Below are 144,179 nucleotides of genomic sequence, written 5' to 3'. Positions count from 1 at the left end.
GTGGCATAGTATTATTGGTTAACCATAGATTGAGTTAGTTAGTATGAAGTTGAAATTGAGGGTATTTGAGTCTTTCGCAATAGATGGTAGTTACTATAAAAGATAGTTGTAAGGGTCATTTTCTCAGTATGTTGTATTCGACCATTCTGAAAAATACACAAAGCATTTTCTCTCATCTTCTTCGCCTATTCATCTTTCTACCATTGTTCCTTTCTTCCATTCTTCATAGCCTCATAGGTTAATATGGTATCATCGCCAGAAAAGGCTCATTGCCGTTTCCGATCCTAGGTGTTGTTCTGCTACTCTGGTGTTATTTCTCGTGATTTTCTGTTGCTTCTTGGTCAGTTAGGCTATTAGAGTCTGTCGCCGGAGTTCATAGTGTTGTGTTTTGCGATTTGCTGATGGATTGAAACGCATCAGGTGATATTATTCAAATTTTTCCATCTAGGTTGTTGAATAATTTCTCGAATGATGATTTGGTATTTGCAACATTATTGGATTGAGATTCTGTTATGTTTCTCTTGATTTGGGAATTCTGCTGTGTTTTCTCTTGATTTCGTAGTTGAAGTTTGGTATGTATGTGCTGCAATAGTTGATTGTAATATTCAAATGAATTGAAGTGTTGGAATCGTAGTTTCAAGAAAGTGTCAATCTTTCTATGTTCGAGATTTGTTTTCAAGAAAGTGTCAATCTTTCTTGATCTGCATATAATGTTATTCTCTGTAATACAATCTGCATAGAGTGTTATTCTCTATAGTAAAACTGTTGATCATATAGTTTCTTGATTTGTGAAAGTGTCAATCTTTTGATCATGACTGCTTCTTTATTCAAAGTCGAAGGTGTTTTGGGTATGATTACCATCAGGCTTAAGGATGATAATTTTGCAAAATGGGAATTTCAGTTTCAGTCTGTCCTACAAGGGTATAAATTGTTTGGACACTTTGATGGCACATCTCCTTGTCCACCAAAGTTTGTTATAAGTTCTGACACTGGAGTAAGGAGATTACAGTGGAATATATTGAATGGGAAGCAACTGATATGGCGTTATTGAGTCTTTGACTTCCTACTTTAACTGATGAAGCCATGGAATATGTGATTGGTTGTAGAACAACATATGAAGCCTGGAGCAATCTTGTAGATTGATTTGCTTCAGTTTCTAAGTCAAGAGCCAATCACCTGAAAACTGAATTACATACAATTCAGAAAGGGTCAGATACAATTGATAAATATTTATTAAGACTCAATCATATTAGGGAACAACTCAGTGTTGTAGGTGAATATGTCTCGGATAATGACATAATGATTGTTGACCTTGCTGGATTGCCAAAAGAATATTGTGTCATTGGTATTGTTATTTTGGCCAGGGAATCTACACTTACTTTGGAAGAATTTCAAGCACTGTTGCTTGGTGTTGAGAGAGAAATTGAGGGAGAATTAAATGCAATTACTCAAACTCTGTCTGCTGTATATGTTCAAGGGTCAAGTTCTAGTTCTAGTTCATCTGCATTAAGTTCAAATCCTCATAGTCATGATCATGTCCCTGCTATAACTGTGAAATCTCGTTCCCGGATGTCACTGTTATAATCTACGTATTGTTATTATTGAAATTTTATGTTATTTTCGGGAATTTATATTAATTTATTTGAATTTAAATTTTAATTAAACTAGTTACGAAGTTTGAAGTTTGGAAATTTATTATTTAAAATCCGTAGATCTTTCGAGGTCATAATTTATATTTCTAAATAGAGCTCGATCTCACGAACGCATAGGCGAAAGCTGTTTACACTTCCGGATTATAACAGTATAGTTATGGATGTTTGGAATCGTTTTACTAAACTATAGGTTTAAATTAATTAAAAACTCCCATCATGTGGGGTTTGGTAACCAATCAAAGTTGGTTGTGGAGGGACCAATCGAAAAGGAAGGAAGGAGATAAATGGGGGAAAAGGGGAGGAACAAAAGGAACAAGGAGGGAGGGAGACGAATCAAAATAGGAGAGAGGAAGAAGGAGAACGAATTAGGGAAGAAAGAAAAGAGGGAAATGAGGGAGAGGGGACGCACGGAATCGGATCCTTGACCTGTTTTGGTTTGACCCGACCCGCGGCGCGCCATGCTTCCTAACACCATTCATGGCTTTTCACTGCAAATCGAGCCAAATCACCACCTGGAAACAACTTCCTAGCCTACCCTCTACCAATTCCATCCCAAAATTCATGCAATTTGGCCTTGGATTCGCAAGAAATGCACCGGTGGGTGCAATGGCGTCTCAGTGGTGATCCACCATTTCCGAAGCTCACTCCGTCGATTATCACTACCAAAATACATCCCTCCACCTCAGGAACAAAGCCCAATCAGTGGTTGGGGCGTCGGAGCATGTTTTGAGGTTGAATAGGAGCACACCCAATTCTAGGGTTCCGGTGGTTCGTGGGCGATTTCAGGCGCTTCCCGGCCGAATTGGACTTCGGCCTAGGTATGAAAATTGCTCCCCTCACTAATATCTAGTTGCCTATAAAATTTGGTAAATTTTAGAAATAGTTGGAATTTTCCTGCCAGTCGGAGCGGCCAGCCGCCACGTGCGGCGGCGCGTGGACCGAGACCCCCACCTGCCCTTTCTAGATTAATTTGGATATCATGATTCCATATGTGAAGTTTGATTGACGGAATCTCATCGTATGACTATAGTTTGGATAGAGACCGCCCTTTAGACCTTAAGTGAATCGACGATCCGACCGTTGGATCGTCACCAAACTTTAATATGTTATAATACGTAATATTTGAGAACACTAGGAAGTTATGAATTGGGAATCTGACATACGGATCTTCTCGAATTGGGTTTATAAGTTCGTAAAATAAAACGTTGACTGCCACTGGAAATTGTGATTGGCGGAGATCCGACCGTTGGATCGTGGTGAGACTTTAGTATGATGTTCTATGAGTATAAGGAGGACCTTGGAAGTTACAGATCAGAAATTCAATGGGCGGATCTTTCAGATTGAATTATGTAGAGTTGTGAGCCCTACCGTTGATCGAGTGTTGACTTTTGGTAAACATGTCTCGAAATGTTCTAGATAATAAAATTAGTATTACAGGACTAATTGAAGTCTGTTGGGCCTATATTGGTTAGATAGTGACTTGAATACATGAGATATGATTATTATCTTAATTTCTTATATTAGTATCATTTGTGAATATGAATTGGTCTTATAAATATGATTACTATTGAAATGTGATTTTTATATATTTAGCCATAGACCTATGCTTATTAAATATGATTTGGCTTGTGTACTAATGATGTTTGTGATATATATGTGTTTAATTATCTTTTTAATAATGTGAATGATAATTATGATGAATGTTATGACAATTATGGGATCAAAATATTGTTTGATAATTATTTGGATATGATTACCAACTTAATACCTATTTGAACTTGGCTTTACTACCTAGCATGAGATGGAGATGAAAGTCAAGAGATGAGTTAGGTACTTTATTAGATTTTTAGTAGAAATAGTAATTAAGGGAATTCTTTGTGTTGTGCTCCATATAGACTAGATGCGGGTTGATATGTGGAATCGATAGCGTGTATGCGGATAATTATGTATAATGTGTGATGATGAGACTGCACCATGTAGTAGTGGTACATGGATGGTCCTACTTGGTATATCCGCGATGAGGGACCATATGCATGCTAGGAGTGATTATGCTTGGTATATCCGCGATGGGTGATGACTACCTAGAACTATATGATACAGTCCTGCTTGGTATATCCGCGTTGGGGGACTGTTAGGAGTGATCATGCTTGGTATATTCGCGATGGGTGATCACTGCCTATGGTATTAAACTATGCATATGGTTCTGCGTGGTATATCCACGACGGAGAACCATACGCATGCTAGGAGTGATCATGCTTGGTATATCCGTGATGGGTGGTCACTACCTAAAGCTAGGATGTGGTTCTGCTTGGTATATCCGTGATGGGGGACCATATGTATTCAGGGGTGATCATGCTTGGTATATCCGCGATGGGTGATCACTGCCTGCACGATGAGATTATTCCTATGGTTCTGCTTGGTATATCCGTGATGGGGGACCATAAGCATTCTAGAGGGGATGATGATTACTTGTACTTGGTACATTTAATAGGCGATCATATTTAGTTTGGTTCCGTTGAGTGGTTCGGAACTCGAGGTTGTTGGATTTCGTTGAGTGGTCTAAAATCCCATTATTTGGAGAAGTAGGCTTGGCCTAACTGTGTCACTCTAGCCTTAGTTATATATATATATATATATATATATATATATTAGTCAAAATGGTTATGAGAATCTTGTGAATTGAGTTAGAAAGGATGTTGGACGTCTGGGTGACTCATTTGGGATTTGCTACGATTCGATTATGATTTCATACGGTATGAATTTAGAAGATATGGGAATGATTGTTATTACTTTGATCAAATTAATTAATTAATGTGGCTAGAGAATGATTTTTTGTTTTTTCGGTTCTTAAATATGATGTATGTTGTGAATTGCGATATCATGATGAGACATAATGATTTATATGTTGGATGGGAGAGAAATCATGTTTTCATGGGGGTTTGTTCTGTAGCATGAGTCCAAGAATTTTCATGTTGTCAGGTTATAATAAATGATTGAGGAATGCTATGTTTTTCTGCTTGAACTTAGTGGAATAAACGTCTGATTTTGTGATAGTGAACTACGAATGGCTTGATCCTTATTGAGGGTATGTAGGCAATCCAACGAAGAGGTTAGATGCAGCCATAAAGTAAACGAAAAATTACTTTGAAATTTGATTCTCGAGTTGTGATTTGCCATATCCCGGAGGCGGGGTATGTGAGATATACGAGTATTTGGTGACGTCACGTGTCGATCAAGGTCAGCCTTTGTGGTTGAGTGTCAAATCTGTGGCAAGAAAGGTCATTCTGCATTGGATTGCTATCAAAGGGGAAATTATGCTTATCAAGGTCAGCCTTCATCCTTATCATTGTCTGTAATGAATGCACAATAGACTTCAACATTTGTTCCTCAAGATGCTTGGGTTGTTGATTATGGTGCTTCACATCATATAACCTCTGATATCAATGCTCTATCTCAAGTAACATCATTTGAAGGGTCTGAGAGGATAACTATTGGGAATGGTATAGGTCTACCAATTAAACATATTGGTTCAACTGTACTTCAGACACCAACACATTCTCTAACTCTTAATAAAGTTCTACATGTGCATTCTATTACTAGGAGTTTACTTTCTGTGAAACAGTTGTGTGCTGACAACGAAAACTGGTTTATATATGATGAATCTGAATTTTTTGTGTAGGACAAGAAGACAAATGAGATAGTGTATCAAGGAAAGAGTGGGCCTAATGAGTTATTCCAGATCCCTGTTGTTACAAGTTCAAGAGGTTTTCAGTTCATTATAAGGAATCCAGAAGCTTATTTGGGAAAAACATTGAAGAATAGCATTTGGCACCAAGGGCTCGGGCATCCTGCTCATGATCTAATGTTGAAACAGTCAAATATTTCAGTTCAAACAGATGATACACATAGTACTTGTATTTCCTGTATTAAAGGCAAGTTGTCTAGGACTTCATTTCCACTTAGAACAGATAAATGTACTTCTCATTTTGACAAAGTACACACTGATGGCCGGGGACCATCTTTTATAAGATCTTTAGAGGGATATAGGTATTATGTAACATTTGTTGATGAATATACAAGATTTGTATAGATCTTTCCTATGAGCAATAAATCTGATGTGTTTTTTATATTTGTTAAGTTCTACAAGTTTATTCTTAATTAGTTTGGTTTATCAATTAAGTTTTTACAAACAGATGGATGGGGTGAATATACAAGAAAATGCTTTACTTCTTTTCTTGCTGATAAAGGTATTTTGCAGTTAATATCATGTCCTTACACTCCACAACAGAATGGAGTTGCAGAAAGGAAACATAGACACATTGTAGAGACTGAAATTACTCTTCTCACTGATGCTAGTTTACCTTCTGAGCTATGGTATTTTGCTTGTGCACATGCAGTGCTATTAATAAACAGAATGCCTTGTAAAAGCTTATCTTTTAGTTCTCCTTACTTAAGTTTGTATAAGAAAGCACATGATCTATTGTCACTTAATGTGTTTGGTTCAGTTGTTTTTCCATGGCTGAGACTATACAATGTGAATAAATTACAACCAAGGTCAGAGCTATGTGTGTTTTTGGGTTATACACAAGGTTATAAAGGTTATATTTGTTACAATATGCAAACCAAGAAGTTCATTATCTCCAGACATGTGTATTTTGATGAATTTTTATTTCCTACAAAAATGATCAATCACACTAAGACTGGAGTATCACAGAGACATGAGGATCATCAAGAATCAAGAAATGTGCATGTTATTGTATCTATACCTATATCAAGAAGTCAGCAAGTGAAACAAATGTAGGTTCACAAAGTTCATTGGCTCAGACTGACACAGAAGTATCTTCTCCAACAAGTAATGAGAATCTGGGAGTGTTTAACTCTAATGTAGTACATAATAGTACATCTAAGGGACAATCTAGAGACAGTGGATCGACTACATTACTACATTACTCATTTGATGTACTATTCACAGAAATTCAGGGATCTGGGCCATCACATACTCTTTCATCTTCACAAGACATTACTCATTTGCTTCCTATCATTGACCCAACACAATTACAAGTAATCCTCCCGTTTAACTTATCTCATATAAATCATAATTCAGTCATCACAGGGACAAATCCAAATTGTATTCAAACCATATTATAAACTGGTGATATTCCCAGAAAGAGCTATGTGGGATATATTGCTTCATTACCTCAATTGTCTTCTTTACAACTTGAAGAGTCATATACTGATGATCAGTCTTGTAAATCCAGTGAGATTTTCATTCTTGGCTGATATCACAGATAATGAAGAACCTAAAATATTTAAAATTGTTTCAACCAAACCAAAATGGCAGCATGTTATGCAGGAGGAGTTTGATGCATTGAAAACTCAAAGAACTTGTTTATTGGTTCCACCACCATCAAATCGATCAGTTATTGGAAGTAAATGGGTGTACAAGGTGAAGAAAAATCCATATGGTACTATCTCGAGATACAAAGCTCGGTTGGTAGCACAAGGCTACACTCAAGAACAAGGCTTAGATTACTCCGAGACCTTTAGTCCTGTAGTTAGACATACTACAGTAAGGATAATCTTAGCTTTGGCTGCTCAATTTGGTTGGCAATGAAGGCAGCTTGCCTTTCTTTATGGAGAGTTGGAAGAAGAGGTATATATGAAGCAACCACAAGGTTTTATGGATCCTACATGCCCTAACCATGTGTGCAGATTGGTCAAATCACATTATGGCCTAAAACAGGCTCCTAGAGCTTGGAACTCTAAGTTCACAAGCTATCTTCCAGCCATTGGTTTCAAATCATCACTTTCAGATACTAGTCTTTTTGTAAAAATGGATGATGGTGATCTTGTCCTTCTATTACTTTATGTTGATAACATAATTCTTACTGGTTCAAATCCAATCAAAATACAAGTTGTGATTGATGATCTTGCTGGTGTGTTTGATCTCAAGGATATGGGGAGATTGTCATACTTCTTGGGATTGCATATTCAATATAAAGATGATGGATCTGTGTTTATAACTCAGACCAAGTATGCTAAAGATCTGTTAAAGAAAGCAGGTATGGACAATTGCAAGCCTAGCTCAACACCATCAAAACCTCATAATCAAGTTCTTACAGGAGAAGGAAGTTTGTTATCTGAACCTAGTCATTATAGAAGCATAGTTGGGGCATTATAGTACCTAACTTTCACTAAACCAGACATAGCTTACTCAGTGAACTTGGTTTGTCAATTCGTGACACAACCAACTAATGTGCATAGCTACTATCAACTATGGTCTTCACTATATAAAGAGCAAGTATTTTGATATCACTGCTTTCTCAGACTCGGATTGGGCAGCATATATTAACACCAGAAGATCAATTACAGGTTTTGTTGTATATCTTGGAGAAAACCCTATCTCGTGGCAGTTGAAGAAGCAGTCTACTGTGTCTCGTAGCTCTACAGAAGCTGAATACAAAGCTTTGCCTCACTTTGCAGCTGATATCTTCTGGATTCGATCAGTGTTCAAGGATATTCATCAATACATATCAGCTCCACCTTCTTTCTATTGTGACAATTTATCAGCTCTAGCATTAAGTTCAAATCCTGTCTTCCACTCCAAAATAAAACATCTGGATACTGATTATCATTTCGTATGTGAAAAGGTCCAGAAAGGTGATCTTACGGTTCACTATATTCCAACTGATGATCAAGTGGCAGATGTGTTCACAAAGGGATTACATAGTCCGATCTTCCTTAAGCATTGCAGAAGGCTTGGATTAGGGGTAATGTCTGCAAAAAACTCAGCTTCGTTTGAGGGGGGAGTAATAACCATATGATTAAACCATGTGGCATAGTTTCATTGGTTAAGTGATTGAATAGATTGAGTTAGTATGAAGTTGTTAGTGAGGGTATTTGAGTCTTTTGCAATAAATGGTAGTTACTATAAAAGGTAGTTGTAAGGGTCAATTTCTCAGTATGTTGTATTCGACTATTCTGAAAAATACACAAAGAGTATTTTCTCTCATCTTCTTCGCCTATTCATCTTTCTGCCATTGTTCATTTCTTCCATTTTTCATAGCTTCATAGGTTAATATTTTCTAGTATGTACCGTGAAATTGCTAATTTGGTGGATCGAGACCTAGTGCAGACAGTAGTTTCAATCCAATAAGAACAAACAACACAAGTAGCAGTTTGAAAGCAAAACTACGAAACACAAGGATTTGCACGAGTGCGAGGGAAAACAGATTTTTCACGAAGAGATGATGATATGTGAATGAATGCTAAGTTTAGAAGACATTCACCCAGTTGCTCTCAAAACCTAACTTATGTTAAACCTCTCCTTTGTCTCACAGATGCAATATTGAATATTAGGGTTATGCAAAAAGGTGTTTAACGAAAGATGCAGACATTGTTATTTGAATTTTGTCGCCTAATTCCTAGGCAAACAAAACAGATTTTTCTCTAAAAAATCTCCTTAATTAACTAGGTCAAACACTCCTACAGTAAGTCAATAACTAAAGGAATTGATCTCACGCCTAAAATAATTCAGTCACTTAAGAGTCATTCCCTAAATGAGTGCATAAGAAACTAGGGACTATATGGAAATTAAGGCGATTACAAACATAAATTGTATACACTCTAGAAAATTAGCCAACTAAAAGAGCTTACGTTTTCATACCTCCAATTAACTGTCCTCTTTGAGGGAGAGTTACATTTATGATGTCATGGAGTATAGATAGCTTTAGAGGTCGCACTTGGTGCGATGGCAAGTGCCTTCGCCCATGAGCGGTAGGTCTCGGGTTCGAGACTTGGGAGCAGCCTCTTCATAAATGGGGGTAAGGCTAGCCGACATTCACCTCTCCCAAACCCTGCGTAAAGCGGGAGCCTTGTGCACTGGGTACGACCTTTTTTTTATGGAGTATAGATAGCTTGTTGGCTTTCTTCACTATCACAACTTTGTTATAGTCGACATTTATTTTACACTATGTTTGGAGGGAAATGAATTTGAAATTTTGGCAAAAGTAGAATTTTTAAATTGACATGCACTAATTTCCTTGTTTGGATTCATAAACATATAGAAATTTAGAATTTTCGCGTGTAAAAATAGCTTGGAATTTGGGACTACCAATTCCCAAAGTTTAAATTTCATGTAAATATGTGTCATTTCCAAATTTCTATGAGTAAGAGTTTTAAAAAACAAATTCCGTATTCAAATTTCATTGTTCTTTTAGATTAACCAAATAAGAAAATTCATAAATTCCAGAAAACAAAATTCCATCATTTTAAAATTCCTTAATAATCTTAAATTTCCTCATCCAACCTGTTAGAATTCCTCTGTCCCACATCGGCCAGAAGGCTTGAGAACAAGCCATTTAAATAGAATTCCCACACTCTAACTAACACTGAGACATTTTGTATTAAAACCCAACACCTAACGGATTGAACAGGTGGCCAAGTAGGCATAGTATCGGTGTCGTTGAAGTGGGCCCATGGCCCGTCTACCTGAAATTTAAGATGGTATTCGAGCCAGAGGACGGGCCCGTACTGCCACATGAATGGGTGGGTCCCCTTTAACCCCGCCCAAATGGGTGAGCCCCGACTTGACTCCACGTACCACATGAATGGGTGGGTCCCCATTGGCCCCGCCCGAACGGGTGAGCCCCGACTTTGCTCCACGTGATTTCCGATATGTGGAACTTCACGTGTGACCCATAAAATGAGGTTTCACGTGCGAGGGAGTGTTAGAATTCCTCTGTCCCACATCGGCCAGAAGGCTTGAGAATAAGCCCTTTAAATAGAATTACCCTACTCTAACTAACACCGAGGCCTTTTGTATTAAAACCCCACACCTGACGGATTGAACAGGTGGCCAAGTGAGAATAGTCTCGGTGTTGTTGGAGTGGGCCCATGGCCCGTCTACCTGAAATTTAAGACACTCGAACTAACACCGAGGCCTTTCGTATTAAAACCCCACACCTGATGGATTGAGCAGGTGGCCAAGTGGGGACAGTATCGGTGTTGTTGGAGTGGGCCCATGGCCTGAAATTTAAGACACTCTAACTAACACCGATGCCTTTTGTATTAAAACCCCACACTTGACGGATTGAGCAGGTGGCCAAGTGAGGACAGTATCGATGTTGTTGGAGTGGGCCCATGACCCGTCTACCTGAAATTTAAGACAACCAGACTATTGCATCATAATGTTTTTATTTCCAGTTCATAAGTGCTCCTCATTCTTCAAATTTGGTTGTTTTTATGCCTATATTACGCTATTTGTTGGTCTCCATCATGTTTTGATTTCTCCTATGCAATTGACTGGTTGTTCCAACACTCATCAATTGATTATTTATTTTGAAGGTTTCTTGGTCTCAACCATATAACTTGGAGTGCTAAAAAACAACCGATTCTTTTCTCGCTGTTCTTATGAGGCTAAATATCATTCTCTTGCTCAGTTGAGTGTTGACACGGATTTCTCATTTACTTAATGGGTTGGAAGTTACTCCTGCAGTCCTACTTCTACCTTGTTACTTTGTGACAACCTTATAATTCGTACCACCAACATGGATTTCAATTCGGTGTTTTATGCTTGTACAAAGCATGTTGAGACTGATTACCAAAACATATGGAGAGTGCATGCATTCTTCTGGGTCTCACAATTGGATCTCAAAACTTTGAAAAGATCACTCTTTCCTACTCTTTCTTTTGAACTGCCACCGGCAGGCCCGGCCTAGGCCCAGTGCTAGCAAGGCGACCGTCCGGGGCCCAAAATAATTGGGGGCACCAAAATTGTTAGGGTGATATATTTATATATGTTTTCGTGAGAGTATAAATTTATAATATTTGGTTCAATGACAAAGAAATTTAACTAGAATTGATGGTTTTGTCATTTGAAATTAATGAGGATGTCTCGGGTTCAAAACACCATGTGTGCTTATTTACCTTTCAAATTTTACAAACTTCTTTTCATAAGAGTATAAATATATAAAATTTGGCTAAATAATCAAGAAGTTTAATTAGAATCGATGGTTTTTGTTGTTTAAAATTAACGAGAGGTCCTAAGTTCGAAATGCTAAGTGCATGTTTATTCTTTTCATTTTTACAAATTTTTGTTTGGTTGTTAATTTATTTTTAATTAGTAGCTAGTAGCTATATGAGTTGTTATTTTTAAACATTTGTTTCAATTCAAGTCTAATCTTCAACAAAGAGTAATACGATGACCAAATTTGCAAATCATATGACGTGTCATCAAAAAGTTTAATTTAGTACCCATTTATTATTCATACTCATCAATTAAAGACTCAAAAACATCATTATTTTTTTAATCCCATATTGACAAGGTTAGTGAATAAGAAAAAACACATCACGATTTATACAAAAACACTTAAAAAAGTTTAGATGGAAAACAAATCTCATATCTATCTACTTGTAAACCTGGAGTTTTTTTTTTTTTTTTTTTTTTTTTTTTTTTTTTTTTTGTTTCCTTCTCACGATACAAAATAAATTAGTTTTTCCGTGTTTCTAAATTATTAAGTTTGAAATGATTTTCTAAGTATAATTTTATTGATGTCTTACGTGTGAAAACAAATAACTTTCTCATAAAGTGAGGGCACATTTTTTTGCGTTGCCCCAGACCTCAAAAATCTCTAGACCCGCCCTAGCCACCGGTTTTTAAGTTCCTGTACTTCTCCCATTCTACAAGTGGGGTTTGGTCATCATCCAACCATTCACTATACTCTCTCTGTTTACTTTGACTAACACGTATGCATGGTTTGATTGTTTCCCGTTCAACATATAACCGGATCAATTTGTTCGTTTCTCCACTGGCCTCTCCATGAACCGTTTTGAAGTTGTTTGTTTAAAATTCTAGTCCTTTCGGATCGATGGTTCTGGGAGAGTTTGACAACCCATTTAATTTGTGCTTAATTTTTGTTTTAGCAATATATAGTTTACAGTAATAAATTTTCTTAATTGTACACCTCTATAGACAAGGAATCCCTTGTTTATGTTCTATTAACTCCCAATTGTAACATATGTAAACATGAATGTAACTATATTGGCTAAAGCACACATGCTCTCGTTTGTGCTGTTAAAATATAGATAACATGTTAAAATATAGTGCCTAGAGGAGAGTTTTCTGTTATGCATTTTTCTCTTTGTGAAGGCATATATTTACAGAGATACAATCCTTGTTGAGTAAGGAGAAAACATTTTTAATTTATATACAATAGAAAAGAAAATCTTACAAGTAAATCTTTCAAGAAAAGGAAAATAAGTCACAATCCTATTTGGTTTTGGATTTTTTTTTTTTAGTAAACGATATTATCTACACTAGAAGGGTGGGGGCTGGACTTAGCCTCACAATGGGCTAACAATAATGTAGTTTAAATTCACTTTTGACGAGAATCAAACTTGGATCTCTCACTTACCAATAAAGACAGATCTCACTAGATCGTACTAAGTGCACATGTTGGATGTTGACTCACTCCAACATGTGCACCCACTTAAGTTTGAATTTTCATCCCGAACTTTAAATTAGTTTAAAATCAAGGGTTGTTTTATTCACACACCAAATATCGTTGATTACACCCCACATCTACTTTTTCAATTAAAATTTATCTTAAATATCCCATATTCTTTCTCACAATGTTCTAAAAATCGGCCGAGGCAGAGCCTAGGCACTCGGCGGTGGAGTCCCGATCTGATTTGGGCTAAATCGTTTAGGTAAGGCGGGAAGGATTTAGGCGGCCGTCTAGGCGTCTCTAGGCGCTCAAGGCGGCCTAGGCGGTGCTAGGCGGCGGTCGATGCAACTAATTCTCTTTGCAAATCTCCCCTCGCATCCACACGATCCACCACCCATAACCCAAATCTTCAAACCTGCACTCTTGCACCCAACATCAATCGATGAACCCAAGTAGATTGAGAATATACAGGGATACACAATACACATAATTTGTCCGTTGGGTTTTAGTGCAAAGAGAGAAGGGGATCTGGGTTTTACTATAGAGAGAGAAGGGGATCTGTTGAAGAGAGAGAGAGAAGGTGAGGATGTGTATTGTCTGAGAAATAGAGACTGGAGGAGCGGCTAAGAGTGAAGGAAAGGATGTGTGTTGTCTGAGAAAGATGGCTGAGAGAAATGAGACATTTATAATATTCTAGAGAGAGTGGCCTAGGTATTCTTAACACAATCAGAAATGAGAGAAATGGGAGAGATATGGCAAGATAGATAGCCATTTGACTCTGGGCTTGAGGGAATGAAGAAAAGAGAGGGCATCTTTAGGGTTGAGACATGGGGAACCAGCAACAATATATTAACAATAGCATGCCAGCCACATCCCATTGGTTTTTGTATGCTATTAAACCTGAGTTTGGGGTTGGGTTCAGCCCAAAAGGTTCTTCCAGGTGTATCCATGATGATTTCCAAAATAAGCCCAGGTGTGTCCATCTCCACTTTGTGTTTTTTTTATTTTTTATTTATTAGTATTTGTTTTTTTTTTTCATCTATATTTTGTTTTGTTCATATTTTATAATATATAGTGTAAATTTATGTAAATCCGCCTAGGCGCTAGTCCGCCACCCGACTAGCGCCTAGCGTTTTTTAGAACCTTGCTTTCTCATAGTATCCTCACACCTCACACCCCACATCAACCTTTTGTATACCATATTCGTCTCTTGATTTCAAATTAGATGGTGACGATACTTCCTTTTGCGCTATTAACCCCATCCTAAGGATGTCTTTCTCTCACTAAGAGAAAAGAAAAAAATCCTCCACATGAAGCTTCCATGACATAACCTAACAGCCTCTTCTCCAACCATTGGAAAGCAAAAGCAAGTATATACTTACTATTGATAGGTGAAGGAAGCCTCCTGAAATGTCACTTTTATGTTCTATTCATCAAAAATAACATTTTCTCATCAACATGTTTGTACTTTTATTGGTTAGAGTTTTGTTATAGAATGGATGATGGGACACTAATAATGCCCTTAAGAGCTTGAAAAATAATTTGGGTTAAGTGTTTTTTTTTTTTTTCAATTTTGTACAAACGGATTAGGAGAGATTAGCTCTTCGTCAACAGTCGTGTGCAAGGCACAAACCCTCTCCCAAAGGAGACCGTTGCACCAAGAAACTAGACGTGGCATTAGTGTAGTGTTTTCCGTGTTCATGTTGTTTTTGTGACATACCCGATATCTTAATGAGTTGAATCATGTAATACCCGTTAAAGTAAATAAGTAATATGACCCAACTCGAAACCGGCCCATTAATATTATCAGGTAATATGATTCGACTCGTTACTCGTTAAGGAAAATATGTTTTAAATCAATAAATAATGAAATGTAAAAACATAATTTAACCCTAAGAAAATTGAAAACATAATACTAAATGTGCATATTTATATCACATTGTCACACAAATATTACTTTAAAACATAAAAACAGCATTTGTCTTTTTAAGTGTTACATTCCCAAAATAAGAGTCTAATGAAAAAACATATTAATAGATTAATACAAAATACCAAATGTTCAAAGATATGCAAAATGAAAGGAGTTGGGTTTCAAGGTTGAGGAAACCTTGCAAGTTTTGACAATAAAACCCTTCCATTTTCATCAATCATCAAGGGAAATGATATTGGTTTATTTTGAACTCCCTGAAAAACATTCTTCATGAGGGTTTGTATGGTTTAACAATTCAAATGACGTTATATCCATCCTCAAAGCATAGAGGATGTGATCACAAGCGTTTGCATTTTTTTTTTTCATATTTTTCGCACTTGTAAATTAATTATTATATTTTTTTTAAAGTGTTTGGTATTTCTAAATTACTTGATATTTTTATTTTTAATGTGTTTTATAATTTTTTAATCTCACTCCTTGCCTATAGTATACTATAAAAATAAGTTATACTTTTTTTTTTAAATTTATATAGAATAAGAATATAATAATACATATTTTAATATACAATATATACATATACTCTATCGCTATTGTGTTTTATAGTAAGTTTTTTTAAGTAGTTTAAAAAATTAAAATCACTAAAATAATTTTTTTCTTAACGTGTTGAAACGGGTTACCAGCGTGTCACTCTCGTGTAAACTTGTTAAGGACCCGTTATTAACGGGTTCTTATCATGTGACTTGACAACAACCTGATTAGTTATCATGTCGACCCAAAACCCGTTATTTTCATGTCGTTTACATGTCTTGTTAACAGGCCGTGTAAGAAATTGTCAGGTCAACCAGAAATCTCTTGCCCATCCCACATCTACTAGATTTTATTTATAATATGAAGAAAAAAGGAAAAGTAAAACAAGCGCGGGGGCTAGGCCAATACCCCGCTAAAAATAATTAACGAAAATAATATATTATAGTTTAAGAATTCTTCGGCTTCAGTCCCTGAAATTTTAATTTCCTATAAATCCACTACTCATATTTCACCACCAAAATCCACAACAACAATTTGCTTTCGTGAAATTTGGGTTACACGTTGAAAGTGATATGGAGTGCATTCATTATCTTTATTTTCGTTGTTAAAACTTTATGGGTCTAAATGGTCATTTCATATGGTATATAGTTCATTTAATAATAAATTTTGGGGTGTGAAATCTACACACCCCATTTTACTTCTCATATATTTTTTTAATTTTCGGCCGTCAGATCGGATGAATTAAATAAGATCAAAGGACAAAAATTATCAAATGGTGTGTGAGAAGTAAAATAGGGTGTGTGTGGATAACACACCCCTAAATTTTAATATACGTGCATTTCCCTTAGTAAGAAAAATTACACATAGAGTATATTTTTAATACTTAATTTTATGTTGAGACAACACTTTTTAAACATTGACAAAAAACTATTCTACCTCACAAGCGATGTCATAACTTTTTAAAGTTATTTTTTACATTTTCGATCTTAACCTTTGGGTTTGAACGATCTCTTCATATTTTTTGTTAGCTGTTATACTTTTCTCTATTTCTATGTCATCATCTTGGTACAATTGTAATTTTCTCTCTTATGCCCATTGCCCAAATTTAAAACCAGAGAGGCAACACATAAAAAGGATGCAACCTATCCTTTAAGATCTCCAATTATACCGCTGACATCATCTCAACCGGATCTCTGAAATGTACATCCGTTGGTCTGTAAGGCCTGGAAATATGAGAGCTCTGTTTATTTCAATTCGATTATTGTAGTTACATCGGGTAACCTCTTGGACATGGCAATGATGATGGAGGCACAGGGTAAACAGATGATGATATTGTCCACCATCATTCAATGCATGATATTCAACGGCAAGGTGAAAAGAATATTGGGGAAGAAGACGAAAAGCTATATATGCTTTCGATTTTTGATTTTTGATTTTTGATTTATTTTAGAAAGAACATGATTGGATTTCCAATAAAAAAAGTTAGATTTCCAATTAAAAAAAGATTTGATTAGCAGTTAACACTAGAGCTGATTTGGGTCGGGATCCCGAATCCCAAACCAAAACATTTCGGGAGAGAATTTTATATCCCAAAATCGAACCGAAAATATGCAATTCCCGAAACAGTTTCGGGATTTCGGGATACTCGAAACTGTTTCCCGTTCGCAATCTACCGCAGGAGTTACATTTATTATGCTCTTAATTAATAGGAGGGCATACGTGAAAATCTACAAATCAACTAATTTTAGCACGAAAAACATCCAAGCAGGATACAAAGATCCAAACTTTATGTTTTAGATCCTCTTTTCTTCTTAAATTCTACCCAAAGGGCAGAAAATCCGTTAAACTAAATACTGGGTCTGTCTGCTAATCTATGTATCTGCCTATTGCAACAAAATGAGAAATCCAAAACGACAAAACGACGACGTCCATTACGAATTAAAGGAAAGAAGGGAATTGGAGCAGACCTTGGTGGAGATGGTGGGGGAGTGGGAGTGATCGTCGAGGATGACGACATAATCGGCCAAAACGACGACGTTGTTTTGGGTTTCCTCCGAGACGTGCCGGAGGAATGTAAGGTGACCCAGATGGCTTGACCAGTCCATACCAAGCACAGGACCAACACGATGGCAGCAGCAACAGGATGGGTGCAGCATTGGGATAGTGAGAGTGAGCGACTGAGAGTCTGAGAGAGAGTTAGAGGAAGTGAGGAATACAAAAGACCTAACTCACATGGACGGTTGGATTAGATCTTAACCAATCCAACGGTCCAGGTAATTTCTAATTATAAATTAAATATATATATATATATAAAATATTCTGTTCAGTTCGGTTCGAGATTACCGTACACTTTCAAAGATGTGGCCGAATCCCAAACCGAAACTTTCAAGATCAGTTCGGTTTCGGATACCGAATTTTTTGGGAAATTAGGTTCGGGCATTTTTCGGTCAAATTTCAGGACGGTTCGGGCATGTGAGTTTGTATACCCCTAGTTAACACTCTTTAGTGAGGTTAAGTGAATGACCAAAAGTCAAATTGGTTCTACTAAAAATATATAATAAAAAAAAAACTAATTTTAGATATATTTGAAACTGATGCTACAAAAAATGGCGGATGGGTTGGATTGATGGCATTCATGTAATTTTTTTTGAAAGTTTTGATTATACTAAAATTATACAAACTGATTCTACTAAAAAGTATGCAAATTGATTCTACATGTATTTGAAACTGATTCTGTAAAAATAGTCGATAGGTTGGACTAATGACATGCATGTAATTTTGGTCAAAATATACAAACTGATTTTGCAAAAACTGTCGAGGTTGAACTGATTCTGCAAAAATGATCGAAGATGGGTTGAATTAATTCTGCAAAAATGGTCAAAGATGGTTGAACTGATTATGCAAAAATTGTGGAGGACAAGTTGAACTTATTCTGCAACAATGGACAAAGATGGGACGGGTTGAACTAATTCTGCAAAAATGGTCAAAGACAGGTTAAACTGGTTCTGCAAGAATTGTCGAGGATGGGTTGAACTGATTGAGGACATGTTGGATTGATTTTACAAAAATGGTCGAAGACGGTTGAACTGATTATGTAAAAATGGTCGAAAACGAGTTGAACTGATTCTGCAAAAATGGTAGAGGACAAGTTGAACTAATTCTGCAACAATAGACGAAGACGGGTTGAACTGGTTCTGCAAAAATGGTCGAATACGGGTTGAACTGATTTTGCAAGAATGGTCGAGGACAAGTTGAACTGATTCTGCAAGAATGGTTGAAGACGAGTTGAATTGATTCTGCAAAAATGGTTGATGATTGATTGAACTAATTCTGCAAAAATAGTTGAGGACGGGTTGAATTGATTCTAGTAATAAAGGATACAAACTAATTCTGCAAAAATAGTTGAGGACGGATTGAACTTGTTTATACCATATTTAGGGCCTCGTATATTTGGGCCTTGGGCCTTGTATTTAGGCCTCACACTAAAGCCCATACTTTGTAAAGGAGGAGGAGCCCCTTATTCTATAAAAGGGGACTCCTACCCTCATTCTAGGAGAGGCAAAAGAGCCAAGCCTAAGAAGGCTAAGAGAAGCTATCATTACATTCAGGAGAGACCTCACACCACCGAGGCTCTCCTCTCCCTTCTCTTCTTTCTCCGGGGACTTCCCCCAAACACTTGTATCCATACACTTACAGAGAAACAGAATCAACTATCAGTGTGGACGTAGCCCAAACCTTGGGGTGAACCACGATAACTCTTGTGTCATTTACATTACTTGCAGATTCACGGTCGGATTTACGTTGTTCCAAAACCTCCGGTTTTGTGCATCAACATTTGGCGCCGTCTGTGGGAAACGACACAAAAAGCTATGTCGGTTCTCTTTCATTTTTTCATCTCACCATCGTGAAAACTTCACAACCTCCACTGTGAATCTGCAAAATTTGCAGAACCCAAAAACCTCACTCTTTGAGCTTTTTCAAACAAAAAAAATGTCGCAGACCTCCAACCACCTCTCTCTCCTTTGTCAGCCAGTCACACACGGAAACCAAAAACAAAGAAAGAAACAAATCAGCTCAATAAATGTGAAAAATCGCCATGATAACAAAGAAACAAAGACCAACCAGAGCTTTCAATTTTTTCTGCTACCGCTGCTTCCACACCTCCGAGCGAACTCTCTCGCCAACTCGACAATGACTCAGGAATCGTTCATCTACAGCTTCGTGGCTCGAGGTACGATGATCTTGTCGGAGTACACCCAGTTCATCGACAACTTCCCCGCGACTACAGCGCAGTGTCTCCATAAGCTTCCTTCCTCCAAGACGAAGGCATCCCCGTCATTGCCGAGAAAATTGCAACCTTGGTGAAAGCTGCCAATGTCCATGTCGAGTCTTACTGGCCTGGCCTCTTCGCCAAGCTTTATGGGAAGAGAAACATCGAGGATCTTGTCCTGAATGCTGGCTCTGGCGATGCAGTTTCCATCGCTGCCCCAGGTGTTGCCGAAGCTGCAGCCCCAACTGCTGCTGCTCCTCAACACATCTTTCTCTTCCTCCCTCCTCGCTCTGAGCTTTCTAGAAAAGTTCCAGAACCTTCAGCACCTCTCGATCTCAAACGTCGATGTTTCATCCCTGGAGCAGTTCCCGAGGCTTCAAAATCTCCAGAAGCTTATCCTCTCCGATAACATAATTGCCGGAGGCCTTAAATTCCTCGTTGAAACCTCATCTCCAGCTGCTGCTGCTCGTCAGATCCATAAGTGATCGTCACCGTCAGATCCAACCAGCGAAGATCCATCTTCCCTCTGTCACTCATCGTCCGTTGTGTTTCTTGACCTACCGCTGAACCATCTGGCTCTCGAGACGGCGTCGTCGAGGCTTCTGAGACCGCCGCCAGAGGCGCTGAAGTCCACCGAAGATTTCGAATCTCCAGTGATTTCATGCCAGTGAAACTAGTTGTGGAGTTCGATCGATTTGAACGAGTACAAGGTGTACAAGACCGAGTCAGTCGGTGAGTCCGCCAGGAAAGCGACCGCCGACGCGTCGACTCAGACCGACGAAAAACAGCACTGACGTCGTGTTGTTCGAGACGAGCACGAGGAAAAAGGTCAAGGTCAAAGTCAGCGCAAGGTAATTCAAATTCAGAGTCAGAGTCGAGCCCTGAAACGTTCGAGTCGTTGATGAAGACAGATGGGCGGTTGGTGCTCTGCGCGAACGGGGCGAACAAGGAGGAGGCAGTGAACCAGACGGCTAAGATCTGTCCAACTGGGAAGATGAAGGCGTCAACGGTCCTGGTGCAATTGTTTTCGTGCGACTCGATCTCGTTCAGGGACTGCGGATCCACGGCGGTGAGGGAGCAGGGGTTCTCGCTGATTGGGCATTACAAGCCTAGGCTACCATGGGGCGTGACCGGAAATCAGATAGGAGTGCGCAGCTGCAATTGGAGGAAATAGAGAACTAGTGCCATCTGCACTCTGCAAAGTAAAAGCAAAAGCTAAAAGAGAAAGATTATACTTTTGCTTTTGTCGACGGATGCATGTTCCTATTTTTTAAAAGCAAGAGAAAAGCAAATGGGCGATGTCGGAAAGGCTGTCCAAAGCAGCTGTCATTTTAGAGAAAAGAGAAAGCAGAAAAGAGAAAGCAAAAAGAAAGTAAAAGTGAGGAATAAACATCCCATCAAAATAATGTGATTTACTTTTGTTATTTCTGAATGATGTAATTTATCTTTCGGAGACATATGTATAAACCCCATCAGAGGGTAATATGTATAAACCCCATCAGAGGGTCAAAAAAAAAAAAAAAAAAAAAAAAAAAAAAAAAGAAAGTGGAAAGCAAAAGCAAAGCAGAAAGCATGGCTACCCTTTCAACATGAGATTTGCGGTGGAAAAGAGCAAAGCAGAAAATATGGCTACCCACTGAGATAATTACAAAAGAAAAGTAGAAAAGAAAGAGAAAAACAAAAGTAAGGAATAAACATTCTACCAGAATGATGTAATTTATTATCTTTCGGAGACATATGTATAAACCCCATCCGAGGGTAATATGTATAAACCCCATCAGAGGGTAAAAAAAAAAAAAAAAAAAAAAAAAAAAAAAAAGAACAACGACAAGCCCAAAATAAATGGGTTGGACTGGAATGTTGTGGAGGGCGAAGGCCCATAAGCCCAAAATCGCTCCAACCAGGCGATCAAAAGTACGCCCAGTATTCCAAATTATACATGAGCATTACTCATGTCATTCATACATAAACATTCATGAGCATCACTCATGACAATCATACATAAACACTCATGACCATCATTCATGTCAACATTCATGAGCATCACTCATGTTAACATTCACGAGCATCACTCATGACAACATTCATGAGCATCACTCATGTCAATCAACATAAACATTCATGAGCATCACTCATGTCAATCAACTTCAAAAGCTTCATTTACAGAGCTCTAGCTTCAAAAACTTCATTTATAAAAGCTCCAGCTTGAAAGCTTCATTTACAGAGCTCTAGCTTCAAAGTTTCACCTGCAAAGCTTCACCTACAAAGCTTCACCTACAAAGGTTCAGTGCAGGGTATACAAATACCGCCTTTGAACAACCGCCACTTCGGCCCATACATGGATTCAAATTGAAGTCTCCAGCCAACAGACTCTATTGACTAAAGACTTGGGGGACTACATTATGTACCATATATTGGGCCTCAACTGGGCCTCATAAAAAATACTTGGGGGACTCTAGCCCATCACTTATGTATTGAGGAGTGAGCCCTTATTCTATAAAAGGGACTCCCTCACCTTCATTAGAGAGAAACGCCGCCAGCTGAGCAACCGCCTCGCCGCGAGCATCAACTCTAGCCCATCATTTATGTATTGAGGAACGAGCCCTTATTCTATAAAAGGGACTCCCTCACCTTCAACGCCGCAAACCGAGCTAGCCAAGGCAACATAAGCCACGAGCCGAGCAGTCTCGCAGCGTGTGCTACTTCTAGTTGAGAGTCATTTCAGATTGAGCATTGCCTCATATCGAGCATCAGTTCAAGACAACATTTAGTTACTTCGGCCCACACATGGACTGAATTTCAAGTCTCCAGCCAAAAGACTCTCTTGACTGAAGACTTGGGGGACTACTGTTTATACCATATTTAGGGCCTCGTATATTTGGGCCTTGGGCCTTGTATTTAGGCCTCACACTAAAGCCCATACTTTGTAAAGGAGGAGGAGCCCCTTATTCTATAAAAGGGGACTCCTACCCTCATTCTAGGAGAGGCAAAAGAGCCAAGCCTAAGAAGGCTAAGAGAAGCTATCATTACATTCAGGAGAGACCTCACACCACCGAGGCTCTCCTCTCCTCACACTAAAGCCCATACTTTGTAAAGGAGGAGGAGCCCCTTATTCTATAAAAGGGGACTCCTACCCTCATTCTAGGAGAGGCAAAAGAGCCAAGCCTAAGAAGGCTAAGAGAAGCTATCATTACATTCAGGAGAGACCTCACACCACCGAGGCTCTCCTCTCCCTTCTCTTCTTTCTCCGGGGACTTCCCCCAAACACTTGTATCCATACACTTACAGAGAAACAGAATCAACTATCAGTGTGGACGTAGCCCAAACCTTGGGGTGAACCACGATAACTCTTGTGTCATTTACATTACTTGCAGATTCACGGTCGGATTTACGTTGTTCCAAGACCTCCGGTTTTGTGCATCAACAGAACTGATTCTAGTAATAAAGGATACAAGCTAATTCTACATATAACTTCAAAACTGATTCTGTAGAAATAGTCGAAAATAGATTAAGCTTATGACACATTAATTTTGTTGGAATTGTGAAGGCTAGGTTATATTAACAGCCCTTAAACCTTAGGGGTATAGCTGGTATTTTAAAACATTGTTTCTATGTTTTTGGATTGAGCTTTAGTTATTTTTATGTTTTTGTCTCTTCTTAACATGTTTAAAAGTTACTGGAGTTCCTTGAAATATGATCAAGGTGCTAATAAAAAAATTATAAAATAAAATATAACTTATATCTAAAAAAAAGGGAAGTATTATTAGCACTTCAAAAATCTCATTCTACACTCCTCACAAGTGTATTTTTCCTTCTAAATATAGAAAGTTTGGAGTGTAGAATGAGAATTTTAGAGTGCCAATAACAATTCAAAAAAAAAAAATGTTTGCATTTATTTCCTAGTACAGCTGTTAGCTTGTTATTCTAGAAGGGAAAATAAAATAAACATGTCACACCATACAAATTACTACGTTATAATTTTTTTTGGTAGACTACATATACATGGAAGACTCTGGTGCATGAACCCGCAGGTACGTCCACTCCATTGTTGGTCAAATAAAATAAACATTACATGTTCAATGTTGAAATAATTATGTGAGCTATTTATTTGGTTCAATACAAGTAATTTTTTTTGGTACAACGGTATATTTACACTAAGAAAAGGGAAGGAGTTCGGCTAAGCTACACAATAGACAATCTAATTTGGTATCGAATTTGTCATCCACAGAATTTCAATACCAATTAGCTCGAATCTCGTTAAAAGAAATATCATCAGACCATAAACTGAGAGATGATACAAGCATTCTTAAAAACAAGAATTTTGAAATCGAATAACAACCAGGTGGTTGTGCACATCAAATTAAAGGATCTCCTTTCCATAGCAATTTTTCATGGGTGTCACACAGCAATTCTGTGAGAAATGCCAGTACATAATCAGCAATGTATTCAATCGAATGGAAGAAATTTGTCCAAATTGCATGATTTGATTCCTCAGTCATAGCTACTAATTCCAATGTGAAAATAGATCTATAGTCCAAAACCATGACCCCCTTTTTGGATGACCAAGAATTTTATTGGATGATCCTTGTATGGATGACTTGTGCTGAGTGGCAATTATACCATAGTAAAATATCCAAAACCAAAATCTGTTTTTTTTACGCAATTAGCTCAAATCAATCTAAGTAGGACCTTGTATTAAACATTAAGGAATGGAAAATTTGGCCAAGTTACACAATGTGTCAGTCAAAATAATTTGATGTTAAAATCACCAGATCTTCGAAGTCGAATATAAGACCACTCAATTATAAGTAGAGACAAGTTGTTCATATACAACGACAATGCAGGTTGAAATTTTGGATAAGTCATACGATGAGTCAACAATAGTTTGGTATCAAATTCAAGGGAGTTGAAACCTATGACTTACCATGCACTTACAAGTGAAGATGAATATCACTAGACTGTAATATTAAACTTGTCATTTTGAAGAATCGAACATAAACCTCATATTTAAAATATAGAGAAATATCATTAAACTATACTGCAATAAACTAATTTTCATTATCTTTTACACTATATGAGGTAAACAAATGAAAAATCGTTGTCCCTAATGGATGGTCGGAGTATTTCATTATATTTGTTAGAATTAATCCATGATTGGCGGGCCACGTACGCCTAGGATCACAAAGTTGATGATGAAGTGTTGATTGGGTTCATAAGTTGGAAAAATTATTCCTCAGAGGTTTTTCACATGCATTTCCTTCTTGAGCACGTAGGGGAGATTTAATCTGAACCATTCATTTCAACCGTAAGACATCTATAAATTAACTCCTTCATTAGAAGAACATGTATTCGTACTTGACTTGAGAGTTTGGGTATTGGTTAGTCAAGGTTAATCTGCAGATCATGGCTAATCATGGTTATTGTGGGTTTCTACTATCTCTTACTTTGTTAAGTTTGGCTATTCATGGAAGCTTCTGCTTCCCTGAAATTAATGGAGATAACAAGGGCTCTCCAAGTACCACTGCCGATGAGGGAAAAAGATGGGCAGTTCTGGTTGCAGGATCAAATGGTTACGACAACTACAGGCACCAGGTTTAAGCTTGTCCAAAATTTTGATTAATTAGTAACATTTTATGTTAATTGTGTTACAAGTAATAAAATTTAGGGCTAATCTTTGTCGTTCCATGCAGGCTAACATATGCCATGCGTACCAGATACTGAAGAAAGGAGGACTGAAAGACGAGAACATCATCGTTTTCATGTACGACGATATTGCGTACAACTCGGAAAATCCTCGAAAAGGTGTCATCATCAACAAGCCAAATGGTCATGATGTTTATAAAGGAGTTCCCAAGGTTGTAACTAATTTTTTGAGTCTGATTTTTAATTTCTAGCGGGTTAATTTGTTAGTTTAACATTGTTCAGTTACCTGTAAGTATTTTTCTTTTCCTAATGCAGGATTATACAGGAGATCATGTTAACGCAAACAATCTTTATGCTGTAATTCTCGGAGACAAAAGTGCTCTCACCGGAGGAAGTGGCAAGGTTCTAAGTAGCGGTCCAAATGACCATGTTTTCATATATTATGCAGACCATGGTTCTGTAGGATTACTTGGTAATTTGTAGTTTTTTTTTTTTTATTAACTTTGAAAATATATATTTGGTGATCTTATATAGTCCCATAAATTCAGTAAATTTTGTTCTTCGGTTTACATATGAATGGTATATTGTGTTCAGGGATGCCTAGCGATGATGTTTATGCGAAAGATCTCATACGTGTACTACAGAAGAAGCATGCTTCTAAAGGTTACAAAAGCATGGTAAGAATGTTCACTTGAGTAACAGTCTTACTGAAGTTTTCAACTCTTTTTTTGATGATTTTCTGAGGTTTTGATGCATTTATGTGGAAAAAAAAAATTTAGGTATTTTACATTGAAGCTTGCGAAGCAGGGAGCATGTTTGAGGGCCTCCTTTCAAGTAATCTGAATATTTATGCTACGACCGCGTCGAATGCAGAAGAGAGTAGTTATGGAACATATTGTCCTGGTGACCCATCAGTTCCTGATGAGTTTGATACTTGTTTGGGAGACTTGTATAGCATTTCCTGGATGGAGGATTGGTAATGCAGTGCCTTTCTTTTTGACAATGCTGTTCTAATTAAGCAGAGTACATTACTTTGTCAGTTTCAAACACATTTTCGATCAAATGCTTATACTAATTGCTTTGTTGTTTCGGTCACTTTTGGACCATATTTTCACATTTGAGAGCAGTGACATAAGTGATTTGCATAAAGAAACTTTGGAGAATCAATACGAAAGGGTAATATTTTGAAAATTTGTCGTGTGAAAAATATTTATGGATATCATAATGTCTAAAGTTGGTGAAATTAGAATAATATGACCATGTGACCATGTCGATTGAATTACAGGTTCGCAGAAGAACAACTAAATCGCATGTTATGCAGTACGGAGATATGAGTCATAAACAGGAATTCCTCTTTGCTTACATGGGTGCAGATCTTTCTAATCGTAGCCATACTTCCATCAGCGATATCTCTTCACCCTCAATCTCAAGGGCTGTTAACCAACGTGACACGAAGCTCCTCTACTTACAGCAAAGGGTTTCTGTTCTTCTTTTATTCTGAATTCCAAACTTCAATGTGTTTAATTTTCATCTATACACATTGATTAGTACATGCCATACTCTCCAGATAGAGAACTTTTCGTATGTTTTTTACAATTTGTATTTTTCGTTCTCTATGTTTCAGCTGCAAAAAGCTCCTACTGGATCTCAAGAGAAACAGGGTGCTCAGAAGCAGCTGCTGCTTGAAATTGCTCATAGGAAAAACGTGGACTATAGCATAACGAAACTAGGGGAGGTTTTGTTCGGACACGAGAAGAGCTCAAACGTTCTAATGAATGTTAGGCCACAGGGGCAACCTGTGGTAGATAATTGGGACTGCTTCAAGAATTTTGTAAGTTCATCTCCTGTTATTCTATACATCAAATCAATACAGACGACACGCAAGTGCTTGTGCTTCTTTGTTCAGTTTTTTGAAGTAAATCAACAACTTTTATCTCTGAGATAATTGATTTTGAGTTCTTTCCATGCAGATGAATATTTATGAGAAGTACTGCGGACATTTATCTGCATACGGAATGAAGTACACGCGAGCTATAGCCAACATATGCAATGCTGGGATTACCACAGAGAAAATGGTTGCAGCATCTGATCAAACTTGTGCCAACAAACCCAATGTCTAGAACTTCCTTAATTTTGATCAGATAAATGATCAATACATGTATGTGTGATGTGTTGGATGCTAAACCATTTCTGGAGTTGATCTTGAAGTAATTGCAGCAGCTAGACTAATAAAGCCAACGGCTATTTCCTTTTGAAATGTAACGGCCAGTTTAAGTTAAGTGATAGTTTTTCTACAAGTGTAAGGCTTAGATTAAAAGCTCCAATAAAGGGCTAAGATTAGCTTTGTACGAACAGGTTGGTGAGCATTTTGTCAGCTAGCTCCAATGGAGATAAGGGCTGACTGCAATCCCAAAACCCTATCAATGACATATATATGTGTGTTATGAGCTGCCGCACTAGCCGTCTCCAATAGCCGACAATCCCTTCTTAAATTCTGTGCAATCATCACCATTTTTGGTGACCATCCTTTCCAAAAACTAGCATACAAAATACCATCTTTACAAAACACTATCATGATGCAAATAACGAAACGAATTAATACAAAAAAATTTCGGAAATGGTCTGGCAAGGCTAATCATATGAAGCAAAATCTCTACTGAGAGAAAATAATTCAACTAAAGAGCGAAAAAAATTAGTTATGTATACCATCGTAGACTAAGTTTGATCCTTTTTAATCGTTGTGAATATTCATCCTTCGTTTCTCTTAAATAATTTCAAGTTTGGAATGCCAGCAGTTTCGTTTTTTCATGAAAAGGAGAAAACCTATGTTGGATTTGGTAAAGAGAATTATATTGCAAGAGGGAAAAAACACCTCTAGTTTTGCTCACAAGTTTTGGGAAATGAGGACAGAATAAGTATTGAGAAGATGTTTGGTTGGGCGATTCTTAGTTTGAAGTTCGGTTTCCCAGGCTTTATAATCTATCTAGTTTTCGAAATTCTTCCATTTGTAACATTGGGGAATCGTGCAGAGGAGTGGCGAAATGGAAGTTCAGTTTAGGACAGACCTGAAAGAAGATGAGGTAATTGAACATCCTCTGTTGAAGGTATTATGGGAGGGAGGTATGATGCGATAATTACTGTTTTGACCCTTAAGTATTAGCTGTCATTTTAATTTAAGGAAAATTAATGAAAAATGCTTGAAAACTTTGAGTTTTAATGATAAAGACAAAATAAAGGGTAAAATGAATAGTATGATGTTTGACTTTTTTGTGTAAAAATATGGTTTTACGTTAAAGTGAACAGTACTGCAGGCTTTTCGTTAAAATTCCCTTTAATTTATTACCTGTCATTTCCATTTACTATGCCATGCTGCTGCGCATCACTTAATCATAGTTGCAGTTGTACCCAATTACTAGGGTTTTCCCATCTGATCCGCTATATAGTGTAATGGTTTCTGCCTCTTGAAGGGATATGATATATAAAAGCCTCTTCTTTTTTTAATTTCTTTTCTCCCTTACCAAAATTAATGCACCAAATTAGCCTCAGAGCCAGGTTGATGGCTAGGAGAAATCAAGCTATGCCAGAGTCAAGTTATGCGTTGGTAGCTGTGGATGTTCAGCAGGAGCAATTCGCAACCTAACTCCGGGAGATGAACGAGAAGGTGACGGCAATCTCATTGCATCAAGATGCGATTCAGTCAGAATGGCGGAGATGCAGTGGGCTATCACGTCGTTGACGGCGATGCAGAACCAGTTTCAAACATCCTGGAGCTCTCAACAAGCTGACCTCCAACGCACAATGCTGGAGGAGATTTGACAGCTGAAGGCGGCTTCCCGACCTTCATCGTTGGAGAGGGCCTTTCAGATTCCGTCGTTTGGGTCCATTTCGTTACCACCTTCTTTGCCAACTACAGGGGTAACATCGACGCAGCCATCGATTTTGAATTTGTATTCGAGAAATCCGATCCTTAGGTGCGCTTCAACCACAAGTTCTCCATCTCTTTCGCCAATGACACTCCAACAGTTATCGACGCAATCAGTCCTCATCGTCTCTACACACCCAACCTCAACTGCTTACCTACCCACCTACTCCACACCACGGATTCTCACGATTGGGCTTCCAAATTTCCTATATCATCCAAATTATGGGTCAAGAGGGTCACCCTTATTTTTCGCTGAACAATCATCACAGGGAATGGGTTAGGGCATGAAACCTATGCGGTTAGATTTACCCAAGTTCTCTGGGGAAGATCCACTTAGCTGGTTAGCCATGGCTGAGCGATTTCTTAACTACCATGTGTTTGGATCAAAAATTAAACTTTGGGCCCGGGGGAAGTTGGCCCAAAGAGCAGCCTAAAAGGGAGAGGAAATTGAAGGCCCAGTCAAAACCCACCCAAAGTCCAGAAGACAGGAGAAGCCTTTTCCCGACTAGGTGCAGGTCATGCAGACCACTTGCTCACCTACTCAAAGGCCAAGTGGTATAGACCAGCTAGTTAATCAGCCCAAAAAGTACTTTTAAATGGCAGTACAAGTAAATAGCTGATGAGTCACTACCCTTCAAACTGCATTCGGGCAAGGTTGCTGCTACAGGAGGCCAAGCTAAGATGTCTATAAAAGGAGAAAGAGAGGTCAGAATCAAGGACACTCAAACAAACAAATACAAGCACAAACTCTGCTCAAAGCCAGATTTGCCTTCAAAACGAAGCTGTAGTCAGTCCAAGCCTTCATCCCTTTCGGGATAACCCTTTTTGTAATAGCTCTGCTACCCTGCTCAACTCTTGCTGTAGTATCGATCTCTTTTCTGTAAACTCACCTCACAGCCCTTTTTCTAAGCTTTCAAACCTCTTGCAAGACGATCAGCCTTGCCCGACAAGGTTAAACCTTGCCCGACCCTCTTTGTTTTTGTCTTTTTATTCATTAGCCTAGCAATATGTTATATACTACAAATTATATCCAAGTTATTTCTAGTAATATGGCTATTAAAAGGTTCTCTCAGTGCTTGAATCCGATTTGAATATGTTTCCACAGTTCAAGTTAGATCTAAGTTCTAAGCCCTCGGGCATATAAGATTTGATCACCCTAAAAGTCCTTGGCCTCAAGGCATAAAAAAGAACCTGATGTGGACTTAACCCATCCACTACAAGTTTGATAATAAGAAGTCCGAAGTTACTTGGGGCGCAAGTAATCGACCTGTCACTTAGTTTTATTTCTGTTATATCATGATTACCATATAACGTTCAGGGACAAGATGAATTATGATGGGAAGCCTCAAAGCCTATACCTAAGGCCCCACAAAGGCACCTATTTGGATTCATCCTATTTCTCGGGCAAGAACATTGAGTATAGAAGGGGTTCTGATGGGAAGCCTCAAGGCCTATACCTAAGGCCCCACAAAGGCACCTATTTGGATTCATTATGTTCTTTACGTTCAGGTAATCAGAAGTATGATGGTTATAAGACCCATATAATCAAGAAAATGAACCTTATGTGTTCGAGTACTAAGTTAGTTATTGATTGTGAAGCCTCAAGGCCTACACCTAAGGCCCCACAAAGGCACCTGTCAATAACTAAACATAATCTCTCGAATATATAATTAAACTCAAACATCCGTTCTACATCTGCCATGCTGAAGATGGCAGTGGCACGCCTGAGCACTTAAAGGTTAATCTTGATTGTGAAGCCTCAAGGCCTACACCTAAGGCCTCACAAAGGCACCTTTCAAAGTTAACTATGTCCTTCTTTTTCAGACTTGCCCGACAAGCCTTGCCCAACAGGCCTTGCCCGACAAGCCCGCCAGTAAAGCAGGAGCCCGACAGAAATCATCAACCGGGGTCGACCTCTCGGGGAGTTGTGTGCTCGTCGGACAGGAAGCATCCCCCACGGAAATTCCCGCCACGAACACCATGGGGTTCCGAAGTATCAGAAAGTCGTCGTGGCCGCGGTTCATCTTATTGGCGACGTCGCCTTATGGATGGGCTAGTTTGAATCACGAGGTCATCGCGATAATTGGGAAAATTTGAGGAAGAATTGCTAAAGAGGTTTGGGTCTTGCAATACGATGAGCTTCACAACTCAATTGTCCCACATCCAACAACATGGGGCCTTTCATGATTACGTAGCCGAATTTATCAGACTCTCATGCAGAATACCTGATTGGACCGACGAACAACTTAAGGGGGTATTTGTTGGTGGGTTCAAAGAAGATTTAAGGCATGATGTGCTGGCCCAATTTCCAGCTACGTTATCTCGTGCAATTGAGTTAGCCCAAATCTTCAACACAAAATCGTTGAGCCTAAAAAACCAGAATCAACCATTCAGGCCCATTCCCTCAAATACCTCAAATCCCCCAAGTTCGAAATACTAATATCTCAATTAGAGGCCATAACAACCCATCTCCATCTTTTTCTAAGCCTTACACGCCTTCTACGAGCTTTGTACATACACCTAGAAGGCTTACTCTAGCAGAATACCAAGAAATGGGAGATAAGGGACAGTGTCTCTTTTACCCTGAGCAATATTCGCTAAGCCATAGGTGTAAAAAGCCTCAGCTGCTAATGATTGAAGCGTTAATTGAGGAACCAGATGAGCAGGTGGATGGAAATGAGACAGATATAATAGAGGAAGATGAAGCACATGACCCACCAGTTACCATGTATGCTCTAACGGGTTCGTTATGTTCTAGAACCATGCGTTTGGAATGGAAAATTGGTGGTTAAATTATTCAGGTTTTTATTGACTGTGGTGCTACTCACAATTTCTTAAACCCTCAGTTAGCTAAGCAGCTGGGTTTGCAAGTGAATCATTCCTTTAATCGAAAAATTTTAGTGGCAAATGATGGAATTCTCACCAAAAGGGATGGCTTGTGGGGTGACTGTGGAAATGTAGGGTTATGAACTCACTCGAGACTTCCTTCTCCTGTCAGTTTCAAGGTGTGATTTAGTACTAGGTACATAATGGTTAGAATCATTGGGGTTGATAGGATGGCACTTTCTTAACAAAACAATGGATTTCGTTGTGGATGGAAAATCATACCACTTAGGGCTGGTTTGGTATTGCTGTGTTTTGAAAAAAAGCTGCTGTGAGAATAAGCGGCTGTGCTGTGAGAATAAGCGGCTGTGAAAAAAAGCAGCAGAGTGTTTGGTAAACGTTTTTGTAAAAATGTTTTTGAAAAAAAAAACAGTCGGATAGGGGGTCTTTTCATTAAAGGAGCACTGTAGCTCCGTGTGCTTTGAAAAAAAAAGCCAGTTTTCCAAAGCTACAAATAGCAGCTTCAGCTTTTTCCTTTGATTTCAGCTTATTCTCACAGCAGCTTCCAAAATAAGCCTTTTTTTTCAGTTTGTCAAACACCTAAAACCCTCACAGCTTTTTTTCATGTGTGCTTTTTTTTTAAGCACCTCACTCCCAAACCATCCCTTACAGGGACACACTTCGTTTAATGCTGCTTTAGTGGATTCTTCCATTATGATGAAGCTCTTTCAACAAGAAAAATATGGGTGTTATTACTCAATTGGTAGTGATTCCTGATGATCGACAACATACAGCTACTATACCCATAAAAATCCAAGTTCTTCTGAGTCAATTTGAGGAGTTATTTTTAGCTCCAACGAACCTCCCTCCAAAAAGGCCAGTCGACCATCGGATTCCCTTAACCCCTGGCACTGCTCCTGTAAATGTGCGACCTTACAGGTATGCTCATTTTCAAAAAAAATTGAAACATCCCAACCCCCTTTTATTTAAAAATTGTTTTAAAGACCAAAAGGGCCTTGGGCCGGTTTTTGCTAAAGGGCTCAAGCCCAGCCCTTTTTGGCCCTAAGGCCGGCTTGTGTGTGTGTGTGTGTGTGTTGTGTGGGCTGTGCACTGCATGTGCAGCCCGTGTGTGTGTGTGTGTGTGTGTTTGTGGTGTGTGTGTGTGTGTTTGGGTTTAAGCCAAAAACCCATTTCTTCACCGTAAAGCCTTTTCACCCTAAAACCCTTTTAACCCAAAAACCCTAGGTTTCTAAAACCTAATAGATCCTAATCCTATTTAAACCTAAATTCTAATCCGGATTTCAAGCCTAAAACCCGTAAGACCTAATTTGACCGTTGACCCCCGATCAACGTTGACTTTAGGGTTGACTTTTCGGGTTTTCGTCCGGAACCCTTCTTAGGGTAATTCGACGTCCTGAATCCGTTTGCAATGTCCGTTTTCCCAAATTCAATTGCTATTATATAGTTTTATTTATTGGACTCTTTATGTGCTTAGGGGCAATTATTGTGACGTTTCCGTCTTCACTAGTGGCGCAGCTTTTGGCAACTAAGTACTGTGAGTGGGCCCCTTCTAAAATTGCATGATTTTATAAATTAATTGCATAAATGATTTGCATGCCTACGAATTTATGACTCGATTTATGTTAAGCTTGTTTACTTAATTTATTGAATTCGTCTCGTGTTTTTGGTGAGGAAATAAATGTTAGCCTATTTTGAGCTATATTTTAATATATCGTATTTTCTATAAAAACCATGATCTGGTAGACTATCTGATGGATGACGATAGGATGCTAGAACATGTTTTAGAAACCCCTCTTTATAGTATAGACGATGGATGGCATTATACTATGAAATGGTTATTTATGAGAGGCGTAACTATTTGTGCGTACCTAGAGGACACTATGCCGCCTGGGGCAAGGATCTGGTGTTGGCATTTAGGCCGGGAGTTGGTAATCCCTAGCTACGGGCTGAGGGACATGGAGCATGCATTGGGCCGGGAGTTGGTAATCTCTGGCTACGGGCGCAGAGACCACGGAGCAGGTATTGGGCCGGAGATATATTTATTCGGTGATCTTTCTAGCAGCACACCGCGCTTACGAGACAATCTACGATAAGTTTACTTTTTTGATTTCGGCGATGCGTTTCCGCGATATGACTTTTGAGATATTTCTGGCATGCTAGGATTTTTATTAAATCCATCACTTATTATGTTAGTAGTTTTCATTATATAAACTGTGGGGGTTAGTACTTTGATAACTGTTTTATTATTATGTATATATATAAACTTGGTCCACTTACCTTTGTTTTGCGCCCCCATTCAGGACTTAGGATCAAGGCACCTAATCCCGATGTCAAGACACTTCCGCAGCAGCATATTTGAGTCCTCTCGATGTAGGACCCACTTCTTTATTCATTCAATTTTATCTCAATTCTTTTTAGTGATTAGGTTTAGTTGTATGTTCTGAACACGTTCCTAAATTATTAACTCATTGTTTTTAAATTCATAACCCTTATTTATTTCTTATTCTTAGCTTTTGTATCAATTAATGGCTTTCGTCACCCTCGGGTGTCGGCCAGCACGTGTCTATCCTGGTATTCGGGGAATATCAAGGTCGGGGCGTGTCAAAAATGAAATTGACAGTATTATTCAAGAAATGTTGGATGCAAGAATAGTTCGATCAAGCAATAGCCCATTTTCTTCTCCAGTTCTTTTGGTGAAGAAAAAAGATAGCACCTGGCGTCTGTGCATCGACTTCCGAGCCCTAAACGCAGCAACGGTGAAAGACCGGTATCCAATTCCAGTGATTGATGAGTTGTTAGATGAGTTGCACTGTGCCATCATTTTTCCAAGTTAGATTTGCGCTCAGGGTATCATCAAATCAGAATGCACATGGATGACATCTCGAAAACTGCCTTTCGCACTCACGAAGGCCATTACGAGTTCCTCGTAATGCCTTTTGGACTGACCAATGCCCCTTCAACCTTTCAATCCTTGATGAATGAAGTATTTCGTCCACTTCAACGTAAGTGTGTCTTCATATTTTTTACGACATCTTTATCTACAGCAGAAATTTGTCAGATCATTTACTCCATCTCACTGAGGTATTTAAACTTCTTCGTGCTAATGAACTGAAGTTTAAAAAGTCTAAATGTTCATTTGGCTGGTATAGTGTAGAGTATCTGGGCCATGTTATTACAGCACAAGGAGTGGCAGTGGATCCACAAAAAATTCAATGCATTAAGGAATGGTCTCATCCTTAAAATGTGAAAGGTTTAAGAAGATTCTTGGGTTCGGCAGGATATTATTGCACGTTTGTGCGCAATTTTGGTAAAATAGCTCGTCCGCTGACTGACATGCTTAAAAAAGATTGTTTCAAGTGGACAGAGGCTTCGATAACAACCTTTGAGCAACTAAAGTTTGCCTTGTCATCTACACCTGTGTTAGCTTTGCCGAACTTCAACAAACAATTTACAGTTGAGTGTGATGCTTCCGGTACAGGTATTGGGGCTATTCTTTCTCAAGATAAACACCCAATTGCTTATCTAAGCAACCCCTTGTCTGGTGCTAACTTGAATTTGTTCGTCTATGACAAAGAGATGCTTGCGATTGTGTATGTTGTGCAAAATGGAGGCCGTACTTATTAGGCCAGCAATTCAAAATCATCACAGACCACCAGACAATCCGCCACTTTTTGGATCAAAGAATAACAACCCTTGCACAACAACGCTGGCTCTCTAAGTTGCTTGATTACAATTACACAGTGGAGTATAAGGCAGGTCCCCGAAACATAGTCCATGATGCCCTATCCCGCAAAAAAGAGATACTCATGTTAATAGGGTTATCCCAGCCTATTTTTTGAAGGCATTCAAGTCATACATCAGGCATGCACAAAAGATCCTGAAGCTTCTGATATCATGGTCAAAATTCAGCAAAACCAACCTCATCCTAAGCATTATTCTCTTCATAATGGGTTTTTGTATTACAAGGATCGCATGTTTATACCTCAATGTTGACAGTGGCGTCACACCTTATTACAAGAATTTCATGCGTCACTTACTGCAGGTCGCTCGGGTTATTTAGCCACCTACAAGCGCATTTCCCATAACTTCATGTGGCCTGGAATCCGCAAGGATATCAAAAACTTTGTTGCCACTTGTGATACTTGTCAACGGAAAAAGTATGAGGCAATCAAACCCCCAGGTCTTCTGCAACCTCTACCTATTCCTCAGGATGCTTGGTAGGACATCTCTCTGGATTTTATGGAAGGGTTGCCAACATCTAATCGCAAAAATGCTATCCTAGTGGTCGTGGACATATTTACTAAATATGGACATTTCATACTTGTCTCTCACCCTTACATAGCAGTCAAAATAGCTGAGCTTTTCATTCACCATATATTTGGCCTTCATGGTATACCTCGATCGATTGTGAATGATCGTGATTCCACTTTCCTTAGCCAGTTTTAGGATGCTTTTTTTCAAGGTTTAGGGTTCAATATTGTGTCGAAGCTCTACTTACCATTCTCAGTCAGATGGCCAAAATGAGATGCTGAATAAGACATTGGAGCATTATCTTCGTTGTTTTGTGGGAGACAAGCCTTCTTCTTGGACCTCTTATTTGCCATGGGCAGAGTGGTGGTACAACACTTCTTTTCACTCTTCAATCCAAATGTTCCATTTTGAAGCCCTTTATGGCAGACCTCCACCCACGATCAGCTCCTATACCCCTGGATCAACTTCTGTTCATCAGGTTGATGTGGCCTTCAGGACAAGAGATGAGTTACTTTCTCAACTACGCCAGAACTTACAATTGGCTCAAAATCGAATGAAAGGCAGACAAGAACAGAACAGAGCGTGAATTCAATGAAGGAGACATGGTATTTTTGAAGTTTCAACCTTACCGCCAAGATTCCGTTGAATTTCGTTGTAATCACAAATTGTCACCAAAGTTTTTTGGACCTTATAAAGTGTTGGCCCGTGTGGGAAAAGTAGCATATCGATTACACCACCGAATTCTCACATTCACCCTGTGTTTCATGTTTCACTCTTGAAGAAACAAGTGGGAAATTCCAGCCTTGTCACCTCTGTGCTCCCTCCCTTGGATGGCTGCAACAATCAAGAAAAATGGCTTCCAGAAAAGATTTTGCAACGTGCAATGTTCAAGTCAAAAAATCGTGTTATGACTCGTTGGCTTATTCAATGGAAGGGTGTACATGAATCTGATGCAACATGGGACGATGTTGATGTTATCATCAAACGTTTCCCTCAATTCCAGCCCTGAGGACAGGCCTGTTCTTCAGGGGCTGCACTTGATGCGATAATTATTGTTTTGACCCTTAAGTATTAGCTATCATTTTAATTTACTATCTGTCATTTCCATTTATTATTCCATGCTGCTGCGCAGCACTGAATCATACTTGTAGTAGTACCTAATTACTTGGGTTTTCCCATCTGATCCACTAAGTGTAATGATTCTGCCTCTCGAAGGGGTATGATATATGAAAGCCTCTTCTTTTTTAATTTCTTTTCTCTCTTATAAAAATTAACGCACCGAGGTATTGCATTGTCTCGTCATACGCAAGGATTTCCAATCTCATATATTTTCTATTAAAAGTCATATCTTAAATTCAACTAATCAAAATAAAATACTAGTTCCAAACTAATTTCAGAATCACAGACAATCATCTAATACTCCTCCTCTTCAACGTTCTCGCTTGCCTTCTAACATTTTTCACCTTGCTAAATTGAAGACGTCTAGAGCTTCTCACTGTTTGAGACATGCCCATAACCTAAACAAACCTTCCCCGGGACTTTAACCTGACATGGCGATGGCTACGAGTAACATGCCTACTTGAAGGGTAAACAGAGCTCTGCAGCCTATCCTTTCTTCTCCTGTTGACTGACTTCCGCTTTCTACTGACGTTTAAGTTATGATAGTTATCCCACATGTCATTTTCTTTACTCGAACTGAAGCCTTGTTTTATGTCTTGAAATTGGCGGCGGCGGTGGCGGTCTAGTGTTCCTTAGCTTGTACCACAAGAAACTAGTAATATCCTCCAATGCAAACCAATACGTCTCACATGCAGCCCAACACATTTTACATTGGCTTTATCCAATGCGTTGGAAGATCCCCAGCTTGAATAATAGATAGAAGAACAATAAAGCTGAAAGAAAATAAAAGATTTGAGTAAGCAAAAATAAAAGATTAGAGTAAGCAACAAATCAACCATTCTGAAAGTGAAGCTCAAATTTAAATGCTCTTAGGAGATAATCCTCGAATCGAAGAAAATAGTGAATTAAAGATTAAACTAATTAAAGAAGGAAGAATTAGTTATGTAGCAGAGGATCGATATCATTTATAGTCTCAACAGATTGGAGACGAAATGATGCTCAATAAAATATATCAAATCTCAGGGTCTTGAGATTGATATAACTCCTCATTTTGGTATCTGACAATGAAAATCGATAGAAGTGTCCCTGAATTTGTCTACTATAAATTATTTTGGTTATTCCATAAAAAATTTTATCAATATCCTCGTTAAGTGAAGGGGTTAGTTTGACAAAAATACTCTTAAAATGTAGTCACAGATCATTCACCTGCAAATTTAATGAGATTTCACGGAATGACCAAAATAATTTACGGCGAACAAACTTAAGGTTTCATTATCATTATATAATGTCAAAACCCCATTTTGGATAAAAAAATAAAATTAAAAAAAATTAAAAATTATAAAAAATAAAAAATAAAAAAAAAACCTAATAAAAAGGATAATGCTAGGAAGCTAAATTTGTAGATAAAATTTGCAACTTAAATGATGTGTCCCTAATAGGAATAATTAAGCTTATCAATGCTAAAGTAATAAATCAATCATCAACTCTCATATCATTTAATTTACAAAATTTTGTCTACAAATTTAACCTCTGTAACACTACTCAATAAAAAAAAAAGGAGAATAATAGCTAATGGGTGTGGAAAAACAATCATAGAAGCAGAAACAATGGCTGTAAACTTTTACTAAGATTTGACAAATCGGTACTGAACTAATGTTAGGGTTTTGAAGTTAAACAAATTACCAGAGTCAATAGCAGATTTAAAGGGCTATGAAACTGATCCCATTTTCTCTCCCTTGAAAACTCAGCCATTTTCTTCTTCAGCTCCTGCAGGGTAACACCATCTCTTTCTGCAACTGCAACTGCAACTCGAACTCCACTCAAGCCATATCTCCAACCGCTGGATAATCACCAAACCCTCAAACTCTCTTGGTGGTGGCTGGTCTATTTTCTTCTCAAACAGGACGTCATAAGACTGGCTACCGGATTTTGCCGGTTCCTTCCAGCTGGGGGATTTTGATTTTCATTTGACAGGCACGCGCCGGTTTGCTGGTAGGGATTTGGGGGGACCAAATGTTGTTGGTTGGGGAGAATCCCCGATGGACCATTTTGGAAAACCGTAGCGTGCAAAATTACAATGATGGGAGAAGGGCTGTATCGTGCAAAATTGCAATGATGGGAGAAGGGCTGTACCGTGCAAAATTGCAATGATGGGAGAAGGGCTTTGGATGTGGATAGACCCGTGGTCGCTCAAACTCTGAAGTCAAGTTTATTTCATCTTCCTTGTATGGTAGTATTTTTGCTCACCACCATTTAAAGTGGTGTATCTCATCACCTTATTTATCATCGTTATATGAGTTTGAATTTTGAGATTCGTGTACAGGAGTGCAACACGGTTATCAATTTCTCTTATTTTCATGACAAGTAATATTAAGTAGATTAAATTTATAAACTATATGATGTGTCATAATAAAAAATAAGAACGTTAATCAATATTTAAGTAATAATCAAATCATTAACAATCATATCATATGACTTATAAAATTTGAAATTAAACTAGTGATGTCATTCCTTAATAAATAGAAATTAAACTAGTGAATACCTGAGTATTATCTATTAACTTGGCTCCTCAATGAATGAGAAGGATTTCTTCCTTAATTTACTACGTGTTCGATCGACGGAATTTCATGCTTATGATCGGAATCGTTCATATTAGAAAATAATTTGTAAAGATCATATGTGAAAAAAATAAATAAAATATGAGATAGTTTAGTTATCGAACTATTTTAAAACATATTAATTGATTTTGTAAAAGTATCGAGAACCGTCTATTTATTTCTTAAATGACCTTAGTTTTGATTAAGTTTTTGTATTGATAATTTTTATATACAGATTTATAATATGAATCATTAAACCTGAAATTTTATGAACCGGCGTCTTGAGGAGCCCACATAACACAATTTTTATTCAATGATGGCATACGAGATTTTGTCAGCATCTTGAAATTGATTTAACATGACTTTCAGTTAGGCTTTGGAATCAAGCCCACTATTGTTAGATTTGTCTTACATGGGTCAATTCCTTTGGTTGCCCTCTTCGTTAACTGTGAAGAATGGTTTTCTTCTTGGATATGTGGCACTACTGTTTTCATGTCTCAATCTCAAGAATTTGTTGATTCTATTCACCTTAGTTAAAGTTGTCGATTGCACAATTTGGTTGACTTCTCATTCAACTAGATGTGAGAATGCTTTTCTTCATCAGTATGTGAGCACTAATGTTTTCACTCAACCTCTAGGATTTGTTGATGAGAAGTGATTTTCACACACTATTTTTAACTTCTTACGCAAACCCTATTTAATCATGGTCATTAATTTCGTTTCATTTATTCAATCCGATTGCTATAAATAAAGAAGAATATGTGAGAATGTAAAAAATATGTGCAAAAATATCTTCTTTTAATTTCCTTTGCTTCTCTCATTCTACAAGTGGGGTTTAGTCATCATCCAACCATTACCATACTCTCTATGTTTACTTTGACTAACATGCACGCCTGGTTTGCTTGTTTCCCGTTCAACTTATAACCGGATAAACTTGTTGGTTTCTCCACTGACCTCTCCATGCACCGTTTGGAAGTTGGTTGTTTAAAATTCTAGTCCTTTCGGATCGATGGTTCTGGGAGGAGTGTTTGACAACCCACTTAATTTGTGCTTAATTTTTGTTTTAGATATAGCTTACAGTAATCAACTTTCTTAAGTGTACATCTCTATAGATAAGGAATCCCTTGCTTATGTCCTACTAACTCCTAATTGTATTGTACATATATGCACATGAGTGTAACTATATTGGCTAAAGCACATGTGTTCTCATTTGTGTTGTTAAAATATGGAGCCTAAAGCTTATGGAGAATATTCTATTATGCATTCTTCTATCTGGAGGCATATATTTTACAGAGATACAATTCCTTGCTGAGTAAGGAGAAAACATTTTTAATTTATACAATAGAAAATAAATGATATTATCTAACTAAGGAGAAGAGGATGGGCTTAGCCTCACAAGTGGTTCAAATTCGTCTTTGAAGAAAATTAAACCTAAGACCTTTCACTTACCAATAAAGAGGAATGTAACTAGACAGTAGTACAAGTGCACATGTTGGATGTTGACTCACTCCCATGTGCACCCCACCTAAGTTTGAATTTCCATTCGAAACTTTAAATTAGTTTAAAATCAAGAGTTGTTTTATTCACACCACAAATATTGTTAAATACACCTCACATTTACTTTTTCAATTAATATTCATCTAAAACAACTCACATTCTTTCTCATAGCACCCTCACACCCCATCCTTCAAAATTTTCTCTATACACCCCACAACCCACATCAACCTTTTGTGAACCATATTCGTCTCTTGATTTCAAATTAGATGGTGACGATACTTCCTTTTGCGCAATTAACCCCTTCCTAAGCTTCCATAACATATAACCTAAAAGCCTCTTCCCCAACCATTCGGAAAGCAAAAGCAAGTGTATACTTAGTATTGACAAATTAGCAGGACTGGTCTAGAGATTTTTGAGGCCTGGGGCAACGCCAAAAAATATGCCCTCACTTTATGAGAAAGTTATTTGTTTTCACACATAAGACATCGATAAAATTAACTTAGAAAATCACTTCAAACTTAATAATTTAGAAACACGGAAAAACTAATTTATTTTGTATCGTGAGAAGGAAACAAAAAAAAAACTCCAAGTTTACAAGTAGATAGATATGAGTTTTGTTTTCCATCTGAACTTTTATAAGTGTTTTTGTACAAATCGTGAGGTGTTTTTTCTTATTTACTAACCTTGTCAATATGGATTTTGAGTCTTTAATTGATATGTATGAATAATAAATGGGTACTAAATTAAACTTTTTAATGACACGTCATATGATTTGCAAATTTGGTCAACGCATTACTCTTTGTTGAAGATTAGACTTGAATTGAAACAAATGTTTAAAAATAAAAACTCACATAGCTACTAGCTACTAATTAAAAATAAATTAACAACCAAACAAAAATTCGTAAAAATTGAAAAGAATAAACATGCACTTAGCATTTCAAACTTAGGACCCCTCGTTAATTTTAAACAACAAAAACCATCGATGCTAATTAAACTTCTTGATTATTTAGACAAATTTTATATATTTACAATCTTATGAAAAGAAGTTTGTAAAATTTGAAAGGTAAATAAGCACACATGGTGTTTTGAACCCAAGACATCCTCATTAATTTCAAACAACAAAACCATCAGTTCTAATTAAATTTCTTTGTCATTGAACCAAATTTTATAAATTTATACTCTTATGAAAACATATATAAATATACCACCCTAACAATTTTTGTGCCCCCAATTATTTTGGGCCCCGAACGGTCGCCCTACCAACACTAGGCTTGGGCCGGGCCTGCAAATTAGTGCTATTCATACATCATTTTTTACTTTCCACACACTATTGTTAATTTTTGTCTATTAATCTTCTTCAATTCATTCGATCTGACGACCAAAAATTGAAAGGAGTGTAAAAAGTAAAATTGAGTGTGTGGAGAGCATCACCCATATATGAAGTCTTACCTCATGTGAAGGATAGTTATTTCATATGGTATATAGGTCATTTGTGTCACATCCCCGCCTGGGGCGGATCACTTCCCAGGCCCGTTCCACCACCGTAGCACGATATTGTCCGTTTTGGGTTTACCATTCCCTCACGATTATTGTTTTTGGAAACTCACGAGCAACTTCTCAATGGATCACCCATCATGGGAGTGCTCTGGCCACCTACTCGCTTAACTTCGGAGTTCCGACTGAACCCGAAGCCAGTGAGCTCCCAAAAGGCCTCATGCTAGGTAGGGATGGGAATATACATTTAAGGATCACTCCCCTGGGTGAAGTGGGATGTTACAATTTGACAATAAATTTTTATATATGTCCATTTAACAATACGTGAGGTGCTAATAAAAAATTATAAAATAAAATATAACTCGTATTGAAAAAAAAAAAGTTTGCATTTATTTCCTAGCACAACTGTTATTCTAAAAGGGAAAATAATATAAACATGTCATACCTTACAAACCTTACAAATTACTAGGTCATATAATTTTTTGGTAGACTACATATATATGGAAGACTGTGGTGCTTGACCTCGGAGATCGGTCCACTAAATTGTTGGTCAAATAAAATAAACATTACATGTTCAACGTTCAATTATGTGAGCCATTATTTTGGTTCGATACAAGTTTTTTTTTTTTTTTTTTGGTACAATGGTATATTTATTGTAAGGGGAAGACGGGTGTTCGGTTAAGTCACATAATTGGAAGCCTAATTTGGTATCGAATTCGTCATCCACATGATTCCGATACCAATTATTTCAAATCTCGTGCAGAGAAATACCATCAAACTGTAATACTGAGTGATGATACAAGTATTCATCAAAAAAAGAAAAGAATTTTGAAATCGAATGACAACCATTCCTGTAAGGTGGTTGTGCACATCAAATGAAAGGATGTCCTTTACATAGCAATTTTTCATGGGTGTCACACAGCAATTCTGTGAGAAATGCCAGTACATACCCAGCAATGTAATCAATTGAATGGAAGAAATTTATCCAAATTTGCATGATTTAATTCCCCAGTCATAGCTACTAATTCAATGTGAAAATAGAAGATCCATGGTAAAAAACCATGACCACGAATTTTATTGGATGATCCTTGTATGGATGATTTGTAGTGGCAATTATACCATAGTAAAATATCCAAACCCAATATCTTAAATTTTTAGGCAATTAGCTCAAATCAATCTAAGTATAACCTTGTATTAAACATTAAGGAATGGAAAATTTGGCCAAGTTATACAAGGTGTCAATCAAAATACTTCGATGTTAAACTCATCAGATCTACAAAGTCGAATGTAAACCTCTCACTTATAAGTGGAGACAAAATTTTCATATACAATGATATTGGGTTGAAATTTTGGATAAGTCATACAATGAGTCAACCATAGTTTGGTATCGAATTAAAGGGTGTCGAAACCTATGACCTACCATGCACTTACAAGTGAAGATAAATATTACTAAACTATAATACTAAGCTTGTCATTTTGAAGAATTGAACATAAGAGCAAGTCCACTGTGGGCAATAGCCTTGTGGATTGGCAACAATTGCAAGCCAACTGCCCCTAGAGTCATGCCAGCCCAGTTGGGCAATTGGGCTGAGGAGGAACCCATAGTAGAGGTCAGGCAGAAGTCCAAGGCCCGAGCCCATGATGGGGGAGTGATGCAAGGCTGACGTCAACCACATTCTAAAAGAATTTGCGTCAAATGCATGGACAACATGCGCGTGTGGGAGAGCATCTTTGACAACATTTCAGATGCTGCGGCCCGCGTGGCATCCCACTCAGTTACCATTTGACGTGGCACAATCTGGACAGTTTGATTTCTAGATCAACGGCCCAAGTTTTTCGGTTTAAAAAAAAATGTTACCATTGGGCAACATGTCAAAATCTCGACTGTTGGATTTCAATTTTTGTAATCCAACACTCCAAATTAACTAAGTTAATAAAAATTTAAAAATATTAAAAATTAATTACAATTTCAAAACAAAAAAAAAATATCAATTTTCTTTTCTATAAATATGTAATTTGTATTTTTTTTCTATAAATTTAAGTTAATAACACCGTTTGGTATTTAATTTAGTACTTTATGTAATTTGGTGCTTTATGTAATTTTTCATTTATTTAATTTGGTACTTTGTGTAATTTGTATTTATTAAATTTGACACTTTATTTAAAATTAAACATGTCTGAAATTAAAAATAGAAACATTTTTTATTATGTGATAAAATAAAAAAGTACTAATATTTTAATACGAATTGTCTAGGCCATTTAATTTTAGGAGTGAAAATGCAATAGACAATTACTATTCATTAAAGACGGTTACTATTCACTTGATTAGCCACACTGTGCTATGGTCTGGTGGTATTCATCTTCACTTAGTTGGAAGTGAGAGGTCTTAGGTTCGAATCTCATGGATGGCGAATTCGATACCAAATTAGGCTGCTCATTGTATGGATTAGCCAAATTCGTCATTCCCTCAATGTAAAAATATCGATGTGCTATAAAAAAATAACAAAATAACAAAACAAAACAAAAACTCCCTCTTCCCTTAATGTAAAAATACCAACGTACTAAAAACAAAAGAATTTCATGTTGCCAAGAGGGACCTTTACACACTAGAAGTGCTCTAAACCTCATATTTAAAATACTGAAAATATGACTTTAACCCCTAAAGCTTAATTTTTTCTACATAAAGTCTGACATAAGTTTTTTACTCTAATAAAACTCATTGACTAGATTCCACAACAGTAAATTCATTAATTGTATTAGACTTTACACATTTAAATTTTTTTTGATGCCTAAAATACCCATATTTGAATGTTTGAAGATTTAATGATTTTACCAAAAAAAAAAAAAAAAATTATTTCCTAATTTATAATAACAATAAAACATGCCTACTATATGTAATAATACATGCTTAGTTTAGTCAATCAAATTATATTTTACAAATAAATGTAGGTAAATTATTTCACACACACACACACACACACACACACACATATATATATATATATATATATATATATATATATATATAACCCATAAAAAAAAAAAAAAACATGCCTGATATCGTAAAAATTAATTCGAAATAATTTACCTACAAAAAAAAATGTTATTTGATTTAGTGCACCTACTATTCAAAATTTAAAATTTTAGATGCTTAAAAAAACAAAAATAATTTACCCAATAAATGTAAAGTACATGGAAAATAATTTACCTACATAATAAGGCAAACCCAATAGATGCAAAATAATGTGCCTATATAAAAAATAATATTTTTTATTCAATACTAGTTTACTTATTATTTGTACATATAATAATAAAATGTGCTCAATATATGATACATACAAAATAAAATACCCACAAATGAAGAATGTTATTTGATTCAAAATTAATTTACTTACAAAATAAAGTAATTTTATTTGATTTAAAATTAATTTACCTATTATTTGTACATATATATATGTTAGTTTAGTCAATCAAATTGTATTTTAATACGAATTGTCTACGCCATTCAATTTATTAAATTAATTTACCTATTATTTGATTTAAAATAAAGTAATTTTATTTGATTTAAAATTAATTTACCTATTATTTGTACATATATATATGTTATTTGTACATATATACAATAACTATAAAACATGCCTACTATATGTAATAATACATGCTTAGTTTAGTCAATCAAATTGTATTTTACAAATTGTTGATGCACAAAACCAGAGGTCTTGGAATAACGTAAATCCGACCGTGAATCTGCAAGAAAGTAAATAACACAAGATGTATCGTGGTTCACCCCAATGTTTGGGCTACGTCCACACTGATATTGTATTTCTCTGTTTGTGAGCCTTGTGGCTTTGTATGTGAGGAAGAGAGCTTCTGAGGGTGAGAGAGCTCTCTCCCATGGCCTAAGAATTAGCCTCCCTTAATGAAGAGAGTGAGGAGTCCTTTTATAGAATAAGGGCTCATCACTTATTACATATTTGCCCCTTCATTTATTACATAATTACATTTGAGTCCCCCGAGTATTTATACGAGATCTAAATACGAAGGCCCTAAGTATGATACAAACAGTAGTCCCCCAAGTCTTCAGTCAAGAGAGTCTTTTAGCTGGAGACTTGAAATTCAGTCCATGTGTGGGCCGAAGCAACTAGATGTCGTCTTAAACTGATACTCGATATGAGGCGGTGCTCAATCTGAAATGATGCTCAACTAGAAGTAGCACATGTTGCGAGGCTGCTCTGCTTGTGGTTTATGTTGCCTTGGTTGGCTCAGCTTGTGGCATTGAAGGTGAGGGAGTCCCTTTTATAGAATAAGGGCACGCTCCTCAATACATAAATGATGGGCTAGAGTTGATGCTCGCGACGAGACGGTTGCTCAGCAGGCGACGATGCTCTCTAATGATGGTGAGGGAGTCCCTTTTATAGAATAAGGGTTCACTCCTCAGTACATGAATAATGGGTGCTCTCTAATGAAAGTGAAGGAGTCCCTTTATAGAATAAGGGTTCACTCCTCAGTACATGAATAATGGGTGATCTCTAATGAAAGTGAGGGAGTCCCTTTTATAAAATAAGGGATCTATCCTCAGTACATGAATAATGGATGCTCTCTAATGAAAGTGAGGGAGTCCCTTTTATAGAATAAGGGCTCGCTCCTTAATACATAAATAATGGGCTACGTCCCCCAAGTATTTTTCATGAGGCCCAATATATGGTATATAGTGTAGTCCCCAAAGTCTTCAGTCAATAAAGGTTGTTGGCTGGAGACTTCAAATTCAATCCATGTATAGGCCGAAGTGGCGGTTGTTCAGATGTGGTATTTGTATACCCTGCACTAAAGCTTTGTAGGTGAAGCTTTGCACGTGAAGCTTTGAAGCTAGAGCTTTTGTAAATGAAGTTTTTGAAGTTGGAGCTCTGTAAATGAAGCTTTCGAAGCTGATTTGACATGAGTGATGCTCATGAATGTTTATGTTGATTGACATGAGTGATGCTCATGAATGTTTACATAAGTAATGCTCATGAATGTTGACATGAATAATGCTCATGAATGTTTATGTATGATTGACATGAGTGATGCTCATGAATGTTTATGTATGATTGATATGAGTGATGCTCATGTATAATTTTGGAGTACTGGACGTACTTTTGATCACCTAGTGGGTGATAATAGCGGCAGGCTGCCGAATAATTTTCGAGTACTGGGCATACTTTTAATCACCTGGTTGGTGATAATAGCGGCAGGTTGCCGAATAATTTTGGAGTATTGGGCATACTTTTGATCACCTGGTTGGTGATAATAACGGTAGGCTGCTGAATAATTTTTTGTAGTACTGGATGTACTTTTGATCACCTGGTTAGTGATATTAGAGGGCCTGGCTCTTTTAGGCATATGGGCCTTCGCCCATGACATTCCAGCCCATTATTTTGGGCTTGCCGTTTTTTTATTACCCTCTGATGGGGTTTATACAAATGTCTCCGAAAGATAAGAAAAATAAATTACATCATTCAAAACAAAGGTTTCGACAGTTGCAGATCATTGGTGCGTACTGCACCTATTGCGTACTGGGTTGTTGCAGATCTTTTTCCATGTGCGTATTCCAGTGGCTTTTTCAGAAAAGTGGAAACATGCATGATGAAAGTTTTCTTTTTCAAAAGTTGATGGCATCTTCTGCTTTAGTGGTCGATAAAAGCAAAAGTATAATCATTTCCTTTCTCTTTTTATTCCTTGCTTTTGCTTTTGTTTCCTGCAGCTCACTTGATTGCTTTTGCCTTTCCTCATCTTTGTTGCTTTTGTTTTTGTTTCCCATGTGCTCTCGCAGAGCAAAGTCCCGTAAATGCAAAATCTCTCCCTTTACATGGTGCTTTGCCAAGGCTGGAAAGTTTAAACCATGTGTGCATCATTCATGAGGTAGGGCTTTCTGCTTTTTCTTCTTTTTTTCTGCTTTCTACAATTATCTCAGTGGGTAGCCATGCTTTTTGCTTTTCCTTTCCATTATTCTCATACCTAGCACCACCAAAATTATTACCAGAAGGCACCGGCACCGGCTGATGCCCACCTGGATGCATGGTCTTGCTGATGCATGGTCCGATGTTCATAGAAAAAATTCAGTCTCTGATACAAACCTTTATCAGAACATGGTAACTCATCGCCAATTGGCACACATGAAACAGGAACCCAATCATTTTGATTTAGCTAAGCTGCTTGCGCCACAGCAAATTCAACAGCAGCAGCATCAACATTGGAATATTTTGGATGGCGGCCTAAGGTCGCTGGTGGTGGTGCGCTCGGAGTCGAAAGAGGCAGTGCAGTGGAGGATGCCGGCATAGGCGCAGAAGGCGCCGGAGCTATGGACATGGTCAGGGGGTGGAAGACACGAATCCTAGGCTCACTATCCCTTGCTCCTTGTAATATTCATTGACCTTTGAATTCAGAAATCACAAGACGATGAGAATTGGAGATGTGGGTTCTGACCTTTGAATCTGAAATAATCATTTAGTGGTCAATTCAAGGATCTGAAAATAGAGAAGAACCGAATCTCCGAGACATTCTTTGTTCTTCTGTTAAAATGCAAAACTCTCATAGAACCCACCTACATCAAATACCTTTGTACATTTACTCAATCGATATTAAGTTTAAATGGGACAGCCAGAGAGTTGAAGAAACGGATAATCCCATGAGAATCGCTCCGATGAAGAAAATCACTCCGGATATGATTATGGTGTAACAGCGGCCGACCCAGTCGGAAGTTCTTCTGGCCATGGCGGACCTAATGAGGGAGCAAATTTCAATAACACCCATCAGGATCTCGATTTGCATGTCCGTGATCTTGAGGTCCTTTTCGATGTAGATCGAAGCTTTGATCATCACGCCAATATCATAACCTATCAGGATTGAAGTCATGGAGGCCAGAATAGCATAGGCGAACACATACAGGTTTTCTTGGAGACGGCAATGGGTCGATTCAAATGGTGGTTGGGAGAGATCAAATGGTGGTCGATGGAGAACCGGACATACGAAGACGGAGAGGATGAGGTGTAAAGGTTGACAAGCGTTGGAGAAGCAGATCTGTGATGGTGATGGTGGTTGATCTACTGATTGTAGTAGTGGTGGTCCTCTGATCGATGGTGTGGACATCGATATCGGTGGCCTCTTTGGCGTCGAAGAGAATGGAATGGCAGGTGAACGACCTCTTGCTCGACCCCGACAGCTTCGTATCGGCTTGTATCACAGATTTTATGGCTTCTAGCTGAGCAGCAATCGAGGTCGCCATGTCTCTCTCTCCTTTCTTTCTCTCTCTAGAAGCTGATAGATATACTTAAACAAAGCTCTCTCTCCTCTCTTTTGTTGTGCCCTTTTGGTCAGTTCCACCACACTATTCCAGAGGTTGCCTTGTAAGGAGACCTCCATTTATGAGATAGATTTTGATTATGGCTCTGGAATTTAGAATTTGGAGTGGATTGGTAAGCGTGGAGAGAGAAAGAGGGAGCTCTATGTCTGTGTCTTTGTGTGGGTTTTGAAGATCCACGATGGAGGTGAAAAAATGAAAGAGAACTGACACAACTTTTCGTATCGTTTCCCACAGACGGCGCCAAATGTTGATGCACAAAACCGGAGGTCTTGGAACAACGTAAATCCGACCGTGAATCTGCAAGAAAGTAAATAACACAAGATGTATCGTGGTTCACCCCAATGTTTGGGCTACGTCCACACTGATATTGTATTTCTCTATTTGTGAGCCTTGTGGCTTTGTATGTGAGGAAGAGAGCTTCTGAGGGTGAGAGAGCTCTCTCCCATGGCCTAAGAATTGGCCTCCCTTAATGAGGAGAGTGAGGAGTCCTTTTATAGAATAAGGGCTCCTCACTTATTACATATTTGCCCCTTCATTTATTACATAATTACATTTGAGTCCCCTGAGTATTTATACAAGATCTAAATACGAAGGCCCTAAGTATGGTACAAACACAAATAAATGTAGGTAAATTATTACACACACACACACATATATATATAACCCACCAAAAAAAAAAAAAAAACATGCCTGATATCATAAAAATTCATTTGAAATAATTTACCTACAAAAAAAATGTTACTTGATTTAGTGCACCTACTATATGATAACAATAAAACATGCCTACTATATGTAACAAAAAAAAAGTTATTTGATTTTGTACATATATATAATAACAATAAAACATGCCTACTATATGTAATAATACATGCTTAGTTTAGTCAATCAAATTGTATTTTACAAATAAATGTAGGTAAATTATTTCACACACACACACACACACACATATATATATATAACCCACAAAAAAAAAAAATATGCCTGATATCGTAAAAATTAATTCGAAATAATTTACCTACAAAAAAAAATTGTTATTTGATTTAGTGCACCTACTATTCAAAATTTAAAATGTTAGATGCTTAAAAAAAGAAAAATAATTTACCCAATAAATGTAAAATACATGGAAAATAATTTACCTACATAATAAGGCAAACCCAATAGATGCAAAATAATGTGCCTATACAAAAAATAATATTTTTTATTCAATACTAGTTTACCTATTATTTGTACATATAATAATAAAATGTGCTCAATATATGATACATACAAAATAAAATACCTACATAATGAAGAATGTTATTTGATTCAAAATTAATTTACTTACAAAATAAAGTAATTTTATTTGATTTAAAATTAAATAACATTCTTTTATTTAATTAGTTTACCTACTAATTAAATAAAAGAATGTTATTTGATTCAACATTAATTTACCTACAAAATATATGGTAGTTGCTCATCATAAATTTACATATAGGTAGATTAATTAGTATAATATGTTTGAACATATATGTAGTACTGCACACACACACACACACACACACACATATATATATATATATATATATATATATATATATATATGTTAGGGGTAATAATATGTGTAATAACTATTTGTTCATTGTAATTAAGGTGAGTAATTACATTTATTGATTTATTTTGAATATTGTGGCACAAGTTGTAAATATCTTGTAATAGGTCAATTATTTTCTACTTGGCAGTCATTTTCAAAATTAGGTTTTATTTGGAAGTTTATAACTATGTGGGTTTTTGTCTAGAAAATAAAAGTTGCAAGGATCTATATCTAAAGAACCCTATAAAATATAGAGAAATACCATTAAACTATAATGTAATAAACCATTATCTTTTACACTATATTTTTGTCTAGAAAATAAAAGTTGCAAGGATCTATATCTAAAAAACCCTTTAAAATATAGAGAAATACCATTAAACTATAATGTAATAAACCATTATCTTTTACACTATATATGAGGTTGACAAATGACAAATCGTTGTCCTTAATGGATGGTTGGAGTATTTCATTATATTTGTTAGAATTAATCCATGATATGGTGTGCCACGTACGTCTAGGATCACCAAGTTGATTATGAAGAGTTGAGTGGGTTGATGAAGTTTGAAACAACTATTCCTCAGAAAATTTTAGACATGCATTTCCTTCTTGAGCACGTAGGGGAGATTTAATCTGAACCATTCATTTCAACCGTAAGACATCTATAAATTGACTCCTTCATTAAAAGAGAATGTATTCGTACTTGACTTGAGAGTTTGGCTATTGGTTTGTCAGGGTTAATCTGCAGATCATGGCTAATCAAGTTTATTGTGTGGTTTTACTATCTCTTACTTTGTTAAGTTTGGCTATTCATGGAAGCTTGTGCTTCCCTGAAATTAATGAAGATAACAATGGCTCTCCAAGTACCACTGCTGGTAAGGGAAAAAGATGGGCAGTTCTTGTTGCAGGATCAAATGGTTACTACAACTATAGGCACCAGGTTTAAGCTTGTCCAAACTTTTGATTAATTATAGTAAATTATTTATCTTAATTATGTTACAAGTAATAAAATTTAGGGTTACTTTTTAATCTTTTATCGTTCCATGCAGGCTGACATATGCCATGCGTACCAGATACTTAAAAAAGGAGGACTGAAAGACGAGAACATCATCGTTTTCATGTACGATGATATCGCGTACAACTCGGAAAATCCTCGAAAAGGTGTCATCATCAACAAGCCAAACGGACCTGATGTTTATAAAGGAGTTCCCAAGGTTGTAACTAATGTTCTGAGTTTGATTTTTAATTTCTAGCTGGTTAATTTGTTAGTTTAACGTTGTTTAATTACCTGTAAGTATTTTTTTTTCTTTTTCTAATGCAGGATTATACAGGAACTCATGTTAACGCACGCAATCTCTATGCTGTAATTCTTGGAGACAAAAGTTCTCTTACCGGAGGAAGTGGCAAGGTTCTAAGTAGCGGTCCGAATGACCATGTTTTCATATATTATGCAGACCATGGTTCTGTAGGATTACTTGGTAATTAGTAGTTTTTTTTTATTTTTGTTTTATTAACTTTGAAAATATATATTTTGTGATCTTATATAGTCCTATAAATTCAGTAAATTTGGTTCTTCGGGTTGCATATGAACGGTATATTGTGTTCAGGGATGCCTAGTGATCGTGTTTATGCGAAAGATCTCATAAGTGTACTGCAGAAGAAGAATGCTTCTAAAGGTTACAAAAGCATGGTAAGAATTTTCACTTGAGTAACAGTCTTACTGAAGTTTTCAACTCTTTTTTTGATGATTTTCATGTATTTTTCTGAGGTTTTGATGCATTTATGTGGAAAAAAAAAAAAATAGGTATTTTACATTGAAGCTTGCGAGGCAGGGAGCATGTTTGAGGGCCTCCTTTCAAGTAATCTGAATATTTATGCTACCACCGCATCGAATGCAGAAGAGAGTAGTTATGGAACATATTGTCCCGGTGACCTATCAGTTCCTGCCGAGTTTGATACTTGTTTGGGAGACTTGTATAGCATTTCCTGGATGGAGGATTGGTAATGCAGTGCCTTTCTTTATGAAAATGCTGTTCTAATGAAACAGAGTACATTACTTTGCCAGTTTCAAATACATTTTCGATCAAATGCTCATACTAATTACTTTGTTGTTTCGGTGACTTTTGGACCATATCTTCACATTTGAGAGCAGTGACTTAAGTGATTTGCATAAAGAAACTTTGGAGAATCAATATCAAAGGGTAATATTTTGACAATTTCTCGTATGTAAAATATTTATGGATATCATCTCTAATGTTGGTGAAATTAGAATAATATGACCATGTGACCATGTCGATTGAATTACAGGTTCGGAGAAGAACAACTAATTCGCATGTTATGCAGTACGGAGATATGAGTCATAAACAGGAGCTCCTCTTTGCTTACATGGGTGCAGATCTTTCTATTCGTAGCCTTACTTCCACCAGCGATATCTCTTCACCCTCAATCTCAAGGGCTGTTAACCAACGTGACACGAAGCTCCTCTACCTTCAGCAAAAGGTTTCTGCTCTTCTTTTATTCTGAATTCCAAACTTCAATGTGTTTAATTTTCATGTATACACGTATATGTATTGATTAGTACATGCCAAACTCTCCGGCTAGAGAACTTTTCGTATGTTTTTGACATTTTGTATTTTTCGTTTATAACTATAAACTTTATATGTTTCAGCTGCAAAGAGCTCCTACTGGATCTCAAGAGAAACAGGATGCTCAGAAGCAGCTGCTGCTTGAAATTGCTCATAGGAAAAACGTGGACTATAGCATAACGAAACTGGGGGAGGTTTTGTTCGGACACGAGAAGAGCTCAAACGTTTTAATGAATGTTAGGCCACAGGGGCAACCTGTGGTAGATAATTGGGACTGCTTCAAGAACTTTGTAAGTTCATCTCCTCTAATTCTATACATCAAATTGATACAGACAACACTCAAGTGCTTGTGCTTCTTTGTTCAGTTTTTTGAAGTAAATCAACAAGTTTTATATCCGAGATAATTGATTTTGAGTTCTTTCCATGCAGTTGAATATTTATGAGAAGTACTGTGGACATTTATCTGTATACGGAATGAAGTACACGCGAGCTATAGCCAACATATGCAATGCTGGGATTACCACAGAGAAAATGGTTGCAGCATCTGATCAAACTTGTGCCAACAAACCCAATGTCTAGAACTTCCTTTCTGATCAGATAAATGATCAATATGCTAAACCATTTCTGGAGTTGATCTTGAAGAAATTGCAGCAGCTAGACCAAGAAAGCCAACGGCTATTTTCTTTTGAAATGTAACGGCTAGTTTAAGTTAAGTGATAGTTTTTTACTAGTGTAAAGCTTAGATTAAAAGCTCCAATGAAGGGCGAAGATTAGCTTTGTACGAACAGGTTGGTGAGCATTTTGTCAGCTAGCTCCAATGGAGATAAGGGCTGACTGTGCAATCCCAAAACCCTATAAATTACAATATATGTGTGCGCGTGTGCTATGATCAATACATGTATGTGTGATGCGAATAAGAAAAAAGAAATAATACAAAATATTTTGGGAAATTGTCTTGCAAGGCTAATCATATGAAGCAAAATCTCTACTGAGAGAAAAGGATTAAACTAAAGAGCAAAAAAATTAGTTATGTAGACCACCGTAGAACAAGTTTGATCATGTTTAATTGTTGATTTGGACTCTTGACGTGAAGATTCATTCTTCGTTTCTCTTAAATAATTTCAAGTTTGGTATACCAGTATAGCGAAAACCTATGTTGGATTTGGTAAAGAGAATTATATTGCAAGAGAGAAAAAACACGTCTAGTTTCACTCATAAGTTTTGGGAAATGAGGACAGAATAAAAAGTGTTTCTGTTGTGCGAGAAAAAACTTATTTTTGCTGCTTCACGTTTTTAGCTTTTTTTCACCAAAATTGTGAAAATAAGCTGTTTTTAAGTGTTTACCAAACACATTTTTGAGCTCAATTTTTTTTTATACCCACCTTTTATAAAAGCATCTCAGTACCAAACCAGTACTAAGTATTGGGAAGATGTTTGGTTGGGGCATTTTTGTTTAGAGTTCGGTTTCCCTGATTTATTATCTGTCTAGTTTCCAAAAAATTTCCATTTGTAACATTGGGCAGAGGAATGGCAAAATGGAAGTTCAGTTTAGGGCAGACCTGAAAGAACCTGAGGTAATTGAACATCCTCTGTTAAAGGTATATGCCTTCATCCGTCCCATGCCGATTCTCAGAAATGGTCTCTGGACTCCGATGGGAGGTATTCGTGCATTGTCTCCTCATACGCGAGGATTTCCAGTCTCATTTGTTCATCAAATATATCATATCTTAAATTCAACTAATAAAAATACAATACTAGTTCCAAACTAATTTCAGAATCACAGACAATCATCTAATTCTCCTCCTCTTCGAAGTTCTGGCTTGCCTTCTAACATTTCTCACCTTGCTTAATTGAAGACGTCTAGAACTTCTCACCATTCGAGACCTGCCCACAACGCGAACAGACCTTCCCCTAGACTTTAACCTTACATGGCGATGGCTGCGAGTACCATGCCTACTTGAAGGGTAAATCGAGCTCTGCAGCCTGTCCTTTCTTCTCCTGTTGACTGACTTCCGCTTTCTATTGACGTTCAAGTTATGATAGTTATCCCACAAGTCATTTTCTTCACTCGAACTGAAGCCTTGTTCTATGTCTCGAAATTGGCGGTGGCGGCGATGGCGGTGGCGACGTCGGTCTATCCTCCTAGTGTTCCTTAGCTTGTACCACAAGAACCAAGTAATATCTTCCAATGCAAACCAATACGTCAGCCCAACACATTTTACATGGGCTTTTTCCAATGCATTGGAAGATCCCCAGCTTGAATAACAGATAAAAGAACAATAAAGCTGAAAGAAAATAAAAGATATGAGTACTTAAGCAACGAACCAACCCTTCTGAAAGTGAAGCTCAAATTTAAATGCTCTTCGGAGATAATCTTTGAATCGAAGAAAATAGTGAAATTAAGATTAAACTAATTAAAGAAGGAAGAATTACTTATGCAGCAGAGGATCAATATCATTAACAGTCTCAACAGATTGGAGCGGAATCGAAAATATTATAGTATTAGTTGTGAAGTATAATCCAAAGGTAAATGTTGCATACAGTCACATCATCTTTGCTTGAAAATGAACATATGCAAGCAGAGAAGTGTTCATCCTCCCATCTTGCGTAGGGAATACTTCCCCTTTCGATCTGCATCAATGCCCAGGATCCTAACGCATTGTTTGTCCACTCAACAACCTCAGAACATAAAGTGCCTATCAATAAGTAAAAATATGAACGCCATTGGCAAGACAAGGACATATAAACTTAAACTTCATGTATAGTGTATCTGTACTATCATGAAGGGCATTACAATAATTAAGAAGTGCATTACGAAGAAATTCCTTCTGCCAACAAAGTAATTCACCAAAATATTTTACCATCCAAGTAAGTTTATGAGAAAACGGAAAAAACAAAAAATGTTATACAAAAGAGACTTATAGGGGTCTCCGAGTCAGTGTAACAAACAAACTACTGCAGATGAAATGAAGTAAGCATCTACTCCGGCAAAGGTGTAGGACATAAAGCATCATACTAATTTTCTTCTGAAATTAGGGCAGTTGGTTGGTTGAACAGAACATGATCAAGAATAAAGAGAACAATACAACTTTACAACTTACTCGCAAGAGGTATTGATTAAATGGAGCCAAAAATGCTTTCTCAAGTAGATTGCCGACCCCATTTGCAGCTTTACTAACAACATCCCATTACGATACAAGTTCAAATGAATGTGTTTCCTGCTGCCAACTCCTTTCTAATTGCACTGTGACAAGAAGTCCAACGTTCTTAAGTTAAAGACTAGAGCCCTATTTAGTTTTGTATAAAATGGTTGTGGAGATCAAAATCATACTGCACGAATAACAAAAGATCCAGTGACAAAACCAAATTCTATTTTTCTGCTAAATTTTGTGGTTAAGTAATAATGCAATGACGGTTACAAATATGAAATTATCAAATAGGAAATTCTATATATACTAAAACCCAAACCCCGAGTGGTACTGTTCTAGTTCTAGGGCAGTGTGCGGACCAAAATGCCCCTTAAATTGGTCTTCCCGGTGTTTTTTTCCTACTCTTTGCACAGCAAAATGGCCATTTTGCCCAATTTTCTTTAGCCCATTCTCTGTTTTGGTTTTTCTCTCATCTCCGCTTTACGCTCACTCTTCCTCTCGGGTTCTTTGTTGCTCTTCACCATCTTTGGTTTGGAATATATTGGGCCAAGTTTCAGATTTTCCTGCTTTAGGGGATCGTGTTTGTGGTCTGTGATTTGAAGGAGGTTTTCCATTTGTATAAACCTAGGGTTTTGGGTGTTTTGTCCTCCGTGGTAAAATTGCTTCGCACAATTTCTGGGGTTGCGATCGACGGTGAATATTTTGCGGTGTTTGCGTTTGTTTCCCTCTGTTCTTCACCGATATTGGCCGGATCTGTTTCCGGATTTGTTTTTGGTTTGACGGAGGGAAATCTATTTTTGGCGATTTAGGTGTGTGCTGTGTTTGGTTTTTGTTTTGAGTTTTGCTTGATTTGGATGAAATTGTAACCATTTTGTTTTGGGTTGGTTCTGATCCTGTGCTAGGTTTTCCTCGCTGAGAGGATATTTTGCATTTTGGTTCCTTCGTTGATCAGTCGCAAATTTGGCAGTGTCTCTGGCAGTCCTCTTATTTTTTTGGTAAATCTCCTTCCGCCAAAAACAATTTCCTTGCTATTTTTACTACTTCGTTCTCCTTCTTCTTCTTTAATATTATATACCTTCTGTCTATTTAACATGTTTGTAAGATTGGTTTATCATTTATGCATGTTTTTATACAATTGTTGCATATTTCATTCATATTTTACATGTATATGCTTCACTTTTATCAAGTACGTACTTGAGAGATTGGTAGCTTAATTTTTGGGTGAGTTTTTGTCATCATTTTTTTGTACGTCTGGGAACCCGTCGATAAGTGTTAGATTAGAGTGTGTTTGTAATTTTTGGAACAAATTAGAGAAATGATTGGAGTTTGGGTAAATTTGATGTTAGGTTAAAATTTCTTTGTAATTTTAGTCTGCTGTGCATTACCCATTCGGAAATCACGCTTGAGCAGTGATTTTGCACCATTGTGCTATTTTGCAAAGTTCCAAACCAGCGGAAGAAGATCGCTAACACTTTGTTTAGACAGAACCGTTTGTTTTGGCCAAAATCAAAAAGGAAAAAAAATACTTTTAACCAAATGGTGTGTTTTCTTTCTTCTTTGTCCATTTTGCCTTAAAACATTTAACCAGAACATGACAATTTCACTAAAAAAAAATCCCATTTTCCTACTTTTGATTGAATTGAGCAAAGCATTTTAAGGCTTTTTATAAAAGATTATATAAGCCAACTAAGAATCCTATATTTTCCTACTTTTTCAATGAATCAAATATGTTCTTTCAAATTAGTACCTCAATCTTCTTTCTGCTGTTACAATTAGTGGGTTAAGTGATGTTACAGATTTGTTTATGTTTCTGTGGAGATTTTATCTTTTTTTTTCTTTGGAATTCTCTGCAGATCAATATCAGGGTAGAAAAATCTCTACTGCGTGTGAATTCGGATTAGAATTCTTTGGCACTTAGCTGATTTTTGTTTATCAAATTGACTGGCCATTCTATATATTTGTAAGTGGTTTTGCCTTTGTATAAAAGATTATATAAGCCAACTAAGAATCCTTTTTTTTTTTCTACTTTTTCAATGAATCAAACATGTCATTTCAAATTAATACCTCCATTTTTCTTTATGTTGTTAAAATTAGTGGCTTAAGTGATGTTACAGATTTGTTTATGTTTTTGTGTACATAGACAAACCCGTTCCTGCAAAGTTTATGTTACTAATTTGTTTCAACATCTCAACATTCGTTCATTTGATTTAAATATTCTTCTATAACAAGTTAAAACTTTATTTTTTCGGTACCTTATCACAAAATAATTCCACCTTGGACAAATTACAAGGTATGCTACAATTTATGCTTTCATAAATTGCATTCAAATTGATTCACTTAAGAATGCATTGGAACATGTTTAGTTTCATGCCCGCAGCATCGCGCGGGTACCATTTCTAGTTTATACATACTAAAACCCAAACTTAAGTGTTACTGTTCTATAACAGTAAAATGTCGAAATTGCCCTTAAAAGTTTCCTTTTGTTCGTTTTATTTCCTGCTTTCCACCGTTAAAGGACGGTTGTGCCCTTTACTTCCGCGCGTCTGTCAACGCCGCTTGCTCTTCGTTTTTCAGTTCCTTTTCACCGCTTCTAGTCGAATTCTTTCCCGTTGCATTTGGTTCTCTTCTTTTCCAGCCGTCTGCTCTCTCCCCCTCTCTTCTCTCTTCGCCTCGCTTCGTCTCAGAGTAGATAGTTTTGCGGTGAGTTCTTCTAATTTCGCATCTGGGGTTTTTTTTTTTCCGACTGTATAGATTGTGTTCTCTTGATTTTTAAATGGTAGAAGCTTTTTGGGTTCAATTTCTACCTGTTTTCAATTCGATTCGAATTGTTTATGGGCTGATCTGATCGACCATTTTGAGGTAGGTTTTGTGTGTTTCCTCGCATAGTTTTTTGCATGTCTGATGTCGTTTGGTTTTCGATTTCAGAGATTTTTCCCCATTTTTTATTCGGTTGGAAATTGGTTTGGACTGATCTAATCCGGCGTTTCCAGGTAAGCATTGCATGTTTATCAGTCTGTATGGTTTCGATTTTCTGTGTTTGGTATGATAGTTTCTCTAAATGTCTGATGCAAATTGGTTTTCAGTTTCAGGAAACGGTGCCTTTGAAAATTTGGGAGTTTCGATTTCGTTTTCCCAAGTTCTCTGTGTTGAAGGTATTTGAATGTGTTTTAATTTAGTTTGTTTTGCTTGCGCCTGGTTTTTTTTTTATTTTTTTTTATTTTGTTTTGCTTATTTGGAAAGATTTTCTGTCATGTTTTAATTTCACCTGGGGACTGCAATTTCATCTGCTCCAAACAAATAGATTCTTTTTATTCTGAATTTAGAAAATTATATTCGAATTTGTTTTACATCTAATTCAGTTGGATTTAGGGGTTGTGTTTTAGTGTTTCCTGGCCTGAGTTGTATATAAAGAAAAAGAGTGATTTTTTTTTGTATCGTAAATAGTTCATCAGGATCATAGACATGAGTCTGATATTATCATGTAAGATGCCAAGTTCTCTTGCATTCATATAATTACATTTGTGAGCTGCTTTTCTGGGTTTTTGTTGATTTTGTTTGCTTATCTGGAATATACAAGAAGAGTGACACTGCCACCAACATTATCAATTTATACACGAAAAACGTAACACTTGGGCCAATCTAACCATTTATTTTGAGCATGTCGCATTAGCAAAATAATAAAACATATGACAGCGCCTCAAGTCAATTTTTTGTTGGCATGTTGTTGTTCATGTAAGTGTTGATTGATAAATGTGAGTGCTTTTGGCATTTCATGACAAAGAAGAAGAAGAATAGTAACATTATGAGTCAGAGATATTTCTCATTCTCCGGGTGAAATACGGATATCAATTCTCAAGATCAATGGTGTTTTATACAAAACTAACTAGGGCTCTGGTCTTTAACTTAAGAATGTTCAACTTCTTGTCACAGTGCGACTGGAAAGGAGTTGGCAGCAGGAAACACATTCATTTGAACTTGTATCGTAATGGGGGATGTCGTTAGTAAAGCTGCAAATGTGGTCGGCGATCTACTTGAGAAAGCATTTTTGGCTCCATTTAAGACTATGTTCAATACCTCTTGCGAGTAAGTTGTATTGTTCTCTTTATTCTTGACCATGTTCTGTTCAACCAACCAGATGCCCTAATTTCAGAAAAAAAATTAGTATGATGCTTTATGTCCTACACCTTTGTCGGAATAGATGCCAACTTCATTTCATCTGCAGTAGTTTGTTTGTTACACTGACTCGGAGGCTTCCTATAAGTCTCTTGTGTATAACATTTTTTTTTTCCGTTTTCTTATAAACTTACTTAGAGAGGTCGCACTTGGTGCGATGGCAAGTGCCTTCGCCCATGAGCGGTAGGTCTCGGGTTTGAGACTTGGGAGCAGCCTCTCCATAAATGGGGGTAAGGCTAGCCGACATTCACCTCTCCCAGACCCTGCGTAAAGCGGGAGCCTTGTGCACTGGGTACGACCTTTCTTATAAACTTACTTAGATGGTAAAATATTTTGGTGAATTACTTTGTTGGCAGAAGGAATTTCTTCATAATGCACTTCTTAATTATTGTAATGCCCTTCATGCTAGTACAGATACGCTATACATGAAGTTTAAGTTTATATGTCCTCGTCTTGCCAATGGTGTTCATATTTTTACTTATTGATAGGCACTTTATGTTCTGAGGTTGTTGAGTGGACAAACAATGCGTTAGGATCCTAGGCATTGACGCAGATCGAAAGGGGAAGTATTCCCCTATGGGAGGATGAACACTTCTCTGCTTGCATATGTTCATTTTCAAGCAAAGATGATGTGACTGTATGCAACATTTACCTTTGAATTATACTTCACAACTAATACTATAATATTTTCGATTCCACAGGGATGTTTGTTCAGGACCTTGGGATTTGATTTGTTTCATTGAGCACCTTTGTGTCTCCAATCTGTTGAGACTGTTAATGATATCGATCCTCTGCTACATAAGTAATTCTTCCTTCTTTAATTAGTTTAATCTTAATTTCACTATTTTCTTCGATTCGAAGATTATCTCCGAATAGCATTTAAATTTGAGCTTCACTTTTAGAAGGGTTGGTTTGTTGCTTAATTACTCATATCTTTTGTTTTCTTTCAGCTTTGTTGTTCTTTTATCTATTATTCAAGCTGGGAATCTTCCAATGCGTTGGAAAAAGTCTATGTAAATTGTGTTGGGCTGCATGTGAGACGTATTGGTTTGCATTGGAAGATATTACTTGTTTCTTGTGGTACAAGCTAAGGAACACTAGGAGGATAGACCGACGTCGCCACCGCCATCGCCGCCGCTACCAATTTCGAGACATAGAACAAGGCTTCAGTTCGAGTGAAGAAAATAACTTGTGGGATAACTATCATAACTTAAACGTCAGTAGAAAGCGGAAGTCAGTCAGCAGGAGAAGAAAGGACAGGCTGCAGAACTCGATTTACCCTTCAAGTAGGCATGGTACTCGCAGCCATCGCCATGTAAGGTTAAAGTCTAGGGGAAGGTCTATTCGTGTTGTGGGCAGGTCTCAAAGGGTGAGAAGTTCTAGACGTCTTCAATTAAGCAAGGTGAGAAATGTTAGAAGGCAAGCCAGAACTTCGAAGAGGAGGAGAATTAAATGATTGTCTGTGATTCTGAAATTAGTTTGTTACTAGTATTGTATTTTGATTAGTTGAATTTAAGATAAGATATTTGATGAATATATGAGACTGGAAATCCACGCGTATGAGGAGACAATGCGCGAATACCTCCCATTGGAGTCCAGGGACCATTTCTGAGAATCTGCATGGGACAGATGAAGGCATATACCTTCAACAGAGGATGTTCAATTACCTCAGGTTCTTTCAGGTTTGCCCTAAACCGAACTTCCATTTTGCCATTCCTCTGAAAGATTCCCCAATGTTACAAATGGAAGAATTTCGGAAACTAGACAGATAATAAAGCCAGGGAAACTATGCCCCAACCAAACATCTTCCCAATACTTATTCTGTCCTCATTTCCCAAAACTTATGAGAAACTAAGAATGAATCTTCAAGTCCAGATCAACAATTAAAAAGCATCAAACTAGGTCTAAGATGGCGTACGGAACTAATTTTTTTTTTCCTCCCTTTAGTTTAATCCTTTTCTCTCAGTGGAGATTTTGCTTCATATGATTTGCCTTACAAGACAATTTCCCAAAGTTGTATTATTTCTTTTTTCTTATTCGCATCACACATACATGTATTGATCATTTGTTTGATCAGAAGGGAAGCTCTAGACATTGGGTTTGTTGGCACAAGTTTGATCAGATGCTGCAACCATTTTCTCTGTGGTAATCCCAGCATTGCATATGTTGGCTATAGCTCGCGTGTACTTCATTCCGTATGCAGATAAATGTCCACAGTACTTGTCATAAATATTCATCTGCATGGTAAGAACTCAAAATCAATTATCTCAGAGATAAAAGTTGTTGATTTACTTCAAAATCAATTGTCTCAGAGATAAATATTCATCTACACTAAAACCCTAAATACTCTGAAACATTGTTCGTAAGCACAGTGTTCTTCCTGTTTTACCCCTGCTAAGTTTGCATTATTACGTTTTTACACGGACAAAAAAGCCCCGCACTCTTCTCTTTCCTCCCGATTTCTTCCTGCCTAGTCATCGTCCTGTTTTACCCCTGCTAACTTGGTGCGACTTCTCCTCACCAAGCAACCACTCTGCTCCAGATCTTTCAAATTGAAGTTCCTCTCTTTCAACCTTTGCATGTTGGATTCACATCAGCATCTCCCTATAACCTTGGAGCTTTGTTCGGATTCAAGCTTTCCGACGGTAATTGGACGATTCCTCCGACGCATGCCATCAAGGTTAGTTTGAAACGATTCCTACCTTATTGACCTATTGCATGTCAAAATCGGCTTCAAATTTGTGATTTAATATAATTGGGCTTTTGAAAAAAAAATCATGGTTTTGTCTAATCCAATTTAACGGTTAGAAATTTCGCATAGAGACTGCAATTTCATCTGCTCCAAAAAATTGATTCTTTTTATTCTGAATTTAGAAAATTATATTCGAATTTGTTTTACATCTGATTCAATTGGATTGAGGGGTTGTGTTTTAGTGTTTCCTAGCCTGAGTTGTATATAAAGAAAAAGAGTGATTTTTTTTGTATCGTAAAGAGTTCATTAGGATCATAGACATGAGTATGATATTATCAGGTAAGATGCCAAGTTCTCTTGCATTCATATAATTACATTTGTGAGCTGCTTTTCTGGGTTTTTGTTGATTTTGTTTGCTTATCTGGAATATATAAGAAGAGTGACACTGCCACCAACATTATCAATTTATACATGAAAAACGTAACATTGGGCCAATCTAACCATTTATTTTGAGCACGTCACATTAGCAAAATAATAAAACATATGACAGCGGGTTTTTTCAAGTCAATTTTTTGTTGGCATGTTGTTCATGTAAGTATTGATTGATAAATGCGAGTGCTTTTGGCATTTCATGACAAAGAAGAAGAAGAATAGTAACATTATGAGTTTGAGAACTGAGACATGTGAATTGTATGGAGATAAGCAACAATTATGTGATTGTTTTTTTGTTAAAATGATTGTGTGACATTTTGATATATTGTTCATTACGAAACAAGGAAGAATAGGAAGAAAATGATATGATCTCCAACTATTTGACTTTGTTACAAGAAATATTGTTTGGTGAAATAGTTGTGTTAAGATATTGGAGAAAATTAAAAAAAGGAGTAATTAGGTTTTCATCCTTATTTTTACTACTCTATTGATTAAAACCTTATTACTTTTCAATTTTTGATCAAGGTCCTTTGTATTATTAATATCATTAATTATTTCAATAATAAAATATTTTTTATTTCTAAATATATTCATTTAATATTAAAAATGTTACAATTAGTATATTTATATTTATGGCTAAATTTTTTATCATATATTTTGTATTTTTAGTTTGTACCCATTTTTAATTTGCAACCCTTTTTTAATTTGTACCAATTTTCCTTTCAGTTTTAATTTGTACCCATATATTAATTTCTTTTTGTGCCCATATTTTTTTAAAGTTTTATTTGTATTGTACCCATATTTTTTTTTATTTATTTGTACCCATTTTTATTTTTGCTAAATGTACCCATTTTGAAGAATGTACCCATGTTTTGATACAATAATTTTTTGGTTATTTTTTATGAATGTACCCATGTTTACACACACACACAATAGTATATTTATATTTTAATATTTTTAATCCCACAAATTATGGTTTTTTATTTAAAATCTCATTACTATAAACAACTATAAATTTTAATTTTTAATTTAAAAAATATAGTAACGTACATAGAAATAAATCATCAATTAATTTCAGGGACTTGGATCAAAAATTGAAAACCAACAAGGTTTCAGTCAAAGACTGTTCATAACTAAGGACCGCATCCAAAGTCTCCCTTAAAAAAATTTAAATTAATTTTAAGGTGTTTCTCATTCTCCGGGTGAAATCCGGATATCAATTCTCAAAATCAATGGTGTCACAAAGTGGCATATGAAGCAAGACTCTAGTACATACTACTTACGTCTGTCTACTCCGTTCCAACGAAGTCGGAGAAAAAGTACTTGTTAGGATCTGTATTAAAAAAACAAAGCCCACCAAAATCCACGTCAAATACGTACTAATCAATCCGGCATAACCTAAATTTTTGATGGAGTTATTCATCCATGAATGTATAAAACTAACATTTTCGGACATGCCAGATAACTGTAAGTTCATGATCCACGTAACAACTCAGTCCAAGCAATTATATTGATGTAGGAAAAGGAAAAGTACTTAAATTTGAAAAACTAACAAAATCGCCATCTAATTATCTAAACACAACTTTCACTTGCCAAAAACAGAAGAAGATGCACGGGGAAGAAGAAGAAGAGGGGAGCAATATCTCAGTTGTGTGGAGTTCGGTACTGTTCGACTTTCTCTTTCTCTTTCTTTCCTTCCCCTCTCTCTCCCACTCTTACATCTACATGGAACCCAGAGGTTGTCGGCAGCGAATCCAACTCAGATCTGCTGTCGTCAATCTCGATCTATCAGCCGGAGTTCACCGACATCCTTTTTGTTCACCGACATCCTTTCCTTCCCCTCTCTCTCCCACTCTTTTTTTTTCCTATCAAAATAGGCCTTACTCATTGGAGTGTAATTCGAAGTGTTCCTTTCCATATTCTTATCATCCATCTCTTCTTGTATTTGTTTGGCTCGCTCTTCATGTCTACACTTCCTTTCTTTCGCCTCACGGGCATTTTGCTCCGCCAGTAATCGAAATGAGGCTGCCACTTCATGTTGAGCGGCGTAATCAGCATTTGCCTTGCCCTTTTCCCTCAACCTTCGGGCCTTGTTTCGTCCCATAGGCCTAGGTAAAGAAATTTCGGACGGAGTCGGATTTTCTACCCTTGTTTGTTGAATGGTAGGAGATCCATCTTCATTCATATCTACAGATGGGGATGCAGCTTCCAAAGGATCCACTCTATGTTGAGGTGGATCTTCAAATAACACCCACCCTTTACAAATTTCCCAACAACCGTGAAACTGAAAGGGTTTTGAGCTGCCCTCCATATACAATTCCTCCGCTTGGCGTACCTAGAAAATATAATTAAAAAAAATTTAGGAAATTAATTCACGAAATTAATGTAATATAATTAAACATTTAAAATAAACTGTAAAAACACTAACTTCGTCATAGTAATTGGCGCCGCTTTCATGTCTACTTGCTGCTGCTAATAGTGCTTGATGCCATTTATTCAAACTTGGATGAAGATGTTTCTTCCATCTTGAAGAACAACTTTCGTGGTTTCGGGTATTCGGTGGAATGGTGCCTTCGTAGAACTCTAAGTATTTTTTAGACACACGAGTCCAAACACCTTCACTTGTTTGAGAAATCCCCCTCACACTATCTTCTGAGATCCATCTATAAGCCTTGCAAAGAGCTTCATCTTCTTTTCGGGTCCAAGCCCTACCTTTCATTGCAGATGAGGCCATTTTTTTTTGAAAAAAAATGAAGGAAATATTGAAGGAAATATTGCAAATGAAATGAAGAAATATTATAGATGAAGGAAATATTGAAAAATTGAAACAAATATTATAGATGAAGGAAATATTGGAAAATATATTGAAGGAAATATTGAAAAATTGAAACAAATATTATAGATGAAGGAAATATTAGAAAATATATTGAAGGAAATATTGAAGGAAATATTGAGAAATATATTGAAGGAAATATTGAAAAATATTGAAGAAGGAAATATTGCAAATGAAGTGAAGAATTGAAAGAACTTCACCATATTTATAGAAGAAAAAAATGTTTAAAATAAATTTAAAAAAAAAAAAACCAACGGCTAGTTCAACGGCTAGCTGACTCAGCTAGCCGTTACATTCAAAAATATTTCAAACTATTAGTGTCGGTTATAACCGACACTAATAGTAGAACTATTAAAAAAAAAAAAAAAGCTCTTCAATGCTGTCGGTTTTAACCGACAGCAATAGGAAACATTAAAAAAAAAATAGCCAGCCCTCCAGCCCTCTCCGATCCCATGGGGCCCTCCCAAATTCCAGAGCCCTCTGGCCTAGCCCTCGGTTGGAGACGGTTTTAGGGCTATTTTCGGCCCTCTGGCCCTCTGGACCCTTCGGTTGGAGATGGCCTGAGTGGAGCCGTGGAGGGATGGACGATGGAGATTAGGGATTGGAGATTGGGGGTCGACGGCAGATGAAATTTGGCCTTCAATTTTTTTTTAATTATTTAATTATTTTGTGAAATGAATATCAGGGTAAAATGGGTATTTTAGTGTCAGTTAAGAAGTAGGAAAGGTGTCAAATGGGGAACTCTAGGTCAGCATATGTGACGGATACCTGAGAAATTTTATTCGTACCTAACCAATTGTATTATTACAATTGGTGTACCGGCTCTTCCCCACGTTAAAAAATCTCGAATGGAGAAGGGTTTGTTGGGTTTTGTTTTAGTTTTTTTAGTAGTGTTATATTCACCCCATTATCTTATCTTCCTACCCATCTTATATTCTCACCCTCCATAAAAAGGTGAAAAAACACATAAACTCTTTCCTCACCCACTAATATTCCCAAAACAACCCTAAAGAATTTTTTTTGTTAGATTTATAAAAGATATAATTTTAAAAAGCAATTATTATTAGACCTTAGTTTACTTACAGCAATGGAGGATGGGTGCAGCCAAACCGCCATCGTCACCCCCAAATCCTCAGCCCAACCGCACCATCCCCCAAAACCCCATCTCAAACGTACCAACACCCTCAAAACCATGCCACACCGACACCCAGTTCCCCGCCTAGGTCGCCAACCATCGCAATACCACCACACCTCAAAAATGCTCCAGTGCAGAATCTCTATCATTATCCACTTTAATATAAATCATCTATAAAATCTTCCATGAAATCCTCTGCGAAAATCTCGTGACGAGAATTCTAACAATTCACTCAACATTGTGTTCGCCTTCCTCCACTTTGATTCCTTGGCAACCAAAAAATATGAAACCAGTAAATGCATGGATGGGAAAACCAAAACCACCAGATCCTATTGCAATGACCAATACAAATACAACTCCTGACAAGGATTTTTCATTGTATTGGACTCAGTTTATGTTTATTAACACCGTGATTTATTTTAGGAATCTCAATCCGTACACGCGCTATGAATATTTCTGAATCTTGTGCTACAATAAAATGAAAGGAAAAGTTAAAAACACTCATAAACCAGACGAAGAACACTTTCCCGTATAACCCCCTACCAGTAATCTCCACAAGAACACCTGCCTTCTTTAAAGTGATGAAATCTACTAGCATCACGTACTATGATCTCTCAGTTTTTTATTAGAGATATGTAGTTAATAGCAACATGGCAATCGATGCAAACCCGCAAATTCTTCATCACCGTCACTGGTGCACCCTGAGGAATGTTCATTAAGGCGAAAGCAATCGCCTACTTCTCACTATGATGCTTTAGGTTCCAAAACTTTAAAGTAGGGAATTGTTATTGGCACTCCAAAAATCTCATTCTACACTCCAAACTTTTTATTTTTGGAAAGAAAAATGCACTTATGAGGAGTGTAGAATGAGATTTTTGGAGTGCCAATAACACTTTCCTTGAAGTATATAACTAATAATTATGTGGCAAAACTTGATTGGTTGGCCTTTAGGTATTTGGAGGTCATTTTACAAGGATAGATTTGTCAATAAACATATTATTTCCAAATGAGTGAGAAAATAAGACAATGGGATGGGCTTGGTAACATTTTTTTTCTAGACCTTTCATGAAAAGAGTTTGGGCTAATTTTATTTTAAACAAAAATCATGCTATAACTTATTTTTAGTGAAAAATAATTAAATATAATGAAACCGCCTTAAATTTTAATAAAAAGACAAAAGAACTTAAATTTTAATGAAAATGACATAATTTTAATATAAAAAATAAAAAAGAAAACCTGACGCGCGGGACCCGTGTATCCATAACAAACACTGTTTTTGAAACTAAACACTATTTATGAAACTGAATGGTACTACACTATTTATTGGTCATGTGTCATAAATAGTCTCAAGTTCTTGGTCCACTTTCATAAATAGTGTCTAGTTCTTGGTCATGTTTCATCAATAGTGCCTAGTTATTAGGTTCAATTTCATAAATAATGTCTATCCAGTTTCAGAAATAGTGCTTAATTATTGGTCCACTTTCATAAATAGTGCATAGTTCTTGGTCATATTTCATAAATAATGTCTAGTTCTTGATCTAATTTCATAAATAGTGTATAGTCCAATTTCATAAATAGTTTTCAGCTATTGTTTAAATTTAGAAATAGTGTCTAATTCTTGATTTCGTTTCATAAATAATATCTACTTTTGATCTAGTTTAATAAATAATGTCTGCAAAATAAAAAAAAATAATGCAAATTAAATCAATAATGTCAAATACAAAATATCCATCAAATAGTGAGTGCACAAATAAAGCTTTCGATCATTTTAGTCTTGGATACTAATTATTTAATTAATCATGATGGCAAGGGCATGCAAGACCCTAGTGGAATAAGCAGGATATCAGGTTTTGTTGCATTCTCAACTCCTGAATTAAATAAAAAAAATCTTCATCGTTAATGTTTTCCAAGCATTAGTGGAGATCTGGTTTGATGATAAGAACAAGTTGGAGATCAGGTTTGACAAGAAGTTGTACCCAAAACAACACTTTTGCCGTTTTCTTACACGCGCTTTTAATTGGGTTTTTTTTGTTTGTGTTTTTGTCTTTATCGTTAAATACATGTCCACTCACAAAATGTGTGAAATTTTTTACTTTTTTTTATTTTTATTTTTTAAATTAAAAGAGAGAGGAAAAGAGTGAAAGAGAACGTAAAAGTAGGCAGAGGGGAGAGAGGTTTATTTTTATTTTTTGATTTTTAATTGTCGTAAATTATGAATGTTAAAGTCACGTGAGATTCAAACAAAAACCAGCAAAATTCTTGTCAAACCTGATCTCCAACTTGTTCTTATCACCAAACCAGATCTCAACAGATCTCAACAGAATCAATGATTTTTAATTCTATCATTCGCCTTTTCTGTTTACTCACAAAAAATGTGGGTGACTTGAAAACGTGACAAACTTCGGAAAATTTCGATCATGACTCATCCATCATCTAATTTCGGCCTGATTTAGTACTGAGATGATTCTGAAAAAAGCTGGTATCAAAAAAAGCTGGAAGTTTTTTTGTGTTTGGTAAACATTCAGCTTCAGCTTTTTTTCACAGTTTTGGGTGAAAAAAAGCCAAAAACAAGAATCTGCAAAACCCAACTTTGAAAAATCGATTTTTTTTCACATCAGTTTTATATAAAAGTTTACCAGACACTATAATACTATTTTTTTTTTCAAAAGCATTTTTACAAAAAAGTTTACCAAACACTCTACAGCTTTATTTCATAGCCACTTATTCTCACAGCACAGCAAAATCAATTTTTTTTCAAAGCACAGCAATACCAAACCAGCCCTTCAACTTAAACAAGATACGAAGTATTGGTTTGGTACTGAGGTGATTTTAAAAAATGGGTAAAAAAAAAAAAAAACTGAACTAAAAAAGATGTTTGGTAAACATTTAAAAACAACTTATTTTCACAGTTTTGAATGAAAAAAAAAAACTAAAAACGTGAAGCAGCAAAAATAAGCTTATTCTCACATCACAACAGAAGTAGTTTTTTTTCAAAGCACGTCAATACCAAACCAGCCCGAAATCCAATCAAATTCAATCTTAAACACCAAATTAGGTTTACATGTAAAACAACGCACAATGATAATTGATTAAAATTGGACTTCAGCTTTTCATCTGTACTTTTTGAGACAAATGCAAGGAAAACTGAAAAGCCAACTCATTCCTAACAACAACAAAGCGTTCTATTAACTAGGGTCTGCTTTTTGAATTCTAGAACGTCATTCCGCTCAGTTTTACGCCAAGTCTCAATTAATTTCTAACAAAAGGAAATTAATGTTAAACATGTATGATATCGACCAACCTTTGCTCGTAATTCTTTTTATACAGCTGAGAGCGGAATTTGAAAAAATATATATTTTTTTTCTAATTTCTATACAGAAAAAAATCACAACCTGAATATAACTGTGGAATGGAACAGATTCATCTATGGCACACGCTCCAGTACATGCTGCAGGGCCTTTTTGATACCTTCCTGATCAAGTGTTGTCGTCAGTTGTATTTCCTGAACCTGAATCACAGATCATATAAACAACGTTTGTATGTGTGCACTTCCGAAAGCATACATGTTCTTAACAGTGTTTGATTTTTGAGAGAGAGAGAGAGTGAGGTCGAACATAATGAACTCACCTGCCTTCCCGCACGAGCAAGGAGAGTAAATTTCCGATTAATGGCCGGTGACTGTTTAAAAATAAGATAAAAATGAAGGTTTTACGATAAGAAAATAGAGTTGCTTAGATTGAGTCATTTCGCAGAAAGGAACTCACATTCGAAAGCCAAAGCTGCAGGTCCTGTGAAACCACCCTTTTCTCAAACCCCTGGCGACTGATTCGCACATCATCTATACTGGAAAGTATCAAGGCAGCAACAATCAAGACATCAGTTTCTCAAAAACCAAGCAATTCACACGGTACATTTGAACTCCAAGAAGATAATTAACGAGCAAGATGAATATACACACGCAAAATAAGATTACATTGTGACTACAGAAAATCATTCAAAGGAGGCAAATGCTTTTGTAGCTAGCAAACTCCTTCCTCGTTTACACCCATTCTGGAAGGCAACATTCATCACGTCTGGAATACTGTTGTTATAACATTACTACTCGTATAATATAATAACTGTTAATATAATCAATGATCCAAAAATCAAGTTATGAATGGCAAATAAAATATATCAATAGCTCGCTACACTCTCCCTCCTCATGTGTAGCCCCATCCTAGGGATGGAGATCCAAAGAATTGGAGACATCGAAACACATATGGGCGTAGCCCCACCCTGCACCTTGCAAACCAAAGAAGCAGGGAATGGAGATTTGAACCCAGGACCTCATGCAAACCAAGGCTATGATAGAATGTAAGATAATCGCCGACCCTTAAACGCTTAAGTTGTTGGGGAATGAGCCAATAATGTATATCAAGTAAACAACAAAATACTGTTCCCATTAGATTCAACAAATAAATGTTTACAAGACACTCCTAATAGACTAATAATCTGAACTGCAATAGTTTACCACTCAGTCTTTGAAAGCGTGTAATTTAATCACAACCAATGCTTTGGAAACTTCATGCTTATAAGTGCAATTTTGGAATAATATATTTTGAAATATATAATGAATTAACTTTTATCTAATGAGAAGCCAAAGAGGCCTGGACTACTTTGTTGCAAAAAAAAAAAAAAATCATCCTTGTGGCCTCAATTCCATGCATGAGTTGTCACCGAAGGAGTTGAATTTTGACCTCAGAACATGTATGAGTTCATGAATGGAGTTTGGTAGTTAATCATTTATTTCTTTATGCACACTTTTTTGAAGTTCTGACAAAATCTAGTTTTTGGTAACTATCATCAGTTTATGTTGACATAAATATTGTCTTGACTCTTGACAGCAATGTTACAGTCTTGGAACTTTTCCAAATCCTAAATATTCATACAGATTCTAGTTTCTCAATCGAAGCCATTAAATTATTCAGAAATAGCTCTTCATAAACCAAAAAATGCAAACACCTTACCCATCTTCCTGTACTAGCTCTTCAAGTATGGATGCAAGCCCTGGAAGAGGTTCTATATCATTGCTAGTGCTAGTGCTAGTGCTCAAAGAATCAGGATCTACAGAGCCATCCTGTGAATCGTCAAACTCATCAGTTGAGAATTATAAACGAGACTACAATTTATATATCAGATATTAGCATGTTACAAACCTGTGGTATTACTTTGTCCAATGTTTCTAGAAGCGGATCTTCCTCCAATTGTTTAATGGAAAGTGTAATTCTTGACTTTTCTCTGCATAAGATTTTCACATGAAAACTCATCTGAATTTATCTGTATAGGTAAGTCAGGTGGAAACTAAACAATTTTTTTTTTTAATTTTATCATCACATGCACCTTAATTCTCAACTGTGAACTGTCTATCTGATCAAACAGATGAGAAATATGGCTTTATTTAAGGGCATTTTTGCATGTAATTGTGTGTGCGTGTGCATAACACCTAAAATTTTAATCATACAATAGAACTCACCTATCGATATTAATAATCTTGACCCTTACGTCGTCACCCTCAGTTAAAATGTCTCTTATATCCTGAACTAAATCCCATGAAACCTCTGAGACATGTACTAGTCCAGTCAGATGATAAAGACCTGTTTCATTGTTTTAGATGCCAATTAGGAATTCCGTTCTTTTTTTTTTTCATATCGAATCAAAATGTAGAACAGCATATAAGAAAAATACCATCAGGAAATCGCAGGTGAACAAATGCACCATAATCCTCCATAGAACCCACCCTAGCTTCAAAAACATCCCCAACACTAATTTGCTCAGAAAACTTTGACCAGACAGCTTCCTTTTCTGAGAAAATTAGTTTCTTGTTCTCTTCGTCTGCTTGGATCACCTAAAATATCAAGCAACTGAGATAAGTTGTACATTAAAGACAACTCTTTTGTACATTCCAACCAGGAAAAATAGCAAATCTGTATAATAATTGTGACTAGGTAAAGAGAGTGAAACTTAAAAATGAAATCTTTGCATATCATCATCTGGTATCACAAAAAGGAAAAACACAACTGTAAAATCTAAAAAAAGACAAATGCCGAACATTGCACCAACCATGGAAAACGAGTACTGATACAAGTACGAGTCCAAACTACATTCGTTTTACATTCATATAGTACTAATTTCATCTCCATCTTCTAAGACTCTAGATGACTTTTATGGACTTTTTCAAGCTACTTATGTTCTTTAAGTAGTCAGCCTTTCAGCCTTCCATTATTTTTCATTAGTCTGATCGTCGGCCTGACCAATAAGGTCAGAAACAGATTGACCAAACTGACATGATTTTTTTTTTATAAGAACTTTTGATTGACATATCAAAGAAATAATGGTTCAGTCATCATTTTGGTTGGAAAGTACAATGATATGACCCTCAACTAGTCACCACTCTCATGCACCCAGTTCTCTCTCTCTCTCTAACTTCCATGCAGAGCTTCAATCAAGCAATTAAAGGTCAAGACACCAAAATTGCTACATCAAAAGCCTTAGATTTACTGGTTCCACGCCTTTCCTTCTCTCCACTGTTAGCATGGGGGTGACTAAGCTAACCACTTTAAACATATATACCAAGGGTGCTCCTTGGTATCACAAATTCACAATTGAGGAACCATATCACAATTGTTAACCCTCCCATGAGCAATAATCCAATCAAACAACCAAACCTTTGGAGGTACTTTCATCCTTCAAATTGTATTGAGGAGATATAATAGGATATAGAAGGGTCCTCCATCAACTGACTCGAATAAGATTTAAAAGGAAAGACCCCTTATGGCCCCAGCATCCACCTCCACCTATCCATCCTTGATGAACCCACATCTGACTGAGATAATAAGGGCATAAGCTCCCCAACTTCCAAACCATTCAAGTTTCTATGAAAGTTGAAACCCAACATCCCAACTTCTTTGAAACTGAGAGGGATTAACACACCCCCTAGGTATGCAAAAATTGTGACACTGATAGTCTGTATAATCTAGGAAAAGAAAAGGATACGGAATTTTCCCCAACCCACCTCTCTTCCGAAACCTCACCCTTTTCCCACTATTCAACACAAAACAGCAAAAAAAAAAAAAAACAAGTTAATGCCTAGTGAAATGCCCTTTTGATAAGATGGTTTTTTCTAAAAAGATCAACAGTTTGGGGTGAATAGAATATTTAACAAATTAATGAAAAATATATTTATGTAATTAAGATCATCACCTTCATGGATATAAGTGAACCAGGTAAACCTTTTGCAATCTCTTGGAGGCCTTTTCCCCGTTCTGCATGAAATGGAATCATAAACATAATAGAATATAAATTACAAGTACACTTCCTAGAACATAAAGTTGGTAAAAAAACCCATTCCAATTAACATAGATGTATGGATAATCGGATATCAGCATACTAGTACAAATATGCAGGATTGGTTCCCCTAATAGTAGTTATTCAAAGTAAAGAAGGCACTGCCAAGGCATACTGCATGCCTGTAAGTTTTCTTCATAGGAAGACTTTGAATTTGAATAATATACAAAACAGAGGATCTTTAAATGAAACTTTTAAGAAAAAAATCATGTCAAATGTTTAACTTCTATGTCATACAATGTATACAAGTAGATAACAAAAGGCTAACAAATAGAACGGCTACATAGAGAGATATTTCCCACCCTAGCCAAACCTTGCCTCAACATAAGGTCATAATCTCGTAAGGGAAAGTGAAAGGCATCTCAAATCCATCCACATCAAGACCATGCGACTCAATGGAAATTATTATCGACACTATGATATCAAAAATACTTAATTAATTAAAAAAAAAACATTTGAAAACAAGAACAGAACAAGAAGAGCAACAACAGTTATTAAATCGGTACCTTTGCAAAAATGTGATGGGCTCAACTGTGGAAATGGAAGAAACCCCACTAGGGAATGAAACTTAATCAGCAAACCTCCACCATTATATCCTTCAACCATGCCCTCATAGATCAATCCACTGTCACTATAAGCCTTTGCTACCTTCCAATCAGCAGATCTCTACTTCATTGCAGAAATTAAGTATTAGCTCATACAAGAGTATGGAGAATTAAACTTGTCAAATCAGACCAACTTGAAATGCTTCTCCATTTTCAACTAATTATATTCTTCTTGCGGATAACGAATAAACAGAACAAACCACAGCAATGTCTCCATTTATTCCGGTCTATCCACACCGGTAAAGGAAATATAATAATTTGCATTCTCCGAACCATTGCCATTATATTCATTCGACTTAGAACTCAAAAATTAAGGTTCTTAACTCTACCTCTGATCACCCCCATTTAAAAACATTGCCCTTAAAACATGGGGTTAGGTTCTGTCATTCCAAGAGGCAAATGGGGTTCTTCGAATTCACATTCAACACATATACGCATGCCATACAAAACACAAAACCCGAAAACATCGAAAAATGCAAGTACCCAATACAAAGTTACAAATTCAAAAACATCCACTACTAATCAAACGAAACATATAACAAGAAATTGGAAAATTGAACACACCCGAGCGTCTTGGAGGGCCTCTGCAGAGGCAGCCGAGTCCTGAACCAGTCCGGAATGTTGGGTGTCGGAGACTCTGCTCGACGCGTAAACCGAACATCTTCTCTTGCAGTGAGACTTTTGGGAATGCCTTGAGAAGTTGATGTGGTTCAACAGACGAGACTTACTGCCATTGTTGCAGAAGGCAATGGCATCGCCGGTAGTAAAGAGCTTAGAGGAGGCTGAACCCAGAGCCAGTGCACTTGTTTGCAGTGGCATTTCTTCTGCAGAATCTGGATTCTGGGTTTTGGGAATTTGGATAGATTTTCTTAGAAACAAGGGTGGATTGGATAACGTTTCATTTTTGGTGGGGAAATTGCTTTTGGGGAACTCTGCTCGAACGTTCCAAGTGTCATATTCTAGCCCACATACAATCTCTATCCATTTTTGTTGGACGTTACATTGAATAAAAGGCGGGCTCAGAAAGTTTTTTTGGGGTTTAGAAAGTTTTTTTTTTTTTTATGGAAAATTAATGAAAATGTTTTAAAAACTTTGAGTTTTAACGATAAAGATAAAATGAATAATATCAAGATTGACTTTTTAGTGTAAAAATGTGATTTTTCGTTAAAGTGAAACAGTACCAAGAGCTTTTCGTTAAAGTTTATTTTTTTAATATAACTGAAAGCGTTTTTAGTGAAGTTGTTTTTGGATTCCAAAATGCTCTTGAACTTCAAGACTTGAAGTGCATTTTTAAGATTCAATTGCGTTTTTACTATGCTATACATCAACACATTATGGTTTCGAGGGTTATTCAATATGAAAATATCTTCTTTTGAGGGGATATGCGGAACTACACTACGATGATTAAGAGAAATGTGTGGTTTTTGAATTGAGATGATCGAGGAATTTCTCTATTTCAATTTTGCTAGTCGTTAGGAGCAACGTAGCGACGAATAGTTCAAAATCAGAATAGGACGGGACAAATCAATAAGAAATGCTATTTGATTTGTAAGAATAAGAATAAACTTTAAATATCAGTTTCAAAAACATTTTCATCAAAAGTGTTTTTAGTCATTTTAAAGGCATTTATAAACGAGTTCTAAATAAACGAAAAATCAAGAGAAAAAAACAAAGAGAGAAGTGCAGAATGAGAGAACGAAAGTGCATAAATTATAGTTTTTCATTTGGAGGGAAGCAGTGAAGCAATGCTACTTAAAACTCCATCGTTTGACTATCGTCTTTGAAGTTGTCAAAAATTAAGTAAACAGAGTTTGGATGCCAAGATTATAAGGAAAATGGTCAGGTAAAAATGGAGGTCTGAGCAAGAATCAAGGTCCTACTTAAATTACTGTCGGTTTCTGTCGCTCGATACGCTTCTCATCCAAAATGTTTAGTTCTATAGTTGATTCGGGCAGCTCATGAAGAAGAATTCCCTCCTCCCATCCGTCTAATAAATTTGACAACCCAGCCCTATGAATAAATAATTTATTTGCGTTCACAATGACATTATTCACCCTAAAGACAAATTAAAATGGCACAAAATTTGGCCTCCCTCCTTTACTGTGGTGTTTCACCAGCTTGTGGTAATACATGTACCTACATTTGTAAGTACCTACCTAGTAAATACAATCAGAACCCAGATTGCAGCTAAAAATGTGTAATTTCCGGCCAAAAGTACGGTAGCCTTCAATATCGTATCATATGTTCGGCACATACCCACATTTGCAGGAAAACTGCCTCAACGAACATAAATTGAGTGCAATATCTAGCTATTCAAATGAAAATTTAACATAAAGTTCGGCACATAGAACTTTCCGGATATTAGAATTAAGGGTTTGACAAATAGTGTGTGTGTCCAAAACAGGGTAAAGAGATATGTACCCTTGCAATGGTTGTAGAGGTTACAGCCTTCCCGGTCTGCACAGGGTTTGAGTGGCGGGGAAAGTGCTTTATCTTAATCGAGGAGGCTTAAATGAAGAAAGTATCCTCCCTTGGCTAAATCTCAAGTCATAAAAGTTAGCAACAAAATTCCATGGCTTTCCAACATAACTGATGGTGACGATGGGATGGAGAAAAAAATCATGCATGCTTGAACAGTTTCATGCTGAGCCAGTGAAAATATACAGCTACCACGAGGACCGGCAGAGTCAAGGGCACCAAGAAGCAATAATACCTGTCAAAAATGAAAAACTAAGTTGGAGAAAACATGAAAAACAGGAACTTTCAGTATACTACTACTCCCAATGACAAAAATCTAGTCAAATAAGTTTTCTATATTTGGAGGTCGTGCTAATCTTGATTTTTCCAAAACAACTTGATACCTCTAGGCACTAGTTCACTTAATCATACTTAAGAGAGGTTAAAGGTAATCTGTCAATCCAACATTATTTTGGTCCATCAATGGATTTTCGATAAACACTCAGTACCTTTCGCTTTCTTCTCTATAAAGAGTGATGCTATTGGGACACATATGAACACACAATAGCCACATCTCTTGTAATGCACAATTATACAAGCCAATACAAAAGATATATATATATATATATATATATATATGTGTGTGTGTTTAGTGAACACAGAAAAGCATCCCGTTGCATGATTGAGCAACTTCAAAATTTTCCTCTAGTATCACTCTACGCCTGTCTTAAATGAGTCTAAATTTAAGGATAGAACTTGTAGAATATGTAGTGACTGATAATTTGGACTTTTTGCCTACCATTAAAGCCAACAGTTGAGATTTTTTAGGTTTTGCGGATGGAACTTGCAAGCATATTTATCGTCTTGTGTGTCTGGTTTTGTGGATTTTTTAAGGTTCAAGAATTGAATAATTCAGCATCTTTATTTAGGCGCTCTATGACATGTGCTTGCGTTGTGGAGCACAATCAGCTCATAACCTTTTTGTACCTACAAATTTTGTACGGATGGCAACAAATAACGGTAACTTCAGCCCCTCCACCTTGTTAGGGTTGGAACGAACATGCTGATGGTGTGATCTACCATTAGTCTTCACAATTATGAGTGACGCCTAAAAACCCCTACTCTGATGCCTACATTTGTTTGATTAATCTGCCTGACTGCTGTGTTTCATCTTAGGTAATTACACACCTCCTGAATTCAATTAAAACCAAGCTTTTCTCACAGATTGTAGCATCCTAGAAAGCTTCATTTCCGACGAAAAGTAAAACCCTGTTCCTTCATATCATGTTTACTGAGGGCAAACTGCCTCATCAGTATAAATTTGCTGGCAATCTCTAGGAATTCAAATGAAACCCGAAAGCCAAGTCTATAATTCTGTCCCAAATGTAGCTTCGCTCAGGGCATGTTTACTTGGTATGGGAAATTGGGTATGCCATAGCTAATTTCGATGTAGGATCCCCTTACTTTTCCATTACTTGTGCGTTAGTAAAACGCGGCATATGCCGGGAAAGAGAACGATGCAAACACGCCAATTGACATCAATTTAATGAAAGACCGAAATGTCACGGGTTCAAGTCATGAAAACAGCTAACGCTTCTTACAAGAAACGCTCCCCCAACCTCGCAAAGCAAGGAACCTTGGTGTCTTAGGGTTGCCCTTCTTACTCCCCTAAAATTTGACAATAATTCAAAAAAATCCACCAGCTGAAAAGTAACAACTAAATCATACATATTGTTACCGAAAATCTAAAACCATTCATTTAAAATATCTAACAAGATCATAATATGGTGAAAAATTAATGCTTGCCAGAAATATAGACAAATATAAAATCAGGGAAAACAAAGAAAGAATGATGGAATTACCGGTCGCTTTGGATCGCGGAGACGATAGGATTATCTGAAGGCGGAAGAAGCTTGGATATCACGGCGGCGTAGAGAAAACCCAGAAAGAAAAGGGAGCCAGAGGCGATGAAAACCCATCCCCAAATCAATTTCTGTTGCTGCATTTCCTTCCACTTGTATCCTCCAGAGTCGTGACTCCAAACGAAACCAACAAAAACGTCGATTCTTTGGGTTTGATTGTATGAGCAGAACAGAAGTACCAAATTAGAGAAGGAAGAGAAGCTATGTTGGTGGACTGTGGCTGCAGGAGGAGGCGGAGGAGGAGGAGAAAGCTTTGTAACGGCAGTGGAGATTCTGGAGAAGAAGCCGAGTTCACTACACTTTTCGGGGTCCTGTTTCTAATCTCAGCCCTTTGTTGCATCCAACGGTCATCATTTCTTCTGAGTTTTTCTTATATAAAGAATTTTTTTTAACAAACAATAGTATAGCCTAAACCTTACAACATGCTTGCTATAATAATGCGGTTCAACTTTACCTTTGACGAAAATTGAACCTAAAACCTTTTACTTACTAGTGAAAAAATATATATCACTAGACCACAGTACTAAGTAACTATAAAGATTTATATTTTCGGATCCCCTCAAATTGAGCCAGGTTTCAACTTTTTTACATTAACCTTGAAATTTTGAAATTGTATCAATTTTATGTCTTCTATTTGATGTATGAAATTGAAAAAAAATGAAAAACGTCGTATGATATTAAAATGAGACGAAAAGTTGAGGAGGTTAATTGTAGTTTGCCCCAAAAAACATCCGTTAGATGTTTCTCTCCATTGATATGGATCAAACGAAACCCATGCATTACTTCATTTAGGCAAAGAATTTACAAAATCCCCTAAAAAATGTAATAGAAAAAACAGAGGAAAAATTAAGATGCAATGCAATGAATGATCAGATGTGGAATTTGCTAGTTTCTGACCACATCACAACTCTTAGAGCTCTTTGTGTTGCTTTAGCAAGAACAAACTGTAGAGTAAAATTTCGACAACAATTAAACATCGTCTCCACTTAATTTCTTTCCGGAATTGATTTCTTTGTTAACAGATCTCCTTGATGAATCATAGGGATCATATTTTGTACATTTACACGATAATATCACACGGTAAACAAAAGATAACGTCATTTGTGAAGAGATGCAGTACCAAAGGACTGAACAGGCTTATCTTCGTATAATTGCCTTAAGGTGGGGGGCATTCAGATTCTCGTCATCGAGCGGCTGCCTCAGCCAACGTTGTTTTTTTACCCCGGGCAGCAAGCAATTCATAATCCTGCATATTTTAATACATGAATGTTCAACGGTTTAGGGTACACAGAAATTATAAACGATTCACCAAGCATATAAAACTCAATGCTAAAAGGATTGGAAGGAAAAGGAGAAAAAAGTGAGGAGAGAGAACATAAATGTGAAGGGGAGGGGAGAATTTTACTCCAGAAATTAAAAGAAAGAAACCTAAAGAGCTTCTTTTTCTTTTTCTTTTTTTAGGTTTTAGCTTTATGCATTCTCTTTTATTTCTCTATCGCCTCTCTCGTCATCTCTTTACATTCATGAAAACAGCAGTTTAAACTCATTCCTCAGAATTTCGCCCGCTTAAGAGATTTTCTTTGAGCCTCACAAGAATTATGTTATGGTAATTATAAACACAGAAAACTCAAGTCACTACCAAATACTTCCATTACTTAATAATTAAAAATAAAAGTAGGAAGACTTTTGTAAAGTGAAGCTGCCAAAAGAAATCAGTTTAAGTAGATTCCGGAATAGATGAACAAAAGATGTTGATCATACCACATAAATTCCAAAATCGTGATGGAAATTACCTGTACAATCGCCTGAGCACAAAGTTTCCCTGATAGAACCGCTCCTTCCATTGAGGCTAAATACTTTTGTTTTGTGTAATCACCAGCTAAATAGAAACCCTCTAGGGGAGATCTTTGCAAGGGACGGCAAGGTTCACAACCTGGTACAGTCTTGTAAACAGACCTGAGACATCAACGAGTCATAATTCAGTTAAAACACTAATATCCATAACCAAGTCATCCACAGGCACGTCAGGCAGTGGTTGTATGGAACCCCTTACGAAGGGTAGTCCCACTGAATCCAAATTACCGAGACAAAAATTACAAGTAAATCAAAATCCAAGTCTTCCAAGGAATTTGCTGTCACGTGGTTTCCAACTTTCTATTAAAATTTTGCATAGAAAATTAGTTGCTCGAAATTCCCATATTATAGACAATTTAGATAGGTGGATATTAGACGATATGTTAATATTTCAATCAAACAAATTCATGTGTACGGAAAAAAAAACCCTGCCATTTATTTTCCATTGCGTATTGGAACGTGATTTTTCAGATAATATTTGAAACTTTTGGCTTTAGAGAGAGACCTTGGTGTTTTCACAACATGGTACTTCAAAATCTTTGCTTTGCTCTGATCTGCAGCTATTTCGTCAGGAAAGAGTTTTGCAAGTTCTTTGAGTGTAGCATCAATAATTTCAGAATCACTACATGAAATCCATTCTTCTGCCGGTGCAAAAACCAACTCCAGCATAGATTGGTTTGGATTGTAATATTCCTGTCATGATTTACAGTATTCGTTAATATGTTGACATCAAGAATAGTATAGTTTTTTTTCTGAACTTACATTATTAAAAAAAATGGTAATTAGAAGTTAGATAAACCAACAAATATTTACTATTGCTTACTAATAAGTAATAAATAACAGATATTACCTTACATGTTACGGACATGTCAGCATACACACTTAAAAGAGGACTTCTGCATTGGGGAGAAAAAAGACGTGTCGGAAACCCTACTGGGATAGTTAAAAACAATTTTCAGAAGTCATAGCCAAGCAAAAGAAACCGTCACACAAGTTTTGATACCTCATACACCGAACGGACTGTAATTTTTGCAGTTCTTTTTACTGAAAATATTATATTAACAATCCGAAGTTTGTTCTGACTATCTACATCCATTGTGGACTGAATGAATATAAATTCTCTCACCAACTAAGGACAACAAACTTTTCAACTAAGGAGGACAAACTTTTTCTAACTTTAAATGTTTAAGCCTGAATGGCATGTCTTAGCATTTTTGTGCAACCCTTAGATTTGGGGACCAAAGCAACACACATTATCTAAACAATACCAACTTTGTTATTGACAATATACCTCCATCGTCGACTCCAAGATGATAAATTCTATCACCAACTAAAGAGAACAAACTTTTTCTAATGCTTAGGCCTGGGTGGCATGTCTGAGCATCTGTACAACCCATATGCACACACACAATTATATATTATACACTATCAGTGATTGAATATGGCAAGGCTAGTCAGAAGGTACAGCTGAAAGCAACAAACATCAAAGAACCATGAGATACACCCTGAAAGACTGAAAGTAAGATTTATAGAAAAATCTATGCTAAACTACACAACTAAGTATGAGCAGGACCTGCTAAAAAGTAGGTGATCATATGTGTTCTTCAGCTTTCTGTCGAACCTGCAATTAAAGAAAATCCATAGCATCAGATTAGAACATATTACTAAAATTTTACTTCAGTGCAACAAAGAGAAACTTCAGACAGAAATGAAAAAAACATAGAGAAATTGAGTAAAGTAAACCAGTTAATAGTATGTTCAACATTACACCTGGAAATCACATTTTTGGGCCATCTAGGCAATGGAACCTAAAAGGTATGGTTTCCTTATATGATGACTGGTGAAGAGAACTAAAGTGAGAAACCCAAAGAGATTAAACAAATGTACCCATGGCAGTGTTGGGTTTTTGGCTCAAAATTAGGATGATGCAATAAATTAGGTTTGTGTTACCTATTTGGTTTTGGTGTCCTATTTGGGTTTGGATTTTGACTTCTTAGTTAGTTTCCTTGGTGGAGAGATTTTGTTAATTACCTATTTGATTAGGATTTGGATTTATTTCCTATTAGGATTCTTATTGTAACCTAAGTCCTATGCACTATAAATAAGACCTTAGGGTTAGTGTATTTGTGTGTGGCTCTTTTTTATGGTAATTTGGTGAGAGTCAATTTGTGAGTTAGAGAGCAATTTGGGAGAATCTTCTCCGTTAGTTTTGGGTTCTCTACTCGTTTGGTTTAGGGTTTGTAATTTGTGGGATTTGGGTTGTGAGAGTTTAAACACTCTTTTGCAATCTCCGTTTGTTTAGTGAAATTCCTTGCAGTGTTTCACCCGTGGACGTAGGCTTTACGCCGAACCACGTAAATCTCGTGTTAGTTTGAGATTGTTTGTTTTAGCTTTCGCCTACGACGTTGATATTGGTACTTTGTTATAATTTGCTTCCGTTTGTGCATAAAAGTACAACAGGCAGTCCCAATCTCCAGGGATAAGGCTTGTATTTAACTTAGAAATATTGCAATTAACCTATTTGAAAATTCTCTCATTTATTGAAATTTCCCAGCCAAAAACAAAATTTAAAGAAAGAAAACCATAAATTGGGTCAGTTCTCGATAGAGACCATCCAGGTTTATTTTCTGATAATGAAAGAATAAGGAATCAAAAGTGTAAGTGTGTGTGTGTGTGTGTGTGTGAGAGAGAGAGAGAGAGAGAGAGAGAGCGAGCGCGAGAGCTATTTTTGTTCTTGTTTAATTCAGTTTGTCTCCACTTACCATATGTGAACATTGATAACTGGAACTCCAACTAATTTCTCCAATTTCTTGAAATATGGCATCTCTTTCCAGTTTTCAGGCAATAGAAGCTTTAGGATATCAACTGTTTAAAAGAAAATCAAACAATCTCTTGAATATAAATTAAAGACCAAATTATAAAATCTTAAACAAAAAAAACTGTGCCAAACCTGGAGTGGCGAACACATACGCATCTGCTTCAATCACGCTCCCATTATTTAGTACAAAACTCTTCACAGTTCCATCGTTATTTAGATCAATTTTCTGTATTCGGGAATTAGTTCGGACTTCACCGCCCAATGACTGGATATGATCAACAATTGGAGCACAGAGTCTCTCGGGGGGACTACCATCCAAGAAAGCCATCTTGGAACCGTGTTTCTCCTACATGTGCGCAAATCTGCTGATCAGCAAATGCTAGGTTGTAACAAAAATTTGTCCACTAAATAATAGTTTACTGATCATCTATATACGGTAGTGCATACAGAGAAGGAACCCATCCAAAATTGAGACTGATCTTCCACAAGGAATGCTACTCAGGATATGTTGCTTCTGAGATCTGACTTAAGCTCCATGTAATATACAAGGAAACGAAAAAGACGTGGTTCTAAACTTGCATTAATGGTGCACATGAAGCCATAACATTGTATCTTTTATTTTCCTCCATACCAATATTATATGAAGGAAAAGGAACAAGATTTTTTCTAAAAGTCAAGTTGGGGTAATTCAATATACCTGGAGGAATCGGTTCAAAGCAATCAATATGCACTGCATTGAAAGTTCATCAGGGTTAATAAAGTTAAGGGCCTTTGACATGGCTATAAACACCTCTGTAGTTACTCGATCAGGTATGCCCTGCGAGAAAAGGACAAATCATAAATTACTGTTTGTTTTTCCTTGTATAAACCATCTTCATCAAGATAACAGAAAAAGCTTCACTAATGCCCAGCCGGGCGCCATAGACTTTAAGGAAATATTAAACTGGCCTGCGAATCACCAAAATTTTGTTCTAATATACATATTAATTACTATATTTTTGGCTGGTAGTTCTTCCAAACAATTAATTAAAAGTTGTTAAATCACTAAGACAAGCATAGTATTCTGTCGCAATCTCTCAGTTTTTTTTTTATTTCTGTAAGTATCTCTTGTTCTCTCACTGGACATGTAATTTTGTGGATTTCAGTTATAATTAATTATGAGCATGTATAAGCTTATGCCTATTTTTCCTTCAAAGAGAAAAACAGTTCAATTTTCTTAGGTTTTTTTTCCTAAGATTTCGATAATTTTTTCAAAACTCCTACCTCTTCTTCTCAAAATTCACGAGGCTAGCACTGCCTCATTCACATCTTGACCATTATGAAACAAAAGCAGTAAATGGAAAACCAGATACTGGTGCCTACAGAATTTCACAATCCAAACTAGTGCCAAATAGGATTTCTATGTGCCATAATAAGTAGTGTCTTATTATAGACTAATAATTTACAAGTACAGCAAATCTCATTTTAATAATTTCATCGTCTTATCTGCTAGTACCAGGAATGTTGACTAGATTAATATTCTCAGCATACTGTACTGAGATCAACCAACCTTGGCACAGTTCATGTTGTGAAACTGAAGGGTCAGGAAGCAGGTTTGTCTAAGCACAATCCTCTTATGTTAACTCTTTAACTTTCAACTCATTATGAGATGTGTTCATGGCACATAAGCTAGCCTAATAATATGTCACAACACGTGACTCGCTCAATAAAACATGCAAAAAGAACATGATCAAATATTTTAGAGTACCTGTTTCCTCATCCAGTCTTTTACGCTCAAGCCATCTTGGGCTTCAACATAAGCCTGCCCACCAAGGATTGCTGGCAGTAGTCCAATTGCAAACTTGATTTTCTCTGGCCAAGTCAGCATCTCATTGTTCTTCAATATGGCCCATATTCCTGCAAGCCGCAATCACAAGAAGCTCAAAAAAGTAACAATACACAGTGACATGGAACACAGCTGTATATCATCTGATCATGAAGCAACAGGGTTGTCTCCCAGAATTTGAATCGAACTTTTAAAATTGTCTTTTACAATGCGAGTAAAGACATATTTGTATGAATATTTGCAGGGTGCCCTAAAGCTACAATGAGGAATTATTGTTCTTTCATTCATGTTTTGGTCTTTAGGTCACAGTTGATAATAAAGGGTTGGCAGTGCGAGCGTTGGTTATCAAATATAGACAGACAATTGGATAGACTAGGTATTGCAGTACTTCCATCTATGAAGTATTTTGTAATGCGTGTATAAAGCAAGGTACCTTCCCAGGAACAGAAAGAATTTTCTGCATTTGTAAACTAACTACTTTCAATCTTCAAGAGGTGACTGTAATATTTACCATTTATGGGTGCTGGCAGAACTTCCAGGAAATCAAACCGACTGAACTCCCCTGGCTTGTTTGGCATTGCAAATATCATAGAATGTTCCTTCCACTGCAACCGATCGTTAATACCAAGCTCTCCAAACAGATTCTGAATATTTGGATATGCCCCAACTTGCCAACACAAACAAAAAGAATTACATCATAAGAAATTAAATCCACTGTGCAACTGTCTATGTAAAAGCACTAGACGACAGTAGTCTGGTTTTATAGAACATTCCTAAAGCAAAGAAATACAACCAGTTTCATTAAGCAATGTGTAAATAATGTAGATCCACCTTGGACAGAAGATGACAATGAAAACAGATGCTGGAAATCCTGGGGTTCGAACCCCTAAGATGTTAGGTACAGCTACCTTTAAATTTTCTGATTTTGTAAGTACTGTTTCAAAACCCCATCAAATATAGTGTCCCATTCTCTTGGTCACCAGGTGACCAAGAATTCCCTTAAATTTGATATCAAGGGTTGAGATTAAAAGATAAGCACATCCATTTATTTTCCACCCTTCATATCAAATCCAAGGGTGAGTGACCATACATTTCTTAGTCTCCTCATGACCAAGAGAACATTCCTAATCAAATATAATCCTAAACATTTTGTTTCATTAACATATAGCAACGTTCACCCAGAATTAGTTTTATTCCTCCCTCTGTTGCAGCTTGCTTGTTAGCTAAAATATTGTAGTGATATATAATATGATAAATTTATACATCGGCAAATTCTTCTCCTCAGCTTCGTGAACATCTCAATCTGACTTTCATTTTATCTTTTCAGAGAAGATAATCACTTGCCAGCATAATTACCTGACAGTGTAATTTGCTCTCATTCAATACCTCTAAAGAGGAATTTTATTTTATTTTCTATATATAAAACATAAATAGTGGACTCCATGTACCCTGGCACAGTCTGAACTTTGAACCAAACACTGGAAGGAGAATAATGCAAGCTACTAACTACTAGGAATCTCATTCCCAGATTTGTTACACTGTTACACTCCATCATCCTCTCCTATACCAGCCACCCAAATGTAGCATGAAGAATCTATTTGGAAAAAGGACCTCTCTATAAGTTTAAAAAAGCATTTTCGTATAAGTAAAAGAGAAAAATTAAACTCACAGAATATATGCAGGCCTGTTTCGTACCAGTCCCCATCACTATCTTTCCATGCTGCCACCTGTAGAAAAAATGGAGAGTTAAATAAGCAAAAAAAAAAAACAATTTCAGACCTATCGAGTTAGAATGTTGATATAATTGGACAATGACCTCTAAATGGCTGCTACTGTTAACACCTAAATAAATAGCAGGGCACCCTTACACATTTAGGACCTGTCAGACAACACATCCCCCATCCCAACACACACCCCGCCACCAACAGATAAGAGTGTCTGATCAAAAGCACTCAACTCAATAATTCCCAACCCACCATCCGTCATCATAAGAAAATATGTCCTAATCAATAATGGTACTGAAACTCAGCATTCAAACACGCTAAAATGAAAATCCATTCTGTCTTGCTTGACTAAACTATTGGGCAATGGTTTGAGATAAAAACAAGGACAAGACATAAGTCGAAAGACTAGAAAGCACAACTATACGAGGTCCCCAAATTCCACCAGTTTCATTCTATGGAGGAGCAAATTGTATCGTAACCAAAGATAACATATAGCTTCATAATGTAAGACTGAAGCTTCTACTTTTGCACTTTGTCTTTAGATGGCAATAGGTTTCAAGAAATTAGTGTGTTTCATTTTTGCAACTCATAATAAATTTCCTTAAGCATGTAAAACAATCCTTCCCTTGCTCTCCTACTAATGGATTATGTCTCTGTTCCTTATGTTTCCTTTGGTAAATTTTAAAAGAGATTCCGAATTATTAGCTATGAAACATGTAAGTTATAACATTTTCAAGCTAACAGCAATATGGTTTCATAGAAGGATAAAGTTAGAGCGGCCGAAAACCTTTCCGCCTAAAACATCTCTCGCTTCTAGTAGTATAGGTTGATGACCCGCATCCGCCAAATATTTTGCAGTTGCCAGACCAGCCAAACCTGCAAAAACATATAGAAAATAAATATTAATCCCTTAATAAAAGAGAAAATGCTATATTTCGTATACATACAGGATTCCTATGAGACAAATTATAAACAGAAGAATAAAACCCAATTCAGTTCTAAGCAATTTAAGAATTGATTTTCCAAAAAATATAAAATCAGATTGAATTAATCACCTGCACCAGCAATCACAACTTTTAACGGCTTGGTTGGACGAGGAGAGGCTCGGAAAGTGGAAGAGAAGTACGCAGCTTCTAAGAAATTAGCAGTACTGTCAAGGTCTGGTCTTGGATAATCAACGCAAACCACCTATGCCATTACAATCACACACATATAACTTGACCACCCTTTTAACAATTCAACAATTTAGCAACAAAAACACTAAAAAAATTACAGAAAACAAACCTTCAAGGGGCAAACACCATTCCTGGGCCTTCTATAAACAGCTTGTGGGCTTGAAAATCTACAGCTCTGAGCCATAAATTCACTGCCTTTGAAAGAAAAGGCATCGCATCCGGGACTGTTTCGTTGCTTTTGAGTGTTTACGATGGTAGCTTGGCAGCTCAAGTTAGCAGCGGAGACACAAGCCCACTGCGCCATTTTATCAAACAGGTTGCGCGCAGATCAAGAGTCTCAGCCCCCGCCAAGAAATGGAGCTTTTTTTGAGCTCCAAATTTGGGTGAGGGAGAGGAGGAAAGGTGTGCGAGTGCGATGAGTGATGAAATGGTGAGTGGAAGTAAAGCTGAACACATGAGCTTGTTGGGTGAGTTTTCCGTGTCCTCTTTGTCTTGTTGCAAAAGTATGGGCCGGGAATCTGCCAAAATTGGCATTTTGAGTTTGTGGGTTAGGCCAGCCATCAGAATATTCTCCTAACCGCGTTTAACCGTTTGCAAATATTTTTATAATAACTGAAAGCGTTTTAGAGAAAAAAAATTTGGTTTGAAAAGTACTTGAAGTGTTTTTTTATAAGAAACACTGGTTAACACACATTGTTAAACAATTCAGTCTAATAGGTCAACCATGAGAATATTCTACTAACTGCATTTAACAATTGAAAACGCTTTCATAATGACCGAAAGCGTTTTAGAGAAGAAAAAAAATTCATTCGAAAAGTATCTGAAGTACAAGAAGCACCAGTTAACACAAATTGTTGAACAATTCAATCTAATAAGTTAAGGGATAGTTTGGTACTGTTGTGGTTTTGAAAAAATTGAATTTGCTGTCTTGTAAGAATAATTAGCTGTGAAATGAAACAGTTAAGTGTTTGGTAATTGTGTTTCTAAAATTGCTTTGAGTAAAAAAAAGGTGTTAAAGTGTTTGGTAAATTTTTACATAAAAGTGTTTTTGTTTGTGTGCAACAATTAAAACCGCCTTAATTGTAGAAATTATTTATTTAATATTTATGGATATCGCTTGTGTTCCTCTATAAGGGACTTTCTTGTCTTCCCACTTACGATTAACGAACATTTACCGTCCGAACATCATAATCGGAAACCGTTCATTCGTTTATCATCATGTAGATATCATATCTGCAAAAAATTATTCAAGCCTTAAGTTTCCTAAAGCAAGAAGATCTCTACACCTGTTGCCCTTTTCTGCGAGCAGCCCAACAGGTGTGGGGGCATTTGTGGAGCCAAAAATATTCACAAGGCGACACGTGGATTTTGGGAAAAAGAAGACAAAAATACCCTTGAGGTATAACGAGGATCCTACATGCGAGTAGCAAGCAATCATCCTCAACCAAGTCAAAAATGCTCCAGAAAAGGTAACCAATTCCAAATTATCTCATCCATCCACATTTTAGGTAGTTATTTCATAACCTACCAATTATCCTACATAAATTGAGATAATTGACAAATTAATGGGATTATTACTCATTAATTTGTCAATTAAATTAGCCATAACACCAAAAAAACACCCTAAAGGCCGGTTATCTCTCTCCCAAAAGAGGGGCCGGCCATCTCCTTTATTTTCCCACTTTGACTTACCTTTTTCACATCTGATTAGCTAATCTTTTTTATTGATTAGTTGATCATGCCATAAAAATCATATATTCATTCCTTTTTGTAATGTTAATTAGCCAATTAATATATTTACCTAAATAATATATTAATTGTTAATTGAAAGTCATCCATTTAACCCCAAAACTCCCAAATGGCCGGCCATCCTAGTGGATCTCCCCATATTTGCCCATTTCATCCCACTAATTAGCTAATTAATTTGGCAATAATTCTATTTAGCCAAATTAATTAGTCAATTAACTACATAACTCCTAAAATTACCATCAATCATGAACAAAACCCAAAAAACCCTAGCCACCTCCTATCCCTATAAATATACTCCCATTCTCACCAAAAAGCTAATTCCAACGGACTTGGATTCTCTGCCCTCCAATTTCTGTGCCCTTCTCGTGCCCTTCTGTTTTTGTGGTCACGGTTAAACCACGTCAATATTTTATATTATTATTATTTTTTGTTTTATTATTTTTATAAAAAAATAATATAAAATATTAACGTGGCTTAACCGTGACCACACAAAACAGGAGGGCACGGGGAGGGCACCTAAATGGGAGGGGAGAGAATCCAAGTCCAATTCCAACACTTTGGCAAAAATCCCAAAATTCTCTAAACACTATTTCTCTCTAAATTCTAACTTTGGCATCGGAGGTTCTTCGGCCAAAGCCCCCCCATTCATCGTGGGCGCGTGAGGCTCTTGGCCTTAACCTAAGGTGTTAATTGTTTTGTAGGTGCAAAATTGTCCAAGATCAAGGAGGAAGAAATTTGCATCCACACTTTTTGTTACCAATTTGACACATGTCAAGCGTCTATTGAAGATGATGAAATTGAGGTTCCATCATAAAACCAACTGGCAATATAGGGAGTAGCCCAAGACCATATAAGCACATAGCAAACATTGTCCCTCACCGATGTCCCGCACCGCACGTGTGGCGAATTTTCAATTTCAAGCCTACACGTGGACAACAATTGGGTGACGGGCGTACGTGTAATTTCAAGCCTACACGTGGACAACAATTGGGTGACGGGCGTACGTGTGGCATAGCAAACATTGTCCCTCACCGATGTGGGACAACTCTCAACAAGCCCCCGCACCGCACGTGTGGCGGATTTTCAAGCCTACACGTGGACAACAATTGGATGACGTAAAGCACGTGTGGCCGTTTGGCCTCACACGAGGACAACTCATTCTGATACCATAATGAAATTGAGGTTCCACCATAAAACCAATTAACAATATGGGAAGTAGCGCAAGATCATATAAGCACATAGCAAACATTGTCCATCACCGATGTGGGACAACTCTCAACAGCAGATATAATTTATTTTTTGAACATATGGCAGACATCAATTAGACGAATGACCCCACGAAAATATAAGCACTGTGTAAAAGAGCGGGGTAAGTAAAAATGTAAAAGGGTAAAACTGTGCCCCGCGGATCGAACAGCTATATGGGCCTGTAAACTGGTTTTTGTAAATATGATATAAATATTCAGCCATTTTGGATCTGATTCCTCTCTGCACTCTCTACGTTGCTGCATCTTCTCAGCTCAATTTTTGACGCAGGACAAGAAAGAAAGGTCAGTTTCTCTCTCTCTCTCTCTCTCTCTCTCTATCTCTGCTAGTCTCCAGATCTCAAAACTTGATCATTCTTTTCTGTTTGGTTACCGAGAAAATTGAGAGAATATATTCTCTTTGACGTATAACGATGCCGGATTTACATGGAATAGAGCTTCTGGTTTTTGTTTGATTTCAGTTTTGCTCTCGTCAACTGATTAGTGCTGAAACTTGTGATTTGATTGATTAGTGCTTGGTTGATTTCTCCTTCCGAAGCTAAATTCGATAATTTGAGGATTTTTTTTTTCTCCTCTTCAAATTTTGTTGTTGTTGATCTGAAATGGTAGAATTTTGATTTGAAATTGAAGAGAATTCTTGTTGTTGCTTATAGAAGTTGAAACCGAGGCTTGGACGTAAATGTAGACGCAGATCAGTAATGTACATTTGATAAATCCAGCCGATACAATTTCGTTAAGGCTAGAATTTCAGATCTGATTTGTTCTGTTTCGAGCAAATTCGGAAATTGACATTCTCTTTTCACACGTTTCAAGGTATAAATTTGGGTGATCAAATGTATTTGGTTTCTTTACTAGTAGAAGTACCGTTTTCTCGCAAGTTAAAATTGACTGTCTAATAATCCTGTCCATGAATGGCGGCAGCAAGATCCTGAATATACGTGACAGAAGAGGGGTTTTCATGAGTCTCTACACGGCATGATTTTTAATTTTGATTGTACTTAACATGGAAACAGGTGTATATGAAGTAGAAAAGTGAGCTTGTTTGCTATAATAAACTTTTGTATGAGTCCTTCTGGTTCTCTATGAAGAAAATACATATAGTGCCGGAGTTGTTGGGTAGTATGTATATCTAAATGACATATTGATAAACTCGGTGATTACATTTTCTGCACTTAAGGCATGGAGTTCAGTTGTTGAGCTAAATATTTTGTATTATTAGGAAGTAAGTCAAATTCAAACATTTTAGATGTGATTACGCAGTAAACCGTATAAGGCATTGTCCTTATGTACCTTGACAAACAGCCCAGTCATTTTATATATATACATATATATATATATATATATGCATATGTGTATGTATGTATTGGTTATCACATGCTTAAGTCATTCCATTGATGGTTTAAACTAAATAGGAAACCATTGTTTTTCAGGAAGTAAATTAGAAATGGAGAAATCTTGTAGTCTGCTCGTTCACTTTGATAAAGGGACACCTGCAATTGCAAATGAAATCAAGGAATCTCTTGAGGGCAATGATGTGGATGCAAAGATAGATGCAATGAAAAAGGCAATCATGCTTTTGTTGAATGGTGAAACATTACCTCAACTTTTTATTACAATCGTTAGATATGTTTTGCCTTCTGAGGACCACACTGTCCAGAAGTTGTTGCTCCTATATTTGGAGATAATCGATAAAACTGATCAAAAGGGTAGAGTTTTGCCTGAAATGATTTTAATATGCCAAAATTTGAGGAACAACCTACAGCACCCCAATGAGTATATTCGTGGTGTAACTTTGAGGTTTCTTTGCCGGTTGAATGAGCCTGAAATAATTGAGCCATTAATCCCTTCTGTTTTGCAAAATTTGGAGCATCGGCATCCTTATATTAGAAGAAATGCTATATTAGCTGTGATGTCCATATATAAGCTACCAAACGGAGAGCAACTCTTGGTTGATGCACCTGAAATGATTGAGAAGATTCTTTCTACAGAGCAGGATCAATCTGCTAAGCGGAATGCATTTCTCATGCTCTTTACTTGTGCCCAGGAACGTGCAATTAATTACCTTTTGACCAATGTTGATAGGGTGTCTGAATGGGGTGAATTGTTGCAAATGGTTGTGTTAGAGCTGATACGAAAAGTGTGTAGAACAAACCGTGGGGAGAAGGGGAGGTACATTAAGATCATTATATCTTTGCTGAATGCGCCTTCAACTGCAGTTGTATATGAGTGTGCTGGAACACTTGTTTCCTTGTCGTATGCTCCTACTGCTATTAGAGCTGCTGCCAATACCTACTGTCAGCTGCTTCTTTCTCAGAGTGACAACAATGTGAAGCTTATTGTTCTTGATCGACTGACTGAGCTAAAGTCTTCTCATAGGGAAGTTGTGGCTGATATGTTCATGGACGTGCTTAGGGCACTTTCTAGTCCAAATCTTGACATCAGGAGGAAGACCCTAGACATTGTTCTCGACTTGGTTACGCACAAGAACATCAATGAGGTTGTTCTTACTTTGAAAAAGGAAGTTGTTAAGACTCAGAATGGAGAGCTAGAAAAGAATGGTGAATACAGGCAGATGCTTATTCAAGCCATTCATTCTTGTGCAATAAAGTTCCCAGAAGTTGCGAGCACAGTGGTACATCTGTTGATGGATTTCTTGGGAGACAGCAATGTTGCTTCTGCTGTTGATGTGGTGATTTTTGTCCGAGAGATAATAGAAACCAACCCTAAGCTAAGGGTGTCTATAATAACAAGGCTATTGGACACGTTTTACCAAATCCGAGCATCACGGGTTTGTTCTTGTGCCCTTTGGATTATTGGAGAATATTGCATGTCACTTTCTGAAGTTGAGAGCGGAATTGCAACAATTAAACAGTGCCTAGGAGAATTGCCCTTTTTCTCAGTTTCAGAAGAAGAAAGTAATGATTCTTCAAAAAAGGTTCAGCAAGTAAACTCCATGACTGTGTCTTCTAAAAGACCAGCTATTCTTGCTGATGGAACTTATGCCACGCAGAGTGCTGCATCTGAAACTGCTTTCTCTCCTCCTACCCTTGTTCAAGGATCCTTGGCATTTGGGAACTTGAGATCCCTGCTTCTCACTGGTGACTTTTTCCTGGGAGCAGTTGTTGCATGCACTCTGACCAAGCTTGTTCTGAGATTGGAAGAGGTCCAGCCATCAAAAGTTGAAGTGAATAAAGCATCTTCACAAGCACTGTTGATCCTTGTCTCTATGCTGCAATTAGGACACTCTCCAGTTCTTCCACATCCAATTGACAGCGATTCTTATGATAGGATTGTCCTCTGCATAAGATTGCTATGCAATACTGGTGATGAGATTAGAAAAATATGGTTGAAATCTTGCCATCAAAGTTTTGTTGACATGCTTTCAGAAAAACAATTAAGGGAGACAGAGGAGATAAAAGCAAAGGCTCAGATTTCTCATGCACAACCGGACGACCTTATTGACTTTTACCATTTAAAGAGCAGGAAGGTACAACTTATGCATTTGTTATCCGTTATATATGTCTAACCGTATCTGCAAATTCTGTAAAGTCTGACAATAATTTCTGGACCTGACTTTCACTGTTGTCATTTCAATTTTTTATGTTGACCAATTTATATAACTTGTGATGTACTAGTATACTACACTGTATGGTTGCTTATCTGTTAGTTTTGACATTTTTTAAGGGTTAATGTCAGTTTAGTACCCTGATGGTGCATGTTCATACCTGTGGTTTCAATTTGGAGACTTTATCGCCCTTGCCTTGTGAGATTTTGACAATATGGGCCGTCGTTAGGTGACTGTCAGGGGAATTGTAAATTGATGATGTGTCATATTTGGAGACTTTATCACCCTTGCCACATGGATAAATTATATTAATAGAAAATACAATTGTTTAGAATGATTACAAATGTACCATTGTTTACAGTGATTATAGAATACAATTGCTTATGTCAAAATGTATCATATGAGATGTGGTTTCCTCGTTCTTCGTCTGCCGAGCTCATACCTTTTGAGCGACATGCTGATTATCTTGCTATCTTTCACAAGGATATATCATGGTCTTAGTTCTATGTCTCGTATGAAATTTGCTTACACGCTTAAGTTTTCATTGGAGTCTATTCCCTAAGTCAGGTCTAGGTTAGTTTCAAACAAGCCTTTAGTCTTATTTCGAATCTTTTGGTTTTTATTGGTTTGTGATAGCTAAATTTGATATTTTGTTAAACTTAAACATACGTGCGTATTGGATTGGTATTATATTTAAATTAATTCTCCATTCTACATCTGAAATGAAGGGTATGAGCCAACTAGAACTGGAAGATGAGGTTCAAGATGATTTAAAACGTGCTACAGGACAGTTTGTCAAAGATGGGGATGATGCAAACAAGCTTAACCGAATCATCCAACTCACTGGATTTAGCGACCCAGTGTATGCCGAAGCATATGTGACTGTCCATCATTATGATATTGTCCTTGATGTCACAGTTATTAATCGTACCAAAGAGACCTTACAGAACTTGTGCTTAGAGTTGGCAACCATGGGTGATCTTAAGCTTGTTGAGCGGCCACAGAATTATACTCTAGCTCCTGAATCTAGTAAGCAAATAAAGGCTAATATCAAGGTGTCGTCAACTGAGACTGGAGTCATATTTGGAAACATTGTTTATGAGACCTCGAATGTGCATGAGCGTACAGTTGTCGTCCTCAATGACATTCATATCGACATAATGGACTACATCTCTCCTGCTGTTTGTAGTGATGGAGCTTTCAGGACCATGTGGGCAGAGTTTGAGTGGGAGAACAAGGTATGCAGCAGTCCTTTCTGTCACCGTTCTCCTACACCAATAATAAAGTTGCTTGCATAAATTTTGCCATCACCACTAGTTTTGGGGGCATAGCAATGTTTCTGTTACTGTTTTATCAAATCTTAAATTGTATTCACCGTTCTGGTTTGATGAATTTGTCTTGTCATACTTTCCTTTTTCTCCCTTTTGAACTCAGTCAATCTCTTTGTATCTGTTTATCGGTCATGTATAGATTGGTGGATCTTTTATTCCCTCATCTACTATATCTCGTTTTAGTGTCTTAGTCTCTAGTGACACACATATTGTTGGATATGTAACGACTAGGGAATATAAAAATACTGTACTTAGTGGGCCAATAGGTGAATACATAACACATACATGAATCCTGCAGCATACACTGAACAGCGCCTATGATATTATATATGTACATGCTGATAAAAGATAAGGAAGAATCAAGTTTTCTGCAATTAATCTCTTTAAGTTCTGTGACACATGTTATAGCTAAATATGAAGTGATGTGGTGGTTGAAACTTTCTAGTTCATGGAAATTTTCATTACGCAGGGAAAAAGTGTTCTTTCATTCAATGTTAAGCTGACGTTGTTGCCTTTTTTCTCTCATTGTTACTCTTGTTTGTTTTTTATATATTAACCAACCAAAGTAAACTTTACTAATTTAGTGATATCTTGTTTAATGTATTGTGTATGGCTTGTGAGCTGATCTTAAATTTGTATTGGTCATGGACTTATGCAGTGTGTTCATCTTGTCTTGAGATCTTTGATTTGCTTTGTATTTCAGATCACCGTATTCAGTTCGGTTTCTTGCTTCTACCTTTTCATAAAGGCTCCATTTCATTTAATTCAAAATTAGTATCTAGTTGAGCAACTGTGAATGGTCTTAATTTTCCATTTTTGTTTTTGCTTTATGAGAGTAAATGGAGTTAAATCTTGATGACATTGTGTTCTGTTTCAGGTTGCTGTCAACACTGTAATTCAACATGAGAAGGAATTTCTTGACCATATCATGAAATCAACCAACATGAAGTGCCTCACTGCACCGTAAGTTGTCCTTTCCACTGCTAGAATTCCTTTTACTACAATTAGGGTTCAGTGAGAAGAATGTCCACACCCTATCATACCTAGTTTGGTGTTACTGCAAGCTGTTAACCATTAAAAAAATTGTGAATTTGTGATTCCAGGCTAAACCGCTCATGCTAGGCTTATCGCTGAAGTTGATTTCCATGTTATTTAGTTGAAGTTATGTTGTAAATAGGAAAAGGATTTAAGGGCCTGTTTGGTACTCTATTTGAGTCCCAAGTTTTATAACTCAAAAACTGTTTTTCAGTTTTTACCTCAAATACTTGTTTGGTACTTGGTAGTCCCATTTTTAAAAACTGGATTGAAGACCGACTCCAAAAGATAAATCTATTTCATAAAAACACAAATTTTCTGTTTTTTTTTTTTTTTTTTTAATTTTAATTTTGATTTTTAAGATCTCATAATAGTTCTAAATTCCATACCAAACAAGTTTGAGTAATAAAAAAATTTACAAGTTGATTTTGAAAATTACCAAAGTTTTTTAATAGAATACCGAACAGGCCCCAAGTTTCCGAAATTTCCTGTAATGGTTCATGTTCATTGTCGAATGCATTGTGCTGGGGCTGAGTATTCAATGGAGTTAGTTGGGCTTGCTATATCAATCTTGTTAGACTGATGATTTTTCGCATTATTTAGTTTAAGATAGAGATGATGAGGACAGATATAATCGGCTTCTGTTCTTTGTAGCAGATAAATAATTGTTGGATTTCATAAATCTAGATTTTTTTCGTTTCTTTGGGCTATAAGATGTGTGATCAAGCTTGGGTCTGGTTGTGTTGGCTTGCATGAACCAATTCAGATCTCAATGTTGTTGAAGTCCAGCTGATCTATGATTTCATGCTTGTTCATCAGTTCGAATTGGTTCAACTGTCTGACATAATTTCCTGTTTTTCCCCGCATATCAAGAGTCCAGTAAAACAGAATAGTATCTTTCCTTTGTGCTTTGAGTTTTTATCGGGACATTTCTAGTCATTAATACATCGTTTTGTTTTTCTCACGAAACATTTGTATTTGTCTCTGACATCATCCTGTCTGATTTCAGGTCGGCACTGGATGGTGAGTGTGGATTCCTGGCTGCCAACTTGTATGCGAAGAGTGTGTTTGGAGAGGACGCCTTGGTGAATGTTAGCATTGAAAAGCAAACAGATGGAAAGCTTAGCGGCTATATCCGGATAAGGAGCAAGACCCAAGGAATTGCTCTCAGTTTGGGCGACAAGATTACTCTCAAGCAGAAGGGAGCTAGTTAAAAAGACGTTGCAGTTGAACATACATACACCGGTACAGTGGTACTCTTCTATCTGAATCTGTGATTTTGAAGAATAAACAAATCTGACAGAGCTTATTAATCATTTGCGGTTTCAATAATGCATTTGAATCATGCCTCTCCTCCTGAATGCAAGTTTTGTTCCTTTTCACTCCGTTGGTTGGTACGTCATAAGCTGCAACTTGTGCCGGTGATTCTCTTCAAGTTGAAGGGTTACTTGTCGCAAACATCTTAAATTTTCAACTTAGGGATTCATTTTAGGCATGTATTTTATTCGAGAGGCTGCCAGAACCGCAGCAGTACTCCGTTTTGCTTCCGTTGAGGTGAGTCATTTTTCTTTCGGATAATCTTTCATGAAATTCAATTGTATGTATTATTTCAACATTACTGTTTGTTCAGAATGCTTAGAAACCATTACATTATTTGTTCAGCCATTGAGAATCGAATTTTCGTATCGGTAGGTTTCTCGAGGATTTGATTAAATGAGTACAACTCAGTAAGTGACTGCAAAACAGTTAAGAGAAAAATGCCGAATGCATGCCGCTTGCTCAATTAAACTCGTTTTTCATGCTATTTATGAAACGCAACACTCCCTGATATGACTGAGGTGACAGTACTCAAATCCCTCGTCCAATCAATACAAGATAGATATCACCTGGTTATGCATTCCTTTAGGTACCGTTTGGTACGTGGGACAGGACAGAACAGAGTGAGACGTGGCGTTCCGTTCCACATTTGGTGCGCTTAAAATGGGTGGAATGCGATGTTCCAATGGAGGAATTTTGGTTGAATTTTTGTTCCGCCTCATCCCCTGGAATGACTCGTTCCGTGGAACACAAAATTATAACCTCTTTGTCTCCTTCCTCCTTGTTTCCATTCGGAGGCATCTTTGCTCCCTCTCCTCTCCGTTCCGTCTTGTCCTGTCCTGTCCTGTCCCGTTCCGTTCCGTATGCATACCAAACGATACCTTCGTTTGGTGGAACGGACATGATTGGTTATTGTATTTCAGACTGGTTAGGGTAGGATTGGAAGGGATGGGTTGAGATACTTGTCTAGCGTATAGTGTAAACAAAGTCAATTGGATAGGCTGGGATATGAAAAACATTTTAAAGAAAATTTGACAAGTATCTTACACCAAACATTAGACAAGTGTCTCATCTCAACCCATCCTTTTCAATTTTAGCCTAACCATATTGTAATACAATAACCAATCTTGTCCGGTTCACCAAACGAGCCCATAGTTCACCTTCCTTTCCTTGCATATGAGAGAACATTTATGCATTCCTTTTAACTGTCGTATACATTTTTATGCATTCCTGAGAGAACTCTTCCCCTTTTTTCTTCCCAATCAACGATAGATTTTTCAGTGTGCTTGGAACATGGGATGATATACCACGTGTTACTATGTAAATGGTGAGATATGTGTATTAAAAAATTAATAAAACAATAATATTTCCACTAATATAAAAACAAGTAGTGTACTACCTGTGTTCCGTTCACAATAAAAAATTTCTCCCAATCAACGCCTCACCCATTCCCGAGTAATACCAAAACAATTCCTATTAAAAAATCACCCAAAACTATCCCCTCTTTGTTTTTCTTCCTTGTTTTACCCTACAGGCGAAAATTAACCAGAAAATGGCAATAAATTGGGCCTCATTCATCTGATTTTATCCTTCTAATAACTGTTTTATTTTAATTTTATTTTATATAGAAATTGAGATTTTGCATAAAACATACAGAAAGTTTGGGGCCGTAAAATGGGACTGAAAAAAAAAAACCTCTGAGAATAAAGGAAGCCTAACCATCTTGCTCGCCAATTACAATTAATTATCGTTCTCCAGAGCGGTTACTCCACCCAAATAGTAAAACCTCCGTTGCTAAGTCCATATTTCGCTAATTCATAAGCTACAATGTTGCATTCACGTCGCTGTCATCGCAGGGAATTTATCAAATATAACAAAAAATTAACCTTTAATTTCAAAAATATCAGTTTTTATAAAAACTTTCATATATATTCAAAATCTCACTTAAATAGACATAACTACCCTTAATTTATATAAATAACTAATTGTTAGACTTAACACTTCTTATGCTATAATCTCTAACTAAAACTTTCTCCTTTTTTTTCTTTTCTTTTCCAAACGAAGAGCAAAAATTTTCTCTCAATTTTATTTTAATAGATAATCAAGGAAACCTTTCTTTCTCACATGGTTCACAGAAAACACTTTAGTATGTTATAAAAGTGAACTATTAGAGTAAAGAAATAAAAGTAATTATTTTTAATTGTCAGAAATTTAAAGAATTGTACGTACAACCAAAATAAACAATAAAATGATCAAAAGAAAATATTTATTCATAAAACTCCAATTTAAAAGGGTTCTACAAAGTAGGATGAAGTAGAACGGGATTCCTACAAGTTTGTTTATAATGGCCATTTGAACCACATTTTGAACACTTTCGAGTTGATTTGTCTTCTCCACGTGATGGGATCCTCTCTTCTTTGCGCCTACCATATCTTCTTTGTGTAATTGGTGGTAGGACAATTCTTTCACTCACATCATCAGTTACTATCCAATCGGTTTGATCATCAACTAGCCATATAGCTTCTACATAGGCAATGACCAAGGAGTTTGTAGTATAATAATGAGAACACATAGGATAACATGAAAGTTGTCGGTCTCTACATGCAGCACAAGCATGTGAGCAAGGGAGTTAGTCAAGATCAAATTGTCGGCATGTGCAACTCTTTTCCTCTAAATTCACAATAACTTCAATACGAGATCCATCATATACATGAAATGAGTTGGTTGCAATGGGCGATACCTGCATGTTCACATACATATATATTACTCAAACAAAAGAACAACTAAACAACCAAAAAAAATATTCCGCATAAGAACTACAAAAGCAATTCGCAATTAGTGATCTGTAAGAGAAGTGGATGAATACCCTGAACTGCTGCATAAAACTACAAAGGCAATTATATAAAATCATAGCAGCAATTACGTTGGAAATCACAAGATATGGTTTTTAACTTTTTTCTTGTCAAAGCCTAGTTTTTTTTTTTTACTTTAGCCTTTTACATTGCAAACATACATTTATTCTTTACTAAACATGGCAGTGATGGATAAAGCTACAGATGGGATATAAGAATCGGTAAAAATAGTTTAAAAACTTGAGAACAAATGAAAGTGTACCAAAATTAAATAGACAAATTGAACTAAAATCTATTTAAGTGAATTCAAAATACGTGTAATGATAATCCTTGCTTGTTATTTTCTCGCACTAATTTGTCTGCCCAATCTATCAAATGTGTATTTATTTTGGATGCCTCAGTTCGACGCTCTTAAAACCACTTCTAGAGAATGTTCATTCTTAAATACTCAAGAAATCGTGTGATAGGTAGTTTTCGAGCATCTCTGGTGATTGCATTGAGACATTCAACAATATTTGTTGTCATGATGTTGTACCGTTTTCCATCGAAGTACGCAAGAGTCCACTTTTCATATCCAGCCGAATTAAGATAATCACCCACCTCAGAGTCGACTTTATATATTTCTGTCATAAGACGATGAAATTCAGGGATTCGATATGCCTTAGCAGCTGTAAAATACAGTTGTGTGCTCTCTCATGCTTAAAATGGTGCCTAATGTTTTGACTTACATGAAATATGCATGCACAATGATGGGCATTGTGGAAAACATTTGAGAGAGCCTTCCGAATGATTTCATGTCTATCAGAAACAAACACCAAGTCATCAATTTCCCTAATTGCTTCTCGTAATTTTGTCAAACACCAATTCCATGATGCGTCATTCTTTGAATATCCAACTCTGAATGCTAGAGGGTATATTTGTTTGTTGCCGTCCATGCATGTGGCAACAAAGTGCCAAGATATTTACCCTTTAAAAATGTCCCGTCAACCGCTATTACCGGCCTAATAACACTTCTAAATCCTCTTATGCAAGGTCCAAGTGACATGAAACAGTACAAAAAATGATTATTCTCATCTGTTTCAATATGTGTTATCGTACCTGGATTTTTAGCTTCTAACACAGCAAAATAAGCTGGAAGTAACAAGTAAGATTCCTCTGGTGATCCCCTAACCAACTCCAATGCATGTTCCTTAGCTCTCCAAGCCTTCACATAACTTATACTCACACTCATGTCATTCCTCATATCTTCTATGATGTCACGTGGTCTATGTAGTCGTGATACACCCTCGTACTTAGACTTTATGCATTGACCAATAAGAGAACTACTTGCATGTCAATGATGGCAATTAATAACGTCTAATGAGCATGAGTGCATAGTAATGTATTTTTTGACATTGAAATATGATGATTGTTGTAATTTAGAAGCAAATAGTTTCCACTTGCATCCATCGCCGACACAACCAACTTCAAACCTTTCTTTGCTTGATCTCTCCACTCTGAACTCATAATTGTTCTTCATAGCATGAATACCTAACTTTTTTTTTTAAATCCTCCTTAGTCTCGTACAATTGGCCTACAACTATATCTCCATCTGAATTGCACAGGTCTGCCTTGTTTGATTCATGTACAATATTTGTACCCTTGTGAACATTTGATTGGTTAGAGCTGGGTTCATCAAATTGCACATTAACAGGCACATCATCACATACCATCCCTTCAGGAGGCAACTCATTGACAGTTCGTTCTTCAATAAAATTAAACCGAAAGAAGAAACTACATAAGCAAAGAGAACATAGGCTAGGAAGAATGAAAAACTTAACCATCTACACTCACCTTCGTACATTTAGGGTTGCACAAAGTCTCCACAGTAGCCGATGCCTTCACTGTATCTCCACCATTTTTTAGGTTTTGCCGTCCAAAATATCAATCTAATAGGGTTTTGGTTTTTCTAATTTATTTGGTTTTAAAGTTTAAGGGCATTTGTGTCTATTTAAGTGATATTTTGGATATTTTTGAAAGTTTTTATAAAAACTGACATTTTTGAAATTAAGGGCTAATATTTGGCTATATTTGATAAATACTTGTCACCCGCAAGTAAGAAAGATTGAACCTACTCTTCAAATCATTAACGTCCTTTAAAATACTGTCATCTCTATCGAGACGAAGGAACTGGATCCTCTCCGAGACAAACCCTCGGAATCCTGCTGAGCGACAAACACAGGCCGTTGGATTTCTGTGTTTGTCACTCAGCAGGATCCCAAGGGTTTGCCTCGGAGAGGATCCAGTTCCCGAGACGAACACCAGCTGCATTAATGCACAACGCCTTTAACATCAAGTTCCAAAATAATAGCATGAAACCCAACGTCATGTAATATCAATCCCTCTTTAAATCACTAATTGGTACTCTAAAAAAATCACAATAAATCGGACCTCAATCATCTCGTTAACCTTTCTAATTACATTCCTTCAATCTCTAATTAGTTCCCTCTTCGAACCCCAATTTCATTTTTCTCCTTTTACGAGTTTGTGCTAAGAAAAATGAAGGGAAAAAAATATTCAAAACTGCCTTCCAAAGGTTAAATTCCTTCTATTTCCAACTACCTTGCTGATTCATGGAATTCTAACCTTTTTAAGTCAAATACATTTAGAGAGAAATATAATTTAACGTCATGCTGATTCGGGGTGTTACAAAATTCAACGAAATTTAGCTCCTTCAACCGCGATTATCGTGCTTAAATCCACTATTATATAGGCCAACCGTAGATTAAGAAAATTCGTTTATGCAATCGAATTCCATTTCGAGACAGCCATCAAAATCTAAAAGCATTATCCGAACAATGTAAACAACGATGGCAGTTACAAACCACAAAAAAGGAAGACAAGATTGGTACAATTCAGAAATCCCGGAAGCTCATTCTGGGATCCACCTTCTTACCCGTACCTCGCCCTCTTCCCCTATGTCCACCTCTCCTTCCTCTGCCCCTTCCTCTTGATCCGAAAAACGATTTGCCATATTTCATCTCCACTAGTGAATGGAGCAATTCATCACAAAGAATGCAACCAGTGTACAAGGTCTCTCCGTTCTCCAAGGGTGTCGTCTTTTTATTGAAATCCACTTCTAAGATTGTGGAGTCGCACTCTGGACACCGCTCTCGAGTAGTGGAAATTTGGTGAGCACCTTGGGGTAGGAAGACAAGGAAATTGCACATGTTGCAGCAGAGCCGCCGCTTGGGAGCACTCACAGGGTCTAGAACAAGTGTTCCACTACAGTCCGGGCAAGCACAGACTCCTTGGGCTATCAAAGAATGCCGACATGTGGGGTGCGGGCAGAGGAAGCATGGCATGCCGGCTCCCTTTCCCAGCTTGCCAGACGGGCCTGATTTTACAGCACCAAAGAGCGTGTCGATACCTTCAAATGGAGGACTATTGTAGCAGTATGGGCAGAGAGAGAATGACTTGCCATCTGGACCGGGCATGGAGCAGATTAATAGCTCAAAGTTGTCCAGAGGACAAGTAATTTCCTTGTAGAGCTGCAAAAAAGGCATTCTGGATGATGAACGATAAAGTTCATAATTTTGAGCCATATATTCGAACTAATGTTGAAAACTAAAAGATGAAGCGAGGTCATGTTTGTACATTTTTCCAGCTTCAAGATGCGGGAATGTATAGAGTTAGTCTTCCGATCCTGTATTATATATATATATATATATATATATATATATATATATATATATATATATATATATATATTATACTGTAACTGGGGTATCCGGGTCATCAACCCAACAAAATCCCTAAGGGCACATGTCGATTCTCCATCCTGTACAGCCAGGACAAACAATGGAGGTGCCTCACAGGAGTGTATGCATCTGTTTGTCGGACACAAGGCCTAGGCTTCTAGAGGATAAGATGGTATCTGTATCACCTTCGTATATATTTACTTTTGTTAAAGTGAGAGTACTCAGCCCAAAAGTCTATATTTGGTGCAAGAGTTTAAATATTCGAGTAAAATGTATATTATTTTGCTTCGTAATTTACTTCATATAATTTTTTTTTCAATTTTTATCCAAAAATTGTATTTAGAGTCTCACTAGTTTACACTCTTTATAACTTCACTCTAAAACCTTTACATTTATGTAAATCTATTACTTCTATATCGTCAAAAAAGGAATGGCATGCCAGTATAACCTGGAAACTGTATGTTATATCCCATAAAAAAAGATTAGAATACAAAAATGGGTATTTACCGGCCTCGATTTTAATTTGTTATGCATATCATATTAAAATTTTGGTTGACGCTTTTCAATCATAACTAAAGAACATCAATTAACAGAGTATACCTTTATGCTACCCTTTTGAGGAAGATAATAAACCTCCTCGCATGTATTACAATACAACCGCGAAGGTTGGCTGGAAATATGCTTCATGTACCGTAGACATTTTCCACATTTACTGAGAACTCGTCCTGAGTCAGCAAGGGGAGAGAATTGTGCTTCAAATAATGCATCCATGTTTTCAATCTGCACCATGTAGCAGAAAATGGATCATACAAACTTCGAAGCTCGCAATGTAATCCAATAAACCATAGAGCTTAATAAGGAGGCTGAATAGCAACATATTCAAGGTGGCCCAAAGTATTTGAGTACAAGGCTTCATTACCGAACCCAAGTTGGCAAGGTCAACATAAACAAGCCCTTCACAAATAATTGGCCGTACAAACATAGCTAAATCATCAAGCAAGCTGTAAAGTAGGCATATTTCAAATGATACGGTATTCTAACCTGCTTGACAAAATAACTGTATTTTTGCATGAATTGTTGCAGGACATGCTGCACAACACGAAAATGATCTGCTTGACCCTTAGCAACAAGAGTAATCTGTTGCTCAATGAAACTGCGAATATCTGGCAAACAGAGATCTGGATCAATGCATTGATAGCCTCTTATTAGAGTAATACCCAAGGCAGTCGGAACCAACTTCCTGCCAGCTTGTACCTGCCAATTGATTGTATAGCAGAACCACCTCATGGAAATGCAGTTTAAAATATATTTGTATGAACTCCCTTACAACAAACAAAATCCCTATAGAAAAGAAAGAGAATAGAAACCTGCACATAATTGCGCTCGCATATATTGTTAATATGAACAGATATTGAAGCATCCGTGCCAATTCCATTTTTCTCCATAAGGGAAATTAGCTCACTCTCGCTAAGATAATCTGGAGGTGAAGTCAACCCCTGCACCGTAACTTATGGATTCAAAACTCCAAATTACATACCAAATCACACCATGCTACTAAATTATCCTATTTACACCCTTTCTCTTGCTTTCCCCTTATTCCCAAACATCTCAAACAAGAGCATTTCCCTTTCCTTGAAGGAGCAGCAAAAGATTGGAAGACCCGATCAAATGAAGAAACTATTCAAACAAAATCCAATAGAATGCAGATTCTGAGAAGATATTGGATCAATTGAGGAGACTTACAAAAAATAAATAAAAAATAAAAAACGGAATAGAAGTGAGATTTGAAGAATATGCATGTCTACCTCATGAAGGTCCACTGTTGAAACTTCTAATTTCTCCCCTTTTGTAAACTGAGGAAGATTTTTCTCATTTATTGCCAACCATGGCATGATAGAAGTAAATCCTTTCACCAAAACTCGTTGCCCGACACAATGGAAGGATTCTCCACCAATAGAAAAATCTACCTTTGTTCTGGAGTGGACATTTAAAAACCAAAATAATAAACACATTATATTTTCAGGATATAATATCTGTCTCATAAACGATGTTAGAAAAGTAATAAATATCAAACTAATAAGGTCAACTTTAAGCAACTTCAAACAAAGTATCATCTTTACTAGAAAGCTTATAACATTGCTTACGTAAATTTCCTACCACAAACCGAAGTTTGAACCAGATATAGCTATACATGATGTATAACTTCACTAAAAAGGTAACCACAATTTAACTTCAAAATAATTTCTCATCTCTGTTTGACGTCTTCAAATCAATGGTTTCACCCACCAGCTACAAAATCCATTTAAAACCAGGCCAGGTAAGTATCGACCAGAAATAAGCCATCTCACGCTGCATCTGGGGTGAAAAACAGCTTCCCCCAATTCTTATATATCGATCTTATTCATTACTGGAATTCCATCTAGCCAACTAAAAAGGGTTACTCTGGCCATAACATTAGTATGATTTTTTTTTTTTCACTCAATGGTCAATACTACTATCGCACTATAAATAAAATGAAGTAAACACATACTCTAGGCATACAAGGTGGAAATCATTATGCTTCTTAAGTTGATATAGTGAAATTAATGGGCTCAGCCTTTTGAGTTACATACATTAACAAGATGCAACAGCAAACAGACATCCAATCAAGTGTAAATTAACTCCAATTATGTAGTTGGTCAGGTCATCTAACAGAAAACAGTGAACACTGAAACTTTTACCTTACATATTTGCAGTCAGGAGATACAGTCCCAATGAAGTGTTTACAAATGTACTCATATAGTCTCCAAGCATCATTTCCAAGCATGTCCTCAGTTGCAGACCTCAACGGAGTGACAGGAGGATGGTCACCTACATCTGTCCCTGATCGTGGCTTCTGATAACCATCAGCAAGCAGCCTCTGTACATAATCACCCCATGTTGGGTTATTTACTTGTGCACCAAGTGTGCCTCTAAAGTCAAAAGAAGATGGATAAGCTGTGCTCTCGGTACGCGGATAGCTAGAGAATCAACATATGAAAATAGTCAGACAACTATGACAATCCTCGAACCAAAAGAAACTTGGCATTAGAAAAGAAAAAAATATAATTTGTTGAAATAAGAACACTTCAAGACTAATGGTTGAAGCTAAGTGTAAGTGATGTGCATGAAGGGTGTCAGGTTTACAGTTTACCACTTCAACCAGCAACTCCATGAGATGAAATTCTACAAAATAAAAACCTGGACGGCACACTACTTGGAACAATAGCACTTGATACTAAGATCTTAGAACACCAATTCACATAGAAAGTCTAGAACCATAACAATGTTAGAATATCCCCTTAAATTCATTCACCTGAAAATTTGTCTATCAATAAATACTCTTCTATCATTGAAATACTTTGCATAGTAAATAAAGTAGTATCAATTTTAACAAATTATGGGTGTGGTATTGAACATTTATGGGAGGACTTTTGAATAAATTGTTTCCCAGACCTCTTCCCATGTAAAGTTATGAGATGGAAGCAAAGCTCCAAAGCCTCCAATTCTATTTTTCTCAAAAATTCATATGGTGAAACTAGTCCATGTTTCTTCAATAGCTAACTTGTAATATTCACTGTCCTGGATGAAGAATTTTCTTGAAATTTATATATCAGATGGAGAATTCCAACAATTACCTGATGAAACCTTGAGTATACAAGCGTTCAGCAACTTGCATAGCCATTTGTGGTCCAAAGCCTAGTGCACTTGAGGCAACCTGAATTAAAAAGTTAAAAAAGTAAAACTCTTTAACGTACTTAAATAGCCAAATGAAATTATCTCGTTGCATATACAAAGAACTTGAACAAACTGATTAATCCTTTTTATGTTTTATTGTTTATAATAGAAACTAGAGAACTTTAAAGAATGATTTTTTTAACTTAATTTCAAATTTCTAATGGGGTCACTGAAATTGAACTTAGATGATGTTTTAAGAGATTGCTTCATTATAATATTTCAAGCTAATACTGCACTCACAAGTTACAACACTAGCAAACAAGCCAACCCAACGAACTAAGATATCCAGAACAATCGCATTTCTCTTCTAGGTGAAAATGATTACAATATTTTCTTTTATTTTGAAATTTTGAAAGAAGAAATCAACTGACTTAGGAGTTGTAATAAGACTGGTTGTCTTTAAGAGCACTTTTTCTTTTTCAGGTTTACATAAAATTTTAAACAACCAATACTGACATTTACTTACACAATCATTACTACCATTTTACTTAATCCACCTTACATCACTGCCTATCAGCATGAATTTCTTAAAATATTTAGCTTCTAAAATAATTATTCGGGAAATTGGGATCTGGTTCCAATGACTATATTTTGTCCCAAAATTGTGAAGTGGCCAATTACGACCTCGTAGCTCTTTACTTCCAGCACAAAACAGGGCTGGGGAGAATCTAATTTGTACATTCTTTTTTTAGCTGAGGTCAGTATGAAAATTATGCTGAACTTTCCATGCAACTATCTAACACACGACGAAGATAAACTTTGTAATCTGCAGCCATCTACTTCTTCATATTTTCCTTTATTAGGCAGTCTTTTTTAAGTGTGTAAGCGACCAACAAGCAATGTCCAGTATTATATAAATTGATCACTAAACTTATAGTCACATGATATTAGTAAACAAAAGGTATCATCAATCATCAATCTTTAGTCTTTTTTATTTCTTTGCACTTATCTGACCTTCAGAAGATTGACCGTATTAAGCCCAGATGGACGACTTTTGCTTTCCTGCTTTTCTACTATTTCAGTCACTACTAGCATTCCATCTTCCATTACTAATTTTTGAAACATTACAGCAACCTGCAACATTAAGAACCTAAAATATATTATCAATGAAAGGGACGTCAAGACGGGAGAGAGTTTATAGTAAAGAAGGCCTCACGTCGAAGTCAAACAACTTGTTACGTTCCCATTCTAGCTGAAGTTCGTAGCCCTTCTGTATTATGTATGGACGTACGACCCAGAACTTTTCTGGTTTAAATGTATTTATCTGCAAATACCGCTGTACGCAAAATCCAAGGGTCGGAGTTTGGCAAGGGCCATAGCTGAAAAATGAACATTAAGCTTTGATTAGTCTATGGTTCATTGTTGAGATGAAAATGGAACATGGGAAAAACAATCACAAATAAAAGCAAAATGATAGAATAGAATTATAAAGAACCCCCATGCACTATTAGAACATTGAGATAAAAATAAAAAATTCCTAAACTCTGCCCAATTTGGCGTCAATCCTTACATTTCCCCTTTTACCCACATCTACTTTGAACTTTTTTATTTCTTTTAAGGTTCTTTCCTTTTTCAAACAAAAAAAAGCCATGGCTCTGTGCCAAGGATGAAGGAGAGGAATGGGGAAAAAGGATGGCAGAGAGGCAGAGAAAGAGGGGGTTGAAGGCAGCGGTGAGGGAGACGAATAGCAGTTGCTTTTAGGATTAAAGTGGGGAGGCAGAGAACTGGAGGTAGCTGGCTTTTAGGTTTTAACTTTTAAGTGTGTTCATTTTTGGTAAGTATACATGTTTGTTGTAGTTGCTATGATCGAGGGTTACATTGTTGTTTCTCCATTCTAGTAAAGTTTGAGGGAAAACCAGGTGGCCTTCTGGTTTGCTGTGTTTGTATGGCTATTCTTTCTTTTCTGTAAAATTCCTATTATAAAGAAGAATATAAAAATATAAACAGATGTCCTCATTACAAGTTTTCCAGTGCTCAAATATAGTGGCCTTTGTTTACAGCATAAAATTTCTAGGATATAAATGATCCCAATTATAACACAATCACATAGATCTCTACACAGCAAAAAGTTTGATGGCCTTAAGAAGGTAACTAACATAGAAGACCAACATACATATACGGAGCAAACAAGAAGCTGAATTAGAGCAAAATATCTTAAGATCGGTCAAGGAAATGCAATATATTCACAAGATACAAGTTCTATGCTTCAATCAGATAAATGCATAACGGACTGGAAGCCAAACAGTGTATTAATAATAATTCGTTAAAATAAATGAGAGAGAAAACCAACGAGATAACTCTGGCATCAAGATTTCCGTATTTCCCCTGGAAAAAGTGTGTTTGAAATCGTGTAAATGCAACTCCAACTTTCAAATCTATCTCTTGCCGAGCATCTACTGACAATGCCTCGTCTTTATTAGGTTCAACAAGGTTGTCCATGGCCTTCAAAATATCTTTCTCAGTAACAGAGGAAAACCGAGCACGATAGATCTTTCTTCTAGTCTCATTTGAATGGCCAATACACTCGATAACTGCAATAAAAAAATTTAGTGCCCCTTAGACATACCAACATTATATTTATTGTGTAGGTAAGGGGAACATAAGAAATGAGTTTCTAAACTCCACCTTTCTAATTACATGTAGAAGTATCTCAGAGTAGTTGAATATAATTAGTAACAGATTAGCATACAAGACTGCAATTGTACAAATTAACAACCAGATTCCTAGTTTCGAACAAAACACAAGTATAGGCTGAAACAAGGTTTGAGCAGGAAATATATATGTTTTACTTGCTATGTGTTGTCAATCAGTCTAGAATTTTTATGAACTTTTCCATTCTCTTGTTAATCAACGCCAATGGAAATTAGCCATCAATTTTCTAGTCTTCCCTATTTCATATCAATTACAAAATACATTCGAGATTCCCTTTCTCTCATTAAAAAAGGTTTACCCTAACATATTCCTACTGTTTTCTTTTCCCAGATGTCATAACAATAATGATAAATTTGAATTCAATAAATACACACCACATCATGAGAAAACAAACTTATTAACAAGTATTAGATAGAGAAGCAGAGAGAGGAGACTGATAGGGAGAGGGAATGAGAGAGATACCTTCAAAGCAAATGTTTTCCCCTTCACGATCACAGTCCAACCACAAAACCAAGTTACCATAACCGCGAGCTTCTTGGCTTAAATGCCTGCGAATGTGAGCCTTTACACCAAGGTCATCCCAACAAATGACATAAGAATCAGAGGAAAAAGTTTTACGAATCCACAAGAGGACGCAGGGTAAAAAAATTGTACCTTTGGATTTGCTTCTGTCTTGAGAACTGGAGCTTGAAAAAGATCCAGAGGATCAGTCAATGTCCAATTTTGATATTTTTCTGGAAAATCTACACTACAGTTCGAAAGAAGAAAAGGCACCGAGTTAGAGACACAACAAATAAACTACTCAACTTGTGCATAAAGCTAGACAATTATGCCAGATAACATTGAGACGATTGCTAGATTTGCAATGTAATTACATATACTGGTTAAATCAATAAGACAAACAAAAGGAGAAATCCATCCAAAACCAAGTTGAAGCTACTTCTAAAGTACTTAATTGGGGTGCATGTATATCATGACAACCATAGAACCTACTACCTGAACCTACCCATAACCTGCCAAGGAGTTCCATCCACTTAGGAATGGGCAAAGACCAATACGAAAACATCTAAGGACATGGCACATTTGAGCACATATCAAATAAGAAAAGGTTAATAAGTATATGAATAAGGATTTCTTTACAGAGAACGAGAGCAGAAGGAACAAGGTCGCACTTGGTGCGATGGCAAGTGCCTTCGTCCATGAGCGGTAGGTCTCGGGTTCGAGACTTGGGAGCAGCCTCTCCATAAATGGAGGTAAGGCTAGCCGACATTCACCTCTCCCAGACCCTGCGTAAAGCGGGAGCCTTGTGCACTGGGTACAACATAAGAATGGATTTGAATAAAGAAAAATCTAATCTAAACCCCATACAGTATTTGACATAATGACATTGCTTAAAACAAAGTTTAATAAATCATCGCATCATATAACCAGGGAGTATCCAAAGATGATTTTTCTTGTTAGAGATGAGAGAGAAAAGGACCTGAACACATGACCAATAACTGATGTCACTTTAAAATGCACATGCACTCCAAGAAACTTTCCTTCAAATTCATGGACTTCCGTACTACCCCTTCTTGTAGACATCTGTATTACGAAAATATGAGCTGAATGTCAATATAAATCATTTGCAAAAAACATGGATTTATGATTCTTACAAGCAGAACTTAGAATAAAGCATGAAAATGGAAAGAAAAAAAAATGTGTCAAAGTGATACAGGGTACATTAAGTTCAAGAAATAAGCACATCCATAAACCAAAGAACTAATTTTCCTCCCATAATTTCAATGAGAACCTTATTGGCATACTCCACATTACAGAAATTATTCAGTTGTTTTCTCTTGATGCTAGTAAACTCCTGGTTAGGTTATATGTGTTCTCTCAAGTTTTCGAAGGCCCACTTTCTTTATATTCTGCAGGCATGCTGAAACCGGATGTAGTTTGAGGCTCATGGGTCCTAAACTCAGTTTTTAACTTTCTGTTACGTAATGAGGCCTGACTTTGTTATCTTCTTATAAGTTTCACTTTAACGTGTAAGTTATCCATTTAAGAATAAAAAAGTTAGCCCAACAGTATAAATGCAGGTAAAGGAGTCAATATAAGGAGCAACCATCTCGCCCTCCCCCGACTGTTTATCTCTTAAGCTAAATTGCCATCCAAAACAAATAGAATAGACACTCACTTACCCTCTATTTCTGTAAACGGATCCTATAACCGACATCGAAGCTAAGCATCTAATAACCCTCCTTAGAAGTTAGAAGTAAAAGTTCTCTACTTTATGGAAGAATTAAGCACCTCTATGCCACTAAAACCAAATCATCCTAATAATTCACCCTCCAATTTCATGCCCGAACAAAAGAACGGAAATCAATCACCATGTTCTTTAACTGAAAAATAAAAATTGGGGTAGCCCAGTTCTCATTTCTAGCTGAGTTTACTCCATCTAAATGCTCATCCAACAAAAACAAAAAAAAATTGAAATTCCAGCTTCTTTGCTGCCTCTTATATTTTATTAGCATCCAAAAAGTCCTCAACTTGGAGCTTTAGAGCTTTGGAGCTAGGGTTTCAAAACGTGAGCTTTTGAGTGCAGGAGAGAGAGAGATAGGGCATACCTGGCCATGGGAGAGAACGGAGGCTATGGAAAGAGCTATGCTCGGCTTCTCGGCGACCTGCAAAATTGTAAAAGCACAAACAGAAAGGAGAATCAAAGACAAAATTGCAGGCTCCGCACAGAATCATCATACATCTTGTATGCCTATATATTGAGAGAGATGTATATACATATATATGTATACATGTATGTGTAGTTTTCGTTCGTACCATGAAAACTTTGTTGGAAGCCATAATTTTGATTGAAAATTTTGAATCTTGAGCTTTACAGAGCTTCAGTCTGACCCAATTTAAGGGGCGGTGGGTGGGTGGTTTTGTTTCAACTTTCAGCCTTGAGGGAGGAGCAGCTCACTAGACCCGACCGCCTGTTTTTCAAGCGCCAGTGAGGTCTCCGTCTCACTTATATCTCGGCCGTACGATTGAGTTGTTTTAGATCCAACGACTGAAACGTGTTCCCATGCCTCATATGTGGGTCATGGCTTTTTCGAGTGCGAATTTGCTCACATCCCATTCAATGTGGTGACCGTTATCAGTACAGAGGATCATTTTCCTCGGAATCCTAAGGATTCAGTAATTGTGATCGTTTATCGTATAGTTTTTATTAGGTATTATTTATGTTTAATTTTAAATTTTAAAATAATTTTTAATCGCATGATATACGATGAATGATCATGATCATGAGATACTTAGAATTCACAGAAAAAAGATCTGGCAATCATCATTTTCCATCAATACCACCCTTCTCAAATCGCGATGTGCGCTTGTGATTTATTCATTGTTGATTATATTCTATTACTCGTCTGATATTTTTTGGTCACTTGAACTCACGACATTATTAGTTTCTTTGTTGTCGGGTTATTAGTTACATTGTTTAATAAATAAATATATATATATATATATATAGAAAAAATTTAGGGGAAGGAATTTTTAATTTTTTTATAAAAATTGGAATTAGTTGTAGGGTCCACACTATATTGAAATTTAACGATTTGAATTGTCTATTTTTCAAGTTGCACATCATAGATCATTCTTACAAAATATTAGCCAAATCAGAAATGTTTAAGACATCTAATTGAGTTCAAAGAAATTAACGAATACTTGTTATATAAGAAACAATGAAATTTTATCTTGATAATTAACTAGGCAAATGAGTTTGGAATTAATTAAATTTTTGCAAGGATGATCTATAAATCAAGACTTACAAAATAGACGGTTTGGATAGTTAAAGTTCGATGTAGAGTGAGCCTCACACCTATCTCATTTTTTGAAAAAAATAGGGATCCATTTGCATAAAGGGCTATATATATCACTTGTTGTATTGCTCTCTTCATATACCAATAGTGAGTTGTAGGTATTGGATGGTGATATGCATCTCAGCAATATGAATCGTAGTATTGTGGCTTCTGTAATTACTTTATCTATAATTAATTTTGTTTTTTTGAGGAAAATAAATAAAATTCTCTCTTCTGAATTATGCTGCATGCCACCATATGGAAAATCACGAGAGTGAAATTAATTCATCTTTTGACAAAAAAATAAAAAAATAATTCGTCTTGAAATGTTGTAGCGACACCGAAGAACATAGTAATATTATCCGTTTGGGTTTTTTTTCAATGTATTTTTACGAGCTATATATGGGAGGAAAAAAACCGGAAACCACTTCAACAGATGAAGGCCCTGCGATTGCTGCTGCAATTAGTCAAGTATTAACTGATTCTCACCATCGGCTTTGCTTGTGGAATATATTTCAAAATGCTGCAAACAACTTGAAGCATGTGTTTTCGGAGTTTCAGAAGCTTGTAGATTTAAGGTTGGAACTAGAAAGTGACGATGGAGTAACACGGAGTGTGTATATATATATATATATATATATATATGAGAATTCACGGGATCGGACAGTGAGGTCACTTACATATAACCCTTCTACGCAGTCGGTAACTTGCAGAAAATTAGAATTTCAGGGGGTTAGACTTGTCGTGTTTACCACCTGAATATTATTTGAAGAGAGGGAGCACTGATGGTCGACGACGAGATGTTGATTTTGATGCATATGGGGGAAGCAAATTTGAGTAATCCAACCTCATCCTCCATGGTTCAATACAGCGAGTTATCTCATACAGCACAAAGAATCGTATCAAAGGTGCAAATAACAACTCATCGCGTGCTATAGCCAAGTCTGAACTGTTAAAGCTCGAAAGTCTTATGAGTTTTGAACAAGAAAATGCTCCAGCAAGTGATGCTGCACTGCACGGCAGGATCAAGTGGATGAAGATGTTGTGCATCTTAAATTTGCAAGGCCCAAAAATGCAGAAGTCCAAGCACTCTAAAAAGGTTAGTACGTGGGATTGTTTAAGCTACCGGCTATTTTTCTCACCGCTTGTGTGAGGGTTTATCTCTTTCTGAGAGCTGTTCTCACCGCTTGTGTGAGGGTTTTCAAATTAAGGTTTTCCGTTCAGTCGCCGGCCCTAGCTATGGTTATGGTCGGTGGCAGCCTTCACTTTCTCCTTTTTGGTGTTCTCTTCCTTTCCTCCTGCTACAGTTTTCCCCTTGCTAGCCTTTCCCTCCAGAATAATCTTTCCAACCCACAAACCGTAAATCCTACTCGCCAATGTCCTCAGAACCACTCTTTTCTTTTCTCTATTTCCTGTTATCCCTCCATCTTCACTCCTTCGTTCTTTCTAACTTGGCTTCGTCATTCATCAATATTATTCCAAATCCGGCTTGCAACTACTTTTAACCGCGATTTGTTGCGGTATATCGAGAGGGTGTGTAGAGTTTCGGTGTTCACGCCGGCTCGGGTGTTCTCACCACCTTCCTTTCTTGGTCTGCCTTCATTGGCACTGTCGCTAGTGGACATCCCACTGGCTTCTTTGGCCCGTGTTGCTTTGTATATTTGTTTTGGGCCTCTGTTTTGTAAAGTTTTGTTGGCAATAAAACTTTTGCCTTTCTTCCAAAAAAAAAAAAAGGTTAGTACGTGGTTAATTTGTATGTATTAGGGTTGCATGTGTGTATATGAAGTCTGTTAGAACATAATTCACGTGCAAGTGAGATATGGGGCTCATCAACGGGTTTACATGAGCATATCTAGGTTGTATTTTATGTGGAAATATCTCATATTGATCTTATCTCTGAAAACATAAAAATTTTAATATCTTAACCTTCACTCTAATTGATACCAAGGTTTTTTGTAATAAAACCTCTCACATGTCGAACTATGTAGGTAGTAATTAACAAGTTATGGACAATATCGATGTTGTTGAAAGTGGATCTTTGGCCCATCTCTCTAATAATTTGACATAATATCAAAGTCAGGGAGCGGGCACCTACTCCCACATGATGTGTGGGTTCCCTTGGCCCCGCATGTAAGATGAGTTCCCATGGCTCCACATGATTGCCGATGTATATATGGATCTTCCACGTGTGACCCATTAATTTGGTCCCACGTGAGGGAACGTGTGAAAATATCTCACATAGACCATATCTCTGAGAAAAGAAGAGTTTAAATATCTTAACCTCATCCAATTAATATCGAGGTCTTTTTTATAAAACCCCACACCTGTCAAACTGTGCAGGTGGTAATTAACAATTTAAGGATAATATTTTTGTTGTTAAAAATTGATCTTTAGTCCGTCTCTCTAATAATTTGGCATTTTCATAACTATTTACATTAGCATTCAAGATTTTTATATAGTTTCTTCTCGATCTAGGCTGATCTAATCAGAACTCGATCCATATATACACCTAGAAAATTTGGACTACAATTTAGAGTAATATCTTTACAAGCCTTCAAAACCCAAGAAATTTGTGATTTTGACATGTGTATAACTTAGTGTCCTTTAAGCTCAAAAAGAAACTATCCATTCATATTACATTGTGGATATACAATAATATTTTTACACTTAAAAATAAGTTAATAAATTGGTACCGAATATATATCTATGATATTTGAATCTAAGACTATTCATAGGTACCACCACATCATGTTCATTCATTCAATCAATTTCTTGTTGGTTTAACATTTTTGCAAGTTCTTCGAGCTAGAAGGGATGTTATGTGACAAATAATGCATCCAACATTGCACAATCTCGTCCAATTGCACCCAAGATTACCTTATGATCCTTTGCAGGATTTTAGGGTTGAATTCGTTGTACCGCGAGTTATAGAGTATCTTAATCAAACAACAGAGAACATCACGGCCAACATTGGCGTATATGAATGAAAGACATAATACAAATAATCTAGATGGTGTCCAAAATGAAGAGGATCATCAAACAATGGAGCATGAAAATAACAACGTTGGTGTGGCAATGACTCAAATTGAGGAAGATCATTAAACAACGGTGAATGTTAACAACAACGTTGATGTGACCTTAATTGTTGGCTCGAGTCACTGCCGTACCAATGTTGTTGTTATCATACTCCGTTGTTTGATAATCCTCTTCATCTTAGACACCATCTAGATTATTTTTACTAAGTCTTACATCTATAAAGCCAAGGTTGACTGCGGTGTTTTATGTTGTTTGATTAAGATATTTTATAACCCGCAGTACAACGAACAATTCAACCCCAAAATCCTGCAAAGGATGATAAGGTAAATTTGGGCGCAAACCGACAAGATTATGCATTGTTAGATGTATTATTTGTCACACAACACCCCTTCTAGCTTGACGAACTTGCAAAAATGTTAAACCAACAAGAAATTAATTGAATGAATTATCATGATATGGTGATATATATTGTAAAGATGTGCATGAATCAGTCACGTAGGATTTGACCCGATCACCTTTAAACAACAGAATATTAATCCATGCATCTCCAACATAATTGTAAATCATGCTGCCGTAGTTGGGCCAAAACCTGCGAAAATATTTTATAATGTTAATTAACTAAAAGAAATAAGAAATAATAAATTTTTGAATTCAATATTTAGCACTTTGGTTTGAAAAAAAAAAATAATGACCTATAAATTGAATAAATATAATATTTATGACGACACTAAAACTCCTTAATCAAAGTTTGAAAAAGACATCGATGTCAATTTATTCCTCACACCCTTTTTTATGAATATATCTTATTTCCAAAAAAAAAATTTCCTTTGAGAAAGCCCAAAAATTAATATGTAATATGAAAAAGCTACTAGACAGACACAAGGCAAAGGATAGCTTACCCGACATGGAGACGGAGGAGGATTAGTTGAGACAAGCGGTTTGCGAGAAGTTGGTTCTTGAAGAACAATTGCAACAAAAAAGAATCAGCTTCTCACGAACCATATGCCCGTCATTTATACTACTTTCGGTCGGATTAACTTCAGCAACAACAATTGCGACCATGTTCTTCTTGGAAACATCTTTTCAAATGATAACATGAACCAGTAACGATCCCCAATACAAACTATTTTCCCTATCAAAAGCTCTCACTCTCTGTTTCTCAACGTTGTGTAGTCGTGTGAGGGCAAGACTTGTGTTTTAAAAGAGGAAGGAAGGTCTTATAGCTGGAATTGTCAGTTTTCAGGAATGCAAGAATTAGTGTGCCTTAAAGGGTGTCACTGACTGATACATGACAACTACACCAACTATTTGAGTGACACAATTTACTCAGATAAGTAACGTTAGTTGATGTATATCACTATATCTTGGCTACATTCATTGAACCTAGTTTTTTGAGCTAGCAAAGCAACAGTTACAACGTATATTATGTATTCAATGTTCTCGTTTCTTCTTTTTTTGGTTTTTTTTAGTTATTTTGGGTTTTGTTCATCAATACTAGTATATGCCCCACACACATACAACGTGTGTGAAATTTTTTACTTTTGTATTTAAAATTTGAAGGAGAGCGGAAAAGAGTGACAGAGAACATGAGAGTAGGGAGAGAGGGAGAAAGGTTTTTTTTTCTTAATTAGAGATGATAAAATCATCTTTAGATGAAGCTTAAACAAAAAACAGCAAAACTTTGTTTTCTAAAATTACGTTGATGTCCTTAAATTTTTGGGTAAAGTACAAAAAACTACCTCAACTATTGGTGTTACAACACTTTCATACCTCATCTTTTAAAATTGACAATGTCATTGTAAACACGAAATTTTCCTGAAACGAAAGAGACAAGAACAACGTGCACAAAATAATATTTGTATTTGATAATTTTGGGTTACAATCTCTCTTAAATTTGATCCTCTGATTCAATCTCCGTAAGGTGTTGATTTGTGGATGTGCGATTGATCCAAAGGGCCGTTGGGCTTGATCTAAGGATGAACGTTCTTCAAGGGCCGTGGACTTGATCTTGAAGGTGGATTTGAGCGGATCTTCAAAGGGGCTTTTGGGCTTAATCTTTGAAGAACAGTGATGAACGGATCTCCAGGGGATTTTGGGCTTTGATCTTGAAGAACAGTTGAACGTGTAGATTTGTTGATGTTGTTGATCCAAGGGGCCGTCGGGACTTGATCTTAGAAGAACGATGAACGAAGAACACTTTCTTCAAGGGCCGTCCGGGCTTGATCTTGAATTTGGTGGAAGTTCTTCACGGGGCCGTCGGGGCTTGATCTTGAAGGTGGATGATTGTTGATCCAAGGGGCCATCGGGGCTTGATCTTGGAAGAATGATGAACGAAGAACGAAGAACGAAGAACATTTTCTTCAAGGGCCGTCGGGGCTTGATCTTGAAGGAGGATTTGATGAAGAACGAAAAGGGCTTTCTTGATCTTTCGGGAATTGCTTGAGAGCTTCGGAGTTTCAGAGCTTCAGAGCTTCAAGGTGTAATATGAATTCATCCTCTCAAATGAATGAATTAGTCTTCTATTTATAGAAATTTCCAAGGCCTAATTTTGAATATAATATTCCAGATGAAATAAGTCGTTTCTGCCAGGTGTTGACACATGTCCTGTTTGATGACTTTTCCAACTTATTTCGATTTTTTGTTTAGACACACGCTACGTGTAAAATTTATGTAATACATGAGCGTTGAAACTTTGATTTATTGGTCAACATTTATTTACCGAAATTTCGATGTCTACAAATGCCCCCACTTCAAGGCGCGTCGTATACATGTGCTTGTCACGTGTAGGAGATGCGTTTTGAAGTCCCTTAATGTAGATGTCAATCCAAGGGCCGTCGAGACTTGATCTTGAATTGGGCTAGAGATTTCTTCAAGGGTCGTTGAGGCTTGATCTTGAATTGGGTTGGAGATTTCTTCAAGGGACGTCGAGGCTTGATCTTGAAGGTCGAAATTGGACCACAAGGAGCTTCATGTGGTAGATGATCTTTGGCTTTGGTAGTGGATGAATCGGCACGTATTTTGTTGCGCTTGTTGACTTTCCACAGCTTTGATCTTGAACTGGGTTGGAGGATTTCCTGGATTCCTCCAATTGTTGATTTTCCACAGCTTATTCTTGAACTGAATTTGATTCAAATATGGTGGACGCTTGATCTTGAATCGGACTTGTGATTTCCTCAAGGGCCGTCGAGGCTTGATCTTGAATTTGGCCAGAAACTTCTTCAAGGGCCGTTGAGGCTTGATTCTTGAAGGTTGACTCGAACACATGGCAAGCAGGCACGAGGTGAAGGTGACGGCTTGTTGCTTTGTTCAATCTTTCTAATTCACACCTAAGCAGTTTGGTCAACGGTATGATATTCAAGATTGATGGGTTCTTCTTCCAGTTGGTGACTTGATCTTTAAGGATTTGATTCAAGGGTGGTGAAACGGCACATGCAACCCACAACGCCTAGCAAGTCGACCCAAGAATTTGAGGGTCAAAATGAGTCATCCACCCAGAGTGATTGCAAACCTGATGATATGAGATACTTTTGATTTTGAAGAAGTAGCGAATGAATCGGCACGTGCTTTGTTGTGCTTGTCTCCACATGCTTCAATGTATCATTTTCCCTTGTCTTATCTATTCTTCTGGCAGAATGTAGCATCTTCTCGAGTTCTTCAGCTCAGACTCCTTCTGCTAAGCTGACTGTGCAGGCTGCATTCTTCTCTGCTTGTTTCTTCAGGCAGATGTGGCAGCTTCTTGAGTTCCTCAGCTCGGACTCCTTCTGCTGAGCTGACTGTGAAGACTGCATTCTTCTCTGCTTGTTTCTTCTGCACGTTGTCTCCACATGCTGCAAGGTATCATTTTCACTTGCCTTATCTGTTCTCCAGGCAAATGTGGCATCCGAGTTTGAGTGGAGGTTCCGGCATATTGTTTTCTTTATCCTTGTCTTTGTAGGTAAGAACAAGGACAAAGGAAAAGACAGGGAGAACGCATGATATGAGATACTCTTGCTTTCTACCCTGGTGATATGAGATACTTTTGCTTTGGTGTCATTTGTTTGCAGAGGTACCCCAAGGAATAAGAAACACTGAGTGACTCGAGAGGCTTTGTTGGGAAGGCATTCTCAGATATGAAGAAAGGTTATGTATGTCTGCCTTGCTATGGAGGGTGAAGGTGGACAGTTATAGGAAATTATTTAGTACCTGTAGAGGTACTATTCTTTTACTTATGTCGGCAACCAATGCGTGATTGATCAGTATGGCTTCACGTGCTTTCTTCTTTATCATAAATCTTCGACAAATTGTCCGTAATTTTCGTTAAGCTGAGTGTGCATGTGACAGGTGTTGACGAGGCTAAAAAAGACTGGCGCCTCTTCGATATCTGGGATCGGCGCTTCGACAAATTGCCCGTGATTTCCGCAAAGCTGAGTTTACGCGTGACGGGTGCTGACGAGGCTGAAAAAGACTGGCGCCTCTTCGATATCTGGGATCGGCGCTTAGACAACTTGCCCGTGATTTTCGCAAATCTGAATTTGCGCGTGACGGGTGCTGACGCGTCTGGAAAAGCAAGATGCTTCTCCGATTTCTGAGCTTGCCTCTTCGATTTTTGAATTGGCCTCTTTGAATTCTGAGCTCGCCTCTTCGATCTTTGAAATCCCGTCGAGTGTTGATTTTTTATAGAGGCACGCAGTTCGTTTCAAAGCTCACTTGAATTTTCGCTTGTAGAAACTCCCTTGGTGCACTTCTAAGATCTTGATTTTGTCCGACTTCTTATTTCTTCAACACCTTTGAAAATGTCTGGACCCTCCGACCGTCGTTTTCATTTGAATCTTGGTGAAGAGGCAGTCCCGCCTTCTCCAGACAACATATGGCACCCATCTTTCATATCCCCTACTGGTCATCTTACCGTTGGAGATTCGATGATGAAGAATGATATGACCGCTGCGGTGGTGGCCAGGAACCTTGTCACTCCCAAAGATAACAAACTACTTTCCAAACGGTCTGATGAGTTGGCTGTTAAGGATTCTCTGGCTCTTAGTGTGCAATGTGCAGGTTCTGTGTATAATATGGCCTAACACCTATTTGCTCGAACCCGTCAAGTTGAATCATTGGCGGCTGAGGTGATGAGTCTCAAAGAGGAGATTAGAGGGCTTAAGCATGAGAATAAACAGTTGCATAAGCTCGCACATAACTATGCTACAACCATGAAGAGGAAGATTAGCCAGATGCAGGAATCTGACGGTCATATTTTACTTGATTATCAGAGGTTTGTGGGTTTGTTCCAACAACATTTGCCTTCGTCTTCTGGGGTTGTACCGCGTAATGAAGCTCCAAATGATCAACCTTCGGTGCCTTCTCCTTCTGGGGTTCCGCCGAGTGATGATGCTCTGAATAATCACCCTCTGGTGCCTCTCCGATCTGGGGCTCCGCCGAGTACTGAGGCGCCACCTAATCAATGAAGGCTATTGTTTGTTTGCACTTTTTCTTTTTTTTTGGTATGTAAATGTTCCGTCTGTAATTTTTCTAGAGAAATCGATGAAATGGACTTTATTTCTCTCAATGCATTTGTTTTTTTTTTTCTTCATGTGGTGCAATCCGCAACATCCTTTTTTTTTTAATTTATTTATATATTTATTTTTTTTTTTCTTTTCAGATGGTGCAATCCGCACCATCCCCCCTTTTTTTATTATTTTTTTTTCTTTTCAGATGGTGCAATCCACACCATCCCCCTTTTTTTTATTATTATTATTATTATTATTATTTTCTTTTCAATGGTGCAATCCGCACCATCCCTTTTTATTTATTTATTATTTATTTATTTTATTTTATTATATATATATATTTTTTATATTTTTTTTTCTTTTCAGATGGTGCAATCCGCACCATCCTTTTTTTTTTAATTTATTTATATATATTTTTTTATTTATTTATTTTTTTTTATTATTAATTTTTTTCTTTTCAGATGGTGCAATCCGCACCATCCCCCTTTTTTTATATTATTTTTTTTTATTATAATTTTTTTCTTTTCAATGGTGCAATCCGCACCATCCCCTTTTTAGTTATTTATTATTTTTTTATTTTATTATATTATATATATATATATATATTTTTTATATTATTTTATTTTATTTTTTTTCTTTTTAGATGGTGCAATCTGCACTGTCTTTTTTTTTTTTTTTTTTTTTTTTTTAATCATCACCCTCTCTTCTTTTTTTCCTATAAATACCCCCATAGGTTGCTTGGCAATGGGCAGAGGATGCAGACGGGTGACATCGTGGTGCAGTAACAGCAAGCTTTTAGGTATTTTTTTAGGCTTTTTTTTTTTTTTTTTTTTTTCGGACCTCATATATATATATAATCTGTTTATGATGCTAGAATATATATACATTCCTTCAATCGTCCCATCACCATCATTGTGTACATATTATATATATTTGTATATGGAACTTGGTTGCCGTGTCTTATATATATATATATATATATATATATATATATATATGTGTGTGTGCACACACACCCATATACGCACACACATATAATACCATATAATGTGTCTATTTTTATACACAGTGTGTTTGTGCCCTCACTGATGGATTTCTTTGCTACTGTAACGTGTTTTGAAGGACCGTCTTGTAGCTGCCGACTTTTGCCGTGCCTATTCAAGCTTTGTGGCTGACTTTTCCGTTGCAGTCATGGTGTTTCTTAAGTGCTTTAAAAACAACACCATCACCATTCTTGCGAAGGAAGGCAATCCACAAGATAGTGGAACGACATTGAAGCTTTATGTGCCACTGACTGGCCCTAAGGCACTTGTTCTTCCCATAAAAGACAACTCCATGCATATTAAGTCGTGGTCTTCTGAGGTATCTTGGGAGCGGGTAGACTCCGTTCGACCAACTACAAAGAGGAAAGTGTGCAGATCGAGGATTCTTATCTTGAACTCTTCGCACCATGATCGTGCCAACCCTTTGGTTAAGTCTAAGCTTCTTGGTGATCGTATCCATAGCGGAGCTATAGCTTGGAATAGCACCCTGTCGACTACTGGAGGAGCCGCATTCGTTGAGTTTTATTGGGAATGGCTTGAAGATGTCTTGAGCTGCTCCAAAGATGTACTTACCAACACAGGCTTTTATCATGCTGTATACGCATCTTTGTTTAGTTATGATCGTCATCCTTCCGTCATTCGTGCATTCTTTGAGCATTGGTGTTCAGCGACCAACACACTTCACACGGCTCAAGGGGAGATGTCGATTTCACTTAGGGATCTCCACAAGCTAGGGGGTCTGCCCATCCAGGGAAAATTTTATGACGAGGTTATTCCTAGTGTGGAGGAGTTTTCTTGTCGCAACAGTCGAGGATTTCCTGCGAGCTGCCGCTATTTGTTCTGGGCGTACCATAAGCTTTTCCAAGAGGCCCCCGGTAAGTCAGGCGTGAAGATTTCTTCGTGGATCCGGTTTTGGTATTGGGATGTCGTGAAGTACAAGAGGCCTTCGAAAAAAAATGGTCGTAACAAAACAACCAGGCCTAAAGGAGATTCTGATCCGTCAGGCGTCATTGGTTTAGCTGGGCGCCGTACCCCTAACGAGTTAAGGACATTTGAGGATCTTGGCGTGGCGTTAGAGCACTTGGAAGAATCTTACTTAGCTGCATTCTTAGCTTGTTGGCTTTGTAAGTTTGTCTTCCCTAAAGATGATGTCAACTTGATTCGTCCTGGAGTCTTCAAAGTTGCTAGCAAGATGGCTGCAGGAGAATCTTTTAGCCTTGCTATACCGATTTTAGCCAATATTTACGACGGCTTAAGAGTTGTTTCGGACTTGACAAGCACTGAAGATCGTGATGCGGTACTTCCTTACCCTTATGTGTACGGTTGGTTGGGTGAGTACTTTGGTACTCATTTTTCTTCGTCAACTTTAGACAAGTCTGGGCCTTCCGTAGTCAAGCTAGGACCTTTGATGACGAAGTATTCTGGCGTGTTTTCTGCGAAGAGTCTCGACGATCAGCAGGCACAAGCATTATTTAGAAGTTGTGAAAGATTGAAGATGGATCGCCGGCGAGGTTTGGCACGGTGCGGCGAGACATCATAGATGATTCACATATCCACTTTTCAGACTTGTCTTACCTTATAAGTCTCCGCTCAGGGTATGTTTCTTTACGGCAATAAGACCGATGTATTATTCAGCCGTACAGTCCTCATCGCTTTAGTAGGCAATTTGGTTTTGTCCAAAATGTGCCAGGCACGTTGAGGGAGAAAGCTCGATCAGAATCCTTGCAAACCGTGTATATGCATTAAGAGTCGTGTACCCGTGCATGTACAAATGCTTCTATCACCCTGCCGACCAAGGACGAGTTCAAGAGTAATCCAGTAACCCGTGTTTACGTACGTTGGTGGTCAAAGGTATATTATGAGAATTTAGGGACGGCAAGTGGTACCAATTCTTCCCATTCACATCATGATGCGTTAAAAGAGGGTTGTTCTGTGGTTCCTACACAGTTGGTACCTTTTGATTGTGCTAGTGTCACTCCTTTGTGAGATAGACCTGTAGCTTTAGCTCCTCAACACCCATGCTTGTCTCCTCGACATTCGGATGCTTCTGAAGAGGCAGGAGATGAAGGTGACTCGCACGAAGATGGATTTATTTTGCAGCAGCGTCAACAAGTTTCAAACAAGCGACCACTTGAGGATGCTCAGACTGACAGTGATGTCAATTTTCGTCATAAGAAGAAAGAAGTGTTTAGACCTCCGCAATTCGATGACCGTGCGCCATTTGAGAGAGATGTATGTACTTTATTTTCTCTTATGATTTCTTCTGCTTTTATGATTTTGGCTTTTGTTTCTAACATCTTTCTTTGTTGTCTTTAGGTTGGGCCTTCCCGTCATTTTGATTTGGCAACTGCAGATGTTTATTCCTATACGGAGATGCTATTTATAGGCGGCCTACCTACAGACAGAGAGATCGGGGATCCGCCTGGTGTAGAGCTTGTTCCAAATCCGTCGAACTTCCCGAGTTTGCCATGTGTAGGTGGAGGTATGCAAGAACCTGTCATGCGTCCAACACCTTTGCCAGCTAGCTCTGAGATCTCTTTGAGAGGGCCGAACCTTAGTGGTACTGAGCGACTCATCCATCGTATTAGTCTTGGTGCGGCAATAGAGATCAAGGGCCATATTGAAACGAGGATTTCTAAGTGTCCACTGGAAGACCTTACGTTGCTCAATGAGGATTTGTTGAAGTTTGTTTCTGCGATTGACAACCCTAACGTTGATTCCTCATCCTTGAAGATCAAGATTGCCTAACTTATGGCTGCCTCGACTGAGTATTCTTCCTTGCGTGCTATTTCCTTGGAGAAGTTGAGTCCAGATGTTAGAGCTCATCAGCTAGCAACGATAAACTCGTCACTGGCTCAAGTCCGGTCTTTTCAGCAAGCTGTTTCAGGAAATTATCAAGTCACAGAGACTTCTTTAACTTCTGTCCAGGGGCATCTAGATGCATTGGTGCGAGAGCGGGAGCAGTTGGTAATCGAAGCATCGCAACTTGAAAGTGTTCTTGCGGAGCAGGGAACTGTACTTTGTCAGTACCAAGAGGAGATTTCGTGCCTAGAACGAGAGAAAGGCATGGCTATAAAGTTGCCCATCTTGTCTCCCATCGAGGTAGAGACTTTGAAGACTTTGGAAGGCTCGCTTGAAGAGCGCCTTCGTAGTTTTAAGGACATAGTTTTCAAGTAGTACCTTATGTTTTTTTTTTTTTTTTTTTAATAATAAGGCTTTGGAGCCGACTCCTTCTTCTAGATAAATAAAGCACTTATGTTCTTGAATTTGCTCTTCAATCTTCAAAGTGTTATATATATATTTTTTTTTTTTTTTTTTAGATGGTGTGACTGTACTTGAAGTTTTGATGCTTCAAGTTGCCTACGTACCCTTTGTTGAGGAGGGATCAAGTCATAACGTAGTTCAAATGAGTGATGAATTTAACAGTGATTTTGATGATGATTTTACCGTACACAGTTTATGCTCTTGCGGGCCAGGAGCTTTGGTTCATGCAGTTTAGGCTCGTGCGAACAAAGAGCATGAGTTGTCGCCTTTCAGGGGTAGTAGCGCTTCAAGAATCTGCCATTGATAGGGCCGATCTTCAAGCCGTCTTCCGCCATGATTAAGTAGGCGTCATTGGTGTAGACTTCTTGTATTACGTATGGTCCATCCCATTTTGACGTGAACTTGCTCTTTGTCTTGTGAGTTGTGATGATAGGCCTATGCAATGAAAGGACGAGATCTCCTATTTGAAAAGAACGAGGGAAAACTTTCTTGTTGAAGGCCTTGGAAAGTCGTGCTTGATAACACTCCAAGTGTTGCTGGGTTTCGAGTCCTTTCTCATCCAGGGCTTCCAGCTTTTGAAGGCGCAACTTTGCATTCTCTTCGTCAGTCAAGCCTTCTTGTAGAGCCATCCTTAGCGAGGGGATTTGACTTTCGAGTGGTAGAACAGCTTCCACGCCATATACGAGAGAATAAGGTGTAGTTTGGGTAGGCGTTCTATATGTCGTCCTGTATGCCCAAAGTGCTTCGCCTATTCTTTCATGCCAGTCTTTCTTTGTTCTGCCGATTACCTTCTTCAGGAGGTTGCACAATGTCTTGTTAAATGCTTCTGCAAGACCGTTGGCCGGAGCATGATACATAGAGGATTTGTGTTGCTTGAACTTGTATTTCTCGCAGAGCTCGTCCACGAGTCGGTTGGAGAACTGTTTTTCGTTGTCAGTGATAATGTAGCGAGGCACGCCATATCGGTGGATGATATGTTCCTTGATGAAACGGACGACAGTTTCCTTCTTGACTTCCTTCAGGGGTATGGCTTCAACCCACTTGGACAAGTAATCTGTTGCAGCCAGGATGTAAGCTTCTCCTGTAGATGACTTTGGCGCAATTGGTCCTACTACGTATAATCCCCATGCATCGAATGGCCATGAAGTAGTTGTAGGGTGTAATGGTTCATGCGGTTGATGTATAAAGTTGGCGTGAAATTGGCAGGCTTGGCACCTTTTGGCGTGTTCTAGACAGTCCTTTACCATGCTTGGCCAGTAGTAACCCATTCTTTTGAGCTGGAAATGAAGCTTCGGTCCGGACTGATGCGCTCCACATATTCCTGAGTGTGCTTCTTCCATGGCTTGATTGGCTTCTTCCTCGCCTAAGCATCTCAGAAGTACTCATTCAAAAGATCGCCGGTAGAGTGTCCCTTTGTAATAGATGAAGCGATGCGCTCGTCGACATACTTCAGAACGGTGTTTTGGATCATCTGGGAGTATTCCATGCTCCAAGTAGTTGATCAGCGGCTGTCTCCATTCTTCAACGTTGACCGGAAGTATGGAAATAACATTTGTATCACTTAGTACCATTTCAGTGACAGGCGGGATTACCCATCTTTGGCAGACTGGCACGTTTGTGGCTTCGTCTTCTCCTAATGTTATGATCGAGGCTAGGTTGGCGAGAGCGTCTGCCATTTGATTCTCTTTTCTTGGCACGTGTTATAGTGTTACGGCCTTAAATCTTTGTAGCAATTACGTTGCCAGCCGGAAGTATGGGACGAGATCATCTTTCCTAACCTCATATTCAGTCAAGAGTTGATTGATTATGAGCTTGGAGTCGCCATATATCTCAAGGGCTATGATTTCCATGTTGATTGCCATTTGGAGCCCGATGATCAGTGCTTGGTACTCAGCGACGTTGTTGGAGCATAATTCGCTTAGTTGGAATGAATAAGGTAGTATTTACCTTTGTGGCGACATGAATATTACTCCTGCCCCCGCTCCGTCTGCTCGTGCAGATCCGTCGAAGAACATCGTCCATGTCGGAAATATGTCGATGTAGAACACCTCTTCGTCAGGCAAGTCGTCTGAGATTTTCCAATCGGCTGAGATTGGATGGTCGGCAAGGAAGTCTGCTAGCGCTTGTCCCTTGATGGCTTTAGCTGGGACGTAGATGATCTCGTATTGATTGAGAAGCAATGCCCATTTAGCTAGTCGTCCTGTCAAAACTGGCTTGGACATGACATATTTGACCAGGTCAGCTTTAGCAACCAAGTGGATGGTGTAAGCATGCATGTAATGTCTGAGCTTTTGGATGGCAAACATCAAGGCAATGCACATTTTTTCTATTGGGGAGTAGTTCAACTCAGCGCCGGTGAGCGTTCGACTGAGGTAGTAGAGCGCTTATTCTTTCTGGGATTCGTTTTCCTGTGCCAAGAGTGCTCCAACTGAACTTTCCTGAGCAGCGATGTACAATATGAGCGGTTTCCCTGGTACAGGTGCCCCCAGGACAGGTGGACTTGATAAATACTTCTTTATGCTTTCAAAAGCATTGTTGCATGTTTTGTCCTATACGAATGGAACATCTTTCTTCATGAGTCGACTGAACGGTTGACAACGCCCTGCAAGGTTGGAGATGAAGCGTCTGATGAAGGCTAGCCGTCCTTGTAGACTTTTCAACTAGTGCAGGTTTCTTGGCTCGGGCATGCTTTGAATGGCCTTGATCTTTGATTGGTCCACTTCAATGCCACGATGCTTGACAATGAAGCCGAGGAACTTTCCAGATATGACGCCAAATGCACATTTTAACGGGTTCATCTTGAGGTTGTATTTTCGCAACCTTTCGAACACTACTCGCAAATCCTTCAAGTGATCTGGTCTTTTCTTTGTCTTGACCACCACATCGTCTACATAGCATTCTACATTCTTGTGTAGCATGTCATTGAAGATCTTCTGCATTGCGCGTTGATATGTAACTCCAGCATTCTTCAGGCCAAAGGGCATCACCTTGTAGCAGTAGATACCTTTTGGAGTGCAGAAGGCTGTTAGTTCCTCATCTTCAAGAGCCATACGAATTTGATTGTATCCAGAAGAGCCGTCCATGAATGATAGTGCCTCATGGCCAGTGGTCGCGTCCACCATGATTTCAATGATTGGCAATGGGAAGTCATCATTTGGGCAAGCATCATTGAGGTCTCGGAAGTCTACGCAAACACGTATTTGTCCAGATTTCTTAATAACTATGACGATGTTAGAGATCCACTTAGGGTATTGCACCTTTCAAATGAAGCCTGCTTCGATCAACTTGTCAATCTCAGCCTCGATGTGTGGGATGAGCTCGGATCGATAGCGTCTTTGAGTTTGCTTTATTGGTCGCGTTCCAGGCTTGACTGCAAGATGATGCACATCAATGATAGGGTCGAGGCCGGGCATTTCCTTGTAGGTCCAAGCAAAGACGTCCTTGTACTCTAATAGCAGCTGGTAATACTTCTCTATCTCGTCTGCACTTAGTAATGCACTTACGAAGATAGGTTTTGGTTCCTCACTTGTGCCTAAGTTGAGTTCTTTGAGATCGTCAACTGTGGCTTGCCCCCCATCTTCGAGTTGTGACGGTGCTGCAATGACATCTTCCTCGAGGATTTCATCTTCTTCACCTTCTTGGATTGTGATGTGGAAGACGTCTTGGGCCTCTTCTTCGGTGTTGACCTCTTGAGCTTGTTGGCATGAAGATTGTCCAGTGTGGATGATGGTGTGCCTTTTCACTTTCAGTGATCCAACTGTGTTAACCTCTAAAATTGATTGGCACTTCATTCTTGAAGGAATGGAACTTCGAACGTCATCCTTTTCTGCCAAACGATTGATCTTTTCTACTTTTGGTGTTGTCTTTCTTCTTTTGGAAGGCTATTTGGCTTTTCCAAGTCTTTCCATAACTGACTGTCGTGGAGGAAAGCTAGTCGTATCGCTTTACTTCTTAGGTTTCGATAACCTTTTGAAAACAGAGCTTCGAGATACTAACGTGTTAAGCCTTTTGAAGACGGAAGTTTTGTTTTGACCGCCAATGAGTTTAGGTGCCGAAACTCTGGTCCTTGAACGATTCATTCTATCGAATACTGACGTCTGAGGGGCAGTTCGAGGCTCCTCTTTATCTTGTATGATGCTCAAGCTGATGTGTTGAGCGCTAGCATTTTTTGCCTTGCTGGAGATCTTCACCGGTGCATTTGGTGTGAAGCCAAGTCCAGCTTTGTTGTTGTTGACCCCGTAACCATGCTCCTCCAACTTCTTCTGAGTTTTAGTAAGATCACGTTCGTTGTCTTTGATGGTGTTCAAATCCTTCTTTCCCAAATTTGCAGAGGAGGTGAAGTTGTACCCAGCTTTCGACATGAGTTTGTAGGCGTTTGGATCAAAACCTTCTTCGGTCCTCTTGGTTGGGAGAAAGCTTGGTTCTACCCCCTTTGGCAGGCCTTTTATGAAGCCTTGTGATGGCCTTGCAACCTTAATGTCGCTTAGCTGTGTCAGAGGCAAAACTGCATTTGTTTTGAGCAACTTTACATTATCCATGTGCCGCTGTGTATCGGCTTTCCTTGCTGCAGTTTCAAACGGGGATTGACCATTCTTTTTTCTCGACGTTGGGATGTATCAGAAAACGGGTATGTTTGGTCCATTTGAAGGCGTCCTATTCCCTCTGGTTGTTGCAGGTTTAGCAAGCTCATCGTCGTTTTTGCTTGAAGATGGCATAGCTTCTTCTTCTTGCTTCTTGGGCACGGCTTGCCACTCCTGTTTTTTAGGTGTTGCTTTGCCCATGGATTTGATCTCTTTTGGAAGAGTTTCGGGCACCATGTCTTCATCCATGTAGAACTTGGTGTCTGCGAAATGTGATTCGGCTTCGGTGAATGGCTTGGTGTCGCCATAGATCACCTTTACTAAAATTTTAAGCATTGGTGAAGGGTGGACGGTACTACTCCATTCGCATGGATCCAAGGCCTTCCTAAGAGCAAACTGTAGGAAGTTCTTGCATCAATCACGTGGAATATTGTGCTTGACTTGAGTTCACCAATGGTCATCTCTACTCGGATCATGCCCATCGCTCTTTGTCCTCCTTGGTTAAAACCTTGGATTAGTAGACGGCTTAGGAATAGTTCATCCACCTTGATGCCGATTGTGGTCATTGTTGACTTTTGCATGATATTTATGGCTGATCCGCCATCCACAAGCATGCGGCTGACTTTGTGCTCCCTTACGTAACCAGAGATGAAGAGAGGTCGGTTGTGAGGCTTGGATCCTAGCAGCAAGTCTTCGTCGGTGAAGTGGATTGCGTCCTCGGCGGCACAGCATGTGGCACATTCATGTGGTTGAAGCTTCAAGCTTTTGTTCTTACTTTCTTGCACTTCATGGTCGTCGGAACTTGCCAAGACCGCTGCCAGTGCTTTTCGCATCTTTTTTGGCAACCGGAGCGCTCCCTCGATGCTAAAGTATGTTGGCAGACCTTCTTCAGTTGTATGAGTCTTTTCCCCCTCAGTGGTGACAGCTTTGCCTTTTGAGGGTTCTTCCATTTCTACTTCGACCATGTGACATGCAGTGATAGTGCACTGTTGGAAGAAGTCCTCCGGGAAGTATTCGTGCAAGGAGACAGGAATACGTGGCTCTTGCTCCATAGGTTCCCCAGCATATGTTGACTTAGCAGCTCTTATACTTCTTTTAGGCTTCCTATTGTTGCGGCGACGATGCTTTCTCGCTTGCTCCCCCTTTGGCTTTATAGCTTGTGGTCTTGGCTTCCTCGTCTTCTTATAGGTCACCAATGTCCACCCTTCTTCATCATCGATAGGTGCATCCTGGTCGTTTGCCCCCAATGATGGTTGTGCAGAAGGTGCCGTGTAGCTTGTGCATTGATAGGAATGGTCGGGTATTTCTTGAAGAGGCACGGGATCAAAGGACCCGAACACGATCGTAGTGGTATGCGTTGCGGCTGTGTCTTCTAGGTCGAGCTCAATCCGCCCTTACTGTGCCAACTTCATGATGAGTTCTTTTAGGATGAAACATTTGCCCACATGATGACCCACGATACGATGGTACTTGCAGTACTTGGGATCGTTGGTACGATTTATCTCTTCAGGGCGTTTGCATTTAGGCAACTCAATCACCTTCTTCTCCAGCAAGTCGTCCAGCATTGCATCCATGTCGGAGTCCGGAAAAGGGTATACTTTATACTCCAGTTCCCTCAAAGTGTTTTTGTACCTATCTTGGGTGTGGGAAGACTCACTTCTTTTTATCTCCTTTGCTTTGTTATTGAAGAAGATTTTGACGGGTGCGGACGAGGTCTTGATAGGGATGGTTTTGGTGGTAAAAGCTTCCTTAGCGGGCTTTTTCCCATGATTGTCTGCTCTTGAAGTAAACACCTTATCCCTTTTGAAATCGGTGATTGGCTCATTTTCCATGGTGAGCGATGCTCAGTTCCATGTCATGGGCACGGGTGGCTAATTCTTCAAAAGTCCGTGGCTTGATACCTTGAAGGATGTATTGTAAACCCCATTGCATGCCCTGGATGCACATCTCGATTGAAGAAATCTCGGAGAGCCTGTCCTTACAGTCGAGGCTTAGATTACGCCATCGGTTGATGTAGTCCATGACTGGTTCTTCCCTCCATTGTTTCGTGCTCGTCAGCTCCAGCATGCTCACAGTGCGGCGGGTACTGTAGAAGCGGTTGAGGAATTCTCTTTCCAATTATTCCCAGCTGTTGATGGACTCGGGCTCCAGGTCTGTGTACCACTCAAAGGCGTTTCCTTTTAACGAGCATACAAACTGCTTGGCGAGGTAATCTCCCTCCGTTCCTGCATTGTTGCAGGTTTCGACGAAATGTGCGACATATTGCTTTGGGTTTCCCTTTCCGTCAAATTGCATAAACTTCGGCGGTTGATAGCCCTTCGGCATCTTTAAGGCGTCGATCTTCCTGGAGTAAGGCTTCGAGTACAACGTGGAGGCATGAGAGCTTCCTTCATACTGTGCCTTGATGGTGTTGGTGATCATCTCTTGCAGCTGCTGGATAGAAAGAGATCTCATGAGTGCCGCTGCTTGGTCTGGCTCCGGCTTCACATCGATTTTCTTCACCGGGGGCTCGTCTTCTTCGTCGTCTTCCTTCTTCAGATGATCAATCTTCGGGTTGGGTTTCTCGCCATCCTGCGCCTCCAGTCGGTTGACAAATGCTGCAATTTGTAAGTCTTTTTCTTCCACAGTTCGGGTTAACCTTGCAATTGCTTCATTCATCTGAGCCAGCTGCTCATCGATTGAAGTTGCTCCGGTAGCCATAACTTGCATGGATGTGCTGTCGCTTGAGTCAGCATCGGAAAACAAAGACTCGGAGTACTTCTTCGGGCTTTCCTCCCTTGGTGCCTTTAGCTAGGCCAGGGTGATCACAGGTTCGTACCTCGGGTACTCTTGTTCCTTTGGCAGGGTTGATGTAGGGGTGGAAGAGGAGGCAACAAGAGCTCTTGCCTTGCTTCGAGTTACGATGCCTGAAATGGCGCCGTCTGCAGCAAGGATGCTCTTGTCCTTCGTGTTGGTTGTGGGAACAGCTTGAGCCTTCCTTGATGCCATTGATTTTGGAAGTGTGCTCGAATTTCTTGAACGGAGAAAGAGATGAGAGGTAGAGATGGTCCCACTAGGCGTGCCAAATTTGTAAACACGAAATTTTCCTGAAACGAAAGAGACAAGAACAACGTGCACAAAATAATATTTGTATTTGATGATTTTGGGTTACAATCTCTCTTAAATTTGATCCTCTGATTCAATCTCTGTAAGGTGTTGATTTGTGGATGTGCGATTGATCCAAATGGCCGTTGGGCTTGATTTAAGGATGAACGTTCTTCAAGGGCCGTGGACTTGATCTTGAAGGTGGATTTGAGCGGATCTTCAAAGGGGCTTTTGGGCTTGATCTTTGAAGAACAGTGATGAACGAATTTCCAGGGGCTTTTGGGCTTTGATCTTGAAGAACGGTTGGACGTGTGGATTTGTTGATGTTGTTGATCCAAGGGGCCGTCGGGGCTTGATCTTAGAAGAACGATGAACGAAGAACGAAGAACACTTTCTTCAAGGGTCGTCCGGGCTTGATCTTGAATTTGGTGGAAGTTCTTCACGGGGCCGTCAGGGCTTGATCTTGAAGGTGGATGATTGTTGATCCAAGGGGCCGTCGGGGCTTGATCTTGGAAGAATGATGAACGAAGAACGAAGAACACTTTCTTCAAGGGCCGTCGGGGCTTGATCTTGAAGGAGGATTTGATGAAGAACGAAAAGGGCTTTCTTGATCTTTCGGGAATTGCTTGAGAGCTTCGGAGTTTCAGAGCTTCAGAGCTTCAAGGTGTAATATGAATTCCTCCTCTCAAATGAATGAATTAGCCTTCTATTTATAGAAATTTCCAAGGCCTAATTTTGAATATAATATTCCAGATGAAATAAGTCGTTTCTGCCAGGTGTTGACACGTGTCCTGTTTGATGACTTTTCCAACTTATTTCGATTTTTTGTTTAGACACACGCTACGTGTAAAATTTATGTAATACATGAGCGTTGAAACTTTGATTTATCGGTCAATATTTATTTACCGAAATTTCGATGTCTACAGTCATACCTCATCTTACGAATTTGTGCTAATGTTATACCTTCCGTTAACTTGACGTGAATTTCTCAATTAAATGCTGATGTGGCTTGATCCAGGACCCATTTTCTATTAAAAAATTAATAAAATATTATTAAAAACTAAAAAAAAATCATTTAATAATTTTTAAATATTAAAATAATAAAGAAAAGTAAAAATAAATAAATAAATAAATAAAATAAATAAAAAAACCCTCCCGTCCCCTTTCCCCACCCCCCTTATCTCTCTTCACCCCCATCTTCATCTTTTTTCCCCTTCCAGCGCCCTTCCTGCAACCCAGAAAAAGAAGAAGAAGAAAAGAAAAAAAAGCCAATTTATCTTCCCCCAACTCCCGAATTTCCCCGACCCCCTTCCTTTCTTCCCCCCTCCCATCTTCCCTAAACCCGCACCCACTACTTGCAACCCAAAAAAAAAAAAAAAAAAAAACCCAGGAAAAACCTAGATCCCTTTGAGGTGGAATCGGGAAACCTTCGTGATGGGGTGGTAATGGTGGATTTGGGGTTGGGTTTTGGGGGGGAGGAACTGGGTTTGGTTTGGGTTTTATTTATTTATTTATTTCTTTATTTCTTCCTTCGTCCTCCTTCTTTCTGGCTTGCAGAGGGTTGGGTTTGTTGGGGGGGTCTTCTTCTTCTTCTTCTTCGGGTGGGGAGGGGCTGATGGGTTTTCAAATCTTTTTTTGTTTTTTGTTTTTGTTTTTGTTGAAGATTAAGCAGGAAGATAAAGATGGGGGTCTTCTTCTTCTTCTTCGGGTGGGGGGGGTTGATGGGTTTTCAAATTTTTTTTTTTGTTTGAATATTAAGCAGGAATATGAAGATGGAGGATAAGAGAGAGAGAGAGGGGGGGAAGGTACTTCGGGGGGGGGGGGGGTTGATGGGTTTTCAAATTTTTTTTTTTTTTGGTTGAAGATTAAGTAGGAAGATGAGGATGGGGGAGAAGAGAGAGAGAGGGGGGAAGGGACTTCAGGTGGGGGGTTGATGGGTTTTCAAATATTTATTTTTTATTTTTTATTTTTTATTTTTTTTGGTTGAAGATTAAGCAAGAAGATGAAGATGGGGAAGGAGAGAGAGAGGGGGGAAGAGACTTCGGGTGGGGGGGGTTGATGTGTTGTTTTTTTTTTTTTTTTGGTTGAAGATCAAGCAGGAAGATGAAGATGGGGAGAAGAGAGAGAGAGTTGGGGAAGGGACGAAGTGAGGTTTTTTTTTTAACTTTTTTTTAATATTTAAAAATTATAAAATGATTTTGTTTAGTTTTTAATAATATTTTATTAATTTTTTAATAGAAAATGGGTCCCGGATCAAGCAACGTCAGCATTTAACTGAGAAATTCATGCCAAGTTAACGGAAGATATAACATTGGCACAAATTCGTAAGATGAGGTATGACATTGTCAATTTTAAAAGATGAGGTATGAAAGTGTCGTGACACCAGTAGTTGAGGTAGTTTTTTGTATTTTACCCTAAATTTTTTGTTGTGATAGAAGAGATAAAAAAAAAAGTATTTGAATTCATTATTTTGAAATAGTCTTACCAAACAAGTTTTTAAAGTCTTAAACTTAAAAAGTGTTTGAGTTAAAAAAGTTGGATTCAAGTAGAGTACCAAATAGACTCTAAAATTTTAACACTCTTCTAAATTTAAACTCTCTACTCCTCATTCCCTTAGAGTAGATAATATCATTTGTAAAAAAAATAAAAAATAAAACAATTATATTATTCTACTACGTTATATTAATTTTCGACCAAAAAGGAAATAGAATTCCTATCAAAGTAAAAAATAAAATTTGGGCCTTCAGAAACTGAATTGCCACTCTTTTGATCAACTGGGCAAGGCCCAATTCTGACTGTAGCTATGCTGTGGGCTAGGCTCTTTGTTAAACCCGTAACGTAGGCTTCCATTCCTTAACCCAAAAATTGTCCCACTCAACAAGGGAGAACTTGAAATTTCAATAACCTACTTGACTCTCAAAATAATTTGGCAATGCTTGGCAATATAAGGAGTAGCCAACTTAATTTATAGCCAATGTAAAGTCCATCCTCTTATTAATGTGAGAATCATCTTCAACAAACTCTTTCACATGTGACGAATTTTCAAGCCTAACACGTGGATAACACAACGGGATGACGTGAAGCGAGTGTGGCCATTTGGCTTCACACGTTGGACAACCTGCTCTTGTACCATGAAGAAAGTTGGGGTTCCACCATAAAAGCAATTGACAATATAGGAGTAGCCCAACTTACTTATAAGCCCAGGTAAGATCGCTTTTTTCATCAACGTAGGATTCATTCTCAACACTGAGTACTCATTTTTCTTTTTTCTGCCGACAATAGATCATCAACTAGCTAGCTTCCTTGAAAACGAATATTGACCCCTCTTCCAAGAAAAGCAAACCTACCAACGAATTGAAAAAACAAACTAAATTGTCATAAAAATAATGTAAAAACACAAACTGCTTCAAAGTTAATAAATAAATAAAAAGTTTACGAGGCAACCGATATTATAATGGTAATGCTAGGAATACTAAATTTGCAAACTAAATGATGTATCACTAATAAGAATAAGTACATACGTTTATCAACATATAAGTAATAAATAAATCATAAACTTTCATGTCCTTTAATTTTCAAAATTTTGTCTACAAATTTAATTTCCCTATCATTACTCATATTATAATCAAAGTGCTAAGCTTAATTATCGATCAAACCCTAACCCTAACTTTAACCTAACCACCCCTCCTCCCTTGCAGTATAAGTTTGTGTGTGTGTGTGTGTGTGTGTGTGTGTGTGTTGATTCCTTCAAAGCTTGATTGGATTGGAAGACTCAGTTACTTGTATCTTTGTAAAACGACGTAAATAAAGCACAAAAGCTACAACAACTGCTAGCTAACTGTTAACTTATATATTACTTGTTATTTAATTAAGGGATAAAATAATTTAACAAATTATATAGTCTAATGAACTTGCACCATCGTGCCCCAGGAGCCAACCAGAAACCGACACACGTTTCTCTGAGAATATAAAACTGTATATTATGGAGGAGGGAGGTGCATATGAATGTGTGCATCAATGATTGAAGGTCACGTTATATCAAAGAGAAGGCTCTGCATTGCATGAATTTATATTCGCCGACACACTGCAGAGGCATCTTTCTTATTTTTTCATATCAAGTTTTGAAAATTTGGACACAACACACGGTTTGGTGTTTACACCCACAGAGAGACTTAAGAGAGAGAGAGAGAGAGAGAGAGAGAGAGAGAGAGAGAGAGAGGATAGTCGACTGATGGAATGGTGGGCGGCCGGGATGTAGCTTCGAGGTCCGATACAGCAGGTATATATCCTATAGGGTGGGCGGCATATATACAAAGGCGGAGCCAGCATAATGTCATTGATTGTCCTTAATTAATTCTAACAACTTTAAAAACTTCATATATATTTGTTTGCGTAGTGTATTTGACTTCTATAAACAACTAAGGCAAACTAAATTACAACATCTTCCTCCTAGTTCTTCTATTTCTTCTATCATATTTGTCTTTCGATTTTGCTTCTTGGGTGCGACTATATTGTGCGCATCATGTGCTTGATGAAATACTTTAGTTGAAAAGTCTTGGCCACCTTCAACATTACTCTACAGTATCCTACATCCACTCTCGATAAGCCTCTACAAATAATAGTAGTTGCCGACTTATGCAGGCATAAACTTTTGATATGTTCACAAGAATTGGTAGATGCCTATCAAGTCCCTCTGTATATTTATGTATATATATACATATGTGTGTGTGTGTGTGTGTGTGAGATATAACAGTTGTAATATTAATTTCTATAGTAAGTTGATTAAACCTTGACTTTCTTTTATTGGTAAATAAAATTTTAGGGGAAGGGAGACTATCCATTCGAGAGCAATGACATACTATAAGTTTATTTGAGAACTTATAGAGAGATTTTAGTCTCTCTTTTAGTTTTTACAAATTACTAACTAAAAAGATTTGCTGGTAACGAAATTCGAACCTAAGCCTTAATTTAAGAAAGGAAACGACATTATCAATTCAATCAACCGTGGTTGGCTATTAAATCCTGACTTTATTAATTCATTTACGTATGTATACTTGCATGCATGCTTTTTTACCACGACAAGTTGAGCAAAGAGTAGGTTTTTTTTTTTTTTTTTTTTTTTTTTGACAAAAGAATAATAAGAGTATCGTTTTGGGATTGGGTGCAAAGATCCGTCGGTTGACTAATTTTAGCATCTTTAATTATACATATGGTTATGTGTGGTTTAATCAAACTTTATTTTTTTTAATGATTTGTGAACTGAGTGAAACTTTAAATATAAAGCAACTTGTTGATAAAATAAAAAATAAAAAATGAAGCAACCTGAGTTTTAAAAAAATGAAGCAACCTGAGTTTTTAAAACACCCTTATCAATGATTAACTATTATTCAATATTAAAAATTTGCGCGGATTACACAGATTTTCTTTTCATAGTTTTTACTTTTGAAACATTAGTTGAGATCCATATATAAATTCATAAAATGAGGATCTAAACGGTTTAATTATGTTGCATCATGTATGGTACGATATGTCTTAGTTTGATTGATTGTTTTTTTTAGTCAACTCCCTTAGATATGATAGTGTAATGTTTAATCTTGATGTTTCACAACAAAGCTACATCGCAATAATTGGTAAGTCATAATTAGGTAACGAACTCATTACAAATTATATCGTCCTCTCGCATTGATATGAGTTAAATTTGACATCTCCTCGGGCACAATAGAGACAAC

At 37.4% G+C, this 144,179-nt stretch overlaps 8 protein-coding genes, 1 long non-coding RNA gene and 2 pseudogenes across 14 annotated transcripts; 4 read left to right on the top strand and 7 right to left on the bottom strand.

Moving 5' to 3' along the window:
• Positions 1-25,192: 25,192 nt before the first annotated feature.
• On the top strand, positions 25,193-27,926 carry LOC126618889 (vacuolar-processing enzyme-like). Its single transcript, XM_050287104.1, has 9 exons — positions 25,193-25,419; positions 25,518-25,682; positions 25,786-25,942; positions 26,065-26,147; positions 26,250-26,446; positions 26,598-26,646; positions 26,756-26,947; positions 27,095-27,301; positions 27,441-27,926. The coding sequence occupies exons 1-9, from the start codon at positions 25,231-25,233 to the stop codon at positions 27,588-27,590; spliced, it is 1,389 nt and encodes a 462-aa protein (XP_050143061.1). The 5' UTR covers positions 25,193-25,230; the 3' UTR covers positions 27,591-27,926.
• Positions 27,927-37,799: 9,873 nt separating this feature from the next.
• Positions 37,800-44,797, bottom strand: LOC126619675 (uncharacterized; annotated as a pseudogene).
• Positions 44,798-48,492: 3,695 nt separating this feature from the next.
• Positions 48,493-51,179, bottom strand: LOC126618907 (uncharacterized). The gene is made up of 2 exons (XR_007621884.1): positions 49,788-51,179; positions 48,493-49,664 (listed from the first exon to the last, which is right to left on the bottom strand). It is a non-coding gene; the product is annotated as an uncharacterized LOC126618907 (long non-coding RNA).
• Positions 51,180-52,810: 1,631 nt separating this feature from the next.
• Positions 52,811-55,635, top strand: LOC126618891 (vacuolar-processing enzyme-like). Its single transcript, XM_050287107.1, has 9 exons — positions 52,811-53,040; positions 53,150-53,314; positions 53,422-53,578; positions 53,708-53,790; positions 53,905-54,101; positions 54,253-54,301; positions 54,408-54,599; positions 54,769-54,975; positions 55,115-55,635. Exons 1-9 carry the CDS (start codon positions 52,852-52,854, stop codon positions 55,262-55,264), a joined length of 1,389 nt encoding a protein of 462 aa, XP_050143064.1. The 5' UTR covers positions 52,811-52,851; the 3' UTR covers positions 55,265-55,635.
• Positions 55,636-56,472: 837 nt separating this feature from the next.
• Positions 56,473-57,873, bottom strand: LOC126619674 (uncharacterized; annotated as a pseudogene).
• Positions 57,874-60,375: 2,502 nt separating this feature from the next.
• On the top strand, positions 60,376-63,543 carry LOC126618899 (uncharacterized). 3 transcript variants are annotated; one of them, XM_050287117.1, is made up of 6 exons: positions 60,376-60,534; positions 60,760-60,824; positions 60,924-60,986; positions 61,765-61,917; positions 62,709-62,809; positions 62,958-63,543. In XM_050287117.1, the coding sequence occupies exons 4-6, from the start codon at positions 61,820-61,822 to the stop codon at positions 63,461-63,463; spliced, it is 705 nt and encodes a 234-aa protein (XP_050143074.1). In that variant the 5' UTR covers positions 60,376-60,534; positions 60,760-60,824; positions 60,924-60,986; positions 61,765-61,819; the 3' UTR covers positions 63,464-63,543. The 3 variants fall into 3 exon arrangements, with proteins under 3 accessions (XP_050143074.1, XP_050143071.1, XP_050143072.1); XM_050287114.1 differs by having other exon boundaries at positions 60,377-60,534; positions 60,918-60,986; XM_050287115.1 differs by lacking the exon at positions 60,376-60,534 and adding an exon at positions 60,548-60,693 and having other exon boundaries at positions 60,918-60,986.
• Positions 63,544-66,905: 3,362 nt separating this feature from the next.
• On the bottom strand, positions 66,906-67,958 carry LOC126619673 (uncharacterized). Its single transcript, XM_050288093.1, has 2 exons — positions 67,560-67,958; positions 66,906-67,466 (listed from the first exon to the last, which is right to left on the bottom strand). The coding sequence occupies exons 1-2, from the start codon at positions 67,863-67,865 to the stop codon at positions 66,906-66,908; spliced, it is 867 nt and encodes a 288-aa protein (XP_050144050.1). The 5' UTR covers positions 67,866-67,958.
• A 4,305-nt stretch (positions 67,959-72,263) lies between these two features.
• Positions 72,264-78,042, bottom strand: LOC126618896 (uncharacterized). Its single transcript, XM_050287113.1, has 10 exons — positions 77,652-78,042; positions 76,989-77,148; positions 76,339-76,400; positions 74,824-74,983; positions 74,612-74,732; positions 74,295-74,376; positions 74,106-74,215; positions 72,864-72,942; positions 72,727-72,777; positions 72,264-72,607 (listed from the first exon to the last, which is right to left on the bottom strand). The coding sequence occupies exons 1-10, from the start codon at positions 77,904-77,906 to the stop codon at positions 72,524-72,526; spliced, it is 1,164 nt and encodes a 387-aa protein (XP_050143070.1). The 5' UTR covers positions 77,907-78,042; the 3' UTR covers positions 72,264-72,523.
• Positions 78,043-82,423: 4,381 nt separating this feature from the next.
• LOC126618887 (15-cis-phytoene desaturase, chloroplastic/chromoplastic) lies at positions 82,424-91,318 on the bottom strand. The gene is made up of 14 exons (XM_050287102.1): positions 90,972-91,318; positions 90,743-90,875; positions 90,475-90,563; positions 89,633-89,690; positions 88,475-88,630; positions 87,886-88,034; positions 86,836-86,955; positions 86,271-86,484; positions 86,083-86,185; positions 84,894-84,941; positions 84,171-84,216; positions 83,826-84,013; positions 83,260-83,422; positions 82,424-82,712 (listed from the first exon to the last, which is right to left on the bottom strand). Exons 1-14 carry the CDS (start codon positions 91,164-91,166, stop codon positions 82,650-82,652), a joined length of 1,725 nt encoding a protein of 574 aa, XP_050143059.1. The 5' UTR covers positions 91,167-91,318; the 3' UTR covers positions 82,424-82,649.
• Positions 91,319-93,996: 2,678 nt separating this feature from the next.
• On the top strand, positions 93,997-101,492 carry LOC126618883 (coatomer subunit beta-1). 3 transcript variants are annotated; one of them, XM_050287095.1, is made up of 6 exons: positions 93,997-94,161; positions 95,307-97,363; positions 98,170-98,679; positions 99,650-99,735; positions 100,817-101,060; positions 101,175-101,492. In XM_050287095.1, the coding sequence occupies exons 2-5, from the start codon at positions 95,321-95,323 to the stop codon at positions 101,019-101,021; spliced, it is 2,844 nt and encodes a 947-aa protein (XP_050143052.1). In that variant the 5' UTR covers positions 93,997-94,161; positions 95,307-95,320; the 3' UTR covers positions 101,022-101,060; positions 101,175-101,492. The 3 variants fall into 3 exon arrangements, with proteins under 3 accessions (XP_050143052.1, XP_050143050.1, XP_050143051.1); XM_050287094.1 differs by adding an exon at positions 94,530-94,689 and having other exon boundaries at positions 94,035-94,161; positions 100,817-101,492; XM_050287093.1 differs by having other exon boundaries at positions 100,817-101,492.
• A 5,207-nt stretch (positions 101,493-106,699) lies between these two features.
• Positions 106,700-117,108, bottom strand: LOC126618884 (DNA topoisomerase 3-beta). 2 transcript variants are annotated; one of them, XM_050287096.1, is made up of 15 exons: positions 116,942-117,108; positions 116,734-116,790; positions 115,605-115,708; positions 114,779-114,872; positions 114,587-114,686; positions 113,763-114,003; positions 112,629-112,791; positions 112,427-112,546; positions 111,373-111,452; positions 110,437-110,715; positions 109,522-109,690; positions 109,084-109,212; positions 108,758-108,970; positions 108,317-108,496; positions 106,700-107,506 (listed from the first exon to the last, which is right to left on the bottom strand). In XM_050287096.1, exons 1-15 carry the CDS (start codon positions 116,963-116,965, stop codon positions 106,871-106,873), a joined length of 2,589 nt encoding a protein of 862 aa, XP_050143053.1. In that variant the 5' UTR covers positions 116,966-117,108; the 3' UTR covers positions 106,700-106,870. The 2 variants fall into 2 exon arrangements, with proteins under 2 accessions (XP_050143053.1, XP_050143054.1); XM_050287097.1 differs by lacking the exons at positions 116,734-116,790; positions 116,942-117,108 and having other exon boundaries at positions 114,779-114,867.
• Between the last annotated feature and the right edge of the window lie 27,071 nt (positions 117,109-144,179).

The sequence above is a fragment of the Malus sylvestris genome, chromosome 4, assembly GCF_916048215.2.
Source record: "Malus sylvestris chromosome 4, drMalSylv7.2, whole genome shotgun sequence".
Taxonomy (NCBI): Eukaryota; Viridiplantae; Streptophyta; class Magnoliopsida; order Rosales; family Rosaceae; genus Malus; species Malus sylvestris.
The sequence above is the reverse complement of the archived record's forward strand: the minus strand, read 5'-3'. Positions and strand labels throughout refer to the sequence as shown.

Bases quoted from the DNA above. Each gene is read 5' to 3' on its own strand.
- LOC126618889 (XM_050287104.1), top strand. From the start codon at position 25,231: ATGGCTAATCATGGTTATTGTGGGTTTCTACTATCTCTTACTTTGTTA. The intron at 25,943-26,064 runs GTAATTTGTAGT...TATTGTGTTCAG, and splicing joins TGGTTCTGTAGGATTACTTG to GGATGCCTAGCGATGATGTT. The intron at 26,948-27,094 runs GTTTCTGTTCTT...TCTATGTTTCAG, and splicing joins TCCTCTACTTACAGCAAAGG to CTGCAAAAAGCTCCTACTGG.
- LOC126618891 (XM_050287107.1), top strand. From the start codon at position 52,852: ATGGCTAATCAAGTTTATTGTGTGGTTTTACTATCTCTTACTTTGTTA. The intron at 53,041-53,149 runs GTTTAAGCTTGT...CGTTCCATGCAG, and splicing joins ACTACAACTATAGGCACCAG to GCTGACATATGCCATGCGTA. The intron at 54,302-54,407 runs GTAATATTTTGA...ATTGAATTACAG, and splicing joins TGGAGAATCAATATCAAAGG to GTTCGGAGAAGAACAACTAA.
- LOC126618899 (XM_050287117.1), top strand. From the start codon at position 61,820: ATGGGGGATGTCGTTAGTAAAGCTGCAAATGTGGTCGGCGATCTACTT. The intron at 61,918-62,708 runs GTAAGTTGTATT...TCGATTCCACAG, and splicing joins ATGTTCAATACCTCTTGCGA to GGATGTTTGTTCAGGACCTT. The intron at 62,810-62,957 runs GTAATTCTTCCT...GTTTTCTTTCAG, and splicing joins ATCGATCCTCTGCTACATAA to CTTTGTTGTTCTTTTATCTA.
- LOC126619673 (XM_050288093.1), bottom strand. From the start codon at position 67,865: ATGGCCTCATCTGCAATGAAAGGTAGGGCTTGGACCCGAAAAGAAGAT. The intron at 67,467-67,559 runs GTTAGTGTTTTT...TATATTTTCTAG, and splicing joins GCGCCAATTACTATGACGAA to GTACGCCAAGCGGAGGAATT.
- LOC126618896 (XM_050287113.1), bottom strand. From the start codon at position 77,906: ATGCCACTGCAAACAAGTGCACTGGCTCTGGGTTCAGCCTCCTCTAAG. The intron at 76,401-76,988 runs GTACCGATTTAA...CATTTCATGCAG, and splicing joins CCCATCACATTTTTGCAAAG to AACGGGGAAAAGGCCTCCAA. The intron at 72,778-72,863 runs GTGAGTTCCTTT...ATTTTTAAACAG, and splicing joins TGCAGCTTTGGCTTTCGAAT to TCACCGGCCATTAATCGGAA.
- LOC126618887 (XM_050287102.1), bottom strand. From the start codon at position 91,166: ATGGCGCAGTGGGCTTGTGTCTCCGCTGCTAACTTGAGCTGCCAAGCT. The intron at 90,564-90,742 runs GTGATTAATTCA...ATGTTTTTGCAG, and splicing joins AGTTGTGATTGCTGGTGCAG to GTTTGGCTGGTCTGGCAACT. The intron at 86,956-87,885 runs GTACTCTAAAAT...CTTTTCTCGCAG, and splicing joins AAGACTGGATGAGGAAACAG to GGCATACCTGATCGAGTAAC.
- LOC126618883 (XM_050287095.1), top strand. From the start codon at position 95,321: ATGGAGAAATCTTGTAGTCTGCTCGTTCACTTTGATAAAGGGACACCT. The intron at 97,364-98,169 runs GTACAACTTATG...TCTGAAATGAAG, and splicing joins ACCATTTAAAGAGCAGGAAG to GGTATGAGCCAACTAGAACT. The intron at 99,736-100,816 runs GTAAGTTGTCCT...GTCTGATTTCAG, and splicing joins ATGAAGTGCCTCACTGCACC to GTCGGCACTGGATGGTGAGT.
- LOC126618884 (XM_050287096.1), bottom strand. From the start codon at position 116,965: ATGGCTTCCAACAAAGTTTTCATG. The intron at 109,691-110,436 runs GTAAAAGTTTCA...TGTCCACTCCAG, and splicing joins CCTGACTGCAAATATGTAAG to AACAAAGGTAGATTTTTCTA. The intron at 108,971-109,083 runs GTTTCTATTCTC...ATCAATTGGCAG, and splicing joins GCGAGCGCAATTATGTGCAG to GTACAAGCTGGCAGGAAGTT.